General features: G+C 41.5%; 4 protein-coding genes, 1 long non-coding RNA gene and 1 pseudogene across 5 annotated transcripts; 2 read left to right on the forward strand and 4 right to left on the reverse strand.

Annotated features, from left to right (window-relative positions):
• Positions 1-13,611: 13,611 nt before the first annotated feature.
• On the forward strand, positions 13,612-14,550 carry LOC146381637 (uncharacterized; annotated as a pseudogene).
• An 8-nt stretch (positions 14,551-14,558) lies between these two features.
• Positions 14,559-15,717, forward strand: LOC146381638 (uncharacterized). Its single transcript, XM_084938624.1, has 2 exons — positions 14,559-14,939; positions 15,138-15,717. Exons 1-2 carry the CDS (start codon positions 14,833-14,835, stop codon positions 15,715-15,717), a joined length of 687 nt encoding a protein of 228 aa, XP_084794750.1. The 5' UTR covers positions 14,559-14,832.
• Positions 15,718-22,790: 7,073 nt separating this feature from the next.
• LOC146381639 (uncharacterized) lies at positions 22,791-24,672 on the reverse strand. The gene is made up of 3 exons (XR_014801128.1): positions 23,671-24,672; positions 23,357-23,563; positions 22,791-22,904 (listed from the first exon to the last, which is right to left on the reverse strand). It is a non-coding gene; the product is annotated as an uncharacterized LOC146381639 (long non-coding RNA).
• Positions 24,673-29,820: 5,148 nt separating this feature from the next.
• On the reverse strand, positions 29,821-57,259 carry LOC146381640 (alpha-tectorin-like). Its single transcript, XM_084937733.1, has 20 exons — positions 55,315-57,259; positions 55,138-55,161; positions 54,833-54,948; positions 52,361-52,636; positions 51,834-51,929; positions 51,569-51,734; positions 40,489-40,889; positions 39,826-40,402; positions 39,148-39,731; positions 38,476-39,028; positions 37,783-38,381; positions 37,456-37,613; positions 36,905-37,305; positions 36,552-36,748; positions 31,802-32,197; positions 31,421-31,704; positions 31,071-31,345; positions 30,864-30,983; positions 30,508-30,692; positions 29,821-30,419 (listed from the first exon to the last, which is right to left on the reverse strand). The coding sequence occupies exons 1-20, from the start codon at positions 55,508-55,510 to the stop codon at positions 30,228-30,230; spliced, it is 5,796 nt and encodes a 1,931-aa protein (XP_084793859.1). The 5' UTR covers positions 55,511-57,259; the 3' UTR covers positions 29,821-30,227.
• A 21,002-nt stretch (positions 57,260-78,261) lies between these two features.
• LOC146381641 (alpha-tectorin-like) lies at positions 78,262-100,775 on the reverse strand. Its single transcript, XM_084938625.1, has 24 exons — positions 100,769-100,775; positions 100,592-100,615; positions 100,286-100,401; positions 99,833-100,108; positions 99,326-99,421; positions 99,061-99,226; positions 96,635-97,035; positions 95,973-96,549; positions 95,295-95,878; positions 94,625-95,177; positions 93,932-94,530; positions 93,602-93,759; positions 93,051-93,451; positions 92,697-92,893; positions 90,960-91,355; positions 90,579-90,862; positions 90,229-90,503; positions 90,022-90,141; positions 89,667-89,851; positions 89,418-89,578; positions 88,642-88,893; positions 88,362-88,521; positions 78,500-78,602; positions 78,262-78,402 (listed from the first exon to the last, which is right to left on the reverse strand). Exons 1-24 carry the CDS (start codon positions 100,773-100,775, stop codon positions 78,272-78,274), a joined length of 6,222 nt encoding a protein of 2,073 aa, XP_084794751.1. The 3' UTR covers positions 78,262-78,271.
• Positions 100,776-107,300: 6,525 nt separating this feature from the next.
• Positions 107,301-123,228, reverse strand: LOC146381642 (alpha-tectorin-like). Its single transcript, XM_084937732.1, has 25 exons — positions 123,145-123,228; positions 122,060-122,120; positions 121,919-121,942; positions 121,131-121,246; positions 117,628-117,906; positions 117,432-117,527; positions 117,123-117,288; positions 116,472-116,872; positions 115,806-116,382; positions 115,131-115,714; positions 113,749-114,301; positions 113,058-113,656; positions 112,471-112,628; positions 111,843-112,243; positions 111,481-111,677; positions 110,908-111,303; positions 110,537-110,820; positions 110,005-110,282; positions 109,767-109,886; positions 109,446-109,630; positions 109,165-109,325; positions 108,629-108,880; positions 108,298-108,457; positions 108,093-108,195; positions 107,301-107,996 (listed from the first exon to the last, which is right to left on the reverse strand). Exons 2-25 carry the CDS (start codon positions 122,103-122,105, stop codon positions 107,866-107,868), a joined length of 6,267 nt encoding a protein of 2,088 aa, XP_084793858.1. The 5' UTR covers positions 122,106-122,120; positions 123,145-123,228; the 3' UTR covers positions 107,301-107,865.
• Between the last annotated feature and the right edge of the window lie 5,096 nt (positions 123,229-128,324).

The following is a 128,324-nucleotide window of genomic DNA, read 5'->3' on the forward strand; positions in this document are numbered from 1 at the left end:
TTCTCTACTGTGGTAAGTGTTTGGTGGAGTCTCCCTTTGTAGGTATAGCAGCGTGTTCCATTTGGACTCGTTGGTTTGTTTTTTTAGTTTTTAGTTTAGTTTACACCCCTCCCCCGAAATCCCCTCTCTCTATCTCAGCACTTCAAGTGAGGAATGAGCTTCGCAAGATCAAGGTGCAGAAGGCTGCAGGTCCAGATGGCATCAGCTCCAGGCTCTTGAGGTGCTGCGCAGATGAACTGTGTGGCATTCTAGGATATCTGTTCAACCTGAGCCTGTCGCTGGGGAAAGTTCCACAGCTGTGGAAGACCTCCTGTGTGGTACCGGTACCAAAGACCTCCCATCCCAAGGACCTCAGCAGCTACAGGCCAGTAGCCCTGACATCACATCTGATGAAGACCCTCGAGAGGTTGGTTCTAAACCATCTGCGCCCCCTGTAGAGCTGTTCGATATAACGATATATATCGGATGACGATATAAAAACGTCTATCGTTTCCTTTTACGCTATCGTTTGTTTCGTGGTGTTGCAAAATAAACTGTTTACGGCAATATTTTGTCATCATTTTGATGGTCACTGTAGTGGCTATATTAATTTCTTAAAGTTCTCTCTTTCTCTTATATTTAATATAACCACACTACAGACGGAAAAGTGCCTGGTTTTCCGTGTTGTCGTTAGCAACAACGATGGTAACACCATCGCGTGTCCGCTTGTTTATTTTCCACATAAACCTTTCACAATAAAGCTCAAGATCCTGTTGAGACTTTTCAAAATAAACTGACTCACGTGAAAGAGTATGCAGAGTGTTTACGGATGAGAAGCAAAAAAGAGTTGCGAGGTGCTAAAAAATAATAAAATAAAATAATAAAATAAAGATTCAAACGTTAGAAGAGGCTTTTCCCCGCAGCACGCCGTGTAATAAATACTCATAAAGAAAACGGCGGCCGTTACAACTTATGTCTAAAAATATATAGTTTCATGCATCGGTTAAAAAACTCCAGGAACACAACGCCCAGCTGGAAACACTTCACGCAAGTCGAGCTGCCCGAGATTCACAGAATTTACAGAAAATGTTAAATTTTTGTGATTTATATCGTTATCGGGACGATAGATGTCTTATATCGGGATATGAGATTTTGGTCATATTGCACAGCCCTAGCCCCCTGGTGAGGTCTTCATTGGATCTGCTGCAGTTTGCTTACCAGCCTGGCATCGGGGTGGAGGACGCCATCATCTACCTCCTGCACCGAGCTCTGACTCACCTGGAGAAGCCTGGAAGCACTGTGAGGATCATGTTCTTTGATTTCTCCAGTGCTTTCAACACCATCCAGCCACGACTTCTGAGGGACAAGCTGGAGCTATCGGGAGTGGACCACCACATGTCCCAGTGGATACTGGACTACCTCACAGGATGCCCACAGTATGTGAGGACACAGGGCTGTGTCACTGATACGCTGGTCTGTAGTATGGGGGCCCCACAGGGAACTGTGCTGGAACCGTTCCTCTTAACCCTCTACACTGCAGACTTCCTCATCAACCCCCCACACTGCCACCTACAGAAGTTCTCCGACGACTCTGCCATAGTCTGTGTCATCACAGGTGAGGACAACTCAGAGTACAGACAGTGGACTCTGGACTTTGTGGACTGGTGCCAGCAGAACCACCTGCTGATCAACGCCGGGAAAATCATGGAGTTGGTGGTGGACTTCTGGAGGCGCAGACCCACCACACTGACACCGGTGAACATCCAGGGAGTGGACATTGAGATAGTGGACTCATATAGGTACCTGGGTGTTCACCTGAATAATAAACTGGACTGGAGCCACAACACTGATGCTCTTTACAGGAAGGGTCAGAGCAGACTCCACCTGCTGAGGTGGTTGAGGTCATTTGGAGTACAGGGAGGGCTTTTAAAGACCTTCTATGACTCTGTGGTGGCATCTGTCATTTTTTACAGTGTTGTATGTTGGAGCAGCAGTTTATCAGCAGCTGAGAGGAAGAAGTTGGATAAACTCATCAGGAAGGCCAGCTCTGTTCTGGGATGCACCCTGGACCCAGTGCAGGTGGTGGGAGACAGAAGGACTCTGGCCTAAATAACATCTCTGATGGACAGAGTCTCCCACCCCATGCATGTAAATGTTGCTGAAATGCAGAGCTCCTTCAGTGACAGACTGCTGCATCCTAGATGCATGAAGGAGCATTTGCGCAAGTCTTTCCTCCGTGCAGCTGTCAGACTGTACAATCAAAACTGCTCCCAACAAACATAGATGCTCACATCAGCGCTGTAACTGCACTATTTTATCAACCGATTCACACTATAACCTGGGTTTGCCTCTTATCTGTATTTAATTGTATTTAATTTAATAGCTGTACAGTACTCTGTTTTTGGTAACCATTGTCCTTGATGTAAATATGTAAAAAATTGTGTATGTTTCTGTTCTGTCTCCTGTGTACTGTTTGTTTATATATGTGTCGTTCTGGCTGCTGTTACAACCAAATTTCCCCTTGTGGGACAATTAAAGGATTATTCTATTCTATTCTATTCTATTCTATTCTAGTTTTTTGTGTTTTGTGTGGTGTGCAGTCAGAGCATTTGTCTCGAGGACACTTCCAGGGCTGTCAGGTGAGTACCCAGCTTGCTGGGGCCTAACCAGGTTACTGGGTTGAGTGTTTAAAGAGCCCGCCACTAACCTGCATGTGTGTAATTATTGTCAGGAGTCTGGTCACTGGAAGGTGAATTGTCCAGTACTCCTGGCGAGAGACCGCTCCAGTAAGGGTAAACGGGTGAATCCTGTTGTACTAGCTGCAAGCCTTCCTGTTCCCTTGGGTTTGGACATTGGGTGTGATGAGTACGTGGAATGTGGCATGGTTGACGGGCTTAAGAAGTCTTTGTTGCCTTTTGTCAGGGGTGGGTTTGTTACCCTGCCTGGGGGGAACGCAAAAGTCTCAGTCAGGATCTTGAGAGACACTGGTGCTGTCAACTCTTATGCTGTGGGATCCATTCTCCCGTTTTCAGATGAGACTGCTACTCGGGATAAGATCCTTATGCAAGGAATGGGGATGATGGTGGTTCCGGTTCCGGTGCATAGGTCGAATATTGAGTGCATGGTGAGGTTCTGGTGGGGGTTAGGCCTGCATTGCCAGTGAAAGGTGTGAATATCATTTTAGGTAATGATTTGGCCGGTGGTTGTGTTTGGGGAAAGGTGTCATCAGCTCCAGTAGTCACGGATTCGCCTTCCAGGTTAGATCAGTTGGATTTTGCCGGCAGTTGTCACTTGTCTTACCCAGCCTGTGCTGTTACACGGGCAATGAGTAAAGGTGAGTCTAAATAAGCTGATGTTGAGGATGAACCTGTTTTACTGACTTTGCGTGATTTGCCTTTGGATGTGTCCCACAGTGAAATGCGCAGTGCGCAGAGAGCTGATCCATCCCTGAAACAGTAGTTGGAGTCTGTGTTGTTAGCTCCAGAGGTGAAAAGTGCAGCTAATGGCTATTTTTTGCCGGATGGTGTTTTGGTGAGGAAGTGGGTGCCTCATGGGGAGGACTTTGTGGGGGATCCAGTGTTTCAGGTAGTAATTCCATCAAAGTATCGTGGTTAGGTGTTGAAGCTGGCTCATGATAGGTCAGGGCACTTAGGTGTGCGTAAAACATATGATAGAGTTTTGCGTCATGTTTTTTTGACCATGTTTGAGGAAGGATGTATTGCTACACATCAGAAACTGTAAAACCTGTCAGTTGACTGGTAAGCCAAATCAGGTTGTTAAACCTGCTCCATTCCAGTTGATTCCAGCTATTAGTCAGCCTTTTGAGTACTTGCTTATTGATTGTGTTGGGCCTTTGCCGCGTGCCAAGTCTGGTAGTCAGTATGTTTTGTCGGTTATTAGTGGTGGGCGGATCGATCCAAATATCGATAATATCGATCCCAAGTCGGGATTGGTATCGGATCGATACTAGCCTGGTTAGATCGATTCTTTACTTTGAGTTCTGCTTGTTTGCTATGCTGTGCTTTCGGCAAAAACGAAACAGCCAGGTCGCTGGACTCGCCGCTCCTGTGTCAGCGGAGAGCAGGCACACTTTGCTCCCCCCCCCTTCCTCTTATGTTTCGGTGTTGCACTGACACGTCACGTGACTTAGACACTTTGGGGGTTATTAAGTTGTTTACATATTAATTATATTTTTACCAATTGTTTTTGTTGTTGAGAATTTTAATTGTAATTTTTGTATTATAGTTTATCAACAGTATTTGTTTTAATTTGTTTACTGGTTTGCGTGCACTTAAGATTAACAAAAAAAAAAAAAAAAAAGATCGCCACCATGGCAGACCCGATGGCATTTTCATGCTTCACCGCATCATTTATTCTTACAATAATCACACGGTTGCTTCAAAGGCTGAAAGCTCTCCCGCTGGCAGCCGTACACACCACCACCACCAAACCTGCAGCGGCATCGCAGAACACGCCCTGCCACATACCCCCATCGCCCGCTTCACCCCACCCCGCGAGCAGGCGAGGGAATCGGCCCGGACCATCGGCACCCCATGCCCCGGCCCAGCGACGGGGAAGTGTCCACTCTGGCGGTTGCCCGCGCCTCCAGCGGAAGCCCGGGAGCTGGCCTGATGGCCACCCATATGGCAAGCGGCGGCGGCACAGCAGGAGTGGAAGTGAGCCGGTGCTCAGAGGCAGTTGGGCAGACGGCCTGCATGCAGGACCATGCAGCCTGCGTGCCAAAGCGGACAGCATGCCGCCCTCAGGCAGGACCCCGCGCACCTCGCGCACCTCAACCTCCATCTCCAGCTTGGCAGGTCCCGCTGGCGCGCCAGCCTCCGGCTCACCCAGAGCCGCGCGCTGTCCACCCTTACAGTGATCACCCGGTTGCTGTAACATTAGCCTACATTCAACGGCTGCAGCCCTCCTGCTGCCAGCTGTACACATCAACACCAAAAACAACAACAGCACAATAATTCCTCCTAATTATGTCCTGGGTTTTAAGTAATTAATAATACAAAAGGAAAAATCACAAAAAACACTTAAGGTCATGAAAATTAATTGCGATTTAGCAATTCAATGAGGCATCCACCTTATTTATTGAAAAGTATCGGTATCGGTATTGGTATCGGCGATACTGGCCCGTATTTACTTGGTATCGGATCGATACCAAAATATGCAGTATCGCACACCACTATCGGTTATGTGCCAAAGCACCCGATATCCAGCAGCATATCCTTTGCGTACAATTACAGCTAAGTCGGTGGTGAAGGCCTTGACACAGTTTATTTCTGTATTTGGCATCCCTAGGGTTATCCAGAGCAACCAGGGATCCAATTTCTCTTCCCGTTTGATGGCCCAAGTGTTGAAAATGTTGGGGGTCAGACATAATCAGTCGTTGGCCCATCATGCCCAGAGTCAAGGTGCTCTTGAGCGTTTTCACCAGACGCTCAAGTCCCTTCTGCGTGCATATTGTGTTGAGCTGGGGGGTGACTGGGAAGAGGGGTTTGGCCCAAATGATTTAGTGTTTGGCCACACTGTAAGGGGCCCATTGTCTGTGTTTAGGGATGGGTGGATGGAAACTGACCCACCCACAAATTTGATTGACTATGTGAATGGCTTTAGACACAGGTTATATGTTGCAGGTGAGCTGGCAAGAGGCACATTGGAGGTGTTACAGGCGAAAATGAAAGAGAGGTACAATCGTTGCGCTAAAGTGCGTGAGTTCAGCCCTGGTGACAAAGTTTTCGCTCTCTATCCGTTGGTGAATTCTCCTTTTCAGGCTATGTTTTCCGGTCCTTTTACAATTGTCAACTGTGTTTCGGACCAGAACTATTTGATTTCAGCTCCTGGTCACCGGAAGCCAGTGAAGCTATTCCATGTTAACTTGCTGAAAGCCTATTGTGGTGTATCTTATCGTGTTTTCCAGGATAGGGTGATGAGGGTGGATCCTGTTTTGGCAGTTAATGGAGTAAACATGGCATGGCAATTATGTATTGTGCTCATCGGGTTTTGACATTTTCTTTTTCAGGCAACGGATATCCTGTGGAGGACTCCGGGGCCACTACACCCTGCCTTCCTTTCGGCTTATGTGTGTCCTGTTTGCAGGCTTTGGAGAGGCGGAGTTCCCATTTACAATCACTGACACTGGCAACACTTGGGCCAGTGTGCCAGGGCTCCATAAAAAAGCCTATCGGGCATAGTTGTTTTTTGGCTCATTTCCCTGAGACACCATGTTAGACTCTGGTTGCGTTTGGTTTGGCTTTTGCTTTTTAACTCCCTCACATTACTGATGGTACTGACTACACACACCACAGTTTGTTTTTTGACAGTAGGTTTTCTTTTTCACGTGTGCATCTAAGGGTTAAGCCAAGCGTACTCATTCAGACAACCTCGTCATTGGCCAGTTTACAGTGTAGCCACTCAGAAAGTAGAGCAGATGGTTCAGCAAACAGAGGTTCAGCAAACGCTTTACATAATACATAATACTTTTGTTTTTTTATGTTTTCTGGCGCAGTATGGAGTCAGAGCAAATGAAATGGCAGATAGAGCTGCGAAGGAAGCCACAAAACATGGGGTAGTTGACCTGGGTATTAACTTCTGTCAGACAGAGATAAAGAGTATCATAAGGCAAGAAATGAAGGAAAGATAGCAAAAACAGTGGGAGGAAGGAAAGGAGGGAACGGTAGTTGTATAAAATTCAAAGGAGAGTATGAGAAACGAGAAGCACTGGAAGGAGTAGGTGAGAGGAGGTGGTCATATCTAGAATAAGATTTGAGAAGTGACAGAAGGGAGGTAAGTGACGGAAGTGACGGACAAGGTAAGCGACTCATGTTGTAACTGACGTCAGACGCCGGAGATTTTAGCGGAAAATTAAAGCGAATGGTAGTTTAGAATTGAACAAATTCCTTTAAGCTTCAGTCTTAACAAATACACTTATCAATTGTCTTATAACTAACAATATTTGTCTAAATCATCTCCAACACCCTGGAGAACAACGGGGAGAGTTTCGAGGCTCTCCAAGATTACATTGATCAGTGCTTCCAGGATCTCGTAATGAAGAAGGCTCAGAGTGCATCTTCCCCGGCCAAATCTGAGACGCCGTCGTCGAAAAGATGTCGCCCGGCAGATTCCCCCGGCACAACATCGCCAGCCGGCAAAGATATTGCCGACATACTGGAGTCAATCGACAAACGATTGTCCAGTTTCGATGCAAGGCTGTCCTTGGTGGAGATTCTTCACTGGGAATTTAAATCCTTGCGAGAATCCCTGGAGTTCAGCCAGCAGCAGGTGGAAACGCTCGCTGCTGAAAATGCCACGCTAAGGGAGTCGGTGAAATGTCTCACAGACAATGTTACCCAGATAAATAGAGAAAATAAAAAAATAAAAGAGACAGTTATTGATCTACAAGCTCGTGGCATGCGAGATAATCTTGTATTTTCTGGTATTCCAGAAGCCGCTGGAGAAGACGCAGAGACTACGGTGAAAAGCTTCCGGAGGACGCGGTGAAGAACATCGCCTTTGATAGAGTGCATCGCATCAGCCCCATGCGGGCTGTGACCGGGAGACCACGTCCTATTGTGGCCAAATTCGGCCACTTCAAACAAAAGGAACAGGTGAAAAGTCACGGCAGGGAATTAAAAGGAACGGACTTCAGCGTAAACGACCAGTTCCCCAAAGAGATCCTTTAACAACGCAGGGTCCTCTTCCCAATCCGACGCGGCTTCATCCAGAAGGGCTTCCGCGCTGTCATCGCTGTGGACCGGCTCTACGTGGATGGACAGCTTTACCGCGACCCCGGCATCACTCCGTGGCTGTATTAACTTCAGACCAGATAAGAATCCGCTACACCCTTTCCCTATCCACTCACACTAACTTGCATTAACATCTGTTTAACTTACCAGTATCAAATCGCATCTTAAGTGTGATTTCATAGCAGAATGAACTCCGTCACTCTCCGTCAATGGTTTAATTGGAATGTTTCCGGGGGGGTTTTTTCTTCTCGTTTTTTTTCCCCTCTTTTTCCCCCTCTTGTTTTTATGCTGCTCACCCTTGTCCTTGGTTTTTTTCTTTTTTTTACTTTCTTTCACTGCTTTGATCACCTGCTTCCAGACTCATCCACAAACAAGATCCTTTATTTCGACATTATACGCACAGCACGATCACGCACAATCATGCACTCAACGGCAGCACATTTACATCAGTCAGACAGCGCACACAGACGTACAGGATACACACACTTAAGCCAAGCGTACTCATATTAGTAAATATGCACACACATAGTCAAACTCAGGGGGCATCTCGCCACACATTTTTTCTCTCTCTCTCCTTCTCTTTATTTACGAACAAGTGATGTATTCTCTCCACCTGTCTAAGCGACACACACAGCGTACACCCCTAGTTATACACAGACATCTATGGGCGCACTAAGGTTTGTTACATGGAATGTAAATGGAGCTGGCTCCAGAGAAAAAAGGTTAAAAATATTTAACCAACTCAAAAAACTACAGGCAGATGTTGTCCTTTTACAAGAGACCCACAGACCTCTTAGAGGTTCGAATGAACTTAAAACACCTGAGTTTCCTAATGTGTTCTCAGCTTGTTATAATTCTAGACAAAGGGGAGTAGCAATTTTAATACATAAAAATATTAATTTCACAGTACTCGATACAGTTATAGATCCAGAGGGCAGATTCTTAATCATTAAACTATCTATACTTGATAAAAAGCTATGTATTGTAAGTGTATATGGTCCAAATGTTGATGATCCCTCATTCTTTCACGTTTTTTTCAGTGCACTCTCTGAACACTTAGATGGCACACTTGTTCTTGGAGGCGATCTCAACCTTGGACTAAATGAAGAAATGGATAGGCTCAATACAGCAGGAACTCAGCGTAATTGGCAGTCCACAAATATAATCAAACAGTATATGAGCGACTTTGGCCTTTGCAATGCATGGCGCTCCCTTCACCCCAAGAGTAAGGAATATACTTTTTTCTCACACCTCATCACTCCTACTCTCGTCTGGATTATTTTTTGGTCAGCAGCTCACTGCTGAGTGACATTTCAGACACTGAGATTCACCCTATAGCTGTCAGCGATCATGCTCCTGTATCTCTAACACTAATGCACAAGAATAATTCTACGCCAAGTAAAAACTGGAGATTTAATACATCACTGCTTAAAGATGAAGACTTTATTAAATATTTTAAAAAAGAATGGACTCTATATTTAGACTATAATGACGCTCCCGGAACATCAGCTTCTGTTCTATGGGAAGCAGGGAAAGCTGTGATGAGAGGTAAAATAATTTCTTTCTCATCACATAAAAAGAAAAAAGAAAACAAAAATATTCAGGAATAAGAAAAAACCATCAAATCACTAGAAGAGGCCTACGTGTCCCACCAAGATCAGGAAACATTGAACAAAATACGCAAAAAAAACCTAGAATTAAATGAGATAATTGATAAAAAAAACAAACAGAATTCTTAGTACAAAGACTACGCTTACAAAATTATGAACATGGTAATAAATCCGGTCAATTTCTAGTAAACCAGCTAAAAATAAATAAAGAAAAAACAACTATATGTGCTGTTCAAGATTCATCTGGGAACACAATATATGACCCAAAACAAATAAACAACATTTTCAGGGATTTCTATAAAACGTTGTATTCACCACAAATAAACCCATCTAAAAAGGAAATTGATCAGTTTTTGGACAACATTACTCTTCCAAAATTATTAGACACTCAAGCAATGGCACTGGATTCACCACTGACACCAGGTGAACTCCAGGAAGCCCTGATAAGCATGCCCAATAATAAGCCTCCAGGTCCAGACGGCTTTCCTTCAGAATTCCACAAAGAATTCTGGACAATTCTAGCACCAGTTTTTTACAGAACGTTGTTGGAAATCAAAGAAAAGGCCAGACTTCCATCAAATATGAATTCTGCAAACATTAATCTCCTGCTAAAACCAGGCAAAGACCCTGTATATCCCTCAAGCTATCGTCCAATATCCCTTATAAATGTAGACCTTAAAATAATCTGCAAAGCTCTCTCAAAGAGATTAGAGAAAATAACCCCCCTCTTAATTCATCCTGACCAAACTGGTTTCATAAAAGGTAGGCACTCATCAACAAATACACGTAGATTACTTAATTTGATAGACTACTCATACAGTAAAAACATCGAAACTACAATATTTTCTTTAGATGCAGAAAAAGCATTTGACAGAGTTAACTGGAAATTTCTGTTTGCAACTTTACACAAATTTGGTTTTGGAACCTCTTTCATTAACTGGTTAAAAATATTATACAATTCCCCAACAGCTTGTGTCAAAACAAATGACCAAACATCCTCCAGCTTCTGTCTCCTGAGGGGCAGGCAGGGATGCCCACTCCCCCCTTCACTTTTTGCAATTTTTATTGAACCACTAGCAGCAGCAATTAGACAGAATTCAGTAATTAAGGGCATAAAATGCAAGAACGTGGAACATAAAATTAGCCTTTATGCGGATGATGTGTTACTTTTTCTCCAAAACTCACAAACCAATATCTCTGGGGTGATTGAATTGATAAACTCTTTTGCAAGAATATCAGATTACTCAATTAACTGGTCAAAATCTACAGTCCTCCCGATTAATTGCTCCTTCCATAATTCTTCTTCTACACCACTGCAATCGGGAAATATAAAATATTTAGGTATTAATGTTTCTCCCAAGCGTGCAGATCTAACTAAATGAAACCATATCCTACTTTTAAAGAAAGTAGAAGGCGATCTGGCTAGATGGAAATGTTTACCCATATCACTCATGGGAAGGGTTGCCACAATAAAAATGATGGTCTTACCAAAAATAAATTATTTATTCTCAATGATCCCAACTAAACCGCCACAAGATTGGTTCAGATCTCTAGATTCATATATGTCCAAATTCCTTTGGAAAAATAAACCCCCACGTATAAGCTTAAAAACACTACAAAAGACCAAGGATAAAGGAGGATTAGAACTACCTAACTTTCAGCACCACTTCTTAGCCAACAGGCTTCAATTTATCTCAGGATGGCTAAAACATACCCTCTTAGATGAACCTTGGCTAGATGTAGAACAAGCACTTTGCAATAATCTAGAGATTTCAGACCTACCATTTATCAGCTCAAACATCCAACGACATGAATGCTTCAAAAGCGTCAGCATCAGCTCTTCTCTGACAGCATGGTGGGAGTTTCTAAAATTGACGGAGTCTTCATTAATCCCATGCAAACGTACACCTATCTGGAACAACCCTGACATATTACCAGTGTTGGGACTAACGCGTTATTAAGTAACGCGTTACAGTAACTACGTTATTATTGCGGTAACGAGCACGGTAACTAGTTATTATGCCAAAATCAGGAACGCGTTACTCGTTACTGGGATTTAGATAGGGTCGTTATTCGTTACTTCGTGTGTTGCGTTCGACTTACCTCGGAAATCGGAACACGAACCTGGGAATAATGTCACACTCGAGTAAACGGCGTTCTGGTTAGCCTCGTCGGAGAAGTCTGGATTCCAATATGGTGACGCCCTCGAAAACAGTTGTTTTGCTAGCCCTCTACAAAAACAAATTACTACTAAACACCAGTGTTGGGTAAGTTACTTTAAATTAGTAACTTAGTTACATTACTAGTTACTTCCATCAAAAGTAACTCAGTTACTTCAAGTTACTCGTTACTTTCAAAGTAACTAGTTACTAGGGAAAGTAACTTTGGTTTTACTCAGACTTCTCTTGTTAATGTGTTGCTAACTGGATACCCAGCAAGAGTGCCAGTCTTCTAGCTTGCTTACTTGCCACAGTGCACTGTGCCACCTACCAAAGGAAAAAATAATGTGCATATTTCCACGAGAGAAATCCCACGCCTGGACCGTCGTTGACCGCTGCCATGATTCTAGCCTACGTCACAGCGTCATGTGCGCTTTTTACATCCAACACAAAAACTGCAGTCGTGGTGCTTTTGATTGTACTCAGAACTCAGAAATTCTGCCTTCCGAATAGGAAGATGTAGGTAACACCAGACTGCAGATGAGCTGCATACAGGGCTGGACTGGGACAAAAAATCAGCCCGGGCATTTTGAGTAGAGACCGGCCCGCCATTATAGCAAATATCATAAAGCCTTTGAATGAAAACAAACACTGTTGTGACAGTGATGTACACTGTCTTGATGGTATATATGTATCAATCTATCAATCGTTTGTTGTAAGACTCAGATAATTATTTATTAAAAGCTAGACATTTGAAATGAGAATAAGAAAGTATTTCTTTGTGCCCCCCTTTCCCTGTTAATGCCCTACCTGGCCCCCTGGCAACCCTTTGCTAGATCCGCCCCTGCACAGTTACCAGCTGTCAGCTAAGTAAAAAAAGGATCCTGGTGTTATTTATCTCTCAGAAACAGTTCATAACTTCCCTTCAACTCATTCATGTCACCTAAAAGGTAAACCTGTTTCTCCATCACCTGTTCAGCTCTGATGATTCAGTAAGGACATCTCCTGGTTTCATCTGGTTTCCCACTCACCAGATATACAAACCGACATCATGACCAGCAGCTTTACAGCTGTGGCTCCAGCAAACATCAGCTGATACTAGAAATTAATATTAAATAAATTCTAACAACAGCTGATCAAACGTGCTGCTGTTGTTTAACGCGACATCCGGTGGTTTCCTCTTTCTGGCGCAAAGTGGACAATAAATAAACAAGAGGGAAAAGCCGATCAGCTGATCATTGATCAGTTTCATGATTAAAGTAGCAACAGGAGAGGGAGGGGGAGAGAATGAGAGAAGAAGAGGCAGCTGTGCAGCAAAGACACAGAATAACTCCAGCTTTGTGTCTTTTTCATTGTAGCTGAAGTACGGGACAAATCGCGTTTATTTTCAGCTCAATACAAAACGCATAATATTAACTCTGAATACGAGACGATTCCGTTTTTTAGGGAACGGTTGGCAACTCTAATAATTAACCGTATGAACAAAATAAAGTTCAACATCAGTAACATAGCACCCACCCAGCTGTATAGAAACCCCGTCATGCTAGCTAGCACGCAGTACGAAAAAGTCAGCACAACAAAAATAAACTCCAATTAAACTTGGTTTATATCTGACCCAGATAGACTGCAGGTCATAACGTCTTACCTGAAGTTCAGTTCACCTGACACTCGGACAGGCGGCCGCTTCGGGTCTCTCCTCCTCCTGAGTCCCCTTTCTCTCATCCACCTGCTGGCCTCCACCACTTGCTAATGTTACTGAATCTGTGGAAGCTCCGCGATAGCCACCACATGAAGTAACAAATAACGACCCTATCTAAATCCCAGTAACGAGTAACGCGTTCCTGATTTTGGCATAATAACTAGTTACCGTGCTCGTTACCACAATAATAACGTAGTTACTGTAACGCGTTACTTAATAACGCGTTAGTCCCAACACTGCTAAACACATATGCAGCTCATCTGCAGTCTGACTTCCTACTGGGAAGGCAGAATTTCCGAGTCCCGAGTACAAAGGAAAGCACCACAACTGCAGTTATCGTGTTGGACATAAAAAGCGCACATCACACTGTGACGTAAGCTACAATCATGGCGGCAGTCAAAGATGGTCCAGGCATGGGTTTTCTCTCCTGGAAATATTCACATTATTTCTCCTTTCTGATGGTAAAAGACAGGAATATTGTCGTGAACTGTACTCTCTGTGGAGGTTCTAAAACTCTTTCGACATCAAAGACTAGCAATTCTAATCTGATGAAACATCTTCAGAAACAGCATGCATCTACCAAGTTAGTTGAAAAAGAACCCGAAGGCAACGTCGGTGACTTTAGCTCCGTTGACGCTATTCCAGCAAAACAACGAAAGCTTGATTTCGGACAGCCTGCTGCACAGTCCATCACCCAGCCCCAGCTACACAGGCTGATTGGCAGGTATGTTGTTGAAGACATGAAACCCATCTCAACGGTTGAGTCCCATGCTTTCAGACAACTGATTAGTCATATACCTGTGCGAGGGAGAGCTGGGAAGGCACCATCCAGAAAGACATTTTCCAGTTTCCTAGACCAAGAATATGCCAACATGGAGTCAGAGCTCAAAAATACACTTGACATGGTAGAATACATCTCCACAACAGCAGACATTTGGACTGTGCATAATAAAAGTTTTCTTGGTGTGACCGCGCATTAGATAAATGCACAAAACATGAAACGTGAGAAAGCAGCGCTGGCATGCAGGCGATTTATGGGTCGACATACGTATGACAGTATTGCATCTGAGCTGGACAACATTAACTCATCTCATGGCCTATCGTTTAAAATCACATCAACTGTAACGGATAATGGCTCCAATTTTGTCAAGACTTTTAAAGTGTACCAGCCACCACCTGAGTCAGATGACTCTGAATATGAGGAGGATGAGGTGACTTTTGTTTTGATTGAGAATGTGCTGCACAATGGTGCTGATAATGTTGATGATGCAATTTCTTTACCGCCACATCAGAGATGTGCATCGCACACAATGAATCTTATCTCTTGCACTGATGTGGAGAAGTGGCTATTGTCTGAAGCTGCAACAAAAACCATCTACAGAAGTGCCACCACAAAATGTGCAGGGCTGTGGAACAAGGCCAGTCGTTCCACAGTGGCTGCTGAGATTGTGGAAGACATTATTACAAAGAAGCTACTAGTACCTTGCACAACAAGGTGGAACTCGTTCTATTATGCTCTGGAGAGAATTTCAAAGATACCTTTGGTGGAGCTGAACGCAATCTCATCCACATTACAGTTGAAATGTTTCAATGAGAGGGAGCATCAGTGTATCAGAGAGTACTGTGCAGTCATGAAACCACTTACTGTGGCACTGGACATTCTTCAAGGAGAAGACCATTGTTTTTATGGCACACTCCTACCCACACTGGAATCGCTGATGACCAAGACTCTGTATGTATTACTCAATTGCTTTTTATATTGTGCTGTGCTGTTGTGTCACATGCAAGTGAATGCTGTTACAGTTACAGATACTTAACCCCAATAAATAAATAAAATAAATACAATGTAGTAAAATACACACTATCTACAAATTAAAATACATTCTATATAAAACTACAGCATGCTTTTAATGTTTAATTAATTTAATGTTGAAACAATGCATACTTTCTCATGCAAAAATGTTTTTTGCACTTTTACTGTGTCATTATTACAGGCAGTCAAAACAAGGTTTGCACATGTCCTTGGAAGTGAAGATGCTTTGCTGGCTGCTGTGACACTACTAAAATTTAAGCTTCGTTGGTTACATGACCAGGCGCGGAAGGACCTCGCAAAGGCATGTCTGCTGGTAGAGTGTCGAAAACTTCTCCCTGAGCAAGATCAGCTACAACCAGGTACCAGCGTCACCAACACAACACAGCACCTGGGTTCTAGCAAAGAGGATGAGTTCTTCTCCTTTGAAGAGAATGAGGACATATATGCCACTGCTGAAGGTGAGGTAGCCGAGTACCTCAAATCAGGAGCAACAGGGTTAGACTCTCTGAATCATTTCCCGATGATAAAGAAACTCTCTCTTAAACTTAATGCAGCCACTCCTTCAAGTGCCCCAGTTGAAAGGCTTTTCAGCCTGGGAAACCTGATTCTCACTCCAAAGAGGAACAAGTTGTCTGATCATAAGTTTGAGAAGCTTCTCCTCTTGAGGTACAATTGTTGGTTTGATGGAACCAAAGTTGAGTAGTGCTCATATGATGATGATGTGTTGCCTTCAGTTGTGCTCTACAAGGTAAAGTAGGTTAATATTTCCAAGTGAAACTTGGGCTTCTGAAGCACTTAAAATACCACTATATTTTATTTATCTACATGGCCTGTATGGAGGAAATATTATTTTGGTTTGACTGTTTATGAAGCTGAAAATACTTATTATTTATTTTATTTCTGTTTGTGGGGCTGAAAATACTTATAATTAATTTTATTTCTCTTCTCTTTCTCTGAAAATACTTTTATTACTGAACATGAGGTCTCCAGTTGGTGCAATTCAGCAGTTAAGTTTACAAAGTTAAGTTCAGTTAACTTTACAAAGAATGGACAAACCTCACCGTGTTTATGTTAAATCATTTTTGCACTACATTTTTTGCACTTTGATACCTACTTTGATACCTACAGCTCCTAAATGGTCTGAGGTACAGTTTAATGTTGGCACTGCTAAAAGCATACTTTCTGTCCATTTAAATGGCAAAAATAAATATCTTTCAAAAGTTTCAACACACTGTATGTTGTGTTTTGTGATCCACTGCTTCTTCCTAGTGATACTACATACAATGATTAGATTTATAACACTGCTGTAACAACCCCAAAATTATGTGATTGCATTTGTAGAGGGTTGAAACAATAGAAATTAATTAAAACAGACAGATAAAAAAGTGACACATAAAACAAACTTTGTTAATTTCTAATTTAGTTTCATTCATTTCATCATTAACTTGCACTCGCACTACTACACTGCCATTTTAACCATTTTAGGTTCAGGCCATTAGGTGGCACAGTGTACTTGTGGCAGGATAGTGCTAACATGTAAGCAAGCTAGAAGACTGGCATCCTTGCTGGGTATCCAGTTAGGGAAGCAACACATTAATAAGAGAATTCTGGGTAAAACCAAAGTTACTTTCCCTAGTAACTAGTTACTTTAAAAGTAACGAGTAACTTGAAGTAACTGAGTTACTTTTGATAGGAGTAACTAGTAATGTAACTAAGTTACTAATTTAAAGTAACTTACCCAACACTGCATATTACAAAACAATAATATGATAAACTTTCCAGATTGGAGTGACTGTTTGTGGGGCTAAAAATAAAGGAATCAAATACTTAAAACATATATTAGAAGGAACAGAATTTATTCCATTTGACAGACTAGTTACACAATATAGGATCAACAAGAAAAGATTTTTAGAATATCAACAAATTAAATCCATAGTAAAAAAGAAATTTAAACCGGGTCAAGTTGAACTACAAACACCACCAAGTGTGGTTCAATTTCTTACTCTTAAAACCCCAAAATCACTTTCCAAAATATACAGAATGCTTTCTAAAACGGATGAATCAATATCACTTCCTATTGCAAAATGGGAAGCGGATTTATCAGTTAACTTAGACCAAAACTTCTGGTCTCAGATATGCTTAAAAACCTTTCATTTAATTAGAAATCCCAGTCTTCAATTAATTCAATACAAAATACTATATAGAGTGCACTATACAGGTCATCGGATGTTCAAGATGGGCTTTACGTCTACCAACAACTGCTCACACTGCCAAACCAATTCACCGGACAATTATATCCACGCTCTTTGGTTCTGTCCACCAGTTCAGAAGTTTTGGCACGAGATATGTGAAGACTTATCGAAGTGTCTGAAATGTAACATTCCAACTTCCCCTTTAGTGTGTTTGTTGGGCAGCTTAGATAATGTCACTACAGAAAATAATATAGCCCATATGGTTTTCACTGCCCTATGCATAGCCAAGAAAACAGTCCTCATGAACTGGAAAAATAAAAATAATCTTAATTCTAACCAATATAGAAATTATCTATTAGATTACATTAGTCTTGATACAGCCTCTGCCACCACATCAGATCAATTGCTCTGGGCTCCTTTGATCAGCTCCATCACCTAGTGGGGGTGGAGGGTCATAGTTTGGTCCCACCTTCGCTGTTGTGATTGGTGTGGGGGTAGGGACAGGCTTGGGGCGTCGGGGGATTCCCCAGGACCATCTTCCTTGGAGGGCTCAACCCGGGGTTGCGGTCATGGCCTATTAAGGGCTCTGTTGGCTCTTAGGTGACAGTTTCCTCATGGCTGCATGCAGCGGGGCTAGGGGAGGGTCTGTGCTGACGGATGTGGGTTACTGACCTGGTAGCCTGGCTGCCCTGGGTGGGTCCGGGACAGGCGTGAGGTTCTGGGGGTGCTCCGTCTCTGGGCTGGGGCCCTGGCTGGGCCTTGGGGGCTTGGGTCCTGGTTGGTGTGTTGCCAGGGTTGTGGGCGGGTGGGTGTATGGGGGCCCAGCCCTGGCGTCGGGTGCCGCCAGTGCATCGAGCCACCTGGGGGGCTCTTCAACTGGTGGGGGAGGCTGTTACATCTTGCAGGAGGTCTTCTCTCTTCAGGAACTCACTCTGCAGGAGGGGGAGATAAAGGAGAGGTGGAGGAAGATCTCAGCCTGGGCGTCTATTGTCTTGTGTAGTCTGGAAGATGAGTGTATGACGGGGTGGGTGCAGTTTTCTCTGTGGTAGGGTTGGGTGGGCTGTCCCGGGCTCTGTGGGGCCAGGCGGCGCTGCTGAACTGGGCCCCGGTCCGGATGGGCCTGGGCCCCCTTTCCCTGGTGGGTTGCAGAGTATGGGGGTGCCTACTGGGGTCAGCGGGGGAGCTGGCCCCAGGGAGGGGTCACTTGCCCCTCCCTTCCTTCCCTCCCCATCTCCAGCTGCCTCCCTCTTCCCGCTCCACCACAATCACCCACACATGCAGGGCCTTGGGGTAAAGGTGTGTCACCAGGGTGCAGGGGAGGCATCCTCCCCTCTGTCCCCTTCTGGCTGCCTGTGCCTCAATTTTATCCCACAACTTAGACATTACTCACACTCTCATAACACATACACATAGGACCTTGGGGGTGGGCACGCTACACGGAATCCAAAAGACCATCAGGGTGTACAACCTCACCCCTGGCGTCGTTGCCCACCTCTCAATTTTAAATACATGTAGACATTGAGGGCCATCAGGAGGGGCTATGCGCTTACCTGCTGCTCTCTGGCAGGTAGCTCCATGCCCTCCTGGGTTTTAAATGCACCTTAGAACACACATGCATCAACACTACATATGAGCGGGCGGAGGGAGGTTTGGAGTCTTCACACACCCCCGTTCTCTGCGACCTGTTGGAGCGGGGGGTCTGGGAGGAGGAGTTGGCCGTCCGATTGGGGTGTGGAATGTGGGGCCTCCCTGCTGCTGCCGAGTCGGGGCAGTCTGCTTCTCTCCACCCCAGGGAAAAGGGTAACACTACCTGGGTCTGGGTGCAGTTTCCCCCTCCAGGGGCAAGGGTACCTAGACCTGGGGTATAGAGTATGCTTGGGGAGTGTGATTGTGTGTACAGTGTCTCTTTATGTCTGTCTCCACGTTGGGTGAGTGTTGAGTAATTGCATATGAGAGCATGAGGGTGGGAATGGATGTCTGTATCTGTGTGTGCCTGTATGTCTGTGTCTATATGTCAGGTTGGGTATCAGACGCCACCTCTCTGGGGACATCTCAGGCCCTCCAAGGTATGGAGGACTATCTCCCCCACCACTTCCCCTGCCAGTGGCAGACGCCCTCAGACATCGGTGCGTTGGTGGTTCTTTGTGTCCGGGGGTGGGCGTCCAGGTACGCACCGGCTCACTCCTTGGTGGCTGCTTGTCGGGGCCTGGAGCCTGGGGCTCGCTCGGGCCACTTCGGGGGTGGGGTGCCCTCAGCCTCTCGGCCTGGGGCTCGGTCACTCTGGCACAGCTGGCTGCCGGCGGAGCTCACGGGCACATCACTGCAACCCCCCCTGGCTTCTGCTCCGCGGCTGCTGAGTGACCTCTCATCTGGGGCTCTCCTCAGCTCTTTCTGGGATAGTGGCGCAGCTGCCCCTCTGTTGGTCTTCCTTGGTCTCTTGTGTTCTGAGGGCCTCTGGATGTCTGGAGTTTTGATCTCCTCCATACCTGCTTCATGCCCTGGAGGACGGGGCTGTGGCTCCCCATACCCTCTAGCAGATCATTACATGAAGGAACCTTTTAAATACAAGCGCGCTCATGCTCACAGGTGTACACACGGGTGCTCACACACACAAACTACACCCTTTTTGGCTCCTATCTCAAAGCACACTGTGCGCTGTCGATCTTACGTGCTGCACAATATTTAGTATTTACTGTTATATTCCCATAGATCATCGTGATGTTGTTTATTATGTTGCTCTTTTTTTTCTCTTCTGCTTGTTTTCTCTTTTTTCTTTCTCAACAGGTGATCCAGGTGATTGATATATGTATTTTTTGTCTGCTTATTTTGTTGGTTTTTGTTTTTTGCCCTTTATCCCCGTCCCTCTTCCCCGCTGTTTTTCTTTCCCTCTTTCTTTCTCCCCTTTCTTTTCCCCAGTCAAGTCTGTCCCGTATTTAGCAAGTGAAAATAAAATAAAATAAACAATAAAAGGTGAATCAAATAGACCATTACGGCAAGGCTGGGATGGTCCATTTGGTAAAGTAAATCCGTTGGGCATCTTTCTTCGCCTTTAGGCAATAATTCTGATGGCAAAAGAGCCAAACGGGACAGGCAAAAACAAAAAAAACAAACAACAACAAAAAAAAATAAAATAGAATAAGATTTGGACATACTGGTTTGAACACTACAGTATTCATGATAGGGAAACATTATACAGGGAAATGTGGCTACTGTGGAGAAGAGGAAACTATAGAACATGTTATATTACACTGTCAGAAGTATCAGGTGGAGAGAAGACAACTGACCCAAAACCTCAGCAGCATAAAAATGAAACTGGATCTTATTGAATTACTGCAAAAGTAGTCAAGAAGTGAAAGTTAACAGGCCTTATTACAGTTTGTAAAAGACACTAAATTGTTTGGGAGGATTTGAGGGGTTTTTTTAGGTTTTTTTTATCGACGTTCCAGTCCACGCTCCATACCAGTTGGTGGTGGTAATGCACCATTTTGTTGCCAATAAAAGTCAGAAGAAGAAGAAGAAGAAGGAAAAAAAAATTGCTCTGAAGTCGAATCAGGAGAAATACCACTATATATTAGAAGGCAACAGTTAATGGTTAACGATTGGATAAATTTGAAAGGTCATAATAAAAATCATCCTGTTAGGAAAGTGTTGGGAAAGAGGAAAAGATTTTAAAAATAGTTTTGGGTGGGTTGGGTGGGTTTAAGGCCTACATGGAAATACATTCAAATAGATAGATCATTATCGGATATTAAGAAGAGAAAAATGACAACAGATATTTGTCAAGAATTTTATAATCAAGTGCAGAACAAGTACAGTGACTATTTACAGATGGATTGAAAGATCCAAAAACTGAAACAACTAGTGTGGCAGTTATCATTCTGGAATATATATGCAGTAGAGTTATGCACAATATTATTTGGCTTTAGAATGGGTGGAAGACAGTAGAATTTCAAAAATAATAATATGTAGTGATTCATTGTCAGCATTGTTAAGCATTGAAAATGGAAACACAAGTAGCCACCAGCAAATTCTGTATGAAGTTCTTTTTGCTCATCATAGATTGTGCGAAAAAAAAAAATATTAATAATGTGGACTCTGGCTCATATAGGTATTGTGGGTAATGAATGAACAGATAGGTTGACTAAAGAAGCTATTAAAAAAGTAGATGTTGATATTCAGATTCCGTTGTCGAAATCTGAAGGGACAAGTATAGTTTGGAAAGAAAGTAAGAATTTATGGAAAATGCCATGGGATAATGAAGTAAAAGGGAGACATTCATATAGAGTGCAAAACACAGTAGAAGTTACAAGAAATAGAGGAATAAATAGGCAGGAGATAATTATAAGTAGAATAAGAACAGGTCATTGTTGTCTGAATGGCACTCTTTTTAGGCTGGGGAAACCGACTGAAACCAACTGTTCTTTTGATTTGCCCTTGATTACACATCATTATGTTAATTATGACAGATTTAATTATAAAAATCTGCACACAGAAACCAAGAACAGGTTAATCTTGTCATTTAGATTTAAAGCCAACTTACTGGACACCTTACCACAAGTACAGAAACACACCTCAAGAAAAAAAAAACACTTAGATGAAAAATAACAGTGAAAAGTAACTGAATAATGAATAATTACAAAAAAAAATATGGATAATTTTTGATCTTCAGAGTTTTGGTTTGTTTCTATACCAGAGTTTTAGGAGCAAGCTGTTTGACCAGCAGGGTTACCAGCATGTTGGCTAGGATCAGACTGGCTAGCAGGGCCAGCAGAGGTGTCAACTGACTTTGACCACTGCTTAACTGGATCACTGGGTCAGTAAGAGAAGAACCAAAGGTTACATTTAATGTGTCCATAAACTTTATGTCATCTATAAGAGTACAGGTGAGGAGACATGAGAGCTTCAATGTACCTCTGCTCCCTGGAATTGGAACAAGCAGTCCAAGTGAGATGGATGAAGTGTCATGAAAAGATGTGTCCCTCCGGACTCGCCTGTGGTAGCCCAGGTAACAGTGCTGAGGGGGAAAAAAAATGTTTATAGGCTTCTGCTGATTTAACAGTTTCAAATTTGTACACAAGAATGAAAAACAACGAAAATGAAAACAATACGAATTAAAAACATTGGTACATACAGCTGTACAATTGTATCTCAAAAGACACAGGTGGACCCGGCAATGAAGGTAAATGGATGAATAGTTGGTAAAAGTGAACATCCTGAAGGAGAATCAGGCCTCAGTGGAGATGCCGTTCTGAATCAGCTCTACTGTTCCATCGGCTTCATTGGGACACCTGGAAAACAGGCAGACGTTTAAATATCCCAGATTATAAAGCAAAGTAGCAGAATTCATTATGAGGAAGAATTGGTGGAGAAACCGAGGAGAGGTCTGTCTGGGGCTAATTCTTTCAAGTTTTTAATAAAGTATGCTAAGACAAGGTGAACTTCTCTTACTCTGCAGTAACAAGATGGGCAGATGGGGTAGTTTGGCATGTTGACTGGCGTGGCCCAGCAGGAGTCCAGAACGGTGGAGATCTGGCTTTGATCCACTCCTTCTGTTTGCACCTCCACATTTAACCTCTGATCTATTTCCATTTCTATGTTTGTGTCACTCCTGAAGGGGAAGCGGAAGCCAGGGTCCTGGAAGGGGATCATTCTCATGCTGTACTGTCCTTGACCGGTTGCAATCTTCTTCCTAATGATGCTATAAAACACATAATAATGCTAAAAATGAGTTGATTACCAAATGATTGTAAATATGTTTTATCTATCATTTTATCTCAAGAGCTTCCGAAAAATAAAAATTTTACATTTTAACAGTGAATCCAGTTCACTTCCATTTTTACAGATGTAAACTACGAGCTTACAATGTAGTGCGTTTACATTTAGCTGCAAATGCTGTGCTAGCTGTAGATATTTGCAATTTAACATCCATGAACATTAAAATATGTAACACTGATGTGTGACAACCCCCACCCCTCTCAAAAAACTGTAGCTTTGACAAGTAGTAAACAGACCGGTAGTTATATTGCATCTTTCTACTCAGCACTCAAATCTGTTTCTGTCTCATTCACCCAATCACCCACACATTAACTTGTGCATACATCACATTTTATCGATGCCTAAGTGCTTTCAAACATTCACAAGCTCACACACCAGTGGATGCATGAGGAGTAACTTGGGATTTAGTATCTTGCCCAAGGATACTTTGGGATGTGGAGTGGAGGAATCTGGAGTTCAACAACCTTCCAAGTGTTGGAAAACCCATGCTACCACTTGAGCCACACCCTCCCTGTAGATGTAAACTCCTTGCTGGTGGTCTCGCCCCTTCTGCGTCCAGCTGTTAACAGGGGTCGGACTCCTCTACAGAGGCATAGGGACAAGGATCAAATAAAAGAAAGCCAATCTTTCAAAGAAAACTGACAAGCTCTATGATGAAGACATCACTTAATTGTTCAGCACAAACTTACTTCACAGCAAACCAGAGCGCCATTCAGGGATGTCTAGCCCAAAAACAGAGCAGGTTTTCTCATAGGCTGAGACAGCAGAACACAACATGCCATTGGCTGGAGTGTAGAGGCAGAGGTCATAGACACAGGAAGTGAAAAATGGCTCAGGGTGAGAGTGCAGGTGGCAGGCACCAAATAGTGTTAGTGCTTAGTGTTTACCGTTACTTTTTTATTGGGTCCAATCCTGATGTACACACTTTCTGGATGATTTGACAGGTATATGTCCACTGCAGACACAAATGACACACGGTTGTTTCCACGGTGATTGTTGGTGGCTATCACCTGTAACTGGGTTTCATTAGAGCCATGGCTCGTGCTCTCAGTGATGATGTAGGAGCAAGTTCCCTGGAAATGAGCCACTGCTCCATCAAAGGTGATGTAGTGTGGATCCCCCCACACTGTGCAGGTGGACATGGCATCGTAACAGCCCAGCTGGCCGTCTCTGATGGAGCACTGCTGTTCAGGAGTGCAAGATGCAGCAGAACATCGCAGGTCATTTGGAGCATGACATTCACATCTCTGGGAGCAACCGTCTGTCCAGAAGGATTCGCCAGCCTGTGTGAGAAAATTTAACTAAAGGAGAAAGAATGATCAAAGTTAATAGCAAAGTACACCATGTATTTATTGTTACCAAGCCATTATAGTAGAATTCATCATATTGGCAGCCACAGCCTTCCACTTGGACACACCTGGTTCCAGATGACATTGAAAGATGACATTAAAACTTGTTCACTTTATGACTACTAAAAAAAGTTTCTCTATTATTGCTAAAAGATGACAAAATGAATGTTTCATTGTTGTCACATTGTTTTTTTTTAATCATTACTAAAGCTAGACATTGACAAAAATGAAAATTTTCCTTTTATTGCTAAAAGATGCAACATTAATATTTTATTTATGCTAAAATTTGTAAATAAATAGACATTCCTCAATTAAATTAGGTTGTCATATTGTTTTTATTATCATTGTCATTTAACATCAGCATCCACATTAGTATCCACACTCGTAGTCCAAGAGTACTTGTCTCGCGTTTGGTAAAGTGGTATAGTTGGTAAAGGTGAACATCCTGAATGAGAAACGGGCTACGGTGGAGACGCCGTTTTGAAGCAGCTCTACTGTGCTATCTGCTGGATCAGGACACCTAGTTAACAGCATAATGTGAAAGTTACAGTGTTAATGTGCAAACAACTTAGTTATGATAAGAAGATGATTTAAGTTCACCCATCACAAAAGACAAGAAAAGAAAAGAAAAGTTAAGACAATGTCTTTACTGTGTGGTGATCAGATCCCAGCGCACGGGGTAGCTGGCATCATTAACAGGCGTTGCCCAGCAAGAGTCCAGAATAGTGGAGATCTGCCGCTCATCAATTCCCTGCGTCTGAACTAGAGCAGGGCGATATGGCCAAAAATATATATATCACGATATATATTTGAAAATTTGCGATAACAATATAACTGACGATATAATTTCTGCGAGACAAAATACAACTCCAAAACTTTACTAGCACAAAAAACCCCCATCCATTTATTTTCACTTAAATAAGCAGCTGTTTTTATGTGCATTAAAGCTATATAAACATTTAACAATGCAAATGCAAATTCCTTGCTGAAAGTGTAACCAAAAGGCATTTCCAGTAGAAATGGGCTGACATATCCTGAGCATAACCATGTATAATATCCACTAAGTTAAAAAGAGGAGCTTTGCAACATTAAACTGCAGTGTGCCAAATAAAAAAGTCAAATACGTATTTTTCGGACCATAAAGTGCACGGGATTATAAGGCACATTAAGCGGAACAAAGCAGTCAGATAAACTTTGTTCAACTCATTCTTCTTGCTTCCTCCACTTCTGTACCATTCATTCATTAATGCTGTATTCTATCACAGCTGCTGTATTCCCATGTTGTTGCAGTATATTAATGTTAAGAGATATATTCTAAAACACTTCTTCAGCAGAGAATCAGAGAGGAGAAACACACAGATTTTCTTGCTAGCAAGGGCAGTCACCAGAGCGCACGCACAAGAGTGAGGCTCAGAGACTCGCACTGAGAGACTGCCCTTGTCTTTATTTATACTTCAGTGGGCGTTTCTTCCTTACATTGGAATGTGGAGGTGTATATGTATGTGCGTGTGCGTGTGTGTGTCAGAGTGTGACCCCATAAACGACTTCCCTTAACCTGCTGGTCTGGAAAATCCAACAGTTCATCTATATGTAAAAAAGGGCATTTAGACTAAAACCGACATAGCTACGTTAATCCTACCGTAAAACAATAAGACAAGGTACGACCTTTCCCATGCTCCCAGGATGTGGGTGTGAATGCCAGAGCACTCTGGAATGCACGCAAAGCTTTTGCAGACTATTAAGGATCGCACATCCTATCACTACCATATGTAAACTTATATTATTAAAAGATTATACTGACTACTAAGTACAATTTTCCATTGACAATTAATGACTAACTTCGTATTGTGGATGGATTATCTCAGTTGTTCTCCTGGCTGAAGTTTGGTCCGTTTACAGCATCCTACCATGCAACTGCATTTGTCTCTAACCATCAGGAACCTTCACGTTAACTTTTATCGAGTAGAAAAGTGTTAGTGTTCATCCTCCAACTTCACTGTTTATGTTATGCTAACATAGCTGTGTCGCTAGCGATCACGTAGCACATCATTATATACCGCCTAGCCCAACTTCAGTAACCCTACAAACATCACTGCTATTTAGTTTCCTGTCTTCATTTATGTTGGAAGTGATAGCAGAGCTGTACGTTTGAATTTTTTCAAAAATCTCTAGGTCAGAACCAGAGGTGGGTAGTAACGAGTTACATTTACTCCGTTACATTTAGTTGAGTACGTTTTTTTAAAAAAAAGTACTTTTAAAGTACCTTTTTTGCACGATACTTTTTGTACATTTGTGAAAAAGAAACTGTACTTTTACTCCGCTACATTTGCAAAATTCGACTCGTTACTTTTTAAAAAATAATTAGTTTAACACATTAGATAACATGCTGCCAGTGGAGTTTCCGGTAACTTTTTTACCAATCAGATGTGGCCATGCAGTCACATAACCAGTTTGAAACTGTGGCGGGCAGAGCAGCCCAAGCGTTTCAAAGTAGCGGACACACGGAAAGAGGAAACATGAAAACGTGGCAGAGCCAATTGTCTACGCTAGAGCTGAAGAGGATGAACACCCTTGGCCTCATATACAAAGAATGTTTCACATAAAAGCAGTACAAAAGAACAGCTGTCTTCAGTGAGAGCCAAAACAAATGAACTTTTCAGCGTGAAAAAACTCAGCTAGTGTAACCTGAGGAAACGGTAAGTTTTCTCTAAATATCTTTTTAGCTGTGGTTAGCTGGATGTCAGTCTTATGTTACAGCAGCTGTGTCTAGCTCGAGCTGCGAGTCATATTTTCGGCGCTACGTTGTAGTGAGACAAGTTTGTGGGTTTTTTGTGCAGCTTCGGCTGTCCTTTTAACTGCTCGCTGGTTAGCTAGCGTGAGCTATAAGCTAACAGCTAGCCTGGTTAATGACGCTAGAGTTCAACACGCATGCAAACAGCTCGTCTCTACTGCTTTAACTGTTAAAACAGAAGGCAATACTGCGGCTGACAGGGTTTATTATGTGAAACAGCAGCTTGTTTAGTTTAAACAGTCTGCATTAAGCTGGGCAAACACTGTGTGATTTTTTTTGAGTCGCGTTATTCTGCTCCTGCTCAAACTGTACAGTTGAATCGCAGGGGTTAGAAGTTCATAGGTCACGATGCAGGGTCTCACACTATACGGCCTGATGCTCTGATGCGACCTGAGTGCTCAAACTGTGCGTCCATAACATGAAGCTTATCATACAAAATCTGTCTCTCGCTCTCCCTCTCTCTGTCTTATAGACGCACACACACCACCACCATCAACTTTGCTAAATTACTAATGAAAAACATTGACCAGGCAGCTGCAATTGAGCAGCAGTGTCCATCCAACTCTTTTCATGGTTGTTGTAGTCGTCACAATTTTGTGAGGCCACATTGAAAAGCCTCGGATACGGAAGCGTAGAGCTGCCACCCAGCCAAAAGAAAAATAGAAAAGTATATTGTTCTAACAATATACTTTTCATGTTTGTACAATATACTATCATGTTAGTACAATATACCTTTCACGTTTGAACAATATAATATCACGTCATTACAATATACATAATTATCACGTTCGTACAATATAAATATTATATAGGCTACATCGCAGCTCCAGTCATGGCTTCCATCAATGTCTTTCTCTTCTTTTCCCAGAGTAACAGCCAAACAGGAGGATCTATTGGCTAGCACTGCTTAGCCTTGCACGCATTCTTATTTTAAACTTAATCTGGAATTCATTGCAAACCGTTTGTGCGGGATATGAATGACAGGATTTTGTTTTTCTACAAGAGTTAGTAAAAAACATCTCCAGTGTGATCAAATCTTCTTGCCAAACATCTGCAGCTTGGCAGTGTATACAGCACTATAATGACCAGACCTAATTCTTTTGAAAACCATACATCTTTCCACAGGTCTCAACTTCATCAGACATCACCTAGACTCAGAGCTGGATGAGGCCAGCACAAACAGCAGCCTAACCGACTAAGATGATGGATCCATGGGGTCAGGAAAGCCAGAAGCAGGGGAACTGGAGAGGTACCTTTCATGTCCATTCACTGGAGGTGTGGATATATTGCATGGCGTTCCTCACATCAAGAAGCTGTTGATCAAAATCAATACAGCTCTTCATGCATCTGGAGCTTGTGAAGGACTTCTCAGTCATGCAGGACTCCTGTTCACTGCTAAACAGTTACAGCTTCACAGCAAGAACCTTGAGAGCAAACTGCTGCTGAAGCTTAACAATCACTTCACTGAGTGAAGAAATTGCACATTTTTGCTAAATATGCAGAAATAAATGCACACCCATACAATTTATGGTAAACTGAGCTGCCTTGTATGAACATATGTTGAAGTTGCCTTGTTCTAATGTTTTCTCTGAGGCTGCTGTGCCATTTGGAACAAAAATGAATATAAAGTTTACAGCATATCTTGTCACTGGAAATTGTTTGCACTGTTTATATGTTTATATTATTTACTGTAGGTATTGGTGAAAAAAGCTTGATGTTGTGAAAAACTGAAATTTGGAAAAATTTTTGTTGATCTTTTTACATATATTCCTGTTGAAAATACTAAAATTTGTATATTTATTTATTTTTGTTTGTCTGATAGCATTTATTTATAAAATAAATCAGACATTTACTCGCTACTTGAGTAGTCTTTTCACCAAGTACTTTTTTACTCTTACTTGAGTAACTTTTTTGAAGACTACTTTTCACTTTTACTTGAGTAATAATATTTTAAAGTAATGCTACTCTTGAGTACAATTTTTGGATACTCGACCCACCTCTGGTCAGAACATGCTATATCATGCTTAGGTAACTAGCGAAACTAGCAAGGTAACTTCCGCTAACTTCCTGCTAACTTCTAACTCCGTTAAATGTAATAAATTCTGTTTTCATGGATGCCTGTATGTTAAACTTCATAGTTACACCTGATAAAGCAGCAATGCTGATCGTTTTATTAAAGATGAAAGAATTTAGGCAGCTTTTAACTCTCAGTGATGCTGCAGTGTTTGTATGACTTTGGGACCTGAAGGGGACCTGAAGGGGGTGGAGTTTAGGACCCAGATTACTCCCAGATTTACGAGCACCTTAGTCCGACAAATACAGCAATAACGATGGCCCCCTTGAATGTTCTACAAAAAAATGTGCTTTGTTGTGTATCTGACGGACAAACACCAAACCAGTGAAGCTGCACCATTTTTAAAAAAACAATTCTGGTTCATCCATTTCACTCAACAATCTGCTTTCCCCCTTTTCATTCTCCGTTGCGGCTGTGCTTTTTTGGCCATGTGTGTATGAAAACAAAGAAACCGCGCATGCGCGTTTTACCCATATTCTATCGCGATATTTCATCTATTTCCATTTCTAAATTTCTGTTTCTGGTCAAAGGGAAGTGGAAGCCAGGGTCCCAGTAGGGTATCATCCTTAAATGATAATGGCCCAGACCAGATGCAAGTCTCTTGTTTACAATGCTACAGGAAAACATGATAAAACAAGATGTTTTCAGGATTTGGAATTCATAAAGTGGTCAGGTTGTGTGTGCAATCTGTAGCAAAATATATACAAAAATATGTAACACAAATGAGGGGAATACACAGTTAATGCATTAATAGAAAAGCACTCTAACTCTTAAGTAAATTTATTATAAACAGCAATACAAAGATAGGGTGATACAGCCTAGAAGAAATTACATATAAAAGGGTTCAACCACCAATTAGAACATATTGCAGATAGCAATTGGAAATGATCAAAACAAATTGAGGCGACAGAGTCGGTGTACAAAAAGCACATTAGAACAATGTTTTTATTAAACAAAGACAGGGTAAAATGATAATGATTCACATGGTCATTTAGTAGTGAAGACAATCAAACACTGAGATTTCTATAAAGTTCAGCGAGCTATGTACCTTTGGAAAAGTAGCAACCACAATGTCAGATAACCAACATCCATAGACAGTGCCTGGGTCAAAGGATAGTCACAGGAGAAGTGCAGGTGGATGCTCTTCTCACGACTTACGAGGCCATCATGAGGGTCCACATCCCCGCTGATGGTGTTCTCATAACTGAAGTGGGTCCCGTTGCTCTTAAGAGTAAGAAGACAAAACATTTTAGGCATATTTTCAAAAATTAAAAATGCTGCCCAGAAGATTCCTTCAATGTACTAATTTCACCCTCAGCATTGTCCCACAAAGCTGGTCATCATTGTTGAAGTGGAAAACCAGTCGACCATCCTCAAGAGTCCCGTTGCAGGATTCATCTCGAAGATGGAGGGCATCAGAGTGGAAGCCGGCCTCAAACAGCTGACAGCGGGACAGAGATATGGTGCCAGAACTACTGACACAAGTGATGGACGAGTCTAAAAAGGAGAGAGAAACACAATCTGACTCGTTATGGCATGATTTTTTTTTAAAGCTGAGTCATCAATACTGATTTGAAAGACATTTGTTGACTTGACTGCTTAATATAAAGGCTGACTAATGCAATAAACACACTGCAGATACTGCTGAAGGTTTTAGTTAGCCCGCACCGTAGCTCTCATTGTTTGGCCGATGGTGGTGCTCATTGCAGAAGCAGCCATAGACACCGTCCTTCTCACCACACCACTCGTGCTCTGTGCAGTCCAGCTTTTCACAGGGGTCTGACTCATCTGCAGACACAGAGAAAGGATCATCAGTGATGAATGGCAATGATTTAAATTTGTATTAAATGTCTTATTTGAGCAGTACAAACATACCACAATGCAAAGCAGAGCGCCAGTCAGGGATGTCTAGCCCCAGAACAGAGCAGGTTTTCTCATAGGCAGAGACAGCGGAACACAGCATGCCATTGGCTGGAGTGTAGAGGCAGAGGTCGTAGACACAGGAAGAGAAAAATGGCTCGGGGTCAGAGTGCAGGTGGCAGGTGCTGAATGGGCCGGTGGTGTTGGTGATGACACTGCAGAGTTGGGAGTATTCTTCTCTAAAAATACAGTCAATCAGTCCATCATCATCTTCATCAGTGGAGCCACATCTGGAAAAGACAAATCATACTGCCATCAGCTACTGCCTTGTTGAAGCATCAATAGCGATTTCCATTGCAACTCACCCTGGTTGGCTGGTGGGTGACTTCCAGCTGTGTCCAAAATAATTATCGTTTTGTGCCAGTGTGCCATTGGGTAAGACTTTGTCATCTGAAGGATCATTGTTAGAGTTTCCACACATCCCTGTGACTCTGTCATGACGGTTTTGGCCCAGTCTGACCAGTAAAGTGCTCTGACCATCAAACTGGACTAGCAAGTCAGAGGCATCAACCACTATGTAGCTTCCCTGCCTTACCACCTGAGCTAAGATTCCCACTGTGGTGGGAAGAGAAGCATCATTTCCATTTACCTGAGAGGACAAGAGATGCAATAAGTGTGTGTTGTTACTTTTGTGCAGATTAGACAAAGTAGAATGCTGTTCATCTTAAAAGTGATAGATAGTTTACCGTTACTCTTTTATTGGGTCCGATCCTGATGTGCACACTTTCTGGATGATTTGAGAGGTATATGTCCACTGCAGACACAAATGACACACGGTTGTTTCCACGGTGATTGTTGGTGGCTATCACCTGAAACTGGGTTTCATTGGTGCCATGGTTTGTGCTCTCAGTGATGATGTACGAGCAAGTTCCCTGGAAATGAGCCACTGCTCCATCAAAAGTGATGTAGTGTGGATCCCCCCACACTGTGCAGGTGGACATGGCATGGTAACAGCCCAGCTGGCCGTCTCTGATGGAGCACTGCTGTTCAGGAGTGCAAGATGCAGCAGAACATCGCAGGTCATTTGGAGTGTGACATTCACATCTCTGGGAGCAACCGTCTGTCCAGAAGGACTTGCCAGCCTGTGAACCACACAGAGGTGGGTCGCTTATCCAAAAATTGTACTCAAGTAAGAGTATCATTACTTTAAAATATTATTACTCAAGTAAAAGTGAAAAGTAGTCGTCAAAAAAGTTACTCGAGTAAGAGTAAAAAAGTACTTGGTGAAAAGGCTACTCAAGTACTGAGTAAGTAGCGAGTAACTGTTTGTCCGATTTATTTTATAAATAAATGCTATCAGACAAACAAAAATAAATAAATATACAAATTTTAGTATTTTCAAAGGGAATATATGTAAAAAGATCCACAAAATAAGGCACAACAATTCTAATTTCAAGATTTCAGTTTTTCACAACGTAAATCTTTTTCAAGCAAAACCCACAGTAAATATATTCGCATTTACAGCAGCCTCAGAGAAAACATTAGAACGAGGCAACTTCAACATAACAGACTACAGCTGATGCGCCAGAATGTCATACTAGGGGTGGTTCTTTTAAACACAAGGAGGGATTAAGTAAATCAGAAACAAATGACACAGAGATGCAACAGGTATAATCAGGAAGTTTATTCCCAAGGCGGACAGCAGGAATTAAAAAACAAAACAAAACAAAAAAAAAAAAACAACACACACACACACACACACACACACACACACACACACACACACACACACACACAACACATCTGTGCTAAAATTCCACAGGAATAGACATTCTAACAAAACTATAAAATGTTCTTTGTATACTAAAATACCCTGAAGTATAGACAGTGGATTAACACAATGTAATATGTAAAAATGTAAAAACTACACTCACAAATAAACACTGAAATCAGAGTAAAACTAATTATAAAAGACAAATACAAATTTCCACTACGTGGATGTACATATGTGTATGGCTCACTTTACCATAAATTGTTTCTTCAGTAAGTGAAATGATGGTTCAGCTTCAGCAGCAGTTGGCTCTCAGGGTTCTTGCTGTGAAGCTGTGACCGTTTGGCAGTGAACAGGAGTCCTGCATGACTAAAAAGTCTCTCACAGGCTGCAGATGCAGAAAGAGCTGTATTGACTTTGATCGACAGCTTCTTGATCTGAGGAAAGCCATGCAATACATCCATACCTCCAGTGAATGGACATGAAAGGTACCTCTCCAGTTCCTCTGCTTCTGGCTTTCCTGACCCCATGGATCCATCATCTTCGTCGGTTAGGCTGCTGTTTGTGCTGGCCTCACCCATCTCTCTGTCTAGGTGATGTCTGATGAAGTGGAGACGTGTGGAAAGATGTATGGTTTTCAAAAGAATTAGGTCTGGTCATTATAGTGCTGTATACACTGCCAAGCTGCAGATGTTTGTTTGGAGCTAGCCTCCAAAAGTTGGCCATACACTGTGCGATTTTTGGCCCATTTTGAGCCGATTTTTCAGTCGTGCAACCGTTTTGGGGATCGGCCCGTGTCTTGCCTTAATCGTGTGTGCATCGTGTAGTATACATGGGGTAACGAAAAGCAGTTAACACCTCACGACCAGCTCCCAATCATCAATCGTATGGTCGCATGATAATTAAACCAGTTTGAAATCCTGTCGCCTATCACACTGCGCACGCACAAACACAGAAATGAAAGAAAAAAGGTAGAGCAGGACGGCAGTGCAGCGTGTGATCTGGACACAAGAGATGGAGGCACAACTTGTAGGATGAGGCAAGCTCATCCCAGTACGTAAGCGTAGAGATGCCACCCAGGCAAAAGAAAAATAGAGCTATATCACGTTATAACGTAAAAAGTTTATTGTTCTAACAATATACTTTTCATGTTTGTGCAATATACCTTTCATGTTTGAACAATATAATATCACGTTCATACAATATAATATTTATATTGTACGAACGTGATAATTATGTATATTGTAATAACATGATATTATATTGTTCAAACATGAAAGGTATATTGTACAAACATTAAAAGTATATTGTTAGAACAATAAACCTTTCATGTTATAACGTGATATAGCTCTATTTTTCTTTTGCCCCGGTGGCAGCTCTACGCTTCCGTATCCGAGGCTTTTCAATGTGGCCTCACAAAATTGTGACGACTACAACAACCATGAAAAGAGTTGGATGGACACTGCTGCTCAATCGCAGCTGCCTGGTCAATGTTTTTCATTAGTAATTTAGCAAAGTTGATGGTGGTGGTGTGTGTGCGTCTGTAAGACAGAGAGAGGGAGAGCGAGAGACAGATTTTGTATGATAAGCTTCATGTTATGGACGCACAGTTTGAGCACTCAGGTCGCATCAGAGCATCAGGCCGTATAGTGTGAGACCCTGCATCGTGACCTATGAACTTCTAACCTCTGCGACTTAATTGTACAGTTTGAGCAGGAGCGGAATAACGAGACTGAAAAAAAATCGCACAGTGTTTGCCCAGCTTAATGCAGACTGTTTAAACTAAACAAGCTGCTGTTTCACATAATAAACCCTGTCAGCTGCAGTATTGCCTTCTGTTTTAACAGTTAAAGCAGTAGAGACGAGCTGTTTGCATGTGCGTTGAACTCCAGCGTCATTAACCAGGCTAGCTGTTAGCTTACCAGCGAGCAGTTAAAAGGACAGCTGAAGCTGCACAAAACACCCACAAACTTATCTCACTACAACGTAGCGCCGAAAATATGACTCGCAGCTCGAGCTAGACACAGCTGCTGTAACATAAGACTGAAATCCAGCTAACCACAGCTAAAAAGATATTTAGAGAAAACTTACCGTTTCCTCAGGTTACACGAGTTGAGTTGTTTCACGCTGAAAAGTTGTTGTTTTGGCTCTCACTGACGACATAGCTGTTCTTTTGTGCTGCTTTTAAGCGAAACATTCTTTGTATGTGAGGCCAAGGGTGTTCATCCTCTTCAGCTCTAGCGTAGACTCTGCCATCATATTTCTTCTTTCCGTGTGTCGCTACTTTGAAACGCTTGGGCCGCTCTGCCCGCCACGGTTTCAAACTGGTCATGTGACTGCATGGCCACATCTGATTGGTGAAAAAGTTACCGGAAACTCCACTGACGGCATGTTATCTAATGTGTTAAACCAGCGGTCCCCAACCCCCGGGCCTCGGACCGGTACCGGTCCGTGAGTCGTTTGGTACCGGGCCGCGAGAGTTGAGGCTCAGGTGTGAAATGTATGGTTTTCAGGGTTTTTATCGGTTTTCAGCGTTATTTTGTTATCGTTTTGATCGTTAACTCGGTTTTCCTTGGTCTTTTCACGTGTGTTATGAATAAATTTTCTTTTTTTCGGTACCGGTACTAGTTTTATTTTGTTGTATTTATCCGCGACACCTTAAAGGCCGGTCCGTGAAAATATTGTCGGGCATAAACCGGTCCGTGGCGCAAAAAAGGTTGGAGACCGCTGTGTTAAACTAATTTTTTTTAAAAAGTAACGAGTCCAATTTTGCAAATGTAGCGGAGTAAAAGTACCGTTTCTTCTTCATAAATGTACTCAAGTAAAAGTAAAAAGTATCGTGCAAAAAAGGTACTTAAAAAGTACATTTTTTTCAAAAACTTACTCAAGTAAATGTAACGGAGTAAATGTAGCTCGTTACTACCCACCTCTGGAACCACACCACACCAAATCATAGCCAAAATGATACAACAAATATAGATCTTAAAATACCATTTTTAATTTTTTTCCATTAATTATAGGTGATTTAGTGTAGTAATTGCTAGATCACTGCAAACTGCAATTAATAATATACTAAATATTGCGACAGAGCAACCAGTTGTAACTGTTAATCTTTCTCCCACAGAGAAGACAGATGCTAAATGCTGAAATTTCAATAAATATGTGGAACAGAGATGCATGAAAAATGTATTTAATCACGCTGATGTAGCTGTATAATCTTCAACTGATTGTTTAATGCATTAATTTATTTAGCGATAGCATTTTATTTTATTTTTTTTTAAGCTGCAGTTTAAAGAGTTAGAGCATCATTCTGCCTTCAAACAAAGAAGAAGAATGCTGGTGGTTGAGGCAGGATAGATTCCAGCATTATGGCAATATGGGAATGGTATCCTAGAAAATTAAATCCTAAAATCATATTAGTGGGTTATTACCCTATTATTATCAGGTTAGTATATATGAAATGTACTCACTAGATCACAATTATTTGCTATGTCTCTATTTGTATCTTCTTATCTCCACCTTGTTACCTCAATATTATCATATTATTATTGAGCTATAATAGACACTCTTGTTTGTTTAAAATATATTTATGAATTTTAAGCTTTGTCACAGTCCAAAACACTTCACAAAACTTTCTAAATGTAAGAAGGGCAAGTCTGCTGATTCTGCTGATTTGAAGGGAGTTACTTCAAAGAGTATTTACTATTGACTTTAATATGTCTTACATCATAGTAGAATCCATCATATTGGCAGCCACAGCTTTCCACTGGGACACACCTGGTCCCACTCTTGATGAAGCCTTCATCACAGAAACATCCCTCAGAGCAGAACTGCTCACAGGTTTCATCAATGCTACTGGCACAGGTGTGGCCACAGTCAGTACCGCACAGCTCATAATGGCTGTTGGCTGGACAGTCCAATGCTTAATAATGAGAAAAGCGAAAAATGGCAATAGTCAGACATACCACTTTTAATGTAATACAATCTGGATATAATGAGTGTTGTCAAATTAGTTAAGTGGTTAGCAAATTTCTTGTAAATTTAGATATAAATATAATAAAACAACATGTTGACTCACTGCAGGTGGTGTTCTCCCTCCACGGATAGATACGAACATTAGCAGACTGACAGGCACTGACATATGATTCAATGGCACTGCACAAGAAATCGTGGCCTTGATTTCCTGACAAACATACATCAAACACGCAGTCGTTGAAATATGGTGCCGGGTCAACCTCCTCATGACAGAAACTGAAGGGCCCATCAGCTGCCTGTATCACTTCACACTGATCTCTAGCAGGCTGTTCATTGGTACACTGTGGACAGGAGGAGCCACAGCCGTCATTGCACGTGTAGTTGCCTGGCACCTTCCAGGCTCTCCCAAACTCATCTGGAGATGTGACTATCGTTCCAGATGATGTGTGAAAGTCATCATTTGGATTTCCATTAAAATTTCCACAAAGTCCGCATATTTTTTCTCTGTTGATGACAACAGTTAACAATAGTCCTTGTGTTAGTTTCATAAGGATAAATTATTAGTAAATAACCCTCTTATGTAGATTGGATTATCCTGGTTTTTAAAGCATTTCAAATAATAATGACTGTAGCTTTGATGGGTGGGAAGTGTACCTGTAATTTGGTGGTACGGAGATAAACACTGCACTATATCCATTATAGGTAACACTCAAGCCGAAATTAGTGCTGGCAACTATACGAGATCCTGTTGCATAGATAGACACATTACCTTCATTCAAGACAATAGGTAAATTTCTAGTTACTCCATTCACCTAGAAGAGATACGCAAAGAAAATCAGTGGTTATTTTTTCTACTTTTTAATTGTTATTTTTTCTTTGACAGTAGTAAAAATATCCCTAAAACATGTAGCAGCCGTTTACTTCATGAATCTGAAATTATTCATTGCAGTCATCTAATCTGAAATATCATTATCTACTTACTTGTACCAAACCTCTTCTGTCCCTTGACATATGCACGTCATAGCCCCACACATTCACAAAAACTTCAGCTACTGTTGAAAGTGGACGCCCATTCAATGCCTCATTCTTAGCTTCCACTGAAAACTGATTGAGCTCATCAGTGGCATTACAGAGGGTCACCAGAACATAGCGACAGGTTCCTTGGAAGTCATAGGCCTTACGATCAAAGGTGATATAGTGAGGGTCTCCAGAGGCAGAGCAGGTGCCATGAGGGTTGGGATGGCAGCCCAACTCGCCCTCCACCACACGGCAGGACTCCTGGGGCCCACAGGAGTTGGGAGTACAGTGGACGTTCCCTGTATTTCCGTTACAGGTACACAAGCTCTGACATTCTTCACCATCCCAGAACTGCTCACCACCTTGGTGATAGCATCCTTGGTGATAACATCCACAAGATGTTGGTGGAACACACTGGTCACCATTGAGAATGAAACCATTATTACACTGACAGCCCTCCTGGCACACAGTATCACAGGTGAAAGGGAAAGAGAGGCTGGGGCAAGCAGAAGGACAAGAGCTTCCACAGAGTTCATAATGGCTGTTTGACAGGCAGGTTAGTGCTGGAGAAAAACAAACAGTTTAATATTAAAAAAAGAATTTTTAAATATTTGGAAATCATGGCTAGAATTAACTGAAAAACAAGTGAATGCTTACCACAGCCAGTTGCATTTCTCCATTGTCCCAAGGCAACACCCTTCTGTTGACACATTAGTGCATAATCTCGTAGGACGTCACACAGAGTTGATGCTGGATTGCTAGAGCCCCTCATGATCTCCACACATACATCCACCTGCTGCCTTGGGTCAACCTCAGACCAACAGGGTACAAATGGCCCATCTGGTGAGCTGAGAATGCCACAGTACTGACTAGAATTGTAATTAGTTGTAGAATTTTGGTTCATGCTTTCGATGCAGTGAGCAGCCAGAGAGCCATCTCGCCAACTTTCTCCAAAGTCCTGAGAGCTGTTGACCAGAACACCATTGGGTGTGCGGAAGTCATCGTGTGGATGACCATTGTAGTCACCACAGAGTCCACCTAGGGAACCATTGTAGACACCAGGAGCAGTGACACGGACAAAGTGAGGCCAGACTGTCTGCACAGTTACACCAAAGGAGGTGCGAATGATAACACTGTAAATGCTGCTGTGGAAGATTTGGATGCGGTTGGATGGAGTGCTGAAAGGTAGCCTGATCAGTTGACCGTTAACCTGTAGGGTCATCCAGTTTTTTGCAGTTAACAAGACTTAAACAGTATTGTGTCCGTGTACACATAAATAAATAATTAAAGGAAGAACATATTTTTAAACCAAGTGTTCCATTCACTTACCTTCACTTTACTGTTCCTTGTCATCTCAATAGATATGTGTATACCCTCTGCTTCAAAATGCAGAATTCGTGCAAAACCTTGCTGGCCTCTTGGCACTTTTTCTGCTGTCACCATGAAGTGTGGGTGACTGGACAGTCCCATAACTTTGGCAAGTGTCAATCGACACGCCCCAGGATATTGGTATGTCAGTCCATCAAATGTCTGATATGACCCTGGGCCTCTGATCCAGCATGTTTCATAGCTATTTGGTCTGCATCCTCTTTCTCCATCCTCCACCCTGCATGATTCAAGTGGGCCACAACCATGAGAGTGGCAAGTCATGGAGCCATAACTGCAGCTACAACGTCTCCCACAGTCTTCGTCTAGTATTACAGTTTGTCCAGAGCGGTAGTAACGGCCCTCAAAGCTGCAGCCACACTCAGCATGAGGGACGCAGACCCCACCACTGAGGATGTAGCCTGAATCACAGATGCAGCTTTCCTGGGGAGGTAGAGGGCAGTTATGGGTAGAGTTGGGATTAACACAGGTAGGTGGACATCCTGTGCCTTCAGACTCAAAGTGGCTGTTGGCTGGACATGGGATTTCTAGGCATAAGAGAAGAACATCGATCTTTACATCAGTGGAATTTTAATACAATGATATTTTGAAATAATGTAAAACATAAAGTGATTAACATACCACAAAAGCCAGGTCTCCTCCAACTTGGTAGCTGAGTACCACTTTGTTGACACTGACTTGCATACACACTTAGGGCTTGACAGAGAATGGGTTGGTACCCTCCTCCTACACACAGATCATACACACAACTGTCCACAAAGGACTGTGGAGGAAGTTGCTGATGGCAAGCAGCGAAAGGTCCAGAACTACTGCTGAGGATACCACAGTGGTCAGTGTTGCTGTACAGTGCTGTCTGTTCTACAGTGCAAACAGCACAGTCCAGACCTCCGCACTGTGGCCCACAGCCAGGCTCATCATCTCCAGATGCTTGCCAGCTGTTAGCAAAAACCACATCAGAGCTCACAACTTCACCGTCACGAGTTTGAAAGTCATCTCTACGAATGCCATTGAAGTTTCCACAAAGACCGCATGTACCATTCTGGTAAGTGTAGGGCAAGCTGATCTGGACATAATGATTTGTGTCATAAGACACCACTAAACCAAAGTCAGTGCTGACAAACACAGAAAAACCTGACTCATAAACCTGCACGGTGCCATTGCTAAGGAAGAATGGAGTGGATGCAAAGTTCCTGTTAACCTGTAAAAAAACCAGCAAATATATCAAGTGAGAAAAGTATATCTGGTCATAAAGTGTAGAATTTATCCAGAATCAAAATGACCAACCTTAGCCTGACCACGGCGTCCTTTGACAAGCTCAATTGTGTCATTGTAGACATGCACTTTCACCAGTCGTGTCAAAGAGACTCGAGTACTTCCTCTGTGCTCATTTTTGCCTTCTACTCTGTAGTAGGGCAGTCCACTATTACACTGCTCAGAGAGAACATACGTGCAAGTGCCTTGAAAGTGAAACACTGTGTCATCAAAGGTGTAGTAATGGGGATCACCGCTTATGGTGCAGGTTCCTCTTGGCACTGTCTGACAGGAGAACTGGAAGGAAGCTGGCTTGCAGATCTGTGAAAAGGAGCACGGCTCATTGCGGCACTGCAGGCCTGTTGAGGTACATGTGCACTTCTGTGCACAGGTCCTGTCACTCCAGAATGAAGCACCCAGCTGCACTAATTCACCTTAAAAAGAGTAAAAGGGAATGTCCCTTATTCCCAGTGTAAAATTTCCAGACATTTACATTCATAAAACCTTAGGAAAAAACTTTCACACCTCACATTTTTTCATATTGTGTCAAATAACAACAGTAATTGCCTCAAGGCACTTTATATGAGTAAAGTTCCCAAAATAACAGCAGGTAAATCCCAACTGTTTTACAGCCCCTACCTTCATTAAGAAAAGATGGGCCCTGATTATACACGAGGAGAAGGATTTTAAGTTTGATTTTGAGAATTCTGAGAATTATGCTCTGTCCTTTTAGTCCCTGTCAGTACAGCAGCATTCTGGATCAACTTAAGGCATTTCAGTAAGTTTTGGGGACAACCTGATAATCACAGTAGTCCATTCTTCAAGTAACAAATGCATGAACTAATTTTCTAGCATCACTCTGAAATAGAATTTTTCTAATTTTAGAGATACTGCATAAATGCAAAAAAAGCAATCCTGAATATGTGTTAAATATAAGCAGTGAAGGACATAACCTGGTCAAAAACAAAATTTCTGTTAGTGTTAAGGCCAAGGTAATCCCATCCAGAGTATGCATCTGGTTACACATCATGTTTGTAAGATTTTCATGGCTGAGTGCAATCAACTTAGTTTGATCTGAATTTAGAAGCAGGAAGTTGAAGGTTACCCGTGTTTTTATGTCTTTAAGACGTTCCCACAGTTTTGTCTTTTGGCTTCATTGACAGAGCTGGAGATCATCTGCATAGCAGTGAAAATATACGCAATGCCTTTGAAAGATACTGCCTAGGAGAACCATGTATAATGTACACAGAACCCTGTGGAACTCCATAATTAACCTTAGTGTGAAGACAACTCCCCATTTACATGAGCCAACTGGAGTCTATTAGATAGACATGATTCAAACAAGAGCTTAATTGCTATGGCCTGCTCTAATCTCTGCAATAAAATACTGTTGTTATTAATCGCTCCGCTGAGGTCTAGCAGCACAAGTACAGAGATGAGTCCACTGTCAGAGGCCATCTGCAACTTTCACTAAAGCTGTTTCCATACTGTGATGAGCTGTAAATCCTCAATGAAATATATGACAATGCACTTTGATTAAGCAGACTAAACACATGCAATAACAATAATATGTGTAAAATGGGAATGGGCAATAAAAGTGTAAATTATTATTCTGTGAAATAACTATTCAAAAAATGTTCCAGGAGCAGTGGTGTGTGATGTGCATCACAATTGTGTCTCTTCTGTATATAGGTCAGCTCTCATTGCACAACATCAACCTACTTAGATAAAGAACAGGTATGTAGCTTACTGGTGTAGTGCCAAGTCACTCTTTATTGCTTCAACAACAAGTTGACTTTCACCTAACCCAATGATTCCTGGCCACCAAAGTACAACTGGTGCAGGATTCATATTTACATATTTAAGGCTCCAGCTGTAATGTACTGAGAAACCTCATCCACTTCATTTTTCATTGTCTGCTTTGCATGCAATGCTTGTATTGAAATATGGAACTTTTCAAACACCAGTGCAGATGCCACTAAATCAGTTATCAGTGGACATATCCTGAGCGAGGGAGATAGTTCCTTATGTCATGGAACGGACATATTATAGTTGTTTAAGAAGAGTTACTAACCACCTAGTGCTAAGTAAGCAGAATGTCTTTTTTGTAGAGGAAGTGGTCTACAGGAAGTAGTGTGCTCTTTAGCTGCTGCAGTGAAAAAATTTGTAATCTGATGGCAATCTCTGCAATCCTGGTGTTAAAGTCCACAATATCAGCTTCATCCGTAAGTTCCTATATATTTAATGTGTATTAGTAAGTTTTGACACTATTTTGAGTTAAATCATATGGAAGCAGGTAGATGCTTGTATTTTTTCAGCAGATGCTTCATTTGTGGTCATGTATCTTTCATTAGAGCAATGTTATTCTCCCAGTGTCATGGAACATGTCTTCATTGTGTATTTTGCATTCCTTTTCTTTGTACAGTCTTACAAAAAAGAGAGAGAGAGAATTTATTTTCATCATTAAATCCTGCCAAACACAACAAGCGGCCTGTTTCTTGGAGGATGAAGTGCTTGGAATAAAGAATGTTAAGCTAGCTGTATAGCTAAAATTCCGTTGCCTGCAACAAACTTTAGTGAGGACAGCATAGTAAAAGGATGACCACTCAACGTGGAAGTTAAAAAGAGTGAAGGATTGTCAGTCTGCATCACACTGCAATGGAGGCCACAAGCGCCTCAACACAAGCTTCAAAGGAAGACAGAGCTGAAGGCTCACGAGATGAAGTTGAATCGGGGTCTATTTATTCTCGCCACAGCTCAAAGAGGTCACACTCTTCACACTCATCAGCAAGCTCCAGAGTAAGCTATGAAGCAGCCAGGGCGCAAGCCAAAGCAGATGCAACGAAAACCAGAATAGCATTCACGGAAAAGGAAGGTGAACTGAGAGTCGAAAAGGCCAGACTAGAAGCCAAGAAAGATTATATTAATCTACAGAAAGAGGCTGAGGCTGCCCAAGCTGAAACTGAGGTGTTGGAGGCAGATGCAGGAGATGTGAACGAATCCAACAACAAAGAATTTGACTTTCTGCCCTTGCCAGAGTGTGCATTGAAAAGGACTGATCACTATGTTACACAGCACACACAAGAACAATTCCCACAAGAACCCAAAGTAGAGAATGATTCAACTTTACCGCCAACATCCACTCCGTTTCCAAGCTACAATCAGAATGCACAGCCCCAGCTCGTCGACAACGGAGCCAGCTTCTCTCAAAATAATGCTCAGCCACTCCATATGAACTTTCCACAGCAAGAAGATGAGCGCTACCAGCGCAGGGTACAGGGTACTGACCGACAACCGACCACATCCAAACAGCTCCCACAATAATGACTCATCTACAGAGCTTGCCAAGTACCTTGCTAAATCCCAGCTGGTTTCTTCACGCTTAACGAAGTTTGATGACTTACCCGAACATTATGAAGCCTGGAGAGAAGCGTTCATCAACACAATCGAAAGTCTGAGTCTATCAGCGAGTGAAGAAATGGATCTGCTTATCAAATGGCTGGGTAAAGAATCTGGTGAGCATGCAATCAGAATACGGTCTGTGAATATCGGACAGCCTAAGGTGGAAGTTAGAATGATCTGGGAAAGACTAAATAAAAAATATGGTGCTCCAGAGGTGATAGAAAGAGTTCTCTTTTGTAAACTTGAGAGTTTTCCCAAGATCCACAACAGAGAGTGTCAAAAACTACAAGAACTGGCTGACTTGTTTACTGAACTTGACGTTGCTAAACGAGAGGGTTACCTGCCAGGTTTAGCCTATCTTGATACATCAAGAGGTGTGCAGCCAATTGTGGAAAAGCTCCCTTTAAATCTCCAAGACAAGTGGCTGTCACATGGGTGCAAATACAAGAGAGATCATCATGTTGCCTTTCCTCCTTTCTCCTACTTCAAAAAATTCATCTGCAGAGAGGCTGAAGAGAGAAATGATCCCAGTTTTAACTATCCAGATCTTTTCACAAATTCTTACAGAAAAGAAAAGTAAAATCAAGTGAGATCTGTCTCCGTGCACAAGACAAACATATCTATGGCTTTGGAGCGCAAAATAGGAAATCCAGAGAAGCTATGCCCCATGCACCACAAGCCTCATTCTCTTCAAAAATGCAGAGGTTTTCGAAAAATGCTCCTGGAAGAGAGGAAAAGGTTCTTAAAGGAAAACAACATATGTTTTTGCTGCTGCGCCTCTACAACTCATCAAGCCAAATCTTGTGAGGCTACCGTTAAATGCGGAGAATGTGACAGTGATAAACACATTTCCACTCTGCACCCCAGACCAGCTTCACGCTCAGACGCAGTCCCTACTTCCTCGACAGAGAATGGGGGGGAGAGGTCGGACACAGAGGCACAGAGTGTCACATCCAGATGTACCCAGGTATGTGGGGATGGGTTTCAAGGGAAATCCTGCTCAAAGATCTGTCTGGTGAATGTGTACCCAAATGGCCACCAAGAGCAATGGCAGAAGATGTATGTCATTTTAGATGACCAAAGTAATGTTTCACTGGCCAGATCTGAGTTTTTTGACATGTTTGGTCTCAAGGGAGCAGCCATGCCATACACACTGAAAACCTGTCCAGGCATCACAGAAGCATCTGGGAGAAGAGCCCACAGTTTTATGATAGAATCGTTGGATGGGAAAACTTACCATTCCCTTGCCTGCACTTATAGAGTGTAATGATATCCCAAACAACAGGTCAGAGATACCCACACCCGAAGCTGCATGTCACCACCATCATCTTAAAAGAGTGGCAAATAAGATTCCAGTGCTTGACCCAGATGCAGACATTCTTCTTGCATAGAAGATGCTCACAACAAGCCTACAGTAAGTGCTATGAAAACCTGCATCCTGGAAAATGGCAGACCAAGTCACTTTGCCACGTGTGAGAATAAGATAAAGGTGAAAGAAAATCCTAATGGCAAAGATGAGAGAAAGAGAACCCCATCCAATAGAGACATCCAAAATGCATCGACAGTGACTAAACTTGGAGAAACAGTTTTCAATGCCACAGAAAATGACAACCTGCTAGCACACTCCATTGAGGATTCAGTCTTCCTACAGATCATGGAAGATGAAGTCTTCCAGGATGAGACAAAAAGCTGGGTTGTGTTAAGAAATAAATATATATTCTTAATGCGTTATTTTCTGATTAGATTGTTTTATGAGAGGCCCAGACTTGACTAGGTCACAGGCTGACAGGAAACTGCATGTTTTTGCAGTATATGAGGAGCAGACAGAGAGTGAAACTAAGTTCAGATGAAGGGTGACAGGTTGCCCTGGCAACAGACCTCAGAAAGGGGAAGTTATTGCAAGCTGCACAGGAAGTAAGACACAAAGAAAAGAGGAACTGAGTAGAAGGAGTTGGGTGTATTGAAACTGTGTGTGACGTCTGAAGTACTAAAATAACACCTATATGAGACTCATCTTGAGCTTCTAATGTTAGAGATTCTGCAACTGGCTTTGGGCTGTGCAGGGCTCTCTCTTCCGGAAGATGATTGAATAAAAAATATACAAATGTTTTGACCACTCTGAGTCGGGTTTTCTCTGTTCTATCATGGGGATCAAAGAATCGGGTTTAATAGTTGCCCCTCTTCCCTTTCGGCACCCACGTAAACGTCTACCAAATAACAGATGCTATGCTCATCACCGTCTGATGTCACTGCAGAAGACTTTAGATAAGAAGCCTGAAATGAAAATGCATTTCACAGACTTCATGCAAAATATGTTAGATAAGGGACATGCTGAACTTGCTCCACCACTCCAGGAGGGGGCAGAATGCTGGTATTTGCCCACGTTTGGTGTTTACCATCCCAAAAAACCAACCAAGATTCGTGTGGTATTTGATTCCAGTGCTCAGCATGATGGAATCTCGCTAAATGAGGTGCTGCTGTCAGGACCAGATCTTAACAACAGTCTCGTTGGTGTCCTCCTCAGATTCAGAAAAGAGCCTGTGGCCATAACTGCAGATATTCAGCAGATGTTTTACTGTTTCATTGTTCGAGAGGACTGCAGGGATTTCCTTAGATTCCTGTGGTACCAGGATAACGATCTGAGTAAGGATGTGGTGGATTATCACATGTGTGTTCATGTTTTCGGAAACAGCCCATCACCTGCTGTGGCAATCTTTGGTCTGAGGAAAGCAGCAGAGCACCAAGAAGTTGAATATGGCAGTGATGCGAGGCGCTGCGTAGAAAGAGACTTTTATGTAGATGACAGCCTCCGGTCTTTTGCTACAGCAGCAGAGGCCATTGATGTTCTGCGTCGAACACAGCAGATGTTGGCAGCATCTAACATCACTCTGCACAAAATAGCTCCAAATCGAGCAGAAGTAATGAACGCATTTCCTGCAGATCAAAGAGCAGACAATGTAAAAGACCTTAACCTCTTCGTGGATGACTTACCAGTCCAACGCAGTCTTGGAGTCAGCTGGAACATAATGACTGACACTTTCGGATTCAATATTCCTGAGAATCAAAAGCCATTTACACGCCGTGGTGTCTTGTCAACAGTAAACAGTCTGTTCGATCCTTTGGGGTATAGCTCCTGTTGTGGTGACAGGGAGACTGATTCTAAGAGAGCTAACAACCGAGAATGCAGACTGGGATGCAGAACTCACTGAGGCTAAAAAAGAAGGTTGGAGAAGATAGAATGAATCATTGTCAGCACTAAAAAACCTTGATGTTCCACAAGCATATGCCTCTTTCTCTGTTTCCAAAGCACAGCACGCTGAATTATCGATTTTCTGTGATGCCTCTGTCAAAGCAATATCTGCAGTTGCTTATCTTAAGACAACAAATGAACAAGGTCTTCAAGAGGTGGGCTTTGTTTTTGGGAAATCCAAGCTCGCTCCCAACCCAGGCCTTACAATCCCAAGACTGGAGTTCTGTGCTGCTGTCATGGCCGTTGAGATAGCCGATCTTGTAATCAGGGAGCTTGATCTGGATCTCAAGACAGTGAAATTCTACACTGACAGCAGAGTTGTATTGGGATACACACACAACGAGACTAGGAGGTTCTATGTGTGCAGCGCATCCGGCAGTCAACACGACCAGAGCAGTGGAACTACATTCCTTCAGAACTAAATCCAGCTGATCATGGGTCACGTTCTGTTCCAGCCGCCGAGCTTGCCGACACCACGTGGCTAACAGGACCAGCATTCCTAATGAAACAACCAAAGGTAGCTGCCAGTGGCGGTAATGGATCAACATTTGACCTTGTGAACCCAGATGCTGATGCTGATGTACGTCCTGAGGTAACCTCGCTCGCCACACAAGTTAGTAGAGACAAGCTTGGCTCAAAACGCTTCCAGCATTTTTCTAGCTGGACCACACTCAGTAAGACTGTGGCACGTCTGTGTCATATTGCTCAGTGTTTCTCCCACTCCTCAAAGAATCAAAGGTGTGTTGGATGGCATATCTGCAAAAGTGGCCTGTCAGTCGTTGACATTGTCAGAGCAGAACAGATCATCATAAAATGCGTGCAAGAAGAAATGTATTCAGAAGAACTGAAATGCATCAAAATGAAACATGACCTTCCGAAAACCAGCACTCTGTACAAACTCCGACCCATTCTTGACAACGAAGGTATGTTAAGAATAGGTGGACACATTGGCCGAGGACACCTTGAAAGTGGTGAAGTCCATCCGCTAATAATACCAAGCCGCAGCCATGTAGCAAGCTTGCTTGTTTGTCATCATCATCAGGCTGTGAAGCACCAGGGCAGGCATTTCACTGAAGGTGCAATTCGCAACAGTGGTCAGTGGATTGTTGGAGGGAAACATCTCATCAGCAGCATCATTCACAAGTGTGTTACATGCAGGAAACTAAGAGGAAGAACCGAGCAGGAACAAATGTCAGACCTACCCACAGAGCGCCTTCAGGTTGACCCTCCATTTTCCTACGTTGGCCTTGATGTTTTTGGACCATGGGAAGTGGTGATAAGCCGTACCAGAGGCGGTCAAGCACAAGACAAAAGGCGGGCTGTCCTTTTCACATGTATGTCCACACGAGCCATACATATTGAGGTTATTGAAACAATGACGTCCTCAAACTTTATAAATGCGCTCTGAAGATTTTTCTACATCAGGGGTCATGCCAAACAGCTTCGCTCGGACTGTGGGACCAATTTCACTGGAGCGTTCAAAGAGCTGAAGATGGATCCTGGCAATAAGAGCATAGAGGATTATCTTCTTCAACAAAAATGCACTTGGGTTTTCAACCCACCTCACTCCTCTCATATGGGTGGCGCATGATTGGAGTGGCAAGACGGATTTTAGATTCTATGCTTCTTCAGGTTGGACATGTAAAACTCACTCATGAGGTCTTAACCACTTTCATGGCTGAGGTGAGTGCCATTGTCAATGCAAGGCCGTTAATACCAGTTTCTACTGATCCTGAGGCGCCTTTCATTCTAACACCTTCCATATTGCTGACTCAGAAGGGGGGTGTTCCCTCTCCTACTGTAAGTGAGTTTTCAAAAGGGGATCTGCTCAAGAATCAGTGAAAAAGAGTTCAGGCCTTGGCAGATACCTTCTGGGCTAGGTGGCGCCGTGAATATTTGAGCACATTACAGAGTCGGCACAAATGGCAGTCTCAGAAACCTAATCTCAAAGAAGGAGATATTGTTCTGCTCAAGGACGATCAAACCAAGAGGAATCAGTGGCCTATGGGAATTATTGTCAATGTTGTTCCCAGCAGAGATGGACTTGTCAGGAAAGTCGACGTTAAAGTGATACGGAACCAGACAGCGAAGGTCTTCTCTAGACCAGTTTCTAAAGTAATCTTGTTGTTTTCACCACAGGACAATGACTCATCAGCAAGCTAGGGGATTGAGACTGTGGCATAAAGTGGCATATCTTTAATATGCCAGGCGGGGAGTGTCATGGAACGGACATATTATAGTTGTTTAAGAAGTGTTACCACCACCTAGTGGTAACTAAGTAGAATGTCTTTTTTTGTAGAGGAAGTGGTCTACAGGAAGTAGTGTGCTCTTTAGCTGCTGCAGTGAAAAAATTTGTAATCTGATGGCAATCTCTGCAATCCTGGTGTTAAAGTCCACAATATCGGCTTCATCCATAAGTTCCTATATATTTAATGTGTATTAGTAAGTTTTGACACTATTTTGAGTTAAATCATATGGAAGCAGGTAGATGCTTGTATTTTTTCAGCAGATGCTTCATTTGTGGTCATGTATCTTTCATTAGAGCAATGTTATTCTTCCACTGTAATGGAACATGTCTTCATTGTGTATTTTGTATTCCTTTTCTTTGTACAGTTTTACAAAAGAGAGAGAGAGAGAATTTATTTTCATCATTAAATCCTGCCAAACACATAGTGATGGGATTTCCGGCTCTTTTTAGAGAACCGGCTCTTTCGGCTCGACTCACTAAAAAGAGCCGGCTCTTTCGGCTCCGAACCGACTCTTCAGGTTGTTTTGTTGCTTTAATTAATTTATTATTAACAATAATATAAAATTATGCACAAAAGGAATTACTAATGTAAAAAAAGTGGTTTTATTTATATATTTTTATATATAAATATATGCGGTGGCCCCTAGAGACAAAGCACGTACAAACTCCAAAAAGCACGTCCAAATTCCAAAGCACATACAAACTCCAAAACACATTTCTAGCGTTAACTGAACTTTCAAAACAGAGCTACCTAGATCGCTTAAATTACACAATTGAAAGCATATGTGTATGGCTTGTGTATTTATACACAAGCACTCATATATATTCAAATAATTTTTAAAAAATGTTCATTTACCTGTTACTACCACACACCAAATCCGGTCGTTGGTACTTGCTGGCTTGTGTAGCCACTAGGTAACAAAAGCTCAACACTGCGTCTAGCATTCTGGAGCACTTCTATTGTGTTTTGTACGTGTTTTGGAGTTTTACGTGCTTCTGAGTGTTTACGTGTTTTGGACTTTGTACGTGCTTCGGAGTTTGTACGTGCTATGGAGTTTTTACGTGTTTTGGAGTTTGTACGTGCTTCGGGGTTTGTACGTGCTTCAGAGTTCGGACGTGTTTTGAAGTTTGTACGTGCTTTGTCTCTAGGGGCCACCGTAAATATACTTTTATTTATTCACTCCACATAAAATGTAATAAATAAATCATATAATACAAAAACCAGTTCAACTTTTAACTATTTAAATTTTCAGCTTTTTCCTTTTAAACATATTTAAAGTGTAACAACACAAAACACTGCAAACCACAACACAATTCAACATAAATTAAAATATGAAAACAAAAAGTACATGCATATTCTGTCATATGGGCCTGCATGAATAAACTTTCTGAATCCTTTATCATCCAACTGAAAATAGTTGTGGATGATTACTATACCTTTCTAATGTGACGTTGTTGTCTCTGTCTCTCCATCCCGCTCTGTTCCTGTGCTACTGCGTGTGTAACTACCGGCCCTCCCCCCTCTTCCCAGCGCAAAGCACAAGGCTCGCATGCGGAGTGAAGCGGGAAAAAAGTGCGAGACAGAGGGTGAGAGAAAGAAAAAAAAAAAACCCACAGCTCGCGATAAGGAGCTGGCTCGAGTCGTTCATGTCAAAGATCCGGCTCTAAGAGCCATTTCGTTCGCGACCGACACATCACTACAAACACAACAAGCGGCCTGTTTCTTGGAGGATGAAGTGCTGGGAATAAAGAATGTTAAGCTGTATAGCTGAAATTACGTTGCCTGCAACAAACTTTAGTGAGGACAGCATACCTTATGCAGTTAAGGACCAAAATGAAGAAGTGAATCCTGCCTTAGGATAAGTCACTTTGTTGGGAACAGCTTCGCTCTCTAGCATTTTTTATTCTTTGCTTGCCATATGTTGCCATTCAAAATCTTTCAAAACCTCTGAATTCATGGCTAAACATCCTTTAAGCAGGTAGGAAGAATGTTTTTAAGCCTCCAACTAATAGTTTGAAATTCCTTCATTAGTTCTTGATTCCAACAACAGTCAGAGACTTTAATGTTAATAACCTCAACCTCATTGCTTTACTGTACTCTTAATGCACTGTGATTAGAATTCTTGCCTTGCCTTTCACAGATGCACATCACTATAATGTTATATAACACAAAGGCTACAGAAGCAGTTGCCCTCTGTATCCTGCAGTCTTACCATTAAAAGTGCAGCCTGTTGATCCATGGTCTGTCCGGAAGGCCCAGCGACCTAGTTCATTGACGTTGCTGCCAAGGCGAAAATTTGAGTTACTCCCTGATGCAGCACTGGTGAATGATCCAGGGAGGACATAATAGTGAGTGGAGTCGATTGTATCATAACCAGCCTGCAAATGTGAGTCACAAAAATATGATTATTGCATTTAGAAACAATGAATGTTTTTTCATTAGTAAATATGCAGAGTATTGACTATAGTAGGTCTGACCTGAATGCTCGGTGTTGTTGAGGCTATTATACCGTAGTTCATCAGCACAAATGAATATTGGCCTCCAGAGATCAGCACAGCTTGGACAGTAGTGCGCTGGAAAATATGAATTCAGTTATTATATGTTCTGTTTGATCAGTGTTCTGCTGGATTTACACCTAATTTGGTTATGAAACACTTTTCATGTATCACTTTATCAAATGTATTAGTTCATAAGACATTAAGTTGTGCTTCAGTTTGAATGGTCTAGATTTCAGATAAATACTATTAACCACCTTAGCTTGTTAGTATGAAATGCTTTAGGTCATCTTCAGGTATCACTTTTTAAAAAAAAAAAAAAAAAAAGTTCAATATTCAAAAATAATCTTTGTATGAAATATATCACATGAATTTATGTCTATGTCTGGAAGGTGACACTAGATTACACTAATCTACTGTTCCTGAATTAGTAAAGTAGGCAACAGACTTTCACGTATACATCACACATAAGCACATAATTTGATTCCAAATTTTGGAAGCTGACTTACTGTTCCACTAGTGGGATAATAGGCCACCTCAAACCAAGTTGCAACAAAGACCCAGTTGGCATTAAAGTTCAGTCCTGTAAAGTATTGATTGATGTCTTGTGTAGCTTGCTGGAGAACACTGCCACTGGTGTATTGGTTGTAGTAGATCTGACCATTTCCTCTGTTGTCTAAATCTGTCCAGAATGGAGCAATGATGTCTCTGATATGTTGTGGGAACCTCTGACTTGTATAGTCCCTTAGTGGACCAGTAAATGTTAGGTGTCCATTATGATTGACCTGAAAAAAAAAAATAGAAAAGAAAAATATTTCCTGTCACAACATCTAGATGAACAGATTTGGATTTTGGTTTGCAAACCTCGTTATCAAATTCCGGTTCTTTTTATTCTTTTAGCGAGAGAGAAAGACTTCTGACTCTGAGTGGTCAATTTCAAAAAATCGTCTTTATTGTACATTTCCGGAAACGGAGACCTGTAGACACGAACACCCAGGTCTAAAGCATTGCAAGCCAAAATGGGTATATATACAGGGTGGGCCATTTATATGGATACACCGTAATAACATGGGAATGGTTGGTGATATTAAAGTCGTGTTTGTGGCACATTCGTATATGTGAGGGGGCAAACTCCTCAAGATGGGTGGTGACCATGGTGACCATTTAGAAGTCGGCCATCTTGGATACAACTTTTGTTTTTTCAATAGGAAGAGGGCCATGTGACACATCTAACTTATTGTTAATGTCTCAAGAAAAACAATGGTGTGCTTGGTTTCAACGTAACTTTATTCTTTCATGAGTTATTTACAAGTTTCTCTTTGTTCACAGCCATTGACATGTCGAAGAGGTTAACACGTGAGGAGCGGATCGAAATCATGCTGATATCTGGTGAACGCAGTAACCGAGTCATTGCAGCAGATTTCAATCCAAGACACCCTACGAGACCACCCATCTCCCATGCTACAGTCAGCAAACCGCTTGCTAAGTTTCGTGAAACTGGTTCAGTGTTGGATTTGCTAAAATGTGGACGCAAGAAAACTGTCACGAATGACGAAACATCAGTGGCTGTCCTAGCTTCATTCAGCAAGAGCAAACAGTGTAGCACTCGCCGCATGTCACTGGAGAGTGGCATTAGTCGAACATCCCTTCGGCAGATATTAACTACTCACAAATGGCACCCTTACAAACTCCAGCTACTGCAGCATCTCAATGAGGATGACCCAGATCGGCGCACAGAATTTGCAGAATGGGCAAAACAAAAATTGGAACAGGACCCTCAGTTCACACAGAAGATTTTGTTCAGTGATGAGGCAAACTTTTATGTGAATGGTGAAGCTAACAAACAAAACCACCGCTATTGGTCTGACACTAACCCACATTGGACGGATCCCTCCAAGACTGTTGGAACAACAAAAGTGATGGTTTGGTGTGGTATATGGGGTACAATGATAGTGGGTCCATTCTTCATCAGTGGAAACCTCAAGGCCACTGGATATTTGAAATTGCTACATGATGATGTGTTTCCCTCTTTATGCACTGAAGCTGGCACATTCCCTGAGTTTTTCCAGCAAGATGGTGCACCACCACATTATGGTTGCCAGGTCCGAGCATTCCTAGATGAACAGTTTCCTGGAAAGTGGATTGGTCGTCGTGGGTCAGTTGAATGGCTCCCAAGGTCTCCCGATCTGCCCCCTTAGACTTTTATCTTTGGGGTTATCTGAAGGCAATTGTCTATGGTGTGAAGATACGAGATGTGCAGTACCTAAAACTATGGATACTGGATGCCTGTGCTGGCATTTCTCCTGCGGTGTTGCTATCAGTGTGTGAAGAGTGGGAGAAGAGGGTTGCATTGACAATCCAACACAATGGGCAGCACAATGAACACATGTTATAAGTGGTCAGAAACTTGTAAATAACTCATGAAAGAATAAAGTTATGTTGAAACCAAGCACACCATTGTTTTTCTTGTGACATTACCAATAAGTTTGATGTGTCACATACAACAAAAGTTGTATCCAAGATTGCCGACTTCTAATTGGTCACCATGGTCACCACTCATCTTGAGGAGTTTGCCCCCTCACATATACTAATGTGCCACAAACAGGACTTTAATATCACCAACCATTCCCATGTTATTACGGTGTATCCATATAAATGGCCCACCCTGTAGTTCTGCTATACGTCACACACACAGTTCCGCTCAAAACAACTCTGCTTAGTTTCACTTTCTGTCTGCCACGCTTCCTGTTCTCTGCAAAAGCATGCGGTTTCCTGTCAGTACTCTGACATTGTACTCTAACTGGCGTTCTCCTACTCTGGCCTCTATAAAACAAAATAAACAGAATATAAGCACTAAGAATATATATTTATCTTGTAACAACGTTTTATATTGTAATTAGTGTCAGTACGTTTAATTAGACAGCAAAATATTTTAATGGTACAAATGTAGTAAATGAATTGTTAATGTTAATTTTACATACATAAATGCTGTTATATGTCCTCCCAAAATAGAAAAAAGGTCTTAGCAGGGTAATCTGTGGAGAACTTCCATCATCTATCGCAGAGCTTACAGTTCCAGATGTTGGGTAAAGAGGTCCTAAGAAGCAATTAGGTAGATCATGACAAAAAGATAGAAAAGGCCTATATGGTTAATATTCTGCAAACATAAATATGAAACATATTTCTCACAGGCTTTCAGTCTTTACTCCTCTGTGAAATGTGAGGCTGATATAAACTGAGGATAAAGCAATAAAAGTCAAATCTTTAGTTTTGAAAAGATACTTACTGACAGCCTGAGCAGTCACTACACCTGTACATGAAACAAAACACGGATAAATAAAATTATGACAAGTTTTCTAAGATTGTAAGATGTTATTTCTGATCCAAAAAATTTGAGTCATCACTTAGGCAAAAATAAACACACCATAAAATGGATTAAAGGAACATAAGTACAATTACTAACCTGTCATTCCCAAAAGCAGCACAAAAAACATGATTTGACCCACCATTCTGTCAAATCGGTTCTCTAGCATATCGACACTATCTCTCCACACCGTTACATATAAAACACCGTTACATATAAAACAGATGACCGGTGACCGTTTGATCTCCACTTCTGTTGTATGTGTGTGCGAGTGCCTTGAGAGTGCTGTATACATGTGCGTCTGTCAGGAGCGTGCTGCCTCTCCCCTGATAGTAGTGATGTGTCGGTCGCGAACGAAACGGCTCTTAGAGCCGGATCTTTTACATGAACGACGCGAGCCAGCTCCTTATCGCGAGCCAGCTCCTTATCGCGAGCCGTGGATTTTTTTTTTTCTCTCACCCTCTCTCTCACACTTTTTTTCCACTTCACTCCGCACGCGGGCCTTGTGCTTTGCGCTGGGAAGAGGGGGGAGGGGCGGTAGTTACACTCTCAGTAGCACAGGAACAGAGTGGGAAGGAGAGAGAGAGAAAGAGAGCCAGGGACAACAACGTCACATTAGAAAGGTATAGTAATCATCCACAACTATTTTCAGTTGCGGATGATAAAGGATTCAGAAAGTTTATTCATGCAGGCCTATATGACAGAGAATGTGGATCTTCTTTTTGTTTTCATATTTTAATTTATATTTAATTGTGTTGTGGTTTGCAGCGTTTTGTGTTGTTTCATTTTAAATTTGTTTAAAAGGAAAAAGCTGAAAATTTAAATAGTTAAAAGTTGAACTGTGACTAGTTGGTTTTTGTATTATATGATTTATTTATTACATTTTATGTGGAGTGAATAAATAAAAGTATATTTACGGTGGCCCCTAGAGACAAAGCACGTACAAACTTCAAAATACGTACAAACCCTGAAGCACGTACAAACTCCAAAACACGTAAAAACTCCAAAATACATAAAAACTCAGAAGCAAGTAAAAAACACAACAGAAGTGCTCCAGGATGCTAAGCCCAGTGTTGAGCTTTTGTTACCTAGAGGCTACACAAGCCAGCAAGTACCAACGACCGGATTTGGTGTGTGGTAGTAACAGGTAAACGAACATTTCTTTTTTAAATTATTTGAACATATATGAGTGCTTGTGTATAAATACACAAACAATACATGTATGCTTTCAATCGTATAATTTAAGTGATCTAGGTAGCTCTGTTTTGAAGTTCAGTTAACGCTAGAAATGTGTTTTGGAGTTTGTACGTGCTTTGTCTCTAGGGGCCACTGTATATATTTATATATAAACATATATATATATAAAACCACTTTTTTTAACATTAGTAATTCCTTTTGTGCATAATTTTATATTATTATTAATAATAAATTAATTAAAGCAACAAAACAACCTGAAGAGTCGGTTCGGAGCCGAAAGAGCCGACTCTTTTTAGTGAGTCGAGCCGAAAGAGCCGGTTCTCTAAAAAGATCCGGAAATCCCATCACTACCTGGTAGCCCCGGTATTCCCCCAATATGCCCTGGTGTTCCCCGGTATCCCCCCAATATGCCCTGGTGTTCCCCGGTATCCCCTAGCTTGTTGCTTCCCCTTTTTGTTGGTCTCCCTCCACGGCTTATCGCCTCGAAAAATAGGCTTATGCGCCGGTTGGATCACGCCGTGCGGCTGCCGGCTAGCGAGTAGCTCGGCTACAGTGAGGAAACACAGCAGGGACACGGCTTCGGCGTTAGGCATACGCTGTCGCCTGGGCACTGTGCAGCTCGGCTGCTATGTGTGTTCACACAGCGGGGATACGGCTTCAGCGTTCCAAGCGTTCGCTGTCGGCTTAACACGGTGGGGAATAAACATAATAAACACGCTACGAGCCGGCTAATCGTTAGCCGGCTCGTAGTATTCCAACCGGTTAGCCTGTCTGGCGTGTCGCCCGCAGCTCGCGGGTTAACGCGACCAGCAGGACTCAGCTCGGCTACATTGGGGAGATGTGTCAGAGTTCCAAGCATATGCTTTTACCTGTTAGCACTGTGAAGCGGGAGCTTAAAAACAGTGAAGGGGGAATTCAGGTTGCGGCTAGTGCCGGCTACCTGTTAGCACTTCCTGGTTAGCGTGCGGCCCCGCCCCCTTGCTTGGTAGCAGAAGTATGGCAGCCCACACGTCCCAAACATGTCATGTCTGCATTTTTGCCTTTTTACGATAGGCACGAGCAGTGTGGCTGTGCCTGGGCGAAAAAGGAAAAATAAATAACTACATGAAAGAAGCCTAGAACATGCTGTGCTGGCTAAAATAGCTGACGCTTTCATGCACTGTTTTGTTGCCAGCACGAACTAGCCAGATCGTGCTTGATTTCTGAAAGCATTAAATGGCCCGCCCCTCCCCCTTCTCCTGCTTCGAGAAGGGTCTGCAGCCACTGGCGCTCCCCAGCGCTCCCCAGTGCAGCCACTGGCGCTCCCCAGTGGCTGCAGCCCGATGCTCTTGCCTGCTTCTCCTGCCACTGCTATGACACCAGTTAGGCAGGCCATGGGCGGGGTCCCATCCCACACCTGTTCTGATTTGCTGCTGCACAGCGTCCCTCCCATGGCTCCGCCCCTGTGAGGCCTGGGCTGGTGGGGGTTGACAATCAGGTGGCGGATGTCGAAGAAGCTTCCATCCTCTCCTCCGGTGTTGCCCACCTGTATGGGCTCAAAATGTGGTCATAAATATTTTGTACTTGTAAAAAAGATTTGTATGTGTAAAAAAGATTTGTGTGTGCGTAAAAAAGATTTGTATGTGTAAAAAGAATTTGTGTGTGCGTAAAAAAGATTTGTATGTGTAAAAAAGATTTGTGTGTGCGTAAAAAAGATTTGTGTGTGCGTAAAAAAGATTTGTATGTGTAAAAAAGATTTGTGTGTGCGTAAAAAAGATTTGTGTGTGCGTAAAAAAGATTTGTATGTGTAAAAAAGATTTGTGTGTGCGTAAAAAAGATTTGTGTGTGGACTTAGAAAAAAAAACCCTGCAAGTTACAAGTACGAATTTTGACCCTATTTTTCTTCCTTTCATCTGATTGGTCAATGTCATGTCAATCACAAATGTAACAATCCAATCAGAGAACAGATGGGTTTGGCTGTCGGAGGGGCGCTTTTTTGAACTGCAGGTCCTTGAAGGGTGATACAGTTTGAAGCTGGAGGATCTCTATATAAATATCCGATAGCAGCTAGGTCCCCTAACTTTCAGTAGCTGTTGAAAGGAAAAAGTTGTGGTATATCAGTGGTTAGAAATACCATTATTACTTTAGGATTAGTTTAACACAAAGTCAGGGCTGACCCAGGACCATTGCTGTGAGTCACAGTGCGCAGCATAAAAGTCCTTTCACATCAGACGCAGGATGTGCTGCTAATGCTAACTGCTAACTAAAAGCAAAGGATCCAGAATTTGTTACGCTGGCTGCTGGGCTCTGTGGGTTTTTGCAGCAGCTCTACCTGTACTAGATGCACCTGCTCCTTGTCTTTTCTATCTCTGACTTTATGTCCTCTACAAGAGTTTCTGTTTTTTTTGCTGGTTCTTCAAATGTTCAATAAAAACATGTATGCTAATTCATAACGAAGAAAGCTTTGTAATGAAGACTGTCATTTCCAAAACACTGCCCGCCCCACCCCACGGTCCGCAGCGCTGTTGAAAAGGCTGTGGAAGTCCCTATATTAAACACGTAGACCTGTGACACAAAAATCACCAAACTCGGACGACCACAGACTGTTTTCCTTCGTGGTGATGAAGGAAAACGCTGGGTTGGCATGTAAAAGGGCATTTATTCCCTTCAAAGACCTGCAGTTCAAAAAAAGCGCCCCTCCAACAGCCAAACCCATCTGTTCTCTGATTGGATTGTTACATTTGTGATTGACATGACATTGACCAATCAGATGAAAGGAAGAAAAATAGGGTCAAAATTCGTACTTGTAACTTGCAGGGTTTTTTTTAAGTCCACACACAAATCTTTTTTACACATACAAATCTTTTTTACGCACACACAAATCTTTTTTACGCACACACAAATCTTTTTTACACATACAAATCTTTTTTACGCACACACAAATCTTTTTTACACATACAAATCTTTTTTACGCACACACAAATTCTTTTTACACATACAAATCTTTTTTACGCACACACAAATCTTTTTTACACATACAAATCTTTTTTACAAGTACAAAATATTTATGACCACATTTTGAGCCCATACACCTGTCCCTGGGCTGCCCCCTGCTGATCCCCGGGCGCAGTGTCGGGCGAGATGGGTCCCTTCAACTCTTGATTGGAGCATGCCGGGTGTGGGAATTAGCCCTTCCTGAGGTCCAGAGGTGGGTAGTAACGAGTTACATTTACTTGAGTAAGTTTTTGAAAAAAAAAAGTACTTTTAAAGTACCTTTTTTGCATGATACTTTTTACTTTTACTTGAGTAGATTTGTGAAGAAGAAACTGTACTTTTATTCCGCTACATTTGCAAAATTCGACTCGTTACTTTTTTAAAAAAATAATTAGTTTAACACATTAGATAACATGCCGCCAGTGGAGTTTCCGGTAACTTTTTTACCAATCAGATGTGGTCATGTGCTCAAACTGTGCGTCCATAACATGAAGCTTATCATACAAAATCTGTCTCTCGCTCTCCCTCTCTCTGTCTTACAGACGCACACACACCACCACCATCAACTTTGCTAAATTACTGATGAAAAACATTGACCAGGCAGCTGTGATTGAGCAGCAATGTCCAGCCAACTCTTTTCACGGTTGTTGTAGTCGTGATAATTTTGTGAGGCCACATTGAAAAGCCTCGGATACGTAAGCGTAGTACGGAAGCATAGAGCTGCCACCCAGGCAAAAGAAAAATAGAGCTATATCACGTTATAACGTGAAAAATATATTGTTCTAACAATATACTTTTAACTTTTGTACAATATACTATCATGTTAGTACAATATACCTTTCATGTTTGAACGATATAATATCACATTATTACAATATACATAATTATCACGTTCGTACAGTATAAATATTATATTGTACGAACGTGATATTATATTGCTCAAACGTGAAAGGTATATTGCACGAACATGAAAAGTATATTGTTAGAACAATAAACTTTTCATGTTATAACGTGATATAGCTCTATTTTTCTTTTGCCTGGGTGGCAGCTCTACGCTTACGTACTCGGATGAGCTTGCCCGTGTCCGGATCACACGCTGCGCTGCCGTGCTGCTCCATCTTTTCACTTTCATTTCTGTGTTTGTGCGTGCGCAGTGTGAGAGGCTGCGTTGAGGGGCGACAGGATTTCAAACAGGTTTGATTATCTTGCGACCATACGATTGATGATTGGGAGCTGGTCGTGAGGTGTTAACTGCTCGTTACCCCATGTATACTACACAATGCACAAACGATTAAGGCAAAACTCGGGCCGATCCCCAAAACGGTTGTGCGACTGAAAAATCGTCTCAAAATGGGCCAAAAATCGCACAGTGTATGCCCAGCTTTTGGAGGCTAGCTCCAAACAAACATCTGCAGCTTGGCAGTGTATACAGCACTATAATGACCAGACCTAATTCTTTTGAAAACCATACATCTTTCCACAGGTCTCAACTTCATCAGACGTCACCTAGACGCAGAGCTGGATGAGGCCAGCACAAACAGCAGCCTAACCGACGAAGATGACGGATCCATGAGGTCAGGAAAGCCAGAAGCAGTGGAGCTGGAGAGGTACCTTTCATGTCCATTCACTGGAGGTATGGATCTATTGCATGGCTTTCCTCACATCAAGAAGCTGTTGATCAAAATCAATACAGCTCTTCATGCATCTGGAGCTTGTGAAGGACTTCTTAGTCATGCAGGACTCCTGTTCACTGCTAAACAGTTACAGCTTCACAGAAAGAACCTTGAGAGCAAACTGCTGCTGAAGCTTAACCATCACCTCACTGAATGAAGAAATGGCACATTTTTGCTAAATATGCAGAAATAAATGTACACCCATACAATTTATGGTAAACGAGCTGCCTTGTATGTACATATGTTCAAGATGCCTCGTTCTAATGTTTTCTCTGAGGCTGCTGTGCCATTTGGAGCAAAAATGAATATAAAGTTTACAGCATATCTTGTCACCGGAAATTGTTTGCACCATTTATATATTTATATTATTTACTGTAGGTATTGGTGAAAAAAGCTTTATGTTGTGAAAAACTGAAATCTGGAAATTAGAATTGTTGTGCCTTATTTTGTTGATGTTTTACATATCTGTTGAAAATACAAAAATTTGTATATTTATTTATTTTTGTTTGTCTGAAAGCATTTATTTAAAAAATAAATTGGACATTTCAAACAGTTACTCACTACTTGAGTAGTCTTTTCGCCAAGTACTTTTTTACTCTTACTTGAGTAACTTTTTTGACGACTACTTTTCACTTTTACTTGAGTAATAATATTTTAAAGTAACGCTACTCTTACTTGAGTACAATTTTTGGATACTCGACCCACCTCTGCTGAGGTCCCATCTAGTAGAGTGGACCGCAAGGTTGTTGCTATCACGTAGCCTCAGCGCCTAAGGTGCCGCTGCTGCCTGGTTGACAGTGAGTAAATGAGCCCTGCCTCCCAGCATTTTTGATCCCCTGCCCGCAGTTGGATGCTGCTGTGCATGGCGGGAGTAGTTGCCTTTGGCCCCTCCCTCGTTAGCCCCCCCCGGTCCCTAGGTGCCCCTTCGGGCCTTCCCTGGGCAGGGCTGTGTGGGTTACTCATGCTCTGCTGGTGGCCATTTTGTCGCTCCCTCTATGGGATGGAGCTTGACACGACAGCTGCAGGCGGGCTGGGCATGGAGAGCCCGCCCCAATCCTGTGCCTCTCAGGCTACATGAGGATGATGGCTGCACATCAGCTTCTGTTCTATGGGAAGCAGAGAAAGCTGTGATGAGAGGTAAAATAATTTCTTTCTCATCACACAAAAAGAAAGAAGAAAACAAAAATATTCAGGAACTAGAAAAACCATCAAATCCTTAGAAGAAGCCTTTGCGTCCGACCAAGATCAAGAAATAATGAACAAAATACGCAAAACAAAACTAGAATTAAATGAAATTATTAATTAAAAAAACACAATTCCTAGTACAAAGACTTCGCTTGCAGAATTTTAACATGTAACATGTCCGGGCGATTTCTAGCTAACCAGTTCAAAATAAAGAAAAAACAACTATATGTGCTGTTAAAGATTTATCTGGGAACACAATATATGACCCTGGAAGAATAAACAAAATTTTTAGGGATTTCTATGAAACTTTATATTCACCACAAATAAACCCGTCTAAAAATTAAATTGATCAGTTTCTTGACAATGTAACTCTTCCAAAATTACTAGACAGTCAAGCGATGGCACTGGATTCGCCACTGACACCAGGTGAACTCCAGGAAGCGCTGATAAGTATGCAAAATAATAAGGCTCCAGGCCCAGACGGCTACCCTGCAGAATTCTACAAAGAATTCTGGACAATTTTGGCACCAGTATTCCACATAGTGTTGCAGGAAATCAAGGAAAATGGCAGACTACCACCAAATGTGAATTCTGCCAACATTAGTCTCCTGCTAAAACCAGACAAAGACCCTTTATTTCCCTCAAGCTATCGTCCAATATCCCTTATTAATGTAGACCTCAAAATAATCTGCAAAGCTCTCTCAAAAAGATTAGAGAAGATGACCCCCCTTTTAATTCATCCTGACCAAACAGGTTTCATAAAAGGCAGGCACTCATCAGCAAACACATGTAGATTACTTAATTTAATAGACTACTCATGCAGTAAAAACTTTTGATACCACAATATTATCTCTAGATGCAGAAAAAGCATTTGACAGAGTTAACTGGAAATTTTTATTTGTAACTTTACACAAATTTGGTTTTGGAAACTCTTTCATAAACTGGCTAAGAATATTATATAACTCCCCAACAGCTCATATCAGAACAAATGACCAGACATCCTCCAGCTTCTGTCTCCTGAGGGGCACCAGACTGGGATGCCCACTCTCCCCTTCACTTTTTGTAATTTTCATCGAACCACTAGCAGCAGCATTTAGACAGGCTACAATAATTAAGGGCATAAAGTGTAAGAACGTAGAACATAAAATCAGTCTCTATGCGGATGATGTGTTGCTTTTTCTCCAAAACTCACAAACCAACCTTTCTGAGGTAATTACTCTAATAAACGGGTTTTCAAGAGTTTCAGATTATTCAATTAACTGGTCAAAATCTACAGTTCTTCCAATTAACTGCTCCTTCCATAATTCCTCTTCTGCCCCACTACAATCTGGAAATATTAAATATTTAGGTATTAATGTCTCTCCTAAGCTTTCAGACTTAACTAAATTAAATCACATCCCACTTCTAAAGAAAGTAGAAGGTGATCTGACTAGATGGAAATCTCTACCCATATCACTCATGGGAAGGGTCGCTACTATAAAAAATGATGATCTTGCCAAAAATAAATTACTTATTTTCAATGATCCCGAACAAAGCATCACAAGATTGGTTCAGATCTCTGGATTCGTATATTTCTAAATTCCGTTGGAAAGATAAATCCCCGCGTATCAGCTTAAAAACGCTACAAAGAACCAAGGATAAAGGAGGATTAGATCTGCCTAATTTTCAACAATACTTCTTAGCCAACAGGCTTCAGTTCATCTCAGGATGGTTAAAACATACCTTCTTAGATGAGCCCTGGCTAGATGTTTAACAGGCACTATGCAATAATCTAGAGACCTAACATTTATCAGCTCAAACATCAAAAGACATGAATGCTTCAAAAGCATCAACATCAGCTCTTCTCTGACAGCATGGTGGGAGTTTCTAAAAATAACGGAGTCTTCATTAATCCCATGCAAACGTACACCTATCTGGAATAACCCTGACGTATTACAAAACAATAATATGATTAATTTTCCAGAATGGAGTTGTAAAGGAATTAAATACTTAGAACATATATTAGAAGGAACAGACTTTATTCCATTTGACAGACTAGTTATACAATATGTATGGAAGCCCGTTTCCGCCACTAAATAAAAACAAAACAGCTAGTATCCATAACTCGAAATTTCGAGTTATTTTCTCGAAATTTCGACTTATTAACTCGAAATTTCGAGAAACGTAACTCAAAATTTCGAGTTACTTTTCTCAAAATTTCGAGTTAGCTCTGCCAATCAAAAATATACGTGAATGAGGTCGCTTTCTTGTTACCCGGAAGCATATGGCGCAGAGGACCGCGCACTCAAAAACGGATCCCAACAAATTGGCGCTTTCGCGAGTACGTTTGCTGATAGTAACACCATGTGATTCAGCTAATAACACAGGGATTTCATCATTTATGAAGCCAGGCTGAAAACACTCAGCAATCTGTGCATTCACGACTGGATGTAATACCGGTAGCTTAGCTGTAGCATTTGTAGCTGAGGGCTTCAGCTTCCGGGTAACAAGGAAATGACGTCATTCACGTAGATTACGGATTGGCAGCGCTAACTCGAAATTTCGAGTTGCTTTTCTCAAAATTTTGAGTTAATAAATCGAAATTTCGAGTTAATATGTCGAAATTTCGAGAAAATAACTCGGAATTTCGAGAAAATAACTCGAAATTTTGAGTTATGGATCCTTTTTTTTTTTTTTTAGTGGCAGAAACGGGCTTCCATAAATATGGGATCAACAAGAAAAGATTTTTAGAATATCAACAAATTAAATCCATAGTAAAAAAAAGAAATTTAAACCGGGTCAAGTTGAACTACAAACACCACCAAGTGTGGTACATTTTCTTACTCTTAAATCCCCCAAATTATTGTCTAAAATATACAGAACACTTTCTAAAACAGATGAATTAATATCACTTCCTATTGCAAAGTGGGAAGCAGATTTATCAGTCAGCTTAGACCAAAACTTCTGGTCTCAGATATGCTTAAAAACCTTTAAATTGATTAGAAATCCCAGTCTGCAATTAATGCAATACAAAATACTACATAGAGTGCACTATACAGGTCATCGGATGTTCCAGATGGGCTTTACATCTTCCAACAACTGCTCACACTGTCAAGGCAATACACCAGAAAATTACATCCACGGTCTTTGGTTCTGTCCACCAGTGCAGAAGTTTTGGCGCGGGATATGTGAAGACTTATCAAAGTGTCTGAAATGTAAAATTCCAACCTCCCCTTTAGGGTGCTTGTTGGGCAAATTGGATGATGTCACTACAGAAACTAATACAGTCCACATGGTTTTTACTGCCCTATGCATTGCCAAGAAAACGGTCCTCATGAACTGGAAAAATAATGGTTTGGTCCCACCTTCGCCATTGTGGTTGATATGGAGGTTGCGACAGGCTTAGGGCGTCTGGAGAATCCCTAGGGACGTTATCCCTGGAGGGCTTAATCCGGGGGTTGTGGTCATAACCTGGTTAGTGGCCCTGGTTGCTCTTAGAGGGTGTTCTCCTCGTGGCTGCATGCAGCAGGGCTGGGGGAGGGTCTGTGCTGGCGGACGTAGGTTACTGGCCTGGAGGCTGGCTGCCCCTGAGTGGATCCGGGGCAGGCGTGGGGGCTTAGGGTTCGGGGGTGCCTCGCCTCCGTGCTAGGGCTCTGGCTGGGCCTTGGGGGCTTCGGTCCTCGTTGATGTGTCACTGAGGTTGTGGGCTTGGCGGTGCTGCTGCTGTAGGCCCCGGTCTGGATGGGCCTGGGCTCCCTTGCCTTGGTGGGAAGGTGGGAATGCATGTTTGTGTCTGTGTGTGCCTGTTTGTCTGTGTCTATATGTCAGGTCGGGTCTTAGACTCCACCTCTCTGGGAACTCCCTCAGGGGGCATCAGTGCGTTGGTGGTTCTTGGTGTCCAGGGCTGGGCGCTGAGGTATGTACCAGCTCACTCCCGGTGGCTACTTGGCGGGGCCTGGCACCTGTTGCTCGGTCAGGCCTCTTCCGGGGCGTAGGGGGCCCTCGGGCCTCCGGCCTCTGGGCCTGCGGCTCGGTTCACTCTGGCACAGCTGGCTGCCGGCACAGCCGGCGGGCACGCCTGTCCAGCCCCCTCTGGCTTCTGCTCCGTGGCTACTGGGTGACCCCTCATCTGGGGCTCTCCTCAGCTCTTCCCAGGAGGGTGGCACGGATGCCCCTCCGATGGTCCTCCTTGGGCTCCCGCACTCTGGGGCCTCTGGATGTCTGGAGCCTGGATCTCCTCCATGCCTGCTTCATGCCCTGGGCGACGGGGCTATGGCTCTCTACACACTCTAGCAGACCGTTACATGGGGAAACCTTTTGAATACAAGCACGCTGATTCACACAGATGTGCACACGGGTGTTCACTGTTCATAGACATAAACTACACCTTTCTTGGCTGCTACTTCAAAGCACATTGTGCGCTGTCGGTCCTGCGTGCTGTACACCAACATTCAATATTTAGTATTTACTGCTGTTTACACTTAGCTAGATTAATGCAGTGGTGTTGTGTTTAGTATGTTGCTCTGTTTTGGGGTTTTTTGCTTGTTTTCTCTTCTTTTTCTTTCAACAGGTGATCCAGGAGATTTTTTTTTTCTTTCTCTTTTTAAGTGCCCTTTCTCACTGTCCCTCTTCCCATCTGTTTTTCTTTTCCTTCATCTTTCTTTCTCCCTTTCCTATCCCCCAGTCATGTCTGTCCCGTCTGTAACAACTGAAAATAAAATAAAATAAATAATAACAACAAAGGTCGATCAAATGGACCAATACGGCAAGGCCGTGATGATCCGTTTGGCAAAGTAAATCCATTGGGTATCATTGTTGGTCTTCAGACAACAATTCTGATGGCTAAAGAACCAAATGGGACAGGCAAAAAAAAAAAGAGGATGATAGCTGCAGCATTCCCTCCCATGGCCCCGCCTCTGCGAGGCCTGGGCCGGTGGAGGTTTGATTGTCAGGAGGTTGATGTGTATGACGCTTGGCGTTCAGTTGAGGTGGGGAGGACTCGGAGCCTAGGCTCAGCTGTCTTCCAGCCGCCCTCCTCCCTCCTGACGTCCTTTGAGTTGCCCATATGGAAAAAAAATAGTAAAAACTTATATGGTTTACACATGAAAGTGGCCACTTTCATGAGTAAATCATATATCTGTTTTCACTCTTGTATGCTTTTCATACAAGTTTCACACAAGACAGATACAAACTTTATAAGATTTATATATATCTTTTCCATATGGGTGGGCCTAGTGGCCAGCACTGCTGCAGGCTGTGTCTCCTGGACTATTGCCCGCGCCTAGCCGGTTCTTACGCCAGTCGGACCTCACTACGTCTGACGGCTCGGCCAGGGGTTGATAGTTCTCTGGCCTGCGGCACTGGCTCACTGTCTGGCACATTGCCCAAATGTGCGGGTCTACAGTGCCGGCAGGGCCCGCTCAGTGAGCTGACCCCCACCTGCGAATCACGACCCTGGCTGCACTGCAGCGCCAGGCTGTCTTCCCCTGACGTGTTTCCCGCATTTGCCAGTTGGACCTCGCTGCGGCGAGTGAGCGTTCTCCAGCCTTTTTAGCTGGATTCTCTCTGGCATATCAGCTGCTGCAGCCCCTGGCGTATTGCCCGCGCTTCGCCGGTTCACATGCCAGCCGGTCCTCGTTGCGGCTCCGTGGTTGGATGGACCCTTCGGGTCGCATCCCTGCCTAGGCCCTGCATCTTGCAGCTGTACTGCTGCTGTGGGATGTGTTCCCCTGGCGTACTGCCCGCGCTTCGCCGGCTCACACGGCAGTCGGACCTCACTGTGTCTGGTACGTCAGCTGGTGGGTGAGTGTTCTCCAGCGCGCAGCGCTGGCTCTCTGTCTAGTGTGTTGCCCCTGTGTCGCAGGTCACATGGCCAGCAGGTGCCCGCTCAGTGAGCTGACGCTTCCCGACTGTCCAGTGTCTCATCGGGCCCACTCTTGCTGGCCCCCTGTCTACGGACGGCGCAGAGTGGCTGCTATACTCTGGTGACGAACCTTGGGTTGCTCCTCACTTGGGCCCTCAGTGGCCTGAGCCACTAGCACCTCCCCTGTCGTGGATGGTGCAGGTGCTCTACTCCTGGGACAGGCGCTGGGCCTCATCCTACGTCGGCCATCCACTGAATGGCCGAGCTGCTGCGACGGGCTTTCCCTCCCTGGCACTGTGTCACTGCCTAGTGCCAGGCAGGGATCTGTTGTGACTTGACTTATCCAGCTGGCGAATCCGCCTTCCCTTCTGGGGCATCATCCGCATATCATAGCCAGCTGCTGTGCTCGAGTGGCTTGGTAGGCTGTGTTGCCCTGGCGTTTTGCCCGCGTTCACCGGCTTATACGCCAGTTGCACCTCGCTGCGGCGAGTGGCATTCTCCAGCCTAGTGTAGCCTGTTCTGTCTGGCGTGTTGCCCGCAGTGCGCGGTTCACAAAGCCAGCAGGACTCCTATCGTTGCTTGAGTGGGGCGGCTTCTCAGCTGTGACCGCAGATTAAGCTGCCGCCGCTGCCGCTGCTGCTGCTGCTGCAGCTGCAGGCTGTGTTGCCCTGGCGTATTACCCGCGTTTCACCGGTTTACGCGCCAGCTGGACCTCGCTGTGTCTGATGCTCAGCCAGCGAGAGAGTGTTCTCCAGTCTAGTGTAGCCTGTTCTGTCTGGCATGTTGCCCGCAGTGCGCGGTTCACAAGGCCAGCATGGTTCCTGTCATTGCTCGAGTGGGGCGGCTTCTCGGCTCTGATCGCAGATTAAGCCGCAGCCGCCGCTGCTGCTGCTACTGCTGCTGCTGCTACTGCTGCAGCTGCAGGCTGTGTTGCCCTGGCGTGTTGCCCTGGCGTATTGCCCGCGCTTCGCCGGTTTATGCGCCAGCTGGACCTCGCTGTGTCTGATGCTCAGCCAGCGAGAGAGTGTTCTCCAGCCTAGTGTAGCCTGTTCTGTCTGGCGTGTTCCCCGCAGTGCACAGTTCACAAGGCCAGCATGGTTCCTGTCATTGCTCGAGTTGGGCGGCTTCTCGGCTCTGACTGCAGCTTAAGACGCCGCCGCTGCTGATGCTGCTGCTGCTGCAGCTGCTGCTACTGCTGCAGCTGCAGGCTGTGTTCCCCTGGCGTATTGCCCGCGCTTTGCCAGTTTAAGTGCCAGCTGGACCTCGCTGTGTCTGATGCTCAGCCAGCGAGTGAGTGTTCTCCGGCCTGCAGCACCAGGCTCCCTGCAGGCGGTTCGCCCGTTGCATGTTAGCCGGGCCTCGCTGTGTCTGATAAGCCAGCCAGCGGTTGTGTTGTGTTCCAGCCTGCGGTGCCGACTGTACCCGAGCAGCGGCCGCTTGGCCCTGGGGTGACCTGTGGGTCGCGTCCCTGGCTTGGAGCTCCTCTCCAGCGGCTGCACTGCAGCTGCTGGCTGTGTTCCCGCATTGCCGGCCTACACGCCAGTTGGGCCTCGCTGTGTCTGCTACGTCAGCCAGCGAATGTGTGTTCTCCAGCCTCCTTAGCCAGTCTCTGTCTGGCGTATAGGCTTCTGCGCCTGCAGGCTGTGTTCCCTGGGGTGTTGCCCGCATTCTCCGACGTGCCCGCCAGTCTGTCCTCGCTGTCTTTGATGCTTCAGCCCGCGAGTGAGTGTTCCCCAGCCTATGGCGCTGGCTGACTGTCTGGCGTTGCCCGCTTCTTGCATGCACCCATCAGGGTCCCCTTTCAGCGACTCTCCTCTCTCTGCTCCTGTGCACCGAGGGCTCCAGCTGGAGATCCTTGGGGAGCTTACGCACAGGCTCGTCCTAGCCGACCGCCCGTGCTTCTGGCATTCCGTCACTCCAACCGCATGCCGCGGGTTGCGGTTGTCAGACCTTGCTGTGTCTCACATTTCGGCCAGTGAGTGATGCCTGCAATGTTGGTTCCCTGTTGGTGCTTGCCTGTGTCTCACGGACTTACGGGGCCAGCACGGGGACGCCCAGTAGCTGGGACTTTGTGTCTGACCTCGAGTGTCTCGTTGCGAGTTCACTCTTGAGGCTCCTGTGTCTGTGGACAAGCACGTGGTGACGGTGCTGGGGGTAGGCCTTCGGGTCGTCGCCCTGCTCAGCCCTCCACTTACGCAGGCTAGGCTGCCAGCCCAGCCCAGTTTGTGTCTCTCGCCCTTTGTGTCGTAGTGGTCCGTCTGTTTCATTTCCCTCTCTGTCGCTCTCCATGTCTTAGTCCTGTCTTTGTGTTTTGTCCCTATCTGTTCCCATCTTCCCCTCCTTGTGTTTTTTGTCTCTGCAGTCTGGCGTGCATTCTCATTCTCCTTTCATCGTGTCAAGTTCCTACGTCTTAGTCATGGTCTCAGTGTTACTTCCTGTTTTGTTTTTTTTGACAGTCTCGTCTTGCGTTCAGTGTGTTCCGTTTTGCTTCCCCTGTCTCATCCTGTCTAATTTTTTCCTGCTGTGTTCCTCATGTGTTTCCACTGACCATGTCTTTCCTCATGTGTATATATTGTGTAAGTTTCCCCTTTTCCCTTGTTTATATGTCTCCATTTCTCAAGTGTTTGGGGATTTCCAGGTGTTCCAAGTTTAATGAATTTTCCCAGTTGAGGTTTTTTGTGATTACTTTTTCTTTTGTTGGTTTTCTTGTTTATTTAATGTTTTTAAAAAATCTAGTTTTGCCTCGTCATCTGCATTTTGGGTCCTCTGACACTGCAGATCGTGACATGCCCATGTTTTGGACTGCATTTGAGGGCCACATCCACATCAACATAACAGGTTTGTGTCCAGAGAGCATTGTTTAAACACCAGTGCTGATCATGTTCATCCCTGTATAACTACAGAATGACAGATGCTTTCACAAGGATAATGTGTTTTCATAATGGGGGTTTCCAGTGGTTTAATGTTTACATGACAGGGGTCAGAAACACAATGTACTTGGAGCAGAAACATTTTTTTATTGTCCAGGAAGGAGAATGAAAATACCCAGGATTGGTGGAAGCTGAACATTCGATCAAATTCCAAGTGTTATCAAGCCAAGCCTTTTTTTGTTCCTAGATAAAGTTTTCATGTCTTAAACGTGCCACTGGATCCTCAGACAAAAGAGCACAGGCGTTGTTTATGATCAGTATGAATCAACATTTTACCACTGACATGTTCACTGATTGTGAAACGTGACAGCAGAGATGGCACACTGTGTGCAAAATTCCAAAATTGAAAATGCTTTCCTTATGAATCAATGCATGTGTAAAGTGTAGAAGTAAATTTCTATGTCATTTAATACACAAAGAGGTGTTTAGGAGGGTTATAGAGTTAGTTATGTACCCATTTGGTGGTTACATGTTTTGATATTTACATGTTTGCACATTTGAATGTTCACACCTGCACTTTCAAACCAGTTATAAGTATGTGTTGAATCTACCTCGTTTTTTTCCCTGCATTTGTCCGAATATAGGATTTCCTGGCTTCTGAGTGACCAGTGAAGTCTCATGAGGACTGTATACAGGAAGTGTTTTTGTTGTTGAGATGTGCGGTTTGGCCGGTCAGGAAGCCCGTGATTGGATGGGAAACACACTCAAATCAAAACACTCTTGTTGTTTTGATTTGCTACATAAATACATTTTAATTGAATTGAATTGAAATACATTGAATTACAAACTCTAACTCCTGGAAAACTGAAATTGCTATTTTAAGGTCTTTAAGGTCTACATTTAAAGTATTTTATAGTACAAAGAATGGTGGATTTTCCCTTCTGTTGAACATATGATATGTTCAACAGAAGGGAATATTTTTTGTGTCTTTGTAAGCTTTGTAAGTGGCTGCTGAACATATGATATGTTCAACAGAAGGGAATATTTTTTGTGTCTTTGTAAGCTTTGTAAATGGCTGCATACTAACTTTTACTTGTCTTTTGTTTTGTTTTATTTTGTTGTAAAGAACTTCACGGTCTCCAGGATGGCTAAACAAGTTACAAGATATCTGCTTCAGTTACTGCACTCAAGCAGATGGATAACAATTTAAGGTAAAATAGCACAAAATCCTGATCCTGTTTCAAAACATAACCCATGAAACGTCCTGATGCATGTGTAGCAGGTTGGAAAAGGCTACATGTTTATTTTTGTAAGAAAACCAATTACCCCCTTATTTTTTGTTTATTATTGTGATTATTTTGACATTGTTATGCGTTGCCAGACCATGGTTATATTTCATTATGCCAGTAGATGGTGCTCTTGCACTGCTGTGGAACTACCAGAGAGACTCTACAGGGTTCGTACGGGTGCTTGAAATCCTTGAAAATGCTTGAATTTTAATGTTGTCTTTTCAAGGTTTGAAAAGTGCTTGAATTTCAGATGTGGTGCTTAAAAGTGCTTGAAAATGTAACTGTATTTCATTCACAATAAATAACTATCTGATTGAATAGTTTTCTTATCAGATAGAGAAATAAAATGAGTCGAAAAATGTAAAAGCAAAATTTCCCCATCTCGGCTGCCTTGCGTCTGTTTCAATATGTGACCCCGCCCCTCCCTCGGACAGTCGGGGATGAGTGCGCTAACATACCTTTAGGTTGCTGTTTAAATGAGTGTTTGATGGAAAACGACAATGGCGGAGTTTGCGCTCTCCAGTCGCATGATAGGTGAGTCCTAGTAAATAATTTTCCAGTACGTGTACGTTACACATGCTATTTTTTAAAATTATGATTATTATTTTGCTAGCTATCAAACTCGCTGGAGAAATGATTGAAATGCACTGAGTGTGATGCAGTATGGCAGCGCTATCATGGAATAGGCTGTGAACTTAGCTAACATTACTTAGCAGTAATATGAGTTAATTTACTCAAGTGAAAGCTTTAAACATTAGCTCGATACATAACTAGCCAACTTAAGGCTTTCTGATTAACCCTCTGGGGTTGACGGACCCAGAGTCTCCATTTCAACTTGGGTCGAACGTGCGGACTTCAAACTATATACCAGTGTTTAAATTGTGTTGATAGGCCACGTAAAACCGATGTTTTTTGTTTTTTTCTGAATAAAACAGTGGCGTTTACTCCGGGAAGAAACGGTAAAAATGGCGTTTTCCAAGGAGAGCGCTAGCAAACACGCTTTGCTTGTGAGTGAAAAAAGAAAAAACACTCCTTCCCTATTGGTGGAAAAATGTACCATGTCGACCAATCAAAAAATGATATGGCAACATGTGCAATTTGGTCGTTTGGGAAGAGAGGGAAGTTTTAGGAGTGACCGGCGAGAGAGAGAGAGAGCGAGTGAGCGAAAGAGAGAGAAAGCGAGTTTTGATACGTGAGAGATTTGTGACGTTTACCATGTTTGGAGTCAAGTTAGTGTGTTGTCTTGTGTAGTTAGTGTGTAGTGTAGTCGTTGTTTTGTTTTGTGTGTCAGTTCTACTAGTGAATGTCACGGTTGCTGCAAAAAAGCCACCAAAGGCAGATTGCAGTGTAAATGCTGAGTGACACACCTGCTGTCAGACCTGCAGGTTTATCCCTGTGCTGTTCTCATCTGTGTTATAGTGGACACAAACAATTTTTTGGAGTTGCATAAATAATTTGTGTGCCTTCTTATTTGACGCAGAGCACCTGATTGTTCTGTAAATAGTTTTAAATGGTTATATGAAAAACATCTGAGCCTTGGCTGCATTTTTAGGTAAATAGTACCATATAACTTTGTTGTTTGCAAAACTTGTGCATATTTTTAAAAAATGTACAATTTCTATTTGCATTTCGAGTTATGAAAATGATTCCTTAAACATGGTTGTGGTTTTTACAGTCAAAAATATCACTTTCTACTCGTATTTTAAATTTTGTCTGAATATAGATAAATTGTGCTGACACATTATGTCAAAATGAGTAAATAACAGATTGGCAAGATAAACAGTTTTTAAAGGTGAAATATAGAGGACAAATCAAAAGTAGTCAAAAACGACCAATTATACCCTGGACCCCAGAGGGTTAAAGGCTAAAAGCAAAGTTGTCACCAAGTACTTTTTATATTTGTGTATTGCTGCAGCTTTTTTGAGTATTAACTTGGTGAAATAATGGTAATATGAGGGATCGATCCATATGGTCACAAAAAATAGCCACATGTTTCTGTGCTACCAAAGTTCCCCGGCTTTCATTCAAAATGTGTTTATTGTCAGCACCGACACATTAAACTACTTAAACAATCAGTGCTGTTCTCCATGCCTGTCTGACATGATGTTATTAGCACAAACACTTTAAAGGTGATCATTTAGGACTTCAGCAATAATACAGACAGCAATGTAGTTAGCAATAAAACTGTTTTATTGGGAATTAACTTAAAAAACAAACAACAAACAAACATCTGTCTCCTATTTTTTGTCACACAGGAAAGAAGCATCAATATCTGATGAGAAGACTTCTTTTTTTTTTTTCCTTTTTTTTTCCCAAAAGGAGAAGAATATCTCTAACAAGTTGATTTGTTCACATTTTCACATCTTAATTTTTAAGTGAAATGTGCATTTTGAGTTTATACACTATGTATATAAGGTGACCGTTTCCTTTTGCAGTATTTTTGTGTGGTGTGTTTTTCTATGTCTTAACAAAACGGGAACAAAGGTGTCTTTTTACATGGTCTTACTGAGGTGATGCGAATTGAAACATGCATTCTTTTTTTTTTTTTTGGTTGGGGGACGGGGGGGGGGGGGGTTGCTGGAAAAGCTTGAAAAGGGACCTTGAAAAAGGCGTATGAACCCTGACTCTAGCTATAGGCTCTGTGCATGCGCAGCTCAGAAATAAATGAGCTCCGGCCTGAGCAGTACGCTAACTTCGGTGTCCTCTCTATTAATCCGCAGGTACTGACAAACAAACTTTTATGTTACCGAATTGGTTCCTAATGTCATGTAAGTTGAGTAGCAACTGTTCGGCCATATTTTGAGATGATTGTGTTGATGTTGTTTTGTGGTATTTTGTTGTAATGAGTATTGTTGTGTCATCGGCATAATGCTATAATGCTACGTAGCACTATAAGTATATGCTATGACGATGGCAACCTGCGACTTCAGAAAATGTGTTGTAGTGTTTGTTTTAGTGTTAGCCAAGCAGTACTGAGTACATGTGTTAAGGGGAAAGCTTTTTCGTTGGTGAAACAACGTTTGCAGTCATCTTCCGCCATGTTGTGTTGCGTTCACGGGACGCCATGTTCAAAAGTAATAGCGTATATGGCGCGAGTGTGGGGAAAGGTTGTGTGAATGTGAGATTGGTTATTTTGGTGTTGTTATGCTTTAGCCATGTTTTGTTTAAGTTGTGAGTATGTAAAGTTATTTTGACTTAGTTTGTATTTATTTTACTTTTGAGAGAATGCTTTTTGTAACTTTATTTTTGTTTATGAACTCTGTTATTTTATGGGAAGAATGCATGGTCTAGTGTGATTTGTATTATGTATATGTTGCAGAAATAAATGAGCTCCGGCCTGAGCAAGACGCTAACTTCGGTGTCCTCTCTATTAATCCACAATTCCTCCTTTCATTCTTTCATTTTCATTTACTGAGAAATGAAACTAATATCAATCACATAGTAATCATAATCATCACATAATCTTTGCAATTTATCAGAATAAACAATAGCTTTGATAGGAATAACATGAAATGTCCTGGCAGCAATGATGACAATGGGATGTGGATAATAATTGTTTCTCTTATGTATTTAGGTCAGCAATTATTGCACAGCATTAGCCTACTTAGAGTAAGAACAGGTTTAAAGCTGTGTGCAGGCTCAACCTATTCATTACTCCACCATCAAGTTGGCTTTCACCCAACCCAATCATTCCTGGCTTCCAGTCAAAGTTCACCCAGTGCAGTATTTACACATCTACAGTTCCAGCACTCATATAATTAAGATAAGATAAGATAAGATACCTTTATTAGTCCCACAAGTGGGAAATTTCATGTTAAGGCTGCCGACCTATTGCACGCAATGGTGGCGCCATCTTACCCTCCGACCATACATACATTACACAAAAACATCACATGGGGAAGACAATTAGAAACTGAACGTGACATTGGTTGCTTCACTTGCAGTGCTTGTGTTGAAATCCTGAGAAAAGTTCAACTTTTCAAACACCAGTGCATGTGCTAGCCAGCCACGTGATCTTATCAATGGAAATATCATGAGAGAGCGCGACAGATAACTGTTAAACATAATCACCATGTTGTAAATGAACAAAGTAAGTAAAAGGAAATTTGTCAGGCAAACACACTGCCCAATATTCACATGGATCTGTGGATTCACATAAATCATTGTGAATCTTGCCTTCAAATCACTGCCACTTTTCTGTTAAAGTATTATGAATGCCACAATCAAAACCTCTTCATGGGCAAAGCATCATTTAAGCAGGTGGGTCTAATGTTTTTACTCCTGTAACTGTAATCCAAGCTGATTTTCCCGATATTTTCCTTTCCTTCATGAGTTCTTGATTCTAATAGTTAACCATAGTAAGAATTTGTGTCCTGAATTTGTGGTGACAGCCCAATTTTTGTTGAGCAGGGAAGGAGGAAAAATGTCTTATAATAAATGCTATCAAGCCAAGCCTCGTCTTATTCTTAAATAGGTCATTATGTCTGTCAGGTTTATATTGTTGATTGTCATTTATGCTTAGAAATATCTACTCATATATGCTTAGAAGTATATAATCATTTGTAGATTGAAAGAATGTCTCATCCTAGGAGGTCTGTAACAACCCTGTGTAGCATGAAGAGGGGGGTGCGTTCACTCCTCTCCAGAGTGTTCTGGCATAGATCACACACCTCTTGGGATCATGAGCAAGGTTTTATCTTTTCTTGCTGATATATGGTATAGCAAACACATCTATATCTGTTTTACTCTAAGTGCCTTTTGTTTAGATGAACTGCTGGACTTCCAGACCAGCAGGTTTAGGGAAGTCGTTTATGGGGTCACACTCTGCCCCCTCCACACACACACACACACACACACACACTTACACAACGCACAGGCAAGGTACTCTTTGTGTGTATGTAGACGTCATATGTTAATGAACCTATGTATATTCATGTAACCTCTATAAAAGAGCAGTGTTACGGGGGAGCGGACGAGAGCAACTGGGGTCAAGCGAAGGAACGGCGTTTGTCCAGTTTGCCTACTCTTGTCTTGCTTGGCTGTGTAGTTAAATTGTCTTGAACGTTCCAGCGAATAGGTTTAAGCTACAATGTCTTAAAGGTAACGCTTGCAACAAACAAGCACAGATGCGCTTAACAATCAATGAGCAACAATTAAAACTATGTTATTTGGGAGATCATTCCTACTCTCAGTTTAGAATTATAAGCACAAATGTTTTAACAGATGAGTCACTGATTTGTGGAATTGTGACAGCAAAGATTGCATATTGTGTACAAATAGCTTTACTCCAAAAATAAACATGCTTATCATAAAAATCCATAACAGTATTGCGGGTTGCAGCTGGGTGCTAAAGATCAACTTGGCCTTCTACTTCAATAACAGAATGACTAAGTGAGACTTTATTCAACAACACATTTTACTGTATGATCTTACTGGAGATAAGAAATAGACATTGTTCATAATCAGATTTTTATTACATATTATGAATGATTTGTGATACATTTAGGCGATTATTCATTAACTTATTTCAACTGATAAAACGAAGCAAAAATAGTAATCATGTTATGATATTAAATTGTAGCTCAAACCGTAGGTACCCAGTTTATTGTACTTCACTTTGTACTATCACTTTATTTTGTAAATCCAAAGTAGTGTTGGTTGAGTTTCTGAGAGACAAGTATATGTGCACTAAATACTTTATTTAATCCTTGATTTGCCCTTGATTATACATCATTATTTTAATTATGATGTAGATTTAATTATAAAAATCTCACACAGAAACCAAGAACAAGTTAATCTTATCAACAAACAGTGAATGCAACAAGAAGGTTAAAACTTTAATATCACACATATTTTATCCCATTTAGATTTAAAGCAAACTTACTGCACACCTTACCACAACTAAAGAAACACTCCTCAAGAAAAGAAAAGAGAACACTTAGATGAAAAATACCATTGAGAAGTGACTGAATAATGAATGATTTTCAAAATATGGATCAATTTTGATCTCCAGAGTTTTGGCGGTTTCTAGACTGGAGTTTTGGGAGCAAACCGTTTGACCAGCAGGGTTACCAGCATGCTGGCTAGGATCAAACTGGCCAGCAGGGCCAGCAGAGGTGTCACCTGGCTTTGGCCACTGTTTAATTGCATCACTGGGTCTGCAAGAGAAGAACCAAAGTTTACATTTACTTTATCCGTGAACTTTATGTGATCAATAAGAGTGCAAGGTGAAGAGACATGAGAGCTTCAATGTACCTCTGCTACCTGGCCTTGAAACAAGCGGTCCCAGTGAGATGGATGAAGTGTCATGGAAGGATGCATCCCTCCGAACTCGCCTGTGGTAACCCGGGTAACAGCGCTGAGGGGAACAAAATGTTTATAGGCTTCTGCAGATTTAACAGTTTTTAAATTTATAAGGTAAGAATGAAAACCAATAAGAATTTATAACAGTGGTACGTACAGCTGTGCAATTCAAAAGACACAGGTGGATCCATCAGTGAAGCTAAATGGATGAATAGTTGGTAAAAGTGAACATCCTGAAGGAGAATCGGGCCTCAGTAGAGATGCCATCTGAATCAGCTCTACTGTTCCATCAGCTTCATTGGGACACCTGGAAGACAGGTAGACGTTTAAATATCCCAGATTATAAAGCAAAGCAGCAGAATTCGTTATGAGGAAGAATTGGTGGAAAACCGAGGAGAGGTCTGTCTGGGTCTGATTCTTTCAAGTTTTTAATAAAGTATGCTAAGACAAGGTGAAGTTGCAAAAATTCTCTTACTCTGCAGTAATAAGATGGGCGGACGGGGTAATTTGGCATGTTGACTGGCGTGGCCCAGCAGGAGTCCAGAACAGTGGAGATCAGATGCTGATCCACTCTTCCTGTTCGCACCTCGACATATAACCTCTGATCTATTTCCATTTCTATGTTTGTGTCACCGCTGAAGAGGAAACAGAAGCCGGGGTCATGGAAGGGGATCATTCAAATGTGCCACTGTCCATGGCAGTTGCAAACTTCTTCCTAATGATGCTACAAAAAACAACAATAATAATAATACTACAAGTGAGTTGATTACCAAATGATTGTAAATGAGTTTCATCTCATGAGCTTCTCAATAATTTGTTACCCAAATAACAAGCCGTGGGTGACTAAGGACATCAAAGCCCTCCTCAACAACAAGAATAGGGCTTTCAGAGGGGGCAATAAAGAGGAGGTGAGGAAGGTCCAGGTGTTACTAAAGGACAAGATCAGAGAGGCTAAGGACAATTACAGGAGGAAGCTGGAGTGGAAACTCCAGCAGAACAGCATGAGAGAGGTGTGGAGGGGCATGAAGACCATCACTGGATTCAGGCCAACCAACAGCAGGGGAGCTGAGGGAGGTGAGAATAGAGCTAACGAGTTGAATCTGTTTTTCAATAGATTCGACACCACAGTGTCTGCTCACACCCCCACAACCTCACCTGTGGTCAGCCTGGAATCCAGAGCCACACCACTGTGCCAGCCTCTCTCTTCACATGGCGCTGTTGCCTCCTGTGAGATTCCTGACACCCCTCCCCCACCCATCACCTTCATTCAATACCAGGTTGAGATGCAAATGAGGAGACTTCACTCAGGCAAGTCTGCTGGACCAGACGGAGTGAGTCCCCACATCCTCAAGGCCTGTGCCCCCCAGCTGTGTGGAGTCTTTCATAAACTGTTTATGCTGAGTCTGAGTCTGCAGAGGGTACCAGTAATGTGGAAGACATCATGCCTCGTCCCTGTACCAAAGACGCCACGTCCCAGTGGCCCCCAGGATTACAGGCCCGTGGCACTGACCTCCCACATCATAAAGACCCTGGAAAGGCTCATCCTGGACCAGCTGCGACCCATAGTAAGACCACATCTGGATCCCCTTCAATTTGCTTATCAGCCTCGTCTCGGAACTGAGGACGCCATCATCTACCTGCTCAATCGTGTCTACACCCATCTGGAGCAGCCGGCGAGCACTGTGAGGGTCATGTCTTTCGACTTTTCCAGTGCTTTCAACACCATCAGGCCGACCCTCCTGGGTGATAAGTTAACAGGTGGATGCTTCTCTGGTGTCCTAGATTGTTGATTACCTGACAGGAAGACCACAATATGTACGTCTCCCACAGTGTGTGACTGACAAGGTAATCAGCAACACAGGGGCACCACAGGGGACTGTCCTCTCCCCCTTCCTCTTCACCCTCTACACCACAGGGTTCAGCCACTGCACAGAGACCTGCCATCTTCAGAAGTTTTCTGATGACTGCGCGGTGGTTGGATGCATCAGCAGGGATGATGAGACAGAGTACCGGGCTGTGGTCGACTCCTTTGTCACGTGGTGTGAGCAGAATCATCTGCAGCTCAACGTGGCAAAGACCAAGGAATTGATCGTGGACTTCAGGAAGACCAGGAAACACTTGACCCCTGTTTCAATCCAGGGGGTCAATGTGGACATTGTGGAGGACTATAAATACCTTGGAGTACACATTGACAATAAACTGGACTGGGCTACAAACACCACAGCACTTTACAGGAAGGGCCACAGTTGTCTCTATTTTTTGAGGCGACTGAGGTCCTTCAACATCTGCCAGAAAATGCTGAGGATTTTCTACGAGACTGTTGTGGCCAGTGCGATCCTCTATGCTGTTGCATGCTGGGGGAGCAGGCTGAGGGTAGCAGATGCCAACAGACTCAATAAACTAATCCGTAAGGCCAGTAATGTTCTGGGGATGGAGCTGGACTCCCTCAAGGTGGTGTCGGAGAGGCGGATGTTGTCCAAAATAAAGACAATGTTGGATAACACCTCCCACCCACTCCATGACATGCTGGTCAGTCACAGGAGCTCGTTCAGTGAGCGTACCGAAAAGCACCACTGAACGACACAGGAAATCTTTCCTGCCTGTGGCCATCTCCCTGTAAAACGCATCCACTTAACACACTGGTTACTGCTACAACTACACATGTTTCTTTTCCAGCTATTTATTAATAAGTGACTTATGTATATATATATGTATATATATATATGTATGTATATATATATATATATATATATGTATATATGTATGTATATATGTATGTATATATGTATGTGTGTATATATATATATATATGTATATATATATATATATGTATATATATATATATATATATGTATATATTGTACTATTCTTAGTTAGCGTATTGTCTGTCTTGTTAATGTTGGTTTATAATGGAGCACTGTAACAAAAAAATAATTTCCCCCAGGGATCAATAAAGTATTCTGATTCTGATTCTGATTAAAAATGTAATATTTTAACACTGAATCCAGTTCACTTCCGTTTCTACAGGTGTAAACTACGAGCTTACAATGTAGTGCGTTATCTCAGACGGAGCATGGCAAGTTGTACTTTTATCAAGGATGAGAAAAACAGCATTTAGCTGTGAATGCTGTGTGTTAAGAAATAAATATATATTCTTTATGCTTATTTGCTGATTAGATTGTTTTATGAGAGGCCCAGACTTGACGAGGTCACAGGCTGACAGGAAACTGCATGTTTTTGCAGAATATGAGGAGCCGGAGCCGACAGAGTGAAACTCAGTTCAGGCGAAGGGTGACAGGTTGCCCTGGCAACAGACCTCAGAAAGGGGAAGTTATTGCAAGCTGCACATGAAGTAAGACACAAAGGAAAGAGGAACTGAGTAGAAGGAGTTGGGTGTATTGAAACTGTGTGTGACGTCTGAAGTACTAAAATAACACCTATATGAGACTCATCTTGAGCTTCTAATGTTAGAGATTCTGCAACTGGCTTTGAGCTGTGCAGGGCTCTCTCTTCCGGAAGATGATTAAATAAAAATATATAAATGTTTTGACCACTCTGAGTCGGGTTTTCTCTGTTCTATCATGGGGATCAAACAATCGGGTTTAATATGTGCTAGCTGCAGATATTTACAATTTAACATGCATGAACATCAAAATATGTAACACTGATGTCTGACAACCCCCAGTCCGCTCAGAAAACTGCAGCTTTGACAAATAGTAAATGGACCGGTAGTTATATTGCATCTTTTACTCAGTTAGGCACTCAAATCTGTTTCTGTCTCATTCACCCAATCACCCACACATTAATTCGTTCATACAGCACATTTTATCGATGCCTACGTGCTTTCAAACATTCACAAGCTCACACAACAGTGGATGCATGAGGAGTAACTTGGGATTTAGTATCTTGCCCAAGGATACTTTGGGATGTGGAGTGGAGGAATCTGGGATTCAATAGCCTTCCAACTGTTGGAAAACCCATGCTACCACTTGAGCCACACCCTCCCTGTAAATGAAAACGCCTTGCTGGTGGTCTCTCCCCTTCTGCTATGTAGTCTAGCAACCATACAGTGTTCCACACATTTTACCCACTTTGAGTTAACTACTCCCGTACTCGTATAGTACTCCATGACACATTGGCATTCTAAACAAAAATATGCATTCAAACTAGAAAGAGCTAATCCTAAACAGTCTTTCAAAATAATGTATGTTTGAAGTAGTGTATGTGTAAGTGTAAAGAGCTTCAAAATGACGTGTCACTGTAATAATAATTGCAATTTTTAGTAATGCATTAATGTAAAGCGTTACTGTACAGTTACAATTATGCCACTGCTTGTGTTGCAGAGGTTTTGCAAATACAGTTCAATCAAAAGCTGAAGACCACTTGAAAATGGCAAAAAAAAAAAAAAAAAAAATCATATTTGGCATGTTTGGATCTTAACAAGTCTTAACAAATGTGTTGTCTCATTCCCATTTCTTCTTGTTGCATGTTGAAGCTCAACCTGGAACCTTGTTAAGATCCAACCATGCAAAGTATGATTTTTTTTGTGCCATTTTTCAAGTAGTCTTAAGCTTTTGATTGGGACTGTATCTTCGAGACAGAAACAATTAAAACAATGTTTTGTTTCTTGTTTTGTTTCTGTGTTTCTTTGCTCCAGTTTGATGATTTGTGTTTGTGTAGCAGAGGAGGAAAATGTTGAAGTTATTTATGAAATTTCAAAAGACAATTACTTTTATTTTTACTTTGTTTTTTTTTGTTTTTTTGTAACAACCCCAACACTGGTACTAAAAATGCCACCTTGACAAAATATTGTATATAATACACGAGAGATGTTTTGTTACCTTTCTATGGGGTTGATGCCCACAGCCATAGACAGGGCCAGATTCAGGGGGTATTCACAGCTGAAACGCAGATTGATGCTCCTCTGGCGGCTGATTAAACCTTTATTAGGATCCACATCACCCTGGATGGTGTTCTCATACATGAAATGGGTTCCGTTGCTCTAAAATTATAAAGACAAAATAGTAAAAGCTGAATATGATCAATCAATAACATTGAATATCCATTTTTGTCTAAATGCTGTCCCACAAAGATGGTTGTCATTTTCAAAGTGGAACACCAGTCATCCATCCTCAGGAGTAGTACACCACTCATACTCTGTACAGTCCAGCTGTTAACAGGGGTCAGACTCCTCTGCAGAAGCAGAGGAACAAAAAAACAAAAAATCAAAAAAAAAAATCAAATAAAAGAAAGCCAATCTTTCAAAGAAAACTGACAAGCTCTATGAAGACATCACTTAATTGTCCAGTACAAATTTGCCACACAGCAAACCAGAGCGCCATTAAGGGGGTGTCTAGCTCAAAAACAGAGCAGGTTCTCTCATAGGTTGACAAAGAAGAACACAACATGCCATTGGCTGGAGTGTAAAGGCAGAGGTCATAGATACAGGAAGTGAAAAATGGCTGGGGGTCAGAGTGCAGGTGGCAGGCACCAAATAGTGTTAGTGCTTAGTGTTTACCGTTACTCTTTTATTGGGTCCGATCCTGATGTGCACACTTTCTGGATGATTTGACAGGTATATGTCCACTGCAGACACAAATGACACACGGTTGTTTCCACGGTGATTGTTGGTGGCTATCACCTGAAACTGGGTTTCATTGGTGCCATGGTTCGTGCTCTCAGTGATGATGTAGGAGCAAGTTCCCTGGAAATGAGCCACTGCTCCATCAACAGTGATGTAGTGTGGATCCCCCCACACAGTACAGGTAGGCATGGCATTGTAACAGCCCAGCTGGCTGTCTCTGATGGAGCACTGTTGTGCAGGAGTGCAAGCTGCAGCAGAACATCGCAGGAGATTGGGAGCATGACATTTACATCTCTGGGAGCAATCGTCTGTCTAGAAGGACTCGCCAGCCTGTGAACCACACCACACCAATTCATAGCCAAATTGATACAACAAATATAGATCTTAAAATACCATTTTGAAGGATTTTTTTCATTAATTGTTGGTGATTTAGTGCAATAATTGCTAGATCACCACATACTGCAACTTTTAGGACTTGCCAGCGTGTGTGAGAAAATGTAACAAAAGGAGAAAGAATGACCACAAAGTTAATAATAAAGTACACCATATAATTACTGTTGCCAAGGTGTCATTGTTAATTCTCTGCTCAAATCCTTGAAATGAAGAAACACGCCCTTCTTTTATCCACCTCTATGGTCCTTTGTAGAACTTACATTATAGAAGAATTCAGCATATTGGCAGCCACAGCTTTCCACTGGGGCACACCTGGTTCCAGATGACATTAAATGATATTAAAGCCTTTTCACCTTATGACTACTAAAAAAATGTTTTTGTTTCTCTGTTATTGCTAAAAGGAGACACAGTCAATGCTTCTCATTGTTGTCACATTATTTTTATTATTATTATTATTATTATTGTTGTTGTTGTTGTTATTATTATTATAGCTAGAAATGAGAAAAATGAATATTTTCCTCTTATTGCTAAAAGATGTAACATTAATATTTTATTTATACTAAAGTTTGTTAATAAATAGACATTCCTCGATGAAATTAGGTTGTCATATTGTTTTTATAATAATTGTTATATAACATCAGCATCCACATTAGTATCCACAGTAGTAGTCCAAGATTACTTGTCTCGCGTTTGAAATGTCAAAAACTGCATCAAAAACAAAGTAACATATGAGGTAGAGGATTTCTGAAATGGGTTTCCAGTCTTACATTTCCAGTTTTAAATAATGAGGCATTCCCTGAATACCCCACATCGGCTTCCAGATTCTAGCAGAATAACATGTACCGTGCACCATAAATGAAGATGTATCTTTACAAAACGAACCCATGTTGTACTGTGTGTCCAGCATATTCTTGCTATAGTTTATCAAGCATTCATTTATTCCTCTGGACACAATGCCCTTCTCTGAACACTTGTATCACAAGATAAGATAATATAATATAAGATAAGATAAGACAACCTTTATTTGTCCCACATGTGGGAAATCTGTTTTGTTACAGCAGAAAGTGGACAGTGCAAAGTTACATAGCAAAAATTAGAAAAACACAGGAATAGGATAAGAAAAAAATACTGTACACAATAGAATAGAATCAAATAAAATACTACATACAATAGAATAAAATAGAATGCAAGTACTATATACCACTGAGTACGATACAACATAGTCAGAAAAAGAGCATTGCACTTAGTGTTATTGCTATTGCACATGTGTGGATGTGTGTGTTTGGTCATTTGCAAAGTCTTTGTTGTGGAGTCTGACAGCAGTGGGGAGGAAAGACCTGCGAAATCTCTCCGTCCCACACCGTGGGTGCCGCAGCCTGCCACTGAAGGAGCTACTCAGTGCTGTCAGAGTCTCCTGCATGGGGTGGGAGATATTGTCCAAAAGGAATGATAGACTAGCCATCATTCTCCTGTCACTCACCACCTCCACTGGGTCCAGAGGGCATCCTACAACAGGGCTGGCTCTCTGGATCAGCCTGTTCAGTCTCTTCCTGTCACCAGCAGAGATGTTGCACCCCAGCAGACCACACCATAAAAGATGGCTGAGGCCACCACAGAGTCATAGAAGGTCTTCAGGAGTGGGCCCTTCACTCCAAAAGACCTGAGTCTCTGCAGCAGGTACAGCCTGCTCTGCCCTTTTCTGTAGAGGGCGTCTGAGTTATGAGTCCAGTGCAGTTTATGTTCAGATAAACATCAAGGTACTTCCATACCACAGCCTCCATACCTGTCCATACCTTGAATGTTTAGAGGTTGCAGTGGAGGATGTTTGTGTCTGTGGAAGTCTACCACCAGCTCCTTGGTTTTACTAGTATTGATCTGCAGGTAGTTCTGTTGGCACCAGTCCGCAAAGTCATGGGTCAGTTCTCGGTACTCCCTGTTGTCCCCATCAGTGATGAGGCCGACTATTGCAGAGTCAATAGAGAACTTCTGCAGGAAGCACTGGGTGGAGTTGTGGTACAAGTCTGCAGTGTAGATGGTGAAGAGGAACAGAGCCACAACAGTTCCCTGTGTGCCCCCATACTGCAGACGATCCTGTCCGGCACACAGCCCTGAGTTCTCACATACTGTGGTCGGTCAGTGAGGTAGTCTAATATCCATGTAGTGAGGTGATGGTCCACTCCAGTGTTCTCCAGCTTGTCCTTTAGGACTGTGGGAAGAACATGATTCTCACAGTGCTCCCAGCGGTTTCCAGGTGAGAGAGGGAAAGATGTAGGAGGTGAATGACGGCATCATCCGCTCCAATGCCAGGTTGATAGGCAAACTGAAGTGGGTCCAGTGATGAGCTCACCAGGCGCCGAAGCTGAGCCAGGACCAGCCGCTCCAGGGTCTTCATCAGGTGGGATGTCAGAGCCACTGGGCTGTAGCTGTTGAGGTCCTTGGAGCGTGAAGTCTTCGGCACTGATACAACACAGGAGGTTTTCCAGAGCTGTGGGACTCTCCCCAGCCTCAGGCTCAGGTTGAAGATGTGCTCCATCACCCCACACAGTTGGTCTGCGCAGGACCTGACAGCCCTTGAGCTGATGCCATCTGGACCTGCTTCCTTCTTGGCTTTAATCATCCTCAGTTCCCTCCTAACCTGGGTGGCTGAGAGAGACAGGCCGGAGCCTTGTGCTGAATGTGTATTGGATGTTTTTGTTGGGGGTGGGGAGTAGTGAGCATGGTGAGTAGAGGAGGTGTGAAGTGTCTGAGGTGTCAGAGGTGGAACAGCAGCAGGGGTGGGTGAGTCTGCAGCCGATGTTGGAGACTGCCTCATGAATGAATCAAATCTAGAAATAGAAATGATTCAGTTCATTGTGATTCTTTTCCTCCTTTGTTACAGTTACATGAAGAGCCCTCTTTGTAAATTGAAAAAGTGACTCAAAAGCAATGTAGTAACATTTTTATTTAAAAAAAGAAACAAAAAAAGAAAGCAAGACCATCAATCAACGCAGACTGTATTTTGACACAGTTTACAAGGCATTCATATTTCAAACATACATTTATTCTTCATTATTTTTATATTTGCTAATGAATGAATTAATACCACAAAATAAATCATGATGTAACGATGTTAAAACAATCCTGAATGACCTAAAGGTAAAACTCATGAACTGGAAACAGAAGCATACAAATATGTTTTTGATCAGATGCTGCCCTCCAGTGTTGCAAAGAAAAACTGCAGAAATTACAAGTAGGAGTGCTCATAGCAAATAAGAAGTAATTTAATAGATGTCAAATATTCAGTAACATCCACTTTTCAAACCATCACTATTCCTCTGTGCATATAAAAAAGTCTTCTGATTCTATTTTCAGTGCTTTTATTTATCAAATCTATACTAAGTTATTATATGATTGCTGAGTTTGCTGTAATTTGTGCATCAACTTGATTTCTCTAGATCAGAATATTTGCAGTCAGCAAGCAGACTATCAGGGTCACCAGAGATGTCAAGAGGCCTGGAGAGCTGCTTGCTTTCATTCTTCTTTCTGTAAGAAAACAACCAAAATCTACAGTGAATTCAAACTTGGCTCATGAATCCAATTATCACAATCCACTGATTATGCAGCTGTATCATCTACAAGATTGCCAATGTTGTAAAAATGTTACCTGTGTTCAATACTAGCGGTCCCAATGAGATGCCTTCACTGTCATGGTATGAAATATCCCTCACCACTCTTGCATGGTAACCTGGGTAGCAATGCTGTGGAAAGCAGAGTGATTTCAGCAGATGAAGGAATCCAATAAGTAGTATGAAAGATTTTTTCCCAGTGTTAATACAAATAGTTATAAGCAGTACGTACAGCTGTGCAGTTATTGTGTCTCAAAAGACACAGGTGGACCTGGCAGTGCAGGTAGATAGATGAAAAGTTGGTAAAGGTGAACATCCTGAATGAGAAACGGGCTACGGTGGAGACGCCGTTCTGAAGCAGCTCTACTGTGCCATCTGCTGGATTAGGGCACCTAGGTAACAGCATAATGTGAAAGTTGCAGTGTTAATGTGCAAACAACTTAGTTATGATAAGAAGATGATTAAAGTTCACCCATCAGAAAAGAAAAGAAAAGTTAAGGCAATGTCTTTACTGTGTGGTGATCAGATCCCAGCGCACGGGGTAGCTGGCATCATTAACAGGCGTTGCCCAGCAAGAGTCCAGAATAGTGGCGATCTGTCGCTCATCAATTCCCTGCGTCTGAACCTCAATGTATAACCTCTCATCGATTTCCATTTCTAAATTTCTGTTTCTGGTCAAAGGGAAGTGGAAGCCAGGGTCCCGGTAGGGTATCATCCTCAAATGATAATGGCCCAGACCAGATGGAAGTCTCTTGTTCACAATGCTACAGGAAAACATGATAAAACAAGATGTTTTCAGGATTTGGAATTTATAAAGTGGTCAGGTGTGTGCAGTCTGTAGCAAAATATATACAAAAATATGTAACACAAATGAGGGGAATACACAGTTAATCCATTAATAGAAAAGCACTCTAACTCTTAAGGAAATTTATTATAAACAGCATTACAAAGATAGGGTGATACAGCCTAGAAGAAATTACATATAAAAGCGTTCAACCACCAATTAGAACATATTGCAGATAGCAATTTGAAATGATCAAAAACAAATTAAGGTGACAGAGTGGGTGTACAAAAAAATGAGCACATTAGAACAATGTTTTTATTAAACAAAGACAGGGTAAAATGATGGTGATTCACATGGTCATTTAGTCATGAAGACAATCAAACACTGAGATTTCTATAAAGCTCAGCGAGCTATGTACCTTTAAAAAAGTAGCAACCACAATGTCATATAACCAAAAAGAAAAAAAAACAAAAAATGTAAGCCAGATGGTGTTGTGGTTATCACCTCTCTACAGGGTTGATGCCAACATCCATAGACAGTGCCTGGGTCAGAGCATAGTCACAGGAGAAGTGCAGGTGGATGCTCTTCTCACGACTTATGAGGCCATCATGAGGGTCCACATCCCCGCTGATGGTGTTCTCATAACTGAAATGGGTCCCGTTGCTCTTAAGAGTAAGAAGACATAAGATTTTAAGCATATTTTCAAAAATTAAAAATGCTGCCCAGAAGATTCCTTCAATGTACTAATTTTACCCTCAGCATTGTCCCACAAAGCTGGTCATCATTGTTGAAGTGGAAAACCAGTCGACCATCCTCAAGAGTCCCGTTGCAGGTTTCATCTCGAAGATGGAGGGCATCAGAGTGGAAGCCAGCCTCAAACAGCTGACAGCGGGACAGAGATATGGTGCCAGAACTACTGACACAAGTGATGGACGAGTCTAAGAAGGAGAGAGAAACACAATCTGACTCGTTATGGCATGATATTTTTTAAAGCTGAGTCATCAATACTGATTTGAAAGACATTTGTTGACTTGACTGCTTAATATAAAGGCTGACTAATGCAATAAATACACTACAGATATTGCTGAAGGTTTTAGTTAGCCCGCACCGTAGCTCTCATTGTTTGGCCGATGGTGGTGCTCATTGCAGAAGCAGCCATAGACACCGTCCTTCTCACCACACCACTCGTGCTCTGTGCAGTCCAGCTTTTCACAGGGGTCTGACTCCTCTGCAGACACAGAGAAAGGATCGTCAGTGATGAATGGCAATGATTTAAATTTTTATTAAATGTCTAATTTGAGCAGTACAAACATACCACAATGCAAAGCAGAGCGCCAGTCAGGGATGTCTAGCCCCAGAACAGAGCAGGTTTTCTCATAGGCAGAGACAGCGGAACACAGCATGCCATTGGCTGGAGTGTAGAGGCAGAGGTCGTAGACACAGGAAGAGAAAAATGGCTCGGGGTCAGAGTGCAGGTGGCAGGTGCTGAATGGGCCGGTGGTGTTGGTGATGACACTGCAGAGTTGGGAGTATTTTTCTCTAAAGGCACAGTCATTCAGTCCATCATCATCTTCATCAGTGGAGCCACATCTGGAAAAGACAAATCATACTGCCATCAGCTACTGCCTTGTTGAAGCATCAATAGTGATTTCCATTGCAACTCACCCTGGTTGGCTGGTGGGTGACTTCCAGCTGTGTCCAAAATAATTATCGTTTTGTGCCAGTGTGCCATTGGGTAAGACTTTGTCATCTGAAGGATCATTGTTAGAGTTTCCACACATCCCTGTGACTCTGTCATGACGGTTTTGGCCCAGTCTGACCAGTAAAGTGCTCTGACCATCAAACTGGACTAGCAAGTCAGAGGCATCCACCACTATGTAGCTTCCCTGCCTTACCACCTGAGCTAAGATTCCCACTGTGGTGGGAAGAGACACATCATTTCCATTTACCTGAGAGGACAAGAGATGCAATAAGTGTGTGTTGTTACTTTTGTGCAGATTAGACAAAGTAGAATGCTGTTCATCTTAAAAGTGATAGATAGTTTACCGTTACTCTTTTATTGGGTCCGATCCTGATGTACACACTTTCTGGATGATTTGAGAGGTATATGTCCACTGCAGACACAAATGACACACGGTTGTTTCCACGGTGATTGTTGGTGGCTATCACCTGAAACTGTGTTTCATTGGTGCCATGGTTTGTGCTCTCAGTGATGATGTAGGAGCAAGTTCCCTGGAAATGAGCCACTGCTCCATCAAAGGTGATGTAGTGTGGATCCCCCCACACTGTGCAGGTGGACATGGCATTGTAACAGCCCAGCTGGCCGTCTCTGATGGAGCACTGCTGTTCAGGAGTGCAAGACGAGGCAGAACATCGCAGGTCATTTGGAGTGTGACATTCACATCTCTGGGAGCAACCGTCTGTCCAGAAGGACTCGCCAGCCTGTGAACCACACCACACCAAATCATAGCCAAATTGATACAACAAATATAGTTCTTAAAATACCATTTTGAAGTTTTTTTTTTTCATTAATTGTAAGTGATTTAGTGCAATAATTGCTAGATCACTGCAAACTGCAACTATTAATATACTAAATATTGCGACAGAGCAACTAGTCGTATCTTTTGATCTTTCTCCCACAAAGAGGACAGATGCTAAATGCTGCAACTTCAATAACTGTGTGGAACAGAGATGCATGAAAAAAAGTATTTAATTGTTCTGATGTAGCTGTATAATCTTCAACTGATTGTTTAATGCATTCATTTATTTAGGGACTGATTTTTATTTTATTTTTTATTTTTAATCTTCAGTTTAAAGAATTAGAGCATCATTCTTCTTTCTAGTGGTGTAATATAAAATAGTCATAATAGGTATGCTGAATATATGATACCCTATAAAGACATTGTGGTCCTAAGATTTCAGTTATATGAAACTTTAAACTGTAGTTTTGCATTTTGCAACCCCTATTATTTGCTATTTCACAGAAACTACGACGTTTCCAGGTATTCGTCATGCTTCCTGAAATTTTTTATATGGTTTGGATTTTTTTGGTCATTAACATGGAACTAACATGTTTTACATTTTGCAACCCTGATTTCTGGTTATTAGACCTAAACTACCACGTGTTTCCAAGTAATCATTAATTTTCCTAAAGATTATTCATATGGAATTAAAAAGAAACAGACAGTTTTGCATTTTTTCAGCTTGATTCTTGGTTATTGAACAGAAACCAACATTGATTCCAGGTAAGATATCAGATTTAAACATAATATTTACAGTGTTACTGTTGTCAAACAAAAAAGAATGTTGGTGGCTGAGGCAGGATTAATTCCAGCATTATGGCAATATGGTAATGGTATCCTAATACATTAAAACCTAAAATCCTATTAGTATCTTATCACCCGATTATTATGAGGTTAGTATATATGAAATGTGTTTTATTGCTAGTGATTGTGACTATACTATTACTGTACTTTTAACTCATGTACATACATTTATATCCATATTATCACTTATAATTTATTATCTGTTATTAATTAGATTTAAACGTAATAGTACTCAGTAGATCACAAATATTTGTTATGTCTCTATTTTTATCTTCTTATCTCCACCTTGTTACCTCAATATTACCACATTAAAATATATTTCTGAATTTTAAGCTTTGTCACAGTCCAAAACACTTCACAAAGCTTTCTAAATGTAAGAAGGGCAAGTCTGCTGATTCTGCTGATTTGAAGGGAATTACTTCAAAGAGTATTTACTATTGACTTTAATATGTCTTACATCATAGTAGAATCCATCATATTGGCAGCCACAGCTTTCCACTGGGACACACCTGGTCCCACTCTTGATGAAGCCTTCATCACAGAAACATCCCTCAGAGCAGAACTGCTCACAGGTTTCATCAATGCTACTGGCACAGGTGTGGCCACAGTCAGTACCGCACAGCTCATAATGGCTGTTGGCTGGACAGTCCAGTGCTTAATAAGTGAGAAACGTGACAAATGGCACTAGTCAGACATACCACTTTTAATGTAATACAATCTGGATATAATGAGTGTTGTCAAATTAGTTAAGTGGTGAGCAAATTTCTTGTAAATTTAAATATAAATATAATAAAACAACATGTTGACTCACTGCAGGTGGTGTTCTCCCTCCACGGATAGATTCGAACATTAGCAGACTGACAGGCACTGACATATGATTCAATGGCACTGCACAAGAGATCGTGGCCTTGATTTCCTGACAAACATACATCAAACACGCAGTCGTTGAAATATGGTGCCGGGTCAACCTCCTCGTGGCAGAAACTGAAGGGCCCGTCAGATGCCTGTATCACCTCACACTGATCTCTAGCAGGCTGTTCATTGGTACACTGTGGACAGGAGGAGCCACAGCCATCATTGCACGTGTAGTTGCCTGGCACCTTCCAGGCTCTCCCAAACTCATCTGGAGATGTGACTATCGTTCCAGATGGTGTGTGAAAGTCATCATTTGGATTTCCATTGAAATTTCCACAAAGTCCGCATATTTTTTCTCTGTTGATGACAACAGTTAGCAATAGTCCTTGTTTTAGTTTCATAAGGATAAATTATTAGTAAATAACTGAATTATGTAGATTTGAGTATCCTGGTTTTTAAAGCATGTCAAACAATAATTACTGCAGCTTTGATGGGTGGGAATTGTACCTGTAATTTGGTGGTACGGAGATAAACACTGCACTATATCCATTATAGGTAACACTCAAGCCGAAATTAGTGCTGGCAACTATACGAGATCCTGTTGCGTAGATAGAAACATTACCTTCATTCAAGATAATAGGTAAATTTCTAGTTACTCCATTCACCTAGAAGAGATATGCAAAGAAAATCAGTGGTTATTTTTTCTACTTTTTAATTGTTATTTTTTTCATTCACAGCAGTTAAAATATCCCTAAAATATATGATGATGCCATTTACTTCATACACCTGAAATTGTTCATAACAATCATCGAATGAGAACTATCACTAACTACTTACTTGTACCAAACCTCTTCTGTCCCTTGACATATGCACGTCATAGCCCCACACATTCACAAGAACTTCAGCTACTATTGAAAGTGGAAGCCCATTCAATGCCTCATTCTTAGCTTCCACTGAAAACTGATTGAGCTCATCAGTGGCATTACAGAGGGTCACCAGAACATAGCGACAGGTTCCTTGGAAGTCATAGGCCTTACGATCAAAGGTGATGTAGTGAGGGTCTCCAGAGGCAGAGCAGGTGCCATGAGGGTTGGGATGGCAGCCAAACTCGCCCTCCACCACACGGCAGGACTCCTGGGGCCCACAGGAGTTGGGAGTACAGTGGACGTTCCCTGTAGTGCCGTTACAGGTACACAAGCTCTGACATTCTTCACCATCCCAGAACTGCTCACCACCTTGGTGATAGCGTCCTTGATGATAGCATCCACAAGATGTTGGTGGAACACACTGGTCACCATTGAGGATAAAACCATTGTTACACTGACAACCCTCCTGGCACACAGTATCACAGGTGAAGGGGAAAGAGAGGCTGGGGCAAGCAGAAGGACAAGAGGTTCCACAGAGTTCATAATGGCTGTTTGACGGGCAGGTTAGTGCTGGAGAAAAACAAACAGGTTAATATAAAAAAGGCATTTTTAAACATTTGGATATCATGGCTAGAATTAATTCAAAAACAAGTTGAGTGCTCACTACAGCCAGTTGCATTTCTCCATTGTCCTAAGGCAACACCCTTCTGTTGACACATTAGTGCATAATCTTGTAGGACGCCACACAGAGTTGATGCTGGATTGCTAGAGCCCCGCATGATCTCCACACATACATCCACCTGCTGCCTTGGGTCAACCTCAGACCAACAGGGTACAAATGGCCCATCTGGTGAGCTGAGAATGCCACAGTACTGACTAGAATTGTAATTAGTTGTAGAATTTTGGTTCATGCTTTCCACACAGTGAGCAGCCAGAGAGCCATCTCGCCAGCTGTCTCCAAAATCCTGAGAACTGTTGACCAGGACACCGTTGGGTGTGCGGAAGTCATCGTGTGGATGACCATTGTAGTCACCACAGAGTCCACCCAGGGAACCATTGTAGACACCAGGAGCAGTGACACGGACAAAGTGAGGCCAGACTGTCTGCACAGTTACACCAAAGGAGGTGCGAATGATAACACTGTAAATGCTGCTGTGGAAGATCTGGATTCGGTTGGATGTAGTGCTGAAAGGTAGCCTGATCAGCTGACCATTAACCTGCAGGATCATCCAGTTTTTTGCAGTTAACAAGATGTAAACAGTATTGTGTCCGTGTACACATAAATAAATATTAAAGGAAGAACATAATTTTAAATAAGTGTTCTATTCACTTACCTTCACTTTACTGTTCCTTGTCATCTCAATAGATACGTGTATCCCGTCTGCTTCAAAATGCAGAATTCGTGCAAAACCTTGCTGGCCTCTTGGCACTTTTTCTGCTGTCACCATGAAGTGTGGGTGACTGGACAGTCCCATAACTTTGGCAAGTGTCAATCGACACGCTCCAGGATATTGGTATGTCAGTCCATCAAATGTCTGATATGACCCTGGGCCTCTGATCAGGCATGTTGCATAGCTATTTGGTCTGCATCCTCTTTCTCCATCTTCCACTTTGCATGATTCAAGTGGGCCACAACCATGAGAGTGGCAAGTCATGGAGCCATAACTGCAGCTACAACGTCTTCCACAGTCTTCGTCTAGTATTACAGTTTGTCCAGAGCGGTAGTAACGGCCCTCAAAGCTGCAGCCACACTCAGCATGAGGGACGCAGACCCCACCGCTGAGGATGTAGCCTGAATCACAGATGCAGCTTTCCTGGGGAGGTAGAGGGCAGTTATGGGTAGAGTTGGGATTAACACAGGTAGGTGGACATCCTGTGCCTTCAGACTCAAAGTGGCTGTTGGCTGGACATGGGATTTCTAGGAATAAGAGAACAACATCGATCTTTACATCAGTGGAATTTTAATACAATGATATTTTGAAATAATGTAAAACATAAAGTGATTAACATACCACAAAAGCCAGGTCTCCTCCAACTTGGTAGCTGAATACCACTTTGTTGACACTGACTTGCATACACACTTAGGGCTTGACAGAGAATAGGTTGGTACCCTCCTCCTACACACAGATCATACACACAACTGTCCACAAAGGACTGTGGAGGAAGTTGTTGATGGCAAGCAGTGAAAGGTCCAGAACTACTGCTGAGGATACCACAGTGGTCAGTGTTGCTGTACAATGCTGTCTCTTCTACAGTGCAAACAGCACAGTCCAGACCTCCGCACTGTGGCCCACAGCCAGGCTCATCATCCCCAGATGCTTGCCAGCTGTTAGCAAAAACCACATCAGAGCTCACAACTTCACCGTCACGAGTCTGAAAGTCATCTCTACGAATGCCATTGAAGTTTCCACAAAGACCGCATGTCGCATTCTGGTAAGTGTAGGGCAAGCTGATCTGAACATAATGATTTGTGTCATAAGACACCACTAAACCAAAGTCAGTGCTGACAAACACAGAAAAACCTGACTCATAAACCTGCACGGTGCCATTGCTAAGGAAGAATGGAGTGGATGCAAAGTTCCCGTTAACCTGTAAAAAACCAGCAAATATATCAAGTTAGAAAAGTATATCTGGTCATAAAGTGTAGAATTTATCCAGAATAAAAATGACCAACCTTAGCCTGACCACGGCGTCCTTTGACAAGCTCAATTGTGTCATTGTAGACATGCACTTTCACCAGTCGTGTCCAAGAGACTCGAGTACTGCCTCTGTGCTCATTTTTGCCCTCTACTCTGTAGTAGGGCCGTCCACTATTACATTGCTCAGAGAGAACATACGTGCAAGTGCCTTGAAAGTGAAACACTGTGTCATCAAAGGTGTAGTAATGGGGATCACCACTTATGGTGCAGGTTCCTCTTGGCACTGTCTGACAGGAGAACTGGAAGGAAGCTGGCTTGCAGATCTGTGAAAAGGAGCACGGCTCATTGCGGCACTGCAGGCCTGTTGAGGTACATGTGCACTTCTGTGCACAGGTCCTGTCACTCCAGAATGAAGCACCCAGCTGCACTAATTCACCTTAAAAAGAGTAAAAGGGAATGTCTCTTATTCCCAGTGTAAAATTTCCAGACATTTACATTCATAAAGCTTTAGGAAAAAACTTTCACACCTTAAATTTTTTCATATTGTGTCAAATAACAACAGTAATTGCCTCAAGGCACTTTATATGAGTAAAGTTCCCAAAATAACAGAGAGAAAATCCCAACTGTTTTACAGCCCCTACCAGCATTAAGATAAGATGGGTCCTGATTATACATGAGGAGAAGGATTTTAAGTTTGATTCTGGATTTAACAGGGAGAATTATGTTCTGTCTTTTTACTCCCTGTCCGTACTGCAGCATTTTGGATCAACTTAAAGCTTTTCAGTGAGTTTTGGGGACAACCTGATAATCACAGTAGTGCAGCCTTCAAGTAATAAATGCATGAACTAATTTTTTAGCATCACTCTGAAATAGGATGTTTGTAATTTTAGAAAAAAAAAAAAAAGCAATCCTGAATATGTGTTAAATATAAGCAGTGAAGGACATAACCTGGTCAAATACAATTTCAAAATTTCTGTTAGTGTTAAGGCCAAGGTAACCCCATCCAGAGTATGCATCTGGTTAGACATCATGTTTGTAAGATTTTCATGGCTGAGTGCAATCAACTTAGTTTGATCTGAATTTAGAAGCAGGAAGTTGAAGGTTACCCATGTCTTTATGTCTTTAAGACGTTCCCACAGTTTCGTTGTTTGGCTTCATTAACAGAGCTGGAGATCATCTGCATAGCAGTTAAAATATACGCAATGCCTTTGAAAGATACTGCCTAGTAGAACCATGTATAATGTACACAGAACCCTGTGGAACTCCATAATTAACCTTAGTGTGAAGACAACTCCCGGTTTACATGAGCCAATTGGAGTCTATTAGATAGACATGATTCAAACAAGAGCTTAATTGATATGACCTGCTCTAATCTCTGCAATAAAATACTGTTGTTATTAATCGCTCCGCTGAGGTCTAGCAGGACAAGTACAGAGATGAGTCCACTGTCAGAGGCCTTCTGCAACTTTCACTAAAGCTGTTTCTGTACTGTGATGAGCTGTAAATCCTCAATGAAATATATGACAATGCACTGTGAGTAAGCAGACTAAACACATGCAATAACAATAATATGCATAAAATGGGGATGGGCAATACAAGTGTAAATTATTATTCTGTGAAATAATTATTCAAAAACAGTTCCAGGAGCAATGGTGTGTGATGTGCATGACAATTGTGTTTCTTCTGTATATAGGTCAGCTCTCATTGCACAACATCAACCTACTTAGATAAAGAACAGGTATGTAGCTTACTGGTGTAGGGCCAAGTCACTCTTTATTGCTTCAACAACAAGTTGACTTTCACCTAACCCAATGATTCCTGGCCACCAAAGTACAAATGGTGTAGGATTCATATTTACATATTTAAGGCTCCAGCTGTAATGTACTGAGAAACCTCATCCATTTCATTTTTCGTTGTCTGCTTTGCATGCATTGTTTATGTTGAAATATGGAACTTTTCAAACACCAGTGCAGACGCCACTAAATCAAATCCGTTATCAGTGGACATATCCTGAGCGAGGGAGATAGTTCCTTATGCAGTTAAGTACCCAAATGAAGAAGTTAATAACTGTGATAAGTAATCTGTGTGTCCATGTGAATCTTGCCTTAGGATAAGTCACTTTGTTGGGAACAGCTTCTCTCTCTAGCATTTGTTATTCTTTGCATGCCATATGTTGCCATTCAAAATCTTTCAAAACCTCTGAATTCATGAGTTAAACATCCTTTAAGCAGGTAGGAAGAATGTTTTTAAGCCTCCAACTAACAATTTGAAATTCCTTCATTATTTCTTGATTCCAACAACAGTCACTTTAACGTTAATAACCTCAACCTCATTGCTTTACTGTACTCTTAATGCACTGTGATTAGAATTCTTGCCTTGCCTATTACAGTTGCACATGACTGTAATGATATATAACACAAAGGCTGCAGAAGCAGTTGCCTTCTGTATCCTGCAGTCTTACCATTAAAAGTGCAGCCTGTTGATCCATGGTCTGTCCGGAAGGCCCAGCGACCTGGTTCATTGACGTTGCTGCCAAGGCGAAAATTTGAGTTACTCCCTGATGCAGCACTGGTGAATGATCCAGGGAGGACATAATAGTGAGTAGAGTTGATTGTATCATAACCAGCCTGCAAATGTGAGTCACAAAAATATGATTATTGCATTTAGAAATAATGAATGTTTTTTCATTAGTAAATATGCAGAGTATTGACTATAGTAGGTCTGACCTGAATTCTCAGTGTTGTTGAGGCTATTATACCGTAGTTCATCAGCACAAATGAATAGTGGCCTCCAGAGATCAGCACAGCTTGGACAGTAGTGCGCTGGAAAATATGAATTCAGTTATTATATGTTCTGTTTGATCAGTGTTCTGCTGGATTTACACCTAATTTTGTTATGATACACTTTTCATGTATCACTTTATCAAATGTATTAAGTTGTGCTTCAGTTAGAATGATCTAGATTTCAGATAAATACTATGAACTACCTTAGTTTGTTGGTATGAAATGCTTTATGTAATCTTCTGGTATCACTTTAAAAAAAAAAAAAATCTCAATATTCAAAAATAATCTTTGTATGAAATATATCACATGAATTTATGTCTTTATGTCTGGAAGGTGACACTAGATTACACTAATCTACTGTTCCTGAATTAGTAAAGTAGGCAACAGACTTTCACATATACATCACACATAAACACATAATTTGATTCCAAATTTTGGAAGCTGACTTACTGTTCCACTTGTGGGATAATAGGCCACCTCAAACCAAGTTGCAACAAAGACCCAGTTGGCATTAAAGTTCAGTCCTGTAAAGTATTGATTGATGTCTCGTGTAGCTTGCTGGAGAACACTGCCACTGGTGTATTGTTTGTAGTAGATCTGACCATTTCCTCTGTTGTCTAAATCTGTCCAGAATGGAGCAATGATGTCTCTGATACGTTGTGGGAACCTCTGACTTGTATAGTCCCTTAGTGGACCAGTAAATGTTAGGTGTCCATTATGATTGACCTGAAAAAAATAGAAAAGAAAAATATTTCCTGTCACAACATCTAGATAAACAGATTTGGATTTTGTTTTGCAAACCAGGTTTTATATTGCAATTAGTGGCAGTAAGTTTAATTAGACAGCAAAATATTTTTATGGTACAAATGTAGTAAATGAATTGTTAATGTTAATTTTACATACATAAATGCTGTTATATGTCCTCCCAAAATAGAAAAAAGGTCTTAGCAGGGTAATCTGTGGAGAACTTCCATCATCTACCGCAGAGCTTACAGTTCCAGATGTTGGGTAAAGAGGTCCTAATAAGCAATTAGGTAGATCATGAAAAAAGATAGAAAAGGCATGTATGGTTAATATTCTGCAAACATAAATATAAAACATATTTCTCACAGGCTTTCAGTCTTTACTCCTCTGTGAAATGTGAGGCTGATATAAATTGAGGATAAAGCAATAAAAGTCAAATCTTTAGAGTTTTGAAAAGATACTTACTGACAGCCTGAGCAGTCACTACACCTGTACATGAAACAAAACACGGATAAATAAAATTATGACAAGTTTTTTAAGATTGTAAGATTTTATTTCTGATCCAAAAAATTCGAGTCATCACTTAGGCAAAAATAAACACACCATAAAATGGATTAAAGGAACATAAATACAATTACTAACCTGTCATTCCCAAAAGCAGCACAAAAAACACGATTTGACCCACCATTCTGTCAAATCAGATCTCTTCATTAAAAAGGGAAAAATATTTTTTTTTTAATTTATAACCTAAGTGCAGAGCTAAATTCAGATGAATCTGTTGAATCTTGATGTAATATTAGTTGTGAGTCTCTCACGCTCATTTGAGACTGCAGGGGACACACAAGGCTTTATATAGTTGGGGATATTTACCTAGGAAATGTAATCAAATACTCCATCAAAGGATATTTAGAGAAGAATGATGTCAGATGTCAAGCAGTAACTTTAACAACCATAGATACAGATCTCAGACAAAGGGTTTACTGCTGACACAGTAAATCATTCTCAAAATATTAGTGATGGTAAACACAGTGTTTACAGTCAGGAAGAGGGAGTGAAGGAAGATAAAATGTTTTTTCCTCATTAAATTTGGTGCATGAAGAAAATCGAGAAGCTCTGGCATCTTCTTGTCCATGTTGACTATACAAAACAGAAACTCCAGCTGTATAGGGAGTGCAGAATTATTAGGCAAGTTGTATTTTTGAGGAATAATTTTATTATTGAACAACAACCATGTTCTCAATGAACCCAAAAAACTCATTAATAGCAAAGCTGAATGTTTTTGGAAGTAGTTTTTAGTTTGTTTTTAGTTTTAGCTATTTTAGGGGGATATCTGTGTGTGCAGGTGACTATTACTGTGCATAATTATTAGGCAACTTAACAAAAAAGAAATATATACCCATTTCAATTATTTATTTTTACCAGTGAAACCAATATAACATCTCCACATTCACAAATATACATTTCTGACATTCAAAAACAAAACAAAAACAAATCAGCGACCAATATAGCCACCTTTCTTTGCAAGGACACTCAAAAGCCTGCCATCCATGGATTCTGTCAGTGTTTTGATCTGTTCACCATCAACATTGCGTGCAGCAGCAACCACAGCCTCCCAGACACTGTTCAGAGAGGTGTACTGTTTTCCCTCCTTGTAAATCTCACATTTGATGATGGACCACAGGTTCTCAATGGGGTTCAGATCAGGTGAACAAGGAGGCCATGTCATTAGTTTTTCTTCTTTTATACCCTTTCTTGCCAGCCACGCTGTGGAGTACTTGGACGCGTGTGATGGAGCATTGTCCTGCATGAAAATCATGTTTTTCTTGAAGGATGCAGACTTCTTCCTGTACCACTGCTTGAAGAAGGTGTCTTCCAGAAACTGGCAGTAGGACTGGGAGTTGAGCTTGACTCCATCCTCAACCCGAAAAGGCCCCACAAGCTCATCTTTGATGATACCAGCCCAAACCAGTACTCCACCTCCACCTTGCTGGCGTCTGAGTCGGACTGGAGCTCTCTGCCCTTTACCAATCCAGCCACGGGCCCATCCATCTGGCCCGTCAAGACTCACTCTCATTTCATCAGTCCATAAAACCTTGGAAAAATCAGTCTTGAGATGTTTCTTGGCCCAGTCTTGACGTTTCAGCTTGTGTGTCTTGTTCAGTGGTGGTCGTCTTTCAGCCTTTCTTACCTTGGCCATGTCTCTGAGTATTGCACACCTTGTGCTTTTGGGCACTCCAGTGATGTTGCAGCTCTGAAATATGGCCAAACTGGTGGCAAGTGGCATCTTGGCAGCTGCACGCTTGACTTTTCTCAGTTCATGGGCAGTTATTTTGCGCCTTGGTTTTTCCACACGCTTCTTGCGACCCTGTTGACTATTTTGAATGAAACGCTTGATTGTTCGATGATCACGCTTCAGAAGCTTTGCAATTTTGAGACTGCTGCATCCCTCTGCAAGATATCTCACTATTTTTGACTTTTCTGAGCCCGTCAAGTCCTTCTTTTGACCCATTTTGCCAAAGGAAAGGACGTTGCCTAATAATTATGCACACCTGATATAGGGTGTTGATGTCATTAGACCACACCCCTTCTCATTACAGAGATGCACATCACCTAATATGCTTAATTGGTAGTAGGCTTTCGAGCCTATACAGCTTGGAGTAAGACAACATGCATGAAGAGGATGAAGTGGACAAAATACTCATTTGCCTAATAATTCTGCACTCCCTGTAGTGTTTGTAACTGCAGCTATTCTGTAATGTCAGATATTTCTCATTTTACTTGAGGAAAATTTCATCCAAATAACAGCAGAGGCAAAAGCTGCTGCACCCAGGCAGTCAACACTTGCGGGTTACAAAAAATGAATGTTAACACTTATTAAATTCTTAGAATCAATTGTGGGTGGACTGATGTCTGATATCACCTCACATTTCTTCTTCTGCACCTCCTTATATAGAGATGACCCTTTTGCAGGCAAGACTCGCACTGCCAATACCTGCCCTGTCAAGGATCTGGTTCATCAACCCAGCATTTTAAGTTATTCTGTATTTGGTTCTTTCTTTGGTTTATTGTTATGTTTAATAACTTTATACAGTTTAGTCTTGAGTTTAGTTATTTTTCATATTTCTGAGGTCATTTGTATTTCTGGTTTATGTTTTCTTGTCTTTGTCTCCTATTTATGTGTCCTATGAGAGTCCATCATGTCCTCTGTGTATGTTTTCCGGTTTGTGTCTCTCGCCCTTTGTGTCGTAGTGGTCTGTCTGTGTTTCATTTCCCGCTCTGTCGCTCTCCATGTCTTAGTCATGTCTTTGTGTTTTGTCTCTATCTGTTCCCATGTTCCCCTCCTTATGTTTTTTGTCTCTGCAGTCTGGCGTGGACTCTCGTTCTCCTTTCCTCGTGTCAAGTTCCTACATCTTAGTCATGGTCTCAGTGTTACTTCCTGTTTTTGTTTTTTTTACAGTCTCGTCCTGCGTTCAGTGTGTTCAGTTTTGCTTCCCCTGTCTCATCATGTCTAATTCATTCCTGCTGTGTTCCTAATATGTTTCCACTGACCATGTCTTTCCTCATGTGTATATATTGTGTCAGTTTCCCCTTTTCCCTTGTTTATATGTCTCCATGCCTCAAGTGTTTGGGGATTTCCAGGTGTTCCAAGTTTAATGAATTTACTTTTCCCAGTTTAGGTTTTTGTGATTACTTTTTGTTTAGTTGGTTTTCTTGTTTGTTTAATATTTTTTAAAAATCTAGTTTTGCCTCTTCTCATCTGCATTTTGGATCCTCTGACACTGCAGATCGTGACATGCCCATGTTTTGGACTGCATTTGAGGGCCACATCCACATCAACATAACAGGTTTGGGTCCAGAGAGCATTGTTTAAACACCAGTGCTGATCATACTCATTCCTGTATAACTACAGTCTACTAATCTTCTGACGGACGCTTTCAGAAGGATAATGTGTTTTCATAATGGGGGTTTCCAGTGGTTTAATGTTTATATGACAGGGGTCAGAAACACAATGTACTTGGAGCAGAAAACATTTTTTATTGTCCAGGAAGGAGAATGAAAATACCCAGGATTGGTGGAAGCTGAACATTCGATCAAAATCCAAGTGTTATCAAGCCAAGCCTTTTTTTTGTTCCTAGTAAACTTGTCATGTCTTAAACGTGCCACTGGATCCTCAGACAAAAGAGCACAGGCGTCGTTTATGATCAGTATGAATCAACATTTTACCACTGACATGTTCACTGATTGTGAAACGTGACAGCAGAGATGGCACACTGTGTGCAAAATTCCAAAATTGAAAATGCTTTCCTTATGAATTAATGCATGTGTAAAGTGTAGTAAATTTCTATGTCATTTGATACACAAAGAGGTGTTTAGGAGGGTTATAGAGTTAGTTATGTACCCATTTGGTGGTTACATGTTTTGATATTTACATGTTTGCACATTTGAATGTTCACACCTGCACTTTCAAACCAGTAATAAGTATGTGTTGAATCTACCTCGTTGTTTTCCCTGCATTTATCCGAATATAGGATTTCCTGGCTTCTGAGTGGCCAGTGAAGTCTCATGAGGGCCAGATACAGGAAGTGTTTTTGTTGTTGAGGTGTGCGGTTTGGCCTGTCAGCTGTGGTTGGATGGGAAACACACTCAAATCAAAACACTTGTTGTTTTGATTTGCCACATAAATAAATTTGAATTGAATTACATTAAATTATAAACTCTAACTCCTGGAAAACTGAAATTGCTATTTTAAAGGCTTTTAACATTTAAAGTATTTTATAATACAAAGAATGGTGGATTTTCCCTTCTGTTGAACAAGATGACATTTTTAGTGTCTTTGTAAGCTTTGTAAGTGGCTGCATACTAACTTTTACTTGTCTTTTGATTTGTTTTGTTTTTTTCTTTTATTTTGTTGTAAAGAACTTCAGGGTCTCTAGGATGGGAAACAAGTCACAAGATATCTGCTTCAGTTACTGCACTCAAGCAGATGGATAACAATTTAAGGTAAAATAGCACAAAATCCTGATCCTGTTTCAAAACATAACCCATGAAACGTCCTGATGCATGCTCAATCATCCAGGTAAGTAAATGCCCAAAAGTTGATTCTGTTCATCTGGACGTAGCGTCTTCAGTGGGAGAAACGTTTTGTCACTCATCCAAGTATTCAAGATACCATAAGTAAAAAACAAAAATGTGGGCCTTGTGCAGGTTGCGCGGCTCCTTTTGGGTACATTCCTCCTTTCATTCTTTCATTTTCATTTACTGAGAAATGAAACTAATATCAATCACATAGTAATCATAATCATCACATAATCTTTGTAATTTATCAGAATAAATAATAGCTTTGATAGAAATAACATGAAATATCCTGGCAGCAATGATGACAATGGGATGTGGATAATAATTATTTCTCTTATGTATTTAGGTCAGCAATTATTGCACAGCATTAGCCTACTTAGAGTAAGAACAGGTTTAAAGCTGTGTGCAGGCTCAACCTATTCATTACTCCACCATCAAGTTGGCTTTCACACAAACCCAATCATTCCTGGCTTCCAGTCAAAGCACACCCAGTCCAGGATTTATACATCTACAGTTCCAGCACTCATATAATAAACTGAACGTGACATTGGTTGCTTCACTTGCAGTGCTTGTGTTGAAATCCTGAGAAAAGTTCAACTTTTCAGACACCCGTGCATGTGCTAGCCAGCCACGTGATCTTATCAATGGAAATATCATGAGAGAGCGTGACAGATAACTGTTAAACATAATCACCATGTTGTAAATGAACAAAGTAAGTAAAAGGAAATTTGTCAGTGTTTGTAAAGTGTTATGAATGCCACAATCAAAACCTCTTCATGGGCAAAGCATCATTTAAGCAGGTGGGTCTAATGTTTTTACTCCTGTAACTGTAATCCAAGCTGATTTTCCCGATATTTTCCTTTCCTTCATGAGTTCTTGATTCTAATAGTTAACCATAGTAAGAATTTGTGTCCTGAATTTGTGGTGACAGCCCAATTTTTGTTGAGCAGGGAAGGAGGAAAAATGTCTTATAATAAATGTTATCAAGCCAAGCCTCGTCTTATTCTTAAATAGGTCATTATGTCTTAAAGGTAACACTTGCAACAAACAAGCACAGATGCGCTTAACAATCAATGAGCAACAATTAAAACTGTTATTTGGGAGATCATTCCTACTCTCAGTTTAGAATCATAAGCACAAATGTTTTAACAGATGAGTCACTGATTTGTGGAATTGTGACAGCAAAGATTGCATTGGTTGCTGGAGTACTTTTCTATGCTGTGGTGTGCTGGGGGAGCAGCACAGCAAAGAAGGACTCATCCAGGCTGGAGAAACTGATCAGGAAGGCTGGCTCTGTGGTCGGCATGAAGCTGGACACTCTGGTGACAGTGGCAGAGAAAAGGACACTAAAAAAACTGCTGGACATTATGAACAATGCTGGGCATCCTCTGCACACGGCCATTAACAACCAGAAGAGTCTGTTCAGTGACAGGTTGCTTCTCCCCAAGACAAGAACTAAGAGACTTAAAAACTCCTTTGTCCCACATGCCTTCAGACTGTTTAACTCCTCTCTGGAGGGGAGAGGGAGGGGAAACAGGAGGACAAAGGAGGGGGGAACAACTAAGCTGTAGTGCCTCTTCACTTCACTGTGCAATACCTTTTGTGCAATACTTTTGTTAATAGTCAATGGTGCAATAGACCTCAATACTTGAAATGTGCAATTCACTTGTATTTTTATTTTTATTCCTATTTATTCTATTTGTCCCCTTCGTATATTTTATTTATATATGTCTCTGTATTTATATATGTGTGTGTGTGTGTGTGTGTGTGTGTGTGTGTATATATATATAATATTCTGTAACTCCGTAACTTCTGTCGGTGCTGTGCTTTTGGAAACCGAATTTCCCAGAGGAACCCACCCGAGGGATTAATAAAGTTTTATCTTATCTTATCTTATCTTATCTTATATTGTGTACAAATAGCTTTTCTCCAAAAATAAACATGCTTATCATAAAAATCCAAAAAAGTATTGCGGGTTGCAGCTGGGTGCTAAAGATCAACTTGGCCTTCTACGTCAATAACAGAATGACTATGTGAGACTTTATTCAACAACACATTTTACTGTATGATCTTACTGGAGATAAGAAATAGACATTGTTCATAATCAGATTTTTATTACATATTATGAATGATTTGTGATACATTTAGGCGATTATTCATTAACTTTTATTTCAACTGATAAAACGAAGCAAAAATAGTAATCATGTTAAATTGTAGCTCAAACCGTAGGTACCCAGTTTATTGTACTTCACTTTGTACTATCACTTTATTTTGTAAATCCAAAGTAGTGTTGGTTGAGTTTCTGAGAGACAAGTATATGTGCACTAAATACTTTATTTAATCCTTGATTTGCCCTTGATTATACATCATTATTTTAATTATGATGTAGATTTAATTATAAAAATCTCACACAGAAACCAAGAACAAGTTAATCTTATCAACAAACAGTGAATGCAACAAGAAGGTTAAAACTTTAATATCACACATATTTTATCCCATTTAGATTTAAAGCCAACTTACTGCACACCTTACCACAACTAAAGAAACACTCCTCAAGAAAGACAAAGACAACACTCAGATGAAAAATACCATTGAGAAGTGACTGAATAATGAATGGTTTTCAAAATATGGATCATTTTTGATCTCCAGAGTTTTGGCGGTTTCTAGACTGGAGTTTTGGGAGCAAACCGTTTGACCAACAGGGTTACCAGCATGCTGGCTAGGATCAAACTGGCCAGCAGGGCCAGCAGAGGTGTCACCTGGCTTTGGCCACTGTTTAATTGCATCACTGGGTCTGCAAGAGAAGAACCAAGTTTACATTTACTTTATCCGTAAACTTTATGTGATCTATAAGAGTGCAAGGTGAAGAGACATGAGAGCTTCAATGTACCTCTGCTACCTGGCCTTGAAACAAGCGGTCCAAGTGAGATGGATGAAGTGTCATGGAAGGATGCATCCCTCCGAACTCGCCTGTGGTAACCCGGGTAACAGCGCTGAGAGAAAAAAAATGTTTATAGGCTTCTGCAGATTTAACAGTTTTTAAATTTATTAGGTAAGAATGAAAACCAATAAGAATTTATAACAGTGGTACGTACAGCTGTGCAATTGTTGTGTCTCAAAAGACACAGGTGGACATTGCAGTGAAGGTAAATGGATGAATAGTTGGTAAAAGTGAACATCCTGAAGGAGAATCGGGCCTCAGTAGAGATGCCGTTCTGAATCAGCTCTACTGTTCCATCAGCTTCATTGGGACACCTGGAAGACAGGTAGACGTTTAAATATCCCAGATTATAGAGCAAAGCAGCAGAATTCATTATGAGGAAGAATTGGTGGAGAAAAAACGAGGAGAGGTCTGTCTCGGGCTAATTCTTTCAAGTTTTTAATAAAGTATACTAAGACAAGGTGACAGTGCAAACGTGCTCTTACTCTGCAGTAATAAGATCCCAGCGGATGGGGTAATTTGGCATGTTGACTGGTGTGGCCCAGCAGGAGTCCAGAATGGTGGAGATGTGGCTTTGATCCACTCCTTCTGTTCTCACCGCCACATATAACCTCTGATCTATTTCCATTTGTATGTTTGTGTCACTCCTGAAGGGGAAGCGGAAGCCAGGGTCCTGGAAGGGGATCATTCTTATGCTGTACTGTCCTTGACCGGTTGCAATCTTCTTCCTAATGATGCTACAAAAAACATAATAATACTACAAATGAGTTCATTATTAAATGATGAACATTATTAACATGCATGAACATCAAAAAGTGTAATGTTAATGTGCGGCAAAAATGACGTTCTCATTTTCATGTTTTTATTTTGTCTCATTGTCAGTATTGTGATCTTAAAGCACTATCTTTCAAAATAAGTTCCCAAAAGATGCCTGAAGTGCACATTTAATTACATAAAACACTGGAATATGTAAAAATCTTATCTAAGTATTGTATATAATGCATAGGAGATGTATTGTTACCTTTCTACAGGATTGATGCCCACAGCCATAGACAAGGCCTGATTCAGGGGGTATTCGCAGCAGAAACGCAGATTGATGCTCCTCTGGCGGCTGATAAGACTTCCATGAGGATCCACAATACCCTGGACGATGTTCTCATACATGAAATGTGTTCCGTTGCTCTAAAATTAAAAAAACAAACCATTACAAATTGAATATGATGTCATTTATAATATAAATGACAAAACATGACATGTATAATAACAGTGACTATCCATAATATTTTGGTTTTATAACTGTACCCTGAGTGCTGTCCCACACAGACGGTTGTCATTGTCAAAGTGGAAAACCAGTCGACCATACTCAAGAGTCCCATTGCAGGATTCATCTCGGAGATGGAGGGCATCAGAGTGAAAACCAGCCTCAAATAGCTGACAACGGGACACGGACATGGTGCCTGAACCACTGGCACAAGTGATGGTTGAGTCTGTTAATACAAGTTTAAAAAGAAGAATAAGAAAACAAATAACTAACAAATCCCATTTTTCTTGTACAAACTGCACTGCAGTACCATTGCCAATGACCCAAAAATAAAACAAGGTTTAAATAGGAGCTTCCTTCACCATAGCTTTCATTGTTGCCTCGGTCATGGTGTTCATCACAGAAGCAGCCATAGACACCGTCCTTCTTACCACACCACTCGTACTCTGTGCAGTTCAGCTGTTCACATGGGTCTGACTCCTCTGCAGAAGAAGAGTGACAGGGGTACAATAAAAGAAAGCCAATCTTTCAAGAAAAACCTGTTAAGCTCTATCAAAAGACATCAAAAAGACATCACTTAATTATCCAGCACAAACTTACCACACAGTAAACCAGAGCGCCAGTCAGGGATGTCTAGCCCTAGAACAGAACAGGTTTTCTCATAGGCTGAGACAGCAGAACACAGCATGCCATTGGCTGGAGTGTAGAGGCAGAGGTCGTAGACACAGGAAGTGAAAAATGGCTCAGGGTGAGAGTGCAGGTGACAGGCTCTGAATGGACCGGTGGTGTTGGTGATGACACTGCAGAGTTGGGAGTATTCTTCTCTAAAGGTGCAGTCATTCAGTCCATCGCCACTTCTTTGATCAGTAGACCCACATCTGGAAAAGACATATGTTTAACACTTTGGGAAATTTTGTGTACTTTGGTAAAATGTCCTGTACATCTACACTCCCAATTCACACTCAACACAACAGTACATTTATTATTTTTACTGGATTGTAATATATATGCTGTTGTCCTTAAATGTCCATAAAATCTTCTCATTCAAAGCAAGACATTATGTTATATTAGTTGATGAAGGTCAACAAGGCTCTATTTTTGGAATATCCTAAAAAAGTTCCAAACAGCTCACCCTGGTTGGCTTCTTGTTGACTTCCAGCTCTGTCCAAAGTCATTGTCATTTTGTGCCAGTGTGCCATTGGGTGAGACTTTGTCATCCCCAGAGTCGCCATTGAAGTTTCCACACATACCTGTGACTCTGTTTTGACGGTTTTGGGCGATTCTTACCAACAAAGTACTCTGGCCATCAAACTGGACCGCCAGGTCAGGTGCATCGACAACTATGTAGCTGCCTTCCCTTACCACCTGAGCTAAAGTTATTGCAGAGGTGGGAAGAGACACTTCTCCACCATTTACCTAGAAGAACAAGAGTTATGAGAGACATGCAAAGTACCTGCTGTGAAGGTGTTCATATGAGCGAAACGTAGAAAGCTTAGTATTTACCGTTACTCTTTTATTGGGTCCGATCCTGATGTGCACACTTTCTGGATGATTTGAGAGGTATATGTCCACTGCAGACACAAATGACACACGGTTGTTTCCACGGTGATTGTTGGTGGCTATCACCTGAAACTGGGTTTCGTTAGTGCCATGGTTCGTGCTCTCAGTGATGATGTAGGAGCAAGTTCCCTGGAAATGAGCCACTGCTCCATCAAAGGTGATGTAGTGTGGATCCCCCCACACTGTGCAGGTGGACATGGCATCGTAACAGCCCAGCTGGCCGTCTCTGATGGAGCACTGTTGTGCTGGAGTGCAAGACTCAGCAGAACATCGCAGGTCATTTGGAGCGTGACATTCACATCTCTGTGAGCAACTGTTTGTCCAGAAGGACTCGCCAGCCTGTGTGAGAGAATGCAACAAAAAGAGGAAGAATAACCACAACTTTAGTAAAGCCTACCATGTATTTACTGTTGCCAAGCTGTCATTGTTAATTATCTGCTCAAATCATTTATGAAATTAAAACCTTTAAACTATATCCCTCTTTTATATAGCTCTGTGGTTCTTTGTAGAACTTACATTATAGTAGAATCCATTATACTGGCAGCCACAGCGTTCCACTGGGACACAACTGGTTCCACTCCTGCGGTAGCCTTCGTCACAGAAACATCCCTCGGAGCAAGCCCGTTCACAGGTGGTATCATTACTGCTGGCACAGGTGTGGCCACAGTCAGTACCACACAGCTCATAATGGCTGTTGGCTGGACAGTCCAATGCTGAAAAATCAAGAAAGCAAAAGATGGATGTCAGGTGGTTAAAAAAACAGTCATGAAACTTAGACACCATATTTCAACACACTTACAAAAACAACAACAAAAAAGAAGCAATTTATTTTCTTGTGCTTGATACTATATCAGCAACACAATGACAGGTGTACTCACCGCAGGTGGTATTTTGTCTCCAAGGGTAGATTCGAACATTAGCAGACTGACAGGCTCTAACATATGTTTCAAGAGCCCTGCAAAGGAGGTCATGACCTCGATTTCCTGCCACACACACGTCAAACACACAGTCGTTGAAATATGGTGCACGGTCCACCTTATCATGGCAGAAACTGAAGGGGCCATCAGCTGCCTGGATCACCTCACATTGATCTCTAGCGGGCTGTTCATTGGGACATCTCGGACATGATGAGCCGCATCCATCACTGCAGGTGTAGTTTCCTGGGACCTTCCAGGCTCTCCCAAACTCATCTGGAGATGCGACTGTTGTTCCAGATGGGGTGTAGAAGTCATCATTTGAATTTCCATTGAAGTTTCCACAAAGTCCACATGTTTTTCCCCTTTTGATGAGAACAGTAAGATAAAACAGATTCATTGGTTTTACTGTAGGGAGGATCATCAATCTTATGGGACACCCCAAAAGACCATTCTGAGCCAAATAAAATCCTGTGCATTCGAATTATGTTATAAAAGTGTGGTAGTGCATAACTATGAACACTTTTAAAGGTGTGAGTGTGTGAGCAATTGCAACACCAGCTGATTTTGAGCGAAGATGAATGGCAGATACCTGTAATTTGGAGGCACAGTGATAGAAACTGTACTCCATCCATCGTATATGACGCTTAAGCCAAAATCAGTGCGGACAATTGTTCGAGATCCACTGGCAAAGATAGATACTCGACTTCCATTCAAGAGAATTGGTACATTCTGTGTTATTCCATTTACCTGGGACATTGGAAGAACAATTTAGGAAAGCCAAAAATATTTAATTTTATTCATATGCCCTTTATCCGTAGTCATATGTCAGTACTAAACAAATGCAATAGCAGCACAATGACCAACAGCACATGGCAATTATTTACCAAGGATCTCTCACATTTGGTTATTTTTTATTACTGTCCCTACAAGTGTAAGTGATAGCTCATTGTTAAAAATAAACTCAGTGAGGCTCTCTAGTGAAGAAATTGAAGTTTCCAGACTACTTTCTCTTTAACATTCCTTTACAGCAATTTTGTGTTGTCCATTTTCTAACAATACTTTGCAGTTAAGTGGAGGTCTCTCTCATGGTAGGTTCATCTGCAACTGTCTGTGGCTTTAAATTTTGCTTTTTAAAATGTAAAATATGAGTAATTGTTCAGAAACAGTTCCGCTCACCTCTACCATACCCCTGTTGTATCTTGACATGTGCACATGATAGCCCCACACATTCACGAAAACTTCTGCTGTGACTGAAACTGGCAACCCATTCAATGCCTCATTCTTAGCTTCCACAGAAAACTGATTCAGCTCATCAGTGGCATTACAAAGGGTCACCAGAACATAGCGACATGTTCCTTGGAAGTCATAGGCCTTACGATCAAAGGTGAAATAGTGAGGGTCTCCAGAGGCAGAGCAGGTGCCAGAAGGGTTGGGATGGCAGCCAAACCCGCCCTCCACCACACGGCAGGACTCCTGGGGCCCACAGGAGTTGGGAGTACAGTGGACGTTCCCTGTAGTGCCGTTACAGGTACACAAGCTCTGACATTGTTCACCATCCCAGAACTGCTCACCACTTTCGCGATAGCGTCCTTGATGATAGCATCCACAAGATGTTGGTGGAACACACTGGTCGCCATTGAGAATAAAACCACTGTTACACTGACAGCCCTCCTGGCACACAGTATCACAGGTGAAGGGGAAAGAGAGGCTGGGGCAAGCAGAAGGACAAGAGGTTCCACAGAGTTCATAATGGCTGTTTGACGGGCAGGTTAGTGCTGGAGAAAAACAAACAGGTTAACATAAAAAAGCATTTTTTAACATTTGGATATCATGGCTAGAATTACTTCAAAAACAGTTGAATGCTTACCACAGCCAGTTGCATTTCTCCATTGTCCTAAGGCAACACCCTTCTGTTGACACATTAGTGCATAATCTCGTAGGACGTCACACAGAGTTGATGCTGGATTGTTAGAGCCCCTCATGATCTTCACACATACATCCACCTGCTGGCTTGGGTCAACCTCAGACCAACAGGGTACAAATGGCCCATCTGGTGAGCTGAGAATGCCACAGTACTCAGTAGAATTGTAATTAGTTGTAGAATTTTGGTTCATGCTTTCCACACAGTGAGCAGCCAGAGAGCCATCTCGCCAACTGTCTCCAAAATCCTGAGAACTGTTGACCAGGACACCGTTGGGTGTGCGGAAGTCATCATGCGGACGACCATTGTAGTTACCACAGAGTCCACCCAGTGAACCGCTGTAGACACCAGGAGCAGTGACACGGACAAAGTGAGGCCAGACTGTCTGCACAGTTACACCAAAGGAGGTGCGAATGATGACACTGCGCAGGTTGCTGTAGAAAATTTGGATTCCATTGGACCTAGCGCTGAAAGGCAGCCTGATCACCTGACCAGCCACCTAAAAGGCGTTAAAATAGTCAGTCATAATAATTATAATAACACTTTCAAGTAAAGACCATTTTGTTAATGATGTTTCCATCTGTCATTTCCCAATAAGTCCTAAGCTTGGTACTTATTGTAGAATATAGTAGATAATAATTTTTTTACCAAACAACCAGTTTGGAGCTATTATATTAGATCATTTTTATTTGTAACAATTTCCAGATTGACTCTTAGAGCTAACTGGTCTTCCTTAATGCAGCTCCAAAACTCTGCAACAGCCTTTTCTGTCTATCTTACATCTTGACTGTTTTAATTTATTATGCTTTAAAGTGCTAATTGTTTCAACTGCTTCAATATACCCCACTATAATCAACATCTGTTGTATTTACTATACTGTGGTACTATAAAAATGTCATACTATAATGATCACATGGCAGCCTGTGATGTGATGGTCTGTTTAAATGAAGGAGTATATCAGTAGGACAAATTGATAGTTAGTTAAATAACATCATACTAAATTAAAAAGTAAAAGTAAAATGAATATTGAATATAAAATGAATCATTTTGGTACACTATAAAGGAATTCATTCTTATAGGGGAAAAAAGCAACTCAAAGCTAAGTGACAGTATTTAAAGGTAACCTTTCCTATTTCAGATTTTCTGGTGTAATATTCTGGTTACAATGAAAACAACAATGTAGAATAATGTCCGAATAAGTACAGAGTGATCTCTACTTAATGATTCCCTATTATTAGTAGCTTATCTGCTTGTGTCAACTTTTTTGTGTGTCTTTCATTATGACACATTAATCTACAATGACTTTCAATTGTATTTCTGTCATTTACCTGAACTTTGCCGTTTATTTCCATCTCAATTGAGACCTGTGTCCCCTCTGCCTCAAACTTTAGCACATTGGAAAAGTCTTGCTGGTTTCTTGGCACTTTTTCTGCTGTCACCGTGAAGTTTGGGTGACTGGACAGTCCCATAACTTTGGCAAGTGTCAGTTGACACGCCCCAGGATATTGGTATGTCAGTCCATCAAATGTCTGATATGACCCTGGGCCTCTGATCCAGCATGTTTCATAGCTATTTGGTCTGCATCCTCTTTCTCCATCCTGTACCCTGCATGATTCAAATGGCCCACAACCATGAGAGTGGCAAGTCATGGTGCCATAACTGCAGCTACAACGTCTCCCACAGTTTTCATCTAGTATTACAGTTTGTCCAGAGCGGTAGTAATGGCCCTCAAAGCTGCAGCCACACTCAGCATGAGGGACGCAGACCCCACCACTGAGGATGTAGCCTGAATCACAGATGCAGCTTTCCTGCACAGGGAGAGGACAGTTGTGGATGGAGTTGGGATTGAGACAAGTAGCTGGACATCCTGTGCCTTCAGACTCAAAGTGGCTGTTGGCTGGGCATGGGATTTCTAGAAAGAAGAGAAAAAATTAGATTTTAGCATCTGTGGCATTTTAATAAAATTATATTTTGAAATAATTTTTAAAAATTGGTTAATATACCACAAAAGCCGGTTCTCCTCCAGCTTTGCAGCCGAATATTATTTTGTTGACACTGACTTGCATACACACTTAAGGCTTGACAGAGAATAGGTTGGTACCCTCCTCCTACACACAGATCATACAGACAACTGTCTGCAAAGGACTGTGGAGGAAGTTGTTGATGGCAAGCAGCAAAAGGTCCAGAACTACTGCTGAGGATACCACAGTGGCCAGTGTTGCTGTACAATGCTGTCTGTTGTGCAGTGCAGCCAGCACAGGCCAGACCTCCACACTGTGCCTCACAACCAGGCTCATTATCCCCAGATGCTCTCCAGCTGTTAGCAAAAACCACATCAGAGCTCACAAGCTCGCCCTGGCGTGTGCGAAAGTCATCTTGAGGTTGATTGTTGAAGTTTCCACAAAGACCGCATGTTGTATTCTGATAAGTGTAGGGCAAGCTGATCTGGACATAATGATTTGTGTCATAAGACACCACTAAACCAAAGTCAGTGCTGACGACCACAGAAAAACCTGACTCATAAACTTGCACGGTGCCATTGCTAAGGAAGAATGGAGTGGATGCAAAGTTCCCGTTAACCTGTAAAAACACCAGCATACAGAAAGAGTAAAACACACATGTCACAAACACATATCACCGCAAGTTTAAACTTGATTCTTATTCCATACCTTTGCCTGACCACGACGTCCTTTGACAAGCTCAATTGTGTCATTGTAGACATGCACTTTCACCAGTCGTGTCCAAGAGACTCGAGTACTGCCTCTGTGCTCATTTTTGCCTTCTACTCTGTAGTAGGGCAGTCCACTGTTACATTGCTCAGAGAGAACATACGTGCAAGTGCCCTGAAAGTGGAACACTCGGTTATCAAAGGTGTAGTAATGGGGATCACCACTTATGGTGCAAGCGCGTCTCTGCACTGTCTGGCAAGAAAACCGGAAGGAAGTTTGCTGGCAGATCTGTGAAAAGGAGCACGGCTGGTTGCGGCACTGCAGGCCTGCTGAGGTGCATGTGCACTTCTGTGCACAGGTCCTGTCACTCCAGAAGGAATCACCAAGCTGCACTGGTAAACCTTTGAAACAATAGAAAAATGAATACTTTACATTTTTTTACTTCAACTTGAAGAGATTCTTACTACTCAAACAGTGTTAATTTTGAAATTTTAGGATTCATTTTTGTTTATTGTTTTCACAGAGTGAAGATCAAAAAATGAAGGGCTAGAGAGGGGGATTGTCATTTAATATAATAACATTCTTCTCATAGAATTCTCGTAGAATTTTGATCAGCTGGCTATGATGATCGTTCTCTAGTTCAGGTCTTACTGTTGAAAGTACAGCCTCTTGATCCATGGTCCGTCCTGAAGGCCCAGCGACCGGGCACATGGACATTGCTGCTGAGACGGAAATTTGAGAACTGTCCTGTTGCGTTTCCTGAGAATGATCCAGGGATGGAAAAATGGTGAGTAGAATTGACTGTGTCATATCCAGCCTGAAAATGACATGTCACACTGTTAAAAATAATTGCATGGTTATTTTGTATTTATATATCCCTGCATTTAACTTAAAGTAAGAGATGGCCACAAAAACTAAAAATATATGTTTTTACTATATTATATTTTAAATGGTACCAACCTGTATAGAACGTGCTGTGTAGTCTATTTGCCCATAGTTCATCAGCACAAATGAGTACTGGCCACCCGATATCAGGACAGCTTGGAATGTTGTTTGCTGAAAAAAAGCAACTTCTTGTTTTTAAAGTATATATATTCATAGGTATTATAACCCTATACTTCATATTGATTGCATAATTTAGTAAGAGGTGACTTACTGTTTCATTCCTTCGAAAATAGGCAACCTCAAACCAAGTTGCAACAAAGACCCAGTTTGCATTAAAATTGAGTCCTGGAAAGTATTGATTAATGTCCTGTGTAGCTTGCTGGAGAACACTGCCACTGGTGTATTGGTTGTAGTAGATCTGACCATTTTCTCTGTTGTCTAAATCTGTCCAGAATGGAGCGATGATGTCTCTGGATCCATACATTGGAAACCGTTGCGGGCTGAAGCTAGACCATGATGCATCAAAGGTCAGATGCCCATTGTTGTTTACCTAGAAAATAAAAACATTCTTGTAAGTCAAAACCAGTATAAATTAGGTATCAACTGTAGGCACTTCAGACACAGGTGTTGATCACTTGTTATTAAAATGGTGGATCTGATATCACTGTGTTGGTCTTGTTCCTGCATCATCATAGTAATATTGGTCCAGGATCAATATTACAACTGACCAGTCATGTTGTTGTAATATTATGTCTTTGTAAGGAAATGTAAGGATGTGTATGTAATGTAAGGAAAAAACATTTTAATAAATACATTGTCAGGGTTAAGCTTGCTGTTGGCCAAATTTATGTTACTTTTTGATTTGCAAGTGATAGTTTTTAATAGCATTAGCCAGATTCTTGACTAATGCAAACTCAATTTTCAGACATGCTCATGATCAGTTGCGATGTTGGCCCTGGACTAGCATTATTATGATGATATAGGAACAGCACCAACACAGGGATATCAAATTGTACCATTCAAACCTATACTATACCTGTAGTGTAGTATAAATAAATAGAGGAAACAATAATCACTCACTGATGGGGTAATGAGTCAGATTCACAAAGATGAACAAAATACTTTTGACTTATTAAAAACATTAAATCTCAAAATATAAGTTGATATTTAAGTACTCTATACCTAGTTTGCAACTATAAGGATAATGTTAGCTTTGTGCTAGCCATTTCTCATATTTATACTAGTTTAGTTAGCTGGAGATAAAATACCATTGCTCGTTTTCTGACTCATCCACATTCCAGTATAAGAGATTGCTTACTGTCAAAATGCTTTAGTTCAATGCCCAGAACAAACATGAGCTAATTTGGCAAAAACTGGAATTTTACTTATTAGTGACACAGTGCAAATTGTTTGAGCTGATTTTGCCCATAGATTGCATGTAAAAGATAAATGGCCACACTGCAAAGCCTTAGCTGATAGTTCTGACCACTACTATCTATGTGTTATAAACCAGCTGATGATAAAGGGGTCTATCTGAGAAAGTAGATCCACCCTAAGATAAACATTACAGATCTGCATTAGGATCTGCTTGTGCCCAGGTGAAGTAAATTTCATCATTAGCTGGTGATCGCAAAGTTCTATGCAGAAGACCAATACCCTGTCAATTTTTTTGTGACCACATGAACTCATCAACGTAAACACAATGGTTCACTTAACCAACTTTGTCTCCTACAGACAGAATTCAAAGAAGTGTACGAGAAATAATGTCTAATTTTTATCTAAAGAATACTAGGAGTTTTCTTTCTTTCTTTTGTTTAACCTTTATTAGGAGAAAATTGTTTTGCCTAACAATCAGACACCAGCAGCCCATGCTGATATTTGGGGAATCTTTATTCAACTATTAAATATAATAATATTTAATAATATAATTTATAGCAACAAAATTTTCATTATGTATGATGTATTCTGATGTCATTGTGTTGCTAGCAACTGTCTAATAACAGGTTAAAATTATTCATTTCAAATGTTTATGTACCTACAGTACCTTAGAAAAGCATCATTTTCATTTCCCAACAATAACATCTAATTTATATTCACAAAAATTATACATGATGTATCATTCCATGTACTAATTTACAAAGTCAAGAACAATGTTTTGGGGTGGGAGTTTGTTTGTTTTTTGCCTGTCCCATTTGGTTCTTTAGCCATCAAAATTTCTGTCTGAAGGCCAACAAAGATACCCTACAGATTTACTTTAACAAGTGGACCATCACGACCTTGCCATAGTGGTCCATTTGATCCATCTTTGTTGTTATTATTTATTTATTTTATTATATTTTTAGTTGTTAAAGATGGGACAGACATGGCTGGGGGATAGGAAAGGGAGGAAGGAAAAGAAAAAAGCTATAGCCCTGTCCCCCAGGGCATGAAGCAGGCATGGAGGAGATCCAGGCCCCAGAGTGCGAGAGCCCAAGAAGGACCATTGGAGGGGCATCCATGTCACCCTCCTGGGAAAAGCTGAGGAGACCCCCAGACGAGGGGTCACCCAGCAGCCACAGAGCAGAAGCCAGAGGGGGCTGCAGTGACGTGCCCGCGGGCTCTGCCGGCAGCCAGCTGTGCCAGAGTGAATCAAGCCGCAGGCCCAGAGGCCTGAGGGCCCCCAACCCTGTAAGAAGGACCCGACTGAGTCCCGGGCACCCAGTCCCAGATACCTAGAACCACCAACGCACTGACGCCTGGAGGCATCAGCTACCGGCAGGGAGTGTGGCGAGGGGAGATAGGCCTCCTTCCCAGAGAGGTGGAGTCTAAGTCCCGACCTGACATATAGACACACACGTACAGGCACACACAGACACAAACGTGCATTCCCTCCCTTATGCACACATACCAATACTCAGCACTCACCTAATGTGAAGACAAACACTAATGGACACTGTACACACAATCACAACCCCCAACCATACTCTATATCCCAGGTCCAGGTGCCCTCGCCCCACAGGGGGAAGCCGCACCATCTTGCACTGCAGTCATGTATAATTAACTGTATGCAACAACAAACTCTGACAGCACTTTAATAGTGTCTTTAATAGTGACTAAGAATCGCTAACAATTTGGTAACCTATTGTGATTCATAAAGTAAGCTTTTGGTGGAAAGGAATGACACCCTGCATTAACTTGCTACCTGATATGTGGGTGTGCAGAGGTGGCAGAAATACCAAACAGTGTTTGGTCTCCACACATGGCAAAAGCTGAAAGATGTTCAAAGAGTGACCTTATGCACACATAGGTATATATGCACACATTAACATGTGGGACTCTTACTAAATAGCTGCCTTTGTCAAACTATGTGAGTTGTCCCCTGGTGGTCATTAGAAAAAACATATATTTAAGGAACATATTGCGAGCATTGACTTCACTTTCAGACCCAAAAGCTACACCCAGCCATCTTTTTTTGCAGTCTACGATAAATCATCACTGCTTTACAGCTACATTTTCCTTGTAAGTAATTATTGGTCCTACATTCCACCACACAGAAGCATTCAACTATTTTTATATATTTTGGTACTGGATGAAAATGACAAGTCAGCAAGTAATGTAGAAATTGAACATACATTATTACTTTCATAACAGTGAATTTTCTTTTCTTTTTCTTTTTCATTTCATTTTCATGCATGTACAATTCAGCTCTGTGGTTGTAACTGATTTGTAACTGCATTTAAAATGCAGATGTATAAAACAAAGATGTTTTAGTTTTCCAAAACATAATTTACTTACATAAATCTGATTACACGACTGTCCAAAATACAGGAAATCCCGCTGTAGGACAATAAGAGGAGAACTTCCATCGTCTGAAGCATTGTTTGTTGTTCCAGATATTGGATAGAGGGTACCTTAAAAGAGTAAAAAAGGGATTTGCCCCATTATGCTGCAGTTTAAACACTGTATCCTACAGATACAGTGTCTTAATAAATACAACCCCAATTCCAAAAAAGTTACTGTCAAAAAGGTAACTAAAAATACATTGAAGTTATTTGCAAATCTCAGAAACTTCAATGTATTTGAAATTAAACACACAAACAGTTTGAACTTAGAACTGTACCATTAAAAAAATATATTGGTTCATTTCAAATTAGATGGCACCAACAAATCTTATAAAAGCTGTGATTCTAAACAGGAAAAAATGAAGGAACACTTTGCAAATCGTTGTTTAGATTCCAATTCCATTACTTTATTTTGGAATTGGGGTGGTGCAGCATGAAGAACCAGAATAAATCCTTTTGAAAGCATTTTGGCCTGTCATAGCAGGAAGAGTAAATCAGAACACAAAAACAGAACACTATAGAACTAAAAAACAACAACCAACAAGGAGGTGGTGGCCTCAGACTGAACTCAGATCAGATTATTCTAAAAAGCCACCTGATGAGATAACTCTTATATTAAAATAATGTGCAGCTAAAATTTTGATGACAGAGGAAAAAGTTTTGATTACTGTTAGTGTTTTCTGATAGATCTTCAAGAGAATGTTAATAAATTATAGAGAGGTGATCAAAGCTTTCACTTACTTGTTGTCTGAGGACTCACATGACCTATCACAATAAGCACGTGTTTGAATACGAATCTGAGAATCCTCACATCGTTAAACAGCAATAAGCTAATCAATACAACAACAATAAATCATTAGGCTGATTTTATTTAATACTCACCTATAATCACCAAAAGCAGCAAAAACAATGGGGTTTGACCCGCCATAACTCAAAATCAAACCTGCAGAATGAATATACATAAATAAAAAAGTGGGTATGCAACATGTATATGTACACAATTTGTTAAGTAGCTTATAGAGCAGAAGATGTTTTGAAGTTTAAATGTTGATGTGCACTGAAATACTCTCAGCTAATAATATAGGCATTACTGCGCAACATCAGTGAAATCTAAACATGGTGTAATGGCTATCTTTGTTTCTTCTTGGAGTTCTCTATTTCTCTTATATCTAAAATAAGAGTCTGGATGGACAAGAGGCTGTTTTATGCGTCGCTTTGTGCAACAACGACGGTAAAACCATCGTATCGATTCGCCATTCACTTGTTTTATTTCTCACAAATTCTCACAACAAAAGCACCATATCCCTTTCAGGCTTTTCAAAATAAAACATGTAATAACTATAAATGGCGCTAACACATGGCTTTATAAATTTAAGCATAGACATAATATAATAGCACATAATAATAATATAAAACAATCCCAGAGAAGTCTGAAAATAATTTTTAGGTTAACCTCCTAAGACCCGAACTCTTCCATGGTGTGCATTTTTAATTTCTCTTTGATATTTGGGTATATTGGGGCCGGATCATCATCATCATCATCATCATCGTTTATTTATATAGCACTTTAAAAACACACAAGGCTGACCAAAGTGCTGAACAACAGAAACATAATAGATACCATAAGAATAATAAATACGATAAAATAATAAACATAGCGAAAACAATAAAATACAAGTCAGTCAACCACTGAATCAAAAGCCAGTGAATAAAAATTATGACTGTAAAAACAAAGAATTACCAGATTTATTTATGTTTTTACCTTATTTTTGTTTTCAAGAAAAATAAAAGCATAGGAGAATATTCGTTTAAAATTTTGATAGAACAGTAGCAGTATAATGTCCTCATAAGTGGATATCAGGCCCCTGTAGAGCAAAATTGAGTATTTTGGTCTAAATAACCCAAAATGTGATGTCCACATATGTGGATGCCAGGTCCTAGGAGGTTAACCGAAATAACTTAATTACCTTGTCACGTCTTCTTTGGCTCATATACATCTCATGTGAAGGAACAGGACTCCCTGCAGCAATGCTTTTGTACTGCCAGCACTGGTAGAGTTCCAATAAATGTTCTTTGTCTTACCTCTAATGTGCATGAGACACTCACAAAGAACGTTGTTTCCTCATAGCAATGAATCATACTTTTAAACATTCATTATAATAATCTCGAGTTATTGTGCACATTAAAAAAGAAGAAAAGGAGATGTAATAATGTAACAAAGGCCTGAGTAAGGAATTGTGGGATAGTATTTGTTTCAGATAGGCTATTCTTAGACAATTCAAATCTATGTCGTTTAATCTGTCAAGTAAAAAAAAATAAATGCAAACAAAACAAAAAAAAGTTCTGTTTTTTCTTTTTATTACTTTTTTTATTGGTGTCAGTAACAAGTTGTGCTTCAAATCCCATCTGGAGGTCTCAAAACTATTGCAGAGACTGGTCTACATAGTTTTGGTTCTGTTTTCTTGGTTTTAAGATACCACATCTATGGGAAATCTGATTTCAACACAATGTCTGAGAACAAAAAAAACAAAACAAAACAACATCAGTCATTGCGAACAGAAAACAAAACAGAAAGGTGTGCCTAATCATAGCACATACGTCTATGTCAAGGTTGTTAACTAAAACTAAACTAAAACTAGATATGAGCAAACATTTAGTTAACTAAAATAAAAACAAACACTAGACTCCAAAATGTTTGCAAAATAACTGAAATGATATATGGAGTTGAAAACTAACTAAAATAAAATATATATATATATAGAGAGAGAGGAAGTTTTATTATTTGTTACTTTTGTAAAAATTCTATCAAAAGGCTTTCATTGACGTGTTTATCGAGACTCTGAATGTCACTACTATCAAAACATATAGTAATCATTAAAAAGACTAAAACTGATGCCGACAGTAATAACAACTAAAATTAAACATTTTCATACAATAAACGAGTACGTAACCTGACTTAAAAAAAAAATTAAAAACAGAATTAAAATAAAAACTAATTAGAATATCTGGATTTGTGTGTGTGTGTGTGTGTGTGTGTGTGTGTGTGTGTGTGTGTGTGTGTGTGTGCACGCGCGCACGCATTGATTGACAAAGGCAGTTATTTAGTAAGAGTCCCACATGTTACAGTTTTTTCTGAATGCTTAAACCCTAACTGTGATTCTTATAGCACAATTTCTAAAACTATTAATACTTATAGAAAAACCACTCACTGAGTTTGCAAAACTAAAAGCACAAACACTGCTTTGCACTCAGTTTGCCATTTTGCAACACACACTTTGCAAAACTGTAGGTACAATCCACTGCACAGCACTCTTTTTGCGGAACTGTAAACACAACTCACAGCTTTACACTCAATTTCAAAATGATCAACACACTCCTAGCAAAACTATACACATTTATGGCTATTATTTACAGAATTTTGCCAACTGTCTGGCACAGTCTCATGTGAAAACTGCTTTAGATAATTAGTTCACTTTGCAATCAGCCTAAGCACTATAAATAAGCTACCGGTAAGCTGTCCGTGTGGAGTACAATGGAGGAAGCAGGAAGAGTGAGAATTAGAGGAGGCCAAGGAAGAGGGCGTGGAGGTGAAGAAGTAGGACGAAGAGGATGACAAGGACAAGGAGGAACAAGAGGAGGACGAGGAGGGGGAAGAGGAAGTTTAAGAAGAGTAAGAAATAGAATTACTGATGACATCAGCGCAACAATAGTGGACCATGTAATCAACCATGGAATGACCCTGAGGGAAGCTGGCCAACAGGTTCAGCCTAACTTGAGCCGCTACACTGTAGCAAGCATCATAAGGACATTTCAAAATGAGAATCGGTTAGTACAGTCACCTTGCACTAAGATTTGTAGCACTGCCATATACTAATGAGAAACGCAACAATACCATAGATTAAAAAAATACTGAAATTGTTACTTTACAGAATTGTTAGATGACCAGATGCTGGGGGCAGAGGAAGATGTTCACTGCAGACCAAGAAACCCATATAGTCAATATGGTGATTGCAAATAATTCCATAAGGCTACGCGAAATTCAGCAGCGCATAATTGAGGAGGACACCACCTTCCAAAACATACTGTTATGATCCTGAGTCCGTGACTCAGTGATTTTGTGTTTGGTGTATTTATTGTTATTATTTTCATTATTATTTGTGGGCTGTTTTGGGATGGTTTGTGTTTTGGGTTTCTGGGTTTGTGCTCCCTTTGTTGGTCCCTGGTGTTAGTGTTCCCCTGTCTCGTCAGGTTAATCAGGTCCAGCTGTGTCTCCCACCTGTGTGTTTGATTTCCCAGTGTCCCTCTGTGTATTTATAGTGTGTGTTTGCCTCTGTTCCTCGCCGCGTCATCTGTGTTCATCCTCTGTGTCACCCTGTGTACTCTGCATTTCTCCGTGAATCCCCTGCGTGCTCTCCCTGCTGTCTTCCAATCATCAAGGCAGAAAGAGAACTGCCTGGTATTGGAATGTTGAAGTGGGAGAGGACAACAGAGTGAGAGGAGTAGGGGAGAACACAGAGGAATGCTGTTATTTATTTAAACTGACTGCTTAAGTGGGAAAATTGTTAAGGAGTCCGAAACAATGCAAAAAGAAACATATACAAAATCACACACACAAACAGAAAATGTATTAACCCTACTAACACTTACAAATACAAGGGAGCTCAGGAAGATTAAACAGCATCTTGAGCATGTGAGTCTGTTTATCATCTTGTCCAAGTCGCTTAGTGTGATGAAAAGTGATACAAAGAATATTGGACTAATAGCAAAGTAGTTAAAATGATTCAATTATAGCAGAGAAATGTGTAGGAAAGGCAGCTTTGAGAACATGCCCTGGTGGATCTGCAGCTCCACTGCACAGAGATTGATTAAACCTGACTAATAACACACACACATGCAATGAAAATCAGCTTGCTATCTTTCATTAGTGTTAAAATAGTGTGAATTTAACACACTTAAAGCTTGAAGTTGAGGAATAACTCAGGGAAGTTCCATGACAATAGAGTGATTTTTGTGAAAAGGAAAAAGTGATTAAAGCTTAAAGTAGTTTTTAGAATACTGAATTAGAAGTGCTCTTGTACAGATTGATCAAAACAAATGATTACTGTAGAAAGAAAATAAAAATAATTCAATAATGTGGTCATGTTTAAACATGCATTTCTCTTGTCACGGCAACTTCTTGAGATATGACTCAGTATGCAAATTAGTTGAATGACTGGGGACAGGAAAAGAAAAAGGAGAACTTGGGTTTCCTGTCTGACTGGATGAGTGAGGCTTGCACTGAAAGACACACTGTGACTGGGTGAGAAGGATGGCTTGGTAACATACAGGATAAATAAATAAAGTTGTCAGGTCTGTGACTAAGTGCAGTAGTCCAGATTTGGAAAAGAAATTTAGAATTTAGTGATGATAGATTGTTATAACGTGTTCATAAAGGGCTTAATGAGAATATCAATGGTGTGCAAAACTGTGTGGCTTTTAACAAGATTTTCTGTGTATTCAGCAGGTGAAATTATGTCAGTTGACCTCAGACTGTCAGGACGCTGAAGAACCTGAGGCCAACATATGGTTACATTAGTAAGCAAAACTCTTGGGGTTGTTGTTTTAGTGATGGGTTGATTCTGTCGGTTAGGTTGGGGTTGTTTTCTTATTTTAATAGAGGGAGTTTCATTAAACATGGACATACTTAGAACTGGGCCCTTTAAAATTGTAATAGTGCACTTAAGAGAAATCCCGTCAGGTGGTAATGTTTTGTGTTTTGATGAGCTAATAATCGGCTCTCTTTTTCTCATTTTTGTCCTAAGCAGGCCTGCAAGATTGAATTACCAGCGCTGTAAAAAAATTTCCGGGAGAACAAATATAAGGTGAGCAATGGGCTGAGGAAAAGGCTACCTGTGGGGACCTGATCAGCTTGTAAGTCCCTGTCTAAAAGGATTGCCGCGAGCCAATCCAGTCCAAGAGCATAAAGAACTATTTTCCTAAAAAACAAAAAACAAAACAAAATAAAACGAATGAGCTTATGTTGCTGAGGGTGGAGAATCTGATTATTTGCGCGGGACTCGACTATCAGCAATACCTGGTGTGAATGCGTGTGAGTGAATGTGTGTGAATGGACTGTGATTGGACTGACGATGTGGACAAAAGGTTGGACTGACTGGACACTGAGATAAAGACTGGACCAAGGGTAGGATGAATAAATGTATGTTGACAAACAATTTACCATGCCGGCAAGAGAAAGGGGATGCTTTGCTTTGCTTTGTTTTGCTTTTGCCATGAGCAGGAGGGGCGGAAGACTTAATTCTGGGGCTGCTGATTTTGGGTTGCTGATGTTTGCTTTAAGAAAATTTTGTTTTATTGACTGGGTTTAGATTATCGTAGTGAATTATATAGTGGGGAAAATGCCAAATGCTAAAGGGGAGAAAATTTTTTGATATAACTCATGTTACCATTAACCAAAGCAGGCCACTGTAGAAGTTAATTAAATTTTATAGAGGAAAGCAGTTAGAACCAAAGCAAAATTTAGGAATTGGTAGAGTTCTTACATTGAAAATACAGTTAGGGGATAACAAACACTGGTCCAAGGGACCGAGGTTTTTTCCTTTAAAAAGTAAATTATTGAAAAGAGTACAATTGGTAAGGTTATGTGATACTAGCTGGCACTGGAGGGAAACAGGAGCAAAGTAAGGAAAGAAAATTCATTTTGGTAAGATCTGATAAATTGAAATTAAAAGTACCATGACACTCAGAGGATCAATGTCAAATTAAAATATGGGAAATTTTCCATGAAGCACATGACTGATAACTGTTTTGTTTTAAGTTTTCTTTCGTATAACACAGATTGGATCATAAGTGGGGAAAACTGAGTTTCAAAGGTGAAGTTCATGTTAATACACAGGTTTTGTTTTTAGGCAGTTCCGAGGATGCAGGCTCTGGGTGGAGCCAGGAGTTCAAAATGTTTAACATGATAATTAAACTGATTTTATTACTTAACACAGGTTTTCAGGCCCGGAGCAAATACACTCGAGAGAAGAATCGCTGAGGTTTTTGGAGAAATAATATAACCTTTTTCTTTTAATCTCCTAAGATGTGGTGAAGCATTTTCAGTTTCAGTAGCTGGTCTTTAGCTTATTTGACACACAAAATGTGTCAA

Source organism: Perissodus microlepis, chromosome 8 (assembly GCF_051167445.1).
Source record: "Perissodus microlepis isolate ML-2025 ecotype Zambia chromosome 8, ASM5116744v1, whole genome shotgun sequence".
Classification (NCBI taxonomy): Eukaryota; Metazoa; Chordata; class Actinopteri; order Cichliformes; family Cichlidae; genus Perissodus; species Perissodus microlepis.

Excerpts from the sequence above, each read along its gene's own strand:
- LOC146381638 (XM_084938624.1), top strand. The coding sequence starts at position 14,833 with ATGAAACCACTTACTGTGGCACTGGACATTCTTCAAGGAGAAGACCAT. Across the intron at positions 14,940-15,137 it reads ATGACCAAGACTCTGTATGT|AATGCATACTTTCTCATGCA; the intron begins ATTACTCAATTG and ends TAATGTTGAAAC.
- LOC146381640 (XM_084937733.1), bottom strand. The coding sequence starts at position 55,510 with ATGTATACAGCACTCTCAAGGCACTCGCACACACATACAACAGAAGTG. Across the intron at positions 55,162-55,314 it reads GCTGCTTTTGGGAATGACAG|GTGTAGTGACTGCTCAGGCT; the intron begins GTTAGTAATTGT and ends TTTCATGTACAG. Across the intron at positions 37,306-37,455 it reads TCCGTACCACCAAATTACAG|AGAAAAAATATGCGGACTTT; the intron begins GTACACTTCCCA and ends TGTCATCAACAG.
- LOC146381641 (XM_084938625.1), bottom strand. Across the intron at positions 91,356-92,696 it reads ATGATGGATTCTACTATGAT|GCTGGCGAGTCCTTCTGGAC; the intron begins GTAAGACATATT and ends TGTGGTTCACAG. Across the intron at positions 89,852-90,021 it reads GCCAAACAATGAGAGCTACG|ACTCGTCCATCACTTGTGTC; the intron begins GTGCGGGCTAAC and ends TCTCCTTCTTAG.
- LOC146381642 (XM_084937732.1), bottom strand. The coding sequence starts at position 122,105 with ATGGCGGGTCAAACCCCATTGTTTTTGCTGCTTTTGGTGATTATAG. Across the intron at positions 114,302-115,130 it reads AAATAAACGGCAAAGTTCAG|GTGGCTGGTCAGGTGATCAG; the intron begins GTAAATGACAGA and ends AACGCCTTTTAG. Across the intron at positions 108,458-108,628 it reads TGGGATCTTATTACTGCAGA|GTGTCCCAATGAAGCTGATG; the intron begins GTAAGAGCACGT and ends CCTGTCTTCCAG.